This window comes from Anolis carolinensis, unplaced genomic scaffold (assembly GCF_035594765.1).
Source record: "Anolis carolinensis isolate JA03-04 unplaced genomic scaffold, rAnoCar3.1.pri scaffold_12, whole genome shotgun sequence".
Classification (NCBI taxonomy): Eukaryota; Metazoa; Chordata; class Lepidosauria; order Squamata; family Dactyloidae; genus Anolis; species Anolis carolinensis.
This window is the reverse complement of record NW_026943823.1, coordinates 1,109,029-1,253,207: the sequence shown is the minus strand read 5'-3', so window position 1 is coordinate 1,253,207 and position 144,179 is coordinate 1,109,029. Positions and strand designations below refer to the sequence as shown.

General features: G+C 42.1%; 5 protein-coding genes, 1 long non-coding RNA gene and 1 other non-coding gene across 7 annotated transcripts in view; 4 read left to right on the top strand and 3 right to left on the bottom strand.

Moving 5' to 3' along the window:
* The first annotated feature begins 8,725 nt into the window (after positions 1-8,725).
* gpr83 (G protein-coupled receptor 83) lies at positions 8,726-15,964 on the top strand. Its single transcript, XM_003227217.4, has 4 exons — positions 8,726-9,209; positions 11,459-11,584; positions 12,860-12,993; positions 13,464-15,964. Exons 1-4 carry the CDS (start codon positions 8,841-8,843, stop codon positions 14,092-14,094), a joined length of 1,260 nt encoding a protein of 419 aa, XP_003227265.2. The 5' UTR covers positions 8,726-8,840; the 3' UTR covers positions 14,095-15,964.
* Positions 15,965-38,057: 22,093 nt separating this feature from the next.
* On the bottom strand, positions 38,058-69,963 carry heph (hephaestin). The gene is made up of 21 exons (XM_062963714.1): positions 67,599-69,963; positions 65,450-65,639; positions 63,907-64,151; positions 62,539-62,751; positions 60,658-60,837; positions 56,735-56,989; positions 56,397-56,565; positions 51,305-51,444; positions 49,780-49,911; positions 48,440-48,651; positions 47,005-47,146; positions 46,530-46,742; positions 46,155-46,368; positions 44,675-44,814; positions 44,368-44,499; positions 43,462-43,568; positions 41,802-42,027; positions 40,402-40,541; positions 39,997-40,159; positions 39,612-39,644; positions 38,058-39,463 (listed from the first exon to the last, which is right to left on the bottom strand). The coding sequence occupies exons 2-21, from the start codon at positions 65,605-65,607 to the stop codon at positions 39,219-39,221; spliced, it is 3,459 nt and encodes a 1,152-aa protein (XP_062819784.1). The 5' UTR covers positions 65,608-65,639; positions 67,599-69,963; the 3' UTR covers positions 38,058-39,218.
* A 536-nt stretch (positions 69,964-70,499) lies between these two features.
* On the top strand, positions 70,500-93,875 carry LOC103280655 (heat shock factor protein 3). Its single transcript, XM_008120374.3, has 13 exons — positions 70,500-70,718; positions 71,761-71,869; positions 73,156-73,283; positions 76,549-76,673; positions 78,471-78,546; positions 78,692-78,753; positions 80,923-81,004; positions 83,112-83,269; positions 84,158-84,376; positions 85,507-85,612; positions 86,557-86,622; positions 89,374-89,440; positions 91,402-93,875. Exons 1-13 carry the CDS (start codon positions 70,617-70,619, stop codon positions 91,665-91,667), a joined length of 1,566 nt encoding a protein of 521 aa, XP_008118581.2. The 5' UTR covers positions 70,500-70,616; the 3' UTR covers positions 91,668-93,875.
* Positions 93,876-94,006: 131 nt separating this feature from the next.
* vsig4 (V-set and immunoglobulin domain containing 4) lies at positions 94,007-111,231 on the top strand. Its single transcript, XM_008120382.3, has 9 exons — positions 94,007-96,625; positions 101,971-102,333; positions 103,186-103,467; positions 104,057-104,122; positions 104,619-104,693; positions 105,431-105,487; positions 106,774-106,890; positions 108,430-108,451; positions 110,008-111,231. The coding sequence occupies exons 1-9, from the start codon at positions 96,568-96,570 to the stop codon at positions 110,246-110,248; spliced, it is 1,281 nt and encodes a 426-aa protein (XP_008118589.2). The 5' UTR covers positions 94,007-96,567; the 3' UTR covers positions 110,249-111,231.
* Positions 111,232-113,582: 2,351 nt separating this feature from the next.
* LOC134294115 (uncharacterized) lies at positions 113,583-117,907 on the bottom strand. Its single transcript, XR_010001095.1, has 2 exons — positions 117,866-117,907; positions 113,583-114,258 (listed from the first exon to the last, which is right to left on the bottom strand). It is a non-coding gene; the product is annotated as an uncharacterized LOC134294115 (long non-coding RNA).
* Positions 114,117-114,209, bottom strand: mir223 (microRNA mir-223). Its single transcript, NR_129934.1, has one exon. It is a non-coding gene; the product is annotated as a microRNA mir-223 (primary transcript).
* An 18,608-nt stretch (positions 117,908-136,515) lies between the features above and the next one.
* The window catches only part of LOC103280657 (rho GTPase-activating protein 20), a 37,769-nt gene continuing 30,105 nt past the window's right edge, over positions 136,516-144,179 (top strand). The window contains exon 1 of the mRNA XM_016997305.2: positions 136,516-136,724. Within this exon, the coding sequence (XP_016852794.2) occupies positions 136,629-136,724 (96 nt within the window). The 5' untranslated portion in view covers positions 136,516-136,628. The remainder of the gene's footprint in view (positions 136,725-144,179) is intronic.

The window sequence follows — 144,179 nt, the reverse complement described above, 5'->3', positions numbered from 1 at the left end:
GCGGTTTGGTGCCACTTTCACTGCCCTGGCCCAATGTTATGGGATCCTGGGCCTTTAGCCTTCTCTGCCTGAAGGATATATGATGATGATGATGATGATGATGATTATTATTATTATTATTATTATTATTATTATTATTATTATTTATGTTAAGCCACTTTGAGTCTCCTGCAGGAGAGATAATGCGGGGTATAAATAAATAAATCTACTACTACTACTACTACTACTACTACTACTACTAATAATAATAATAATAGTAATAATAATAATAAGCATTGAAACCCTGTGGAGCAGTTGATGGATTATTGAATTATGATGTCTGATGTTTTTATATATTTCATGTATTAATTTTGGAATGTAATTTTATGCTGTTTATTATTATGTTTTTAGGGCTTGATCCCCATGTAAGCCACCCCGTGTCCCTTCGGGGAGATGGGGCAGGATATAAGAATAAAGTTATTATTATTATTATTATTATTATTATTATTATTATTATTATTATTATTATCAACACAACGACGTTGTATGGCACAGCAAACAAGATAGATATGCTGGATTTATTATTATTATTATTATTCAAGAAAGAATGATGGGTGGATATTGTTTGGCATTTGGTATATTTTTTCAGCAAAGGCAAATATGAGCCGGAAAACATTGAGATGGGATTTCTGTTCGCTTTCTCCCATCTACCCAAAATTGACAAACAATTGCTTCTTATTTTATCAAAACGTCGGGCTCGCAGTCATTTTGCAGCGGCAATTGCCAAATGCTTCTCGTTTGATTGCGATACATTTTGTGAAGCTTTCTCATAGAGAACGTGGGAGGCACCATAATTTTTACCGGCACGATTTTCCCCATTTTGTTGCATATGATCCTCAGCGAAAAAACATAGAAAAACTTGGAAAGGTTGCATCTACACTGTGCAATTAATTCAGATTAATACCTCTTGAACTCCAAGGGCTGAAGCTATTGAATTTGTACTTTGGTGACGTTCCGGCAGAGAAGGCTTAAGAAAATTGCCATTCCTATAATAACAAGACAGCAGTTAAAGTGTCGCCAAACTGATTTAATTCTACAGTGTAGATGCAACCCTAGGACCTGGGAACATTTGGGCGATGATGTTAATGAGGATGGTGATAAATATCCATTCTGCGCAAATCACTTTGCAATGTGAAAAGAAACCACAGAAAGCCGTGGTTCGCACAAAGCGGCGAGGTGTTAATGCATTACTGATTAACACATTATTCTCGGTCCCATTATCCCTTCTTTGTGTTTCGGGAGATGCTCTCCATCCTCTTTGTTCGGCCCGAATGAGTGTCCCATTTCATCTCATGCAATTTGGACCATCAAAGGGGCACTCGAGTGGAATATTTCTTTACGAGAGGACACATTGACAGCGAAGTTTGGGATGCTTTTGTCAGGCTTTCCTCTCATGGATGTTTCATCTCCGTTTATCACCCCATTCTTTGTGGCAACATGTATTTCTAGTGTTTTGCTTGGAAATTGCCCGATAACTCCTTCTTATCTTTTTGTTTCACTTCGGACGCAATGAATCCACTCTGCGGCCTCATCTGCACTGCCATTATAATGCAGATTAAACTCATATAATCAGTCCAATGTGCAATATATGAGTCTACACTGACTACATAATGCCGTTTGTAATGAAGTGCGAATTTTTAGTTTACAGATGTTATGTTTAATTGTGTGTTTGTGTTTTAAAAGGGTCAGTATTTCAGTTATTGCATCTCTGCACTCAGAAGTTGGTTTCCATGGAGAAGTAGGTGGAGCCAACTGCCGTTTTGTTGGAGAAGTGCAGGTTTAAAAAAAAGCAGTTAGTCTGTGCTTGACGAGGCACAGGGAAGACTGATCCTTGGTTGAAGGGATCGGGGAGGCTCAATTGCTTATTTTGAGTCGGTTTAAAATACGTTTGGCGACTTATTTAAGGTAGTCTATGTCCTGATAAAGAACAGAGAATCTGTGATTGTATATCACAGGGTGACTGCGGATTAAAAACAGTAGAGAAAGAAGTGACATTTTAGGAAGTTTGAATCACCTCATTCTAATATTGTAACTGTTAATCAAAGTGCCTCTAAGGAGAAACAATATTGTAACCACTAAGCTCTGTGCCTGAATAAACTTGTTATTGTTCTTCCAAACATTTAAGCCTCTGTCGCATATATTATAAACTGAAAAGTGAAAGTGAAAAGTGAAAAGTCTGCTAGGGATCAGAGAGAATTGTAGGCTGATGTTTGGGATTCCTGTGCTCCTTCCCAGGAAACAGAAAGTGAAGGTTTCCGTTTCCTTGTGAAATGACCTTCAGCTGAAGGAGAGTTTTCCCGAGAAGCCAGATTAGATTTGAGAATGGAGGGAGTGAAGACTAGAGTAAGAGTTCTGAGAGAATCTGCAAGAAGACCTTGAAGCCCAGGTGCGTTCGGCATGATTTCATGGCTACTTGGTGGGGCTCAAAGTTAGGGGCTCAAGCTCTCAGAGGAGACAACGTTGCCATAAGGAAGGCTTTCCTATTTGCTCTATCTCTCATCTATCTATCTACCCTATATCTAATCTCTCTCTCTCTATCATATTCCTCTATCTACATATTCAGCCATCTATCTATCCATCCATCTACCTATCTACCAATGCTATCCTTTTTTATCATTTTAAAATGTATTTGTTATGCAATGCTTTTGACACAAAATAAATAATCTATCTATCTATCTATCTATCTATCTATCTATCTATCTATCTATCTATCTATCATATTTATCTGTCTGTCTGTCTATCTACCAGCCCTATTTATGTATTTATCATATCTGTCTATCTATCCATCCATCCATCTATCTATCTGCCCTTTCTCTCATCTCTATCTATCTATCTATCTATCTATCTATCTATCTATCTATCTATCTATCATATTTATCTATCTGTCTGTCTGTCTATGATTCTATGATTCTATGATTCTATGTCTGTCTGTGTATTTATCTACCAGTCCTATTTATGTATTTATCATATTCATCTATCTCTATATATCCATCCATCCATCTATCTACCGGCCCTATTTATCATATCCATCCATCCATCCATCCATCCATCCATCCATCTATCTATCTATCTATCTATTCTTTCTGTCATCTCTCTCTCTCTCTCTCTACCCATCCATCTATCTATCTGCTCTTTCTCCTATCTATCTATCTATCTATCTATCTATCTATCTATCTATCTATCTATCATCTATCTGCCTTTTCTATCATCTCTCTCTCTGTGTCTTTCTTTCTCTTTCTCTCTCTCTCTCTCTCTATCCATCCATCCATTTATCTGCCCTTTCCTTCTATCTATCTATCTATCTATCTATCTATCTATCTATCTATCTATCTATCTCTATCCATCCATCTATCTGACCTTTCTTTCATCTATCTATCTATCTATCTATCTATCTATCTATCTATCTATCTATCTATCATCTATCTATCATCTATCTATCCAACCATCTATCTGCCCTTTCTTTCATCTGTCTATCTATCTATCATCTATCTCTCATCTATCTATCTATCTCTCTATCTATCTATCTATCTATCTATCTATCTATCTATCTATCTATCTATCTCTATCTAATACAGCATTTTTCTACCTGACAGACTCTGTGCCAGACATCCTTTCAGGCCTGAAAGCAATGAACCTCTGATCCTGTTGCCTTCAAACCCAATTTGCGTCTTGATCTGGTCTTCAAGGGATCACACAAAGTAGTGCTACAGAACTTCAGAAGGACCAAATAAAATATTAAGACTGGGATTGAGAGCAACCAGGTCTTTGTTTTTGTGTCTCTCCAGGACTTTTTCACGAGGCGGAATTCTGAGGGACCTCCTGGAGTGAGAACACGTTTTGGAAAATGTTCAGAAGCCCAGGAAACTGACAAAAAGCTGGATAGAAGGGGTAGCCGAGTTCGCTTTGCTGAGCAAAAATTACAGCGTGTTCCATCAATTGACTCTTCCGAAGAACAACCTGTTCTTTGATATTTCTCTCTCTCCTTTTTAAAGAAATGATTCTAATGTCCATGGAGAGAAGTTCTTCCTCTTTGCTCTTCCATCGCTTGCCTTTTCAGGTCCGGGAATGATGGACGGCTCCTTCCAGACAAAGATGTCTCCAAGGCCTTGCTCTCATGGATTCATTTTCTCCTTCCGTCGGACATGCAGCAGAATGCGCCCAGAATACGAATGAGTCAGCGGGGTTTATGGCAACAGAAGGCAAACAGAGAAACAAGTGGGGAAAAATGAAATATGATTCAAGTCCTGTTTTGCAAAGGAAGAGATCGTAGGATGAATAATCCACCGGTAGCCTTGGCTGCATCCGCCATCGCGGCAGAGTCAGCACAGGGTCAGATTCCGACATAATAAATAAGCCTTGGCTCCAATGAACAGGATATTCAGGATTAACCCCTTGACACATTCTACAGCATAGATGGGCCTGAATTCCATTTCGGTGCAATTGCAAACCTAATGTGTATGATCAGATCTTCGCAAATTAGCTTTTTCTCAAAGGGTGAGATGTGCAATTTAAAGGAAACCACACAGATCCCAATCCAAACGGTTGCATTTTCTTGAATGTCTGCACTGTACAATTAGCGTGTGTGTGTGTGTGTGTGTGTGTGTGTGTATATATATATATATATATATATATATATATATATATATATATATCCTTAGATATTGTTATGACTCAGATCTTGTTGATCCGGTTGGGCCTTGAACAGGTGACGGTCCTTGAATGCGTGTTCTCAGAGCACAAGAGCTTCAAGGCTGTTAAGTAAGTTCGCAGCTCTGCGATTTTTGCAAAATTTGCCCTATTTTGCCTTCCGAACGAATCCCAGGCTCGGCGAAAGCAGCTCCGGCTCAAAGCCTCTCTCTGCAATTTCATGCAAATGCTATTTGTCCTCGAAGCAAGAGGAGCAAGTGTTTCTGCGGCCGGTAAACATCGTGGCACGAACCCACTTTGGTGTCCATCTGAGCTCCGACCGGCAGCATTATCTCTAATGGCCTAATGGCCAGTGGTTCTCCCCCTCCGTCCCCTCCCTAAGGTCCAATTTCCCCCATCTATCTATGTATATAATAAATGTGAACGTATGTACGTGGGTGGCGGAGTATGTTTCCGATGGGCTCCCACTTGCAGAGGCCACTGCGACTCCCACCGATGACGGATCAGGACCAAGTTTCACACACAGAAACCCCAGGACCAATAGAAAATACTGAAGAGGTTTGGGGGAAATGGACCTTGATTTAGGGGAGTTGTAGTTCACCTACATCCAGAGGTCACTGTGAATCCAAACAATGACCAAGTTGCTGGGATTTATAGTTCACCTACAATCAAAGAGCTCTTTGAACCCCACCAACAATGGACTGGGAGACAACTTGACACAGAGAATCCTCATGCTCAGATCAACATACTGGAAGGGTTTGGGGAAATTGACCTTGATTTAGGTGAGTTGTAGTTCACCTGCATCCAGAGCACTGAACCCACCCAATGATGGGCCTGGACCGAACTGGGCATGCTTACCTGATATATCAAAAATTGAATACTGGTAAGGTTTGGGGTGTACTGACCTTGACATTTGGGAGTTGTAGTTGCTGGGATTTATAGTTCACCTACAATCAAAGAATGCTCTGAACCCCGCCAATGATGGACCGGGAGCAAATTTGACACAGGGAATCCTCATGGTCAACTCAACATACTGGAGGAGTATAGGGGAAACTGGCCTTGATTTAGGGGAGTTGTAGTTCACCTGCATCCAGAGAGCACTCTGAATCCAAACAATGATGGTTCTGGACCAGACTTGGCACACAGACCCAACATGTCCAACTTTGAATACTGGCGGGGTTGCATCTACACGGTAGAATTAATGCAGTTAGGTGCCACTTTGGCTTAATTCTAAGGAACCATGGGAATGGTAGTTTGCACTCTTTTGGCAGAGGTAACTAAAGACCTTGCTAAATTTTGCATGTTCTCCTAGCATTGAGCCAATGCAGCTAAAGTGATTGATTATAATATTATAATGGATACAATATTATATTACTAATAATACAATTAAATAATATTAATTATATATATACACACACACACACACACACACACACACACAGTAGAGTCTCACTTATCCAACATAAACGGGCTGGCAGAATGTTGGATAAGCGAATATGTTGGATAATAAGGAGGCATTAAGGAAAAGCCTATTAAACATCAAATTAGGTTATGATTTTACAAATGAAACACCAAAACATCATGTTAGACTACAAATTTGGCAGAAAAAGTAGTTCAATACACAGTAATGCTATGTAGTAATTACTGTATTTATGAATTTAGCACCAAAATATCACGATATATTGAAAACATTGACTACAAAGATGCGTTGGATAATCCAGAACAAAATGCGTTGGATAAGTGAGACTCTACTGTACTACTAATAATACAATTAAATAATATTAATTATATATTATGTATTAAATGTAATATTACTAATAATATTACCGTATAATGATATAGTATAATGTAGTAATTTAGTGCTTATATTGTGCTATTCTAATAATATATTGTATGTTTATTTGATTTGTAAGTCGCTCTGAGTCCCCTCCTGGGTGAGAAGCTCAGGATATAAATGTAGTAAATAAATAATAAATAAAGTGGGGTTGAAGTGTATTAATTTGACCGTGTAGATGCAACCCTAAGAGGAGAAACAGGCAGAAGTGGATAGGTTTGAATGGTCCTCTTACCTTCCCCAGCTACAAATAATTTCCAGCACTAACAACAACAACAGTAACACATTTTATTTGTCAGTTGTCTCCCACAGTTAAATCCACAGCACATCACAACACACAGAGGGGGGCCGAAGCCGGTGTGACCTCCCGTTTGGCCCCGAGCAGAGTTGTGATTCATTTCCTTGCCATGTTCCCAAGATACATCTATTTATATCTGGCGGATGTTCAGGCGCAAGGCAACGTGGACAGATACTAGCAACAGGCTGGACTGGGACCAGGGCTCTAGACCTTGTGGCTACCTGTTCTATGCTCTATCTATTTATCCATCCTACCTACCTACCTACCTATCTATTTATCTGTCAGTTCTATCTATCATCTGTCTTCATACCAATCATATTGATCTATCTATCAGCCCTATCTATGCAGCCTGAAAGACAGTTGTATTTGTCGAGTTGGAAATTTAGGTACCGCTTTATGCGGGGAGGCTAATTTAACTAATCTACGTCACCCTAAAAATGTCCAGCAGCGTGTGGAAGAATGAGGAAGCACTCCATCAAGGACTCGGTGTCACAAGTGGATGGTGAAGCTGCAGGAATCCCCCTGTGGCTGGAATCGAGCAGACCCTTATGAAGCTGGAAAATGTCACATTGCCTCTGTGTCTGTCTAGATGTTGTATGTCTAATGGCACTGAATGTTTGCCATGGATATGTACATTGTGATCCACATTGAGTCCCCTTTGGGGTGAGAAAGAACGGCGGAATATAAATACTCCAAATAAAATAATAAAAATATCTCATCAATCTATCTATCTGTCTTCTATCAGACCTATCTTTCATCTATCTATCTATCTATCTATCTATCTATCTATCTACTTATCATCATAGTCATCTACCAGCCTTATCTCCTATCTGTCTGTCTTTCAATCAATCAATCAATCAATCAGACCTGTCTCTCATTTATCTATTGACCTATCTATCTATGTACCTATCTATCAACCATAAAATTCATCTATCTATCAATTCTATTTCCCATCTGTCTATCTATCAGACCTACCTCTCATCTATCTATCTATCTATATCAGCCCTATCTGCCATTTCTCTATCTATCTATCTATCTATCTATCTATCTATCTATCAGACCTACCTTTCATCTATCTATCCATTGACTTATCTATTTACTTATCATCATATTCATCTATCAGCCCTATCTATGCTATCTATCTATCTATCTATCTACTTATCTATCTATCTATCTATCTATCTACTTATCTATCTATCTATATCTATCTATCTATCTACTCTATCTACTTATCTATCTATCTATCTACTTATCTACTTATCTATCTATCTATCTACTCTATCTATCTATCTACTTATCTACTTATCTATCTATCTATCTACTCTATCTATCTATCTACTTATCTGTCTATCTATCTATCTACTTATCTATCTATCTATCTATCTATCTATCTACTTATCTATCTATCTACTCTATCTATCTATCTATCTACTTATCTATCTATCTATCTATCTATTTATCTATCTATCTATCTACTTATCTACTTATCTATCTATCTATCTATCTATCTATCTACTTATCTATCTATCTATCTATCTATCTACTTATCTATCTATCTATCTATCTACTTATCTATCTATCTATCTATCTATCTACTTATCTATCTATCTATCTATCTATCTATCTATCTATCTATCTATCTATCTATCTATCTATCTATCTATCTATCTATCTATCTATCTATCTATCAGCCCTATCTGCCATTTATCTATCAGACCTACCTCTTATCTATATATCTATTGACTTATCTATCTACTTATCATCATATTCATCTCTCAGCCCTATCTGCCATTTATCTATCTGTCTGTCAGTCCTCTCTCTCTGTCTCTCCCCTCCCTCCCTCCCTCCCTCCCTCTCTCTCCCCACCCCGCCCCCTCCCCTCCTGGCTCTCTTTCCCTCCCTTTTTCCCTCCTTCCCTCGTTCAGCACCAGGGACAGCCCCTCTTTCCTTCTCTCTCTCTCTCTCTCTCTCCGTGGCAGGAGCGGGGCTGTGGGCGGGGGTCTCCTCCCGTCCCTGGGAGCCATGCCGGGCCCCGCGCCGCCCCCGGCCGCCTTCTTCTCGGCGCTCTACGCCTCCCGCAACCGCTCTTCTCCTCCTCCTTCTCCTCCTTCCTCTTCTTCTTCCTCTTCTTCGTCTTCCTTCGACCTGGAGGGTCTGATGGGCGCGCTGGCCAACGGGTCCTCTTCGCGCTACGAGGCGGAGTGGCAGAGCTCGTCCGCCAGGGGCGCCCTTCTGGGGGCCTACGCGCTGGTGGGGGCGGTGGCGCTGGTGGGCAACGGGCTGGTCTGCCACGTGCTCGCCGCCCAGAGACCCTCCGCCCCCGGGCTCCTCATCGCCAACCTCGCCCTCGCAGACATCACCCTCACCCTCCTCAACGCCCCCGTCACCCTGGTGAGTCTGAGAGGGAGGGAGGGAGTGAGGGAGACTCAGAAATTCTAAACTCAGAAGTTCAGGCTGACATCGGGGAGAACTCTTGGAAAGTTCAGGCTGAACTCCAATGGAGATGTAGGACACCCCCCTGCACTTGAAATCCTGGTCTCCACCCACTCTGGCGACGCCCGACAGGGAGCTCTGCCCTGGGCTGGTCCATGAAGGCACTAAGACTTGGAAGGGATTGGCATTGGGGAGATCGCCCTCTCCAGCACATTTCTCCCTTGGAAAGCTGAGACTCAAAGCCAGAGGAGATTGACGTTGGAGAGAAAACAGTCTCCACCCAATGTAGCGACGCCCGACAGGGAGCTCTGCCCTGGGCTGGTCCTTGAGGTCACTAAGAGTTAGAAAGAACAGATTGGCATTGGGGAAAGCACTCTCGCCAGCACATTTCTCCCTTGGGAAGTTGAGGCTCAAAGCCAGAGGAGATTGACGTTGGAGAGAAAACAGTCTCCACCCAATGTAACAACGCCCGACAGGGAGCTCTGCCCTGGGCTGGTCCTTGAGGTCACTAAGACTTGGAAGAGATTGGCATTGGGGAGATCACCCTCTCCAGCACATTTCTCCCTTGGAAAGTTGAGACCCAAAGCCAGGGGAGATTTGCATGAAGAGAGAGCGCTCTCTGCTCTTGGAAAGTTTGGACTGAAAGCCAGAGGAGAGAAGGCAAGGGGAGATCTCCAACTGCATTGCAGATTTCAGCCTCCAACCAATTTAGGTCATGGAAAGTCCAGGCTGAAAGCCAGGAGGGCCTTAGGACCCCATTTCCATTGAAAATCTCCCTCTCCAGCACATTTGTCCCTTGGAAAGTTCAGACTGAAAGCCAGAGCAGATCTGTATCGGAGAGAGCATCCCCTCCAGCAGATGAAAGTTCTGGACAATTCAGACTAAAAGCCAGAGGAGATTTGTGTTGGAGAAATTATTCTTCACCAAATGTATGTATCCCTTGGAATGTTCAGGCTGGAATCCAGAGCAGATCTGTATCTGAGAGAGCACACTCTCCAGCAAATGTAAGTACTGGAAAGTCCGGACTAAAAGCCAGAGGAGATCTGCATTGGAGAAATGTACCCCTTGGAAAGTTTAGACTGAAAGCCGGAGGAGATGTAGGACCCCACTTGCCTTGGAGATTTCCATCTCCAGCAGATTTATCCCTTGGAAAGTTTAGACAGAAAGCTAGAGGAGATTTCGGTTGGAGAGAGCACACTCTCCAGCAAATGTAAGTCCTGGAAAATCCAGAGCACATCTGTATTGGAGAGAGCACACTCTCCAGCGAATGAAAGTTCTGGAAAGTTCAGACTAAAAACCAGGGGAGATTTGCGTTGGAGAGATTCTTCTTCACCAAATGTATCCCGTGGAAAGTTCAGGCAGATGGAGGTCCCCCCTGCGCTGGAGATCTTGGTCTCCAGTAAATGCATGTCTTGGAAAGTCCGGGCTGAAAGCCAGAGGAGATTTGTGTTGGAGGGATCACTCTCCAGCAAATGTATCTCTTGGAAAGTCCGGGCTGAAAGCCAGAGCAGATGCAGAACCCTGTTGCGTTGGAAATCTCACCCTCCATCCAATTTATCTCCTGGAAAATTCAGGCTGAAAGCCAGAGGAGATTTGCATTGGGGAGAACTCACTATCTTGGAAAGTCCAGGCTGAAAGCCAGAGCAGATGCAGGATCCTGCTTGCATTGGAGATCTGAGCCTCCAGCCGATTTATCTCCTGGAAAGTTCAGACTAAAAGCCGGAGCAGACTCCGCATTCTTCTGGAGTGGGAGCTATCACTCTCCAGAGTGGATCCAGCATTCTCCCAGTTACATTGGAGACATTGGTTACTACTGGTGCATGTTATTGTTTGTTGATGTATTGTATATTGTAATTGTTTTTGTATTTGATATTTCTGTGAGCCGCCCCGAGTCCCGTTCTGGGGAGATGGAGGCAGGATACAAATAAACTTATTATTATTATTATTATTGGTCTCCCCCCCCCCCCCAAATCTGGTTCCTATAAAGTTCAGATCTAAACTCCATCTCCTTTTTCTCCTTCAGGCAGAATTCGGTGCCTCTTCCTTGCTTTGCTGGGGTGTGTTGATATGCATGTGTGCCTCCCAAGTCACAGGTCAGCTTATGGGTTTCCAAGGGATGCAAAGGCGGCTTTGGAAACCCAACAAGTACAAACAGAATAAACGACTTTATTTCACAGGGCCTCACTTTCTGTTTTCCGCCCTCCCAGGTGCGGTTTGTGAGCAGCTCCTGGGTGTTTGGGAAGCTCATGTGCCACATCAGCCGCTTTGGCCAGTATTGCTCCGTCCACGTCTACGTGCTGACCCTGGCCGCCATCGCCTTGGACCGGCACCAGGTAAGGGATCCCATAACAAAGTGATGGGGAAAGAACCTTCTCTACCTGAGACATTCCTTGTTAGTAATAGCACCTGGTTTGAACGGTGGAACTCTCTGCTGCAGGACAGAGCGATGGCTGCCTTTAAAATGGAATTGGGTAAATTCATGGAGGGGTGGCTGTGGTACTTTGGAGTGGATGTGATGCTAATCTTTGAAAACAGAGGTCAGTCCTGGGCAAAGAAGAGGGCAAAAGGAAAAGAGGAATGTTGTGTTACAAGTAGATCGAGGCCTTCAATGAAGCCATGGCTTCCCTGAGTTTGCAAGACCCCACTTTGAAATATCTGAGTGTGAAAGACCTGAGTTTGCAAGACTCCAGTTTGCAAGATCTGAGATTGAAAAACCTGCGTGTGAAATATCTGAGTGTGAAAGGCCTGAGTTTGCATGACTCCAGTTTGCAAGACTTGAGTGTGAAATACCTAAGTTGGCAAGACCTGAGTTTGCAAGACTCCAGTTTGCAAGATCTGAGATTGAAAAACCTGCGTGTGAAATATCTGAGTGTGAAAGGCCTGAGTTTGCATGACTCCAGTTTGCAAGACCTGAGCTTGAAAGGCTCCAGTTTGAAAGACTTGAGTGTGAAATACCTAAGTTGGCAAGACCTGAGTTTGCAAGACTCCAGTTTGCAAGATCTGAGATCGAAAGACCTGCGTGTGAAATATCTCGGTGTGAAATATATGAGTGTAAAAAACCTGAGTTTGAAAGGCCTGAGTTTGCATGACTCCAGTTTGCAAGACTTGAGTGTGAAATACCTAAGTTGGCAAGACCTGAGTTTGCAAGACTCCAGTTTGCAAGATCTGAGATTGAAAAACCTGCGTGTGAAATATCTGAGTGTGAAAGGCCTGAGTTTGCATGACTCCAGTTTGCAAGACCTGAGCTTGAAAGGCTCCAGTTTGAAAGACTTGAGTGTGAAATACCTAAGTTGGCAAGACCTGAGTTTGCAAGACTCCAGTTTGCAAGATCTGAGATCGAAAGACTTGTGTGTGAAAGGCCTGAGTGTAAAATATCTGAGTGTGAAAGACCTGAGTTTGCATAACCCCAGTTTGCAAGACCTGAGCTTGAAAGACTCCAGTTTGCAAGATCTGAGCTTGAAAGACCTCAATTTTCAAGACTCCAGTTTGCAAGACTCCATAAAATAGTTGCAAAAAATAGTTAGCGGTGCCAGCTTCCAATACGCTGATCGCACCGTGTGCCAGGATTCCTGACTCCTCGGGCGCTCTCTCTTTCTCCTTCTCTGCAGGTGATCATGCACCCGCTGAAGCCCCGGATGTCCCTGGTGAAGGGCGGGGTCTGCATCGTCCTCATCTGGGTCCTGGCCAGCTGCTTCTCCCTGCCCCACGCCATTTACCAGAAGCTGACGCGCATCCCGTCCGGGTAAGGAAAAGACCCCCGTCCTCGTCTACAGACAACGCCCGCCCTTCGGCTTTGAAATGGAGAGTCAGAGTCAGGCATGACTGGACTTAACATCAGGGGAAACCTTTACCTTTAAATTAGTTAAATTAGCCTACTCGACAGTAAATTTCCTACTCGACAGATGCAACTATCTTTGGGTTGCTTAGGTCAACAGTGAGTTAGGCTATTTAATGGTTGGGTGCTCAATCCGACTCAGGATGGCTTCAAACACACAACCTCTCGGTCAGTAGAGATTTATTGCAGCTGGCTATTAACCAGCACACATGTTTTTATGGTAGAACCAATTTGGAAATGACAAAAATCATAGTGTTACCTGTATTGAAGCAATGGCTGAGCATAGGTACAGGAGTCATAGTCTGTTGGCCTTCGGGAAGGGCACAATGTCGCCGTGTCGGGCTCCGCTGCCTTGACCGCTTTTGCTTTTGCTGCAGGAACCGGACCAGCCGCATCGTGTGCCTGCCCAGCTTCCCGCGGCCCATGGACCTGTACTGGAAGTACCTGGACCTGGCCACCTTCGTGCTGCTCTACCTGCTGCCCTTGCTGGTCATCTCCGCCACGTACGCCACGGTGGCCAAGAAGCTGTGGCAGCGCAACGCCATCGGGGACGTGACCCTGGAGCAGTACCAGGCCCACCGGCGCAAGAAGAAGAAGACCCTGAAGATGCTGGTGGTGGTGGTGGCCGTCTTCGCCGTCTGCTGGTTCCCGCTCAACTGCTACCTGGTCCTGCTCTCCAGCAACGCCATCCGCAGCAACAACGGCCTCTACTTCGCCTGCCACTGGTTCGCCATGAGCAGCACCTGCTACAACCCCTTCATCTACTGCTGGCTCAACGACAGCTTCCGCTCCGAGCTCAAGGCCCTGCTGGGGGTCTGCGGGAGGAGGGGCCCCGGGCGGAGCCACGCCCCCCGCGCCCCCCAGGCTTCCTCCCGCCAGGCCTGGGCGGGGGAGGGGGGGTGCCCCCGCCGGACGGACCCCCCCTCCGCCCACCCGGGCCCCGCCTCCCAGGGACACTCCGCCCGGACCGACATCTCCGTCGTCCAGCCCATCATCCCGGGCAGCTGAGAGCCACACGCTTGCACACGTGCAACATCCACATCGTGCAAACTCAACCCAAAACAGAGGTTTGCCCTAAATTGGAGTTGGCTTGGAGGCCCATGGTGACACGCATACACACATCTCATACACATGCTTTACTATTGCACACATTCAACATCCAGCTCATGCAAACTAAACCCAAAACAGAGGTTCACCATAAGTTGGAGTTGGCTTGGAGGCCCATGTGACATCTCACCAGCTTTGGGCTCCTTGGTGGTCAACTCCTCTACCATTCTGATGGCTGGATGTGCCATCGTAACATTAACACTGAGGCAAATGCTTTACTATTGCACACGTTCAACATCCGGCTCATGCAAACTAAACCCACAAACAGAGGTTCGCCATAAGTTGGAGTTGGCTTGGAAGCCCATGTGACATCTCACCAGCTTTGGGCTCCTTGGTGGCCAACCCCTCTATCATTCTGATGGCTGGATGTGCCATCATATCATTAACACTGAGGCAAATGCTTTACTATTGCACACATTCAACATCCAGCTCATGCAAACTGAACCCCAAAATAGGATCGTCATAAGTTGGAGTTGGCTTGGAGGCCCATGCGATATCTCACCAGCTTTTGGCTCCTTGGTGGTCAACCCCTCTATCTTTTTAATGGCTGGATGTGTTATTGTATCATTAACACTGAGGTAAATGCTTTACTATTGCACACATTCAACATCCAGCTCATGCAAACTGAACCCACAAACAGAGGTTCATCCATATGTTGGAGTTGGGCTTGAAGGCCCATGGTGACATGAATATACACATCTCACAAGCTTTGGGCTCCTTGGTGGTTGACCCCTCTACCATTCTGATTTCTGGATGTGTCATTGCATCAAAACACACTGTACGGTTGCACCCGTTCAACGTTCAGTTTGTGCAAACTGAACCCACAAAAAGAGGGTCACCATCAATTGGAGTTGGCTTGAAGGCCCATGGCGACACGCATACAAACATCTCACCAGCTTTGGGCTCCTTGGTAGTCGATCCCTCTATCTTTTTAATGGCTGGATGTGTTATTGTATCATTAACACTGAGATAAATGCTTTACTATTGCACATGTTCAACATCTGGGTCATGCAAACTAAACCCAAAACAGAGGTTTGCCATAAGTTGGAGTTGGCTTCAAGACCCATGACTACCAAGAAGCGTTGGGCTTCTTGGTGGTCAACCCCTCTATCTTTTTAATGGCTGGATGTGTTATTGCATCATTAACACTGAGGCAAACACTACAATTACACCCATTCAACTTCTAGTCCATGCAAACTGAACCCACAAAAAGAGGGTCACCATCAGTTGGAGTTGGCTTGAAGGCCCATGGTGACATTCATACAAACATCTCACCAGCTTTGGGCTCCTTGGTAGTCTATCTTTTTAATGGCTGGATGTGTTATTATATCATTAACACTGAGGCAAATGCTTTACTATTGCACATGTTCAACATCCAGGTCATGCAAACTAAACCCAAAACAGAGGTTTGCCATAAGTTGGAATTGGCTTCAAGACCCATGACTACCAAGAAGCTTTGGGCTTCTTGCTGGTCAATCCCTCTATCTTTTTAATGGCTGGATGTGTTATTGCATCATTAACACAGAGGCAAACACTGTACAATTGAACCCATTCAATGTCTAGTTCATGCAAACTGAACCCACAAAAAGTGGGTCACCATAAGTTGGAGTTGGCTTGAAGGCCCATGGCGATATTTATACAAACATCTCACCAGCGTTGGGCTCCATGGTGGTTGACTCCTCTACATTTCCATCCCAAAGAGCCACAATGCAGCTCCCGTGGCTGCTATTCTGATGGCTGGATGTGCCATTGTATTATTAACACTGAGGCAAAAGCACCCATCCAATGTTCAGATCATGCAAACTGAACCCACAGAGAGAGGGTCACCATAAGTTGGAGTTGGGATGGATTCATACTTAAGACCTTTTGGAGGCATTTCTTTGGATCAGAAACGCTGCATCCCGGAGCCTGGGAGGCATGATGCGCATTGTCTTTGCAAAGCCGTTGCAGGTATCAACCAACATCGAGGCAGACTTGCACCCATGCTGCTTTCCCGCCAGCGACTAAATCGGATTTCTGATTCTGTATGTTTCTGGATACGGGAAGAACCTGGTAGCCTTTGGGCAAATGCGGGGCCTTCTGTTGTTGTTCTTTTGCTGAGCCTCGGGCTCTTTCTCTGCTCCTTTGGAGAACTTACACTGTGACTCACTCTTTTGGTTACGAACGGATGCCTTTCCTAAACAAAATTAAAGTGATTTCCCATGAAATGATGGTGGCTGTTGTTTTAATTTCGCCTGACTGGTTTGCAGGGGTCGGCCAAGCGGTTGCTTGGTGCCGCGACATCACTGAATTTCATTATCACTGAAACAAAACACACACCATTTCTGAGATTTAGGAGATCAGCAATATTTTGATATTCATTTTCATACTAGTTTGCACTTTTTTACTTTTGTCAACTTGATATAGACACAGCAGGGTCTACTCCCATCCCAATTTGCACTTCCAAGAATTTGCAGCACTTTATCAGTCACCTCGTGTTTACAATATTTATAGGGTGCACTTTATCCAGTCTATTTTTACAACCTCTCCGTTTTAATCCATGTTTTTATTAAGTTTTTGTCATTTACTTTATTGGTCAATTGTGCACGTCTCTTGTCTATTGTTGTGTTTTATATTGCTGTTGTTTTTTATTCGGGCTTGGCCCTGTGTAAGCCGCCCTCCTTCCTCTCTACCTCCTTCCTTCCTTCCTTCCTTCCTTCCTTCCTTCCTTCCTTCCTTCCTTCCTTCCTTCCTTCCTTCCTTCCTTCCTTCCTTCTTTTCCTTCCTTTCTTCTTTCCTCTCTATGTCCTCCCTCCCTCCTTCCTTCTTTCCTCACTTCTTTTCATTCCTTCTTTTCCATCTTTCCTTCCTTCCTCTCTCCTTCCTTCCTTCCTTCCTTCCTTCCTTCCTTCCTTCCTTCCTTCCTTCCTTCCTTCCTTCCTTCCTTCTTTCCTCCTTCCGTCTTTCCTCCCTCCCTCCTTTTTCTTCCTTCCTTCTTTCCTCCTTCCTTCTGTCTTTCCTTCCTTCCTTCCTTCCTTCCTTCCTTCCTTCCTTCCTTCCTTCCTTCCTTCCTTCCTTCCTTCCTTCCTCCTTTTCCTTTCTTTCTTCTTTCCTCTCTACGCCCTCCCTCCCTCCTTCCTTCTTTCCTCACTTCTTTTCATTCCTTCCTTTCCATCTTTCCTTCCATCTTTTCTTCCTTCCTCTCTCCTTCCTTCCTTCTTTCCTCCTTCCATCTTTCCTCCCTCCCTCCTTTTTCTTTCTTTCTTTCTTCCTTCCTTCTTCCCTCCCTCCTTCCCTCCCTCCCTCCCTCCCTCCTTCTCTCTCCTTCCTTCCTTCTTTCCTCCTTCCTTCTGTCTTTCTTTCCTTCCTTCCTTCCTCCCTCCTTTTCCTTCCTTTCTTCCTTCTTTACTCACTCCTTTTCATTCCTTCCTTTCCGTCTTTCCTTCCATCTTTCCTTCCTTCCTTCCTCCTTCCTTCCTTCCTTCCTTCCTTCCTTCCTTCCTTCCTTCTTTCCTTCCTTCCGTCTTTCCTTCCTCCCTTCTTTTTCTTCCTTCCTTCTTTCTTCCCTCCTTTCCTCCCTTCCTCCCTTCCAACTCCAGGATCCAAAGCATCTATATATATAAAAGAGTGATGGCATCACGGCGACCCACAAAACAACAAAACTACAGGCCCCCCAACCTTGAAATTTGACAACACAACCCATCATCCACGCCTCTAGGTTGATACAACAAAAAGAAAAGAAAAATAAAGTCCTAATTAGAGAGAGAGAGAGGAATAATTGCTTTTATCCAATTGCTGCCAGTTAGAAGGCTAAGCTCCTCTAACTTGATCTCCTAGCAACCCAATAAAAAATAATAAAAAACACTAAAAATTAATACAATAAAATACTATAGTAACAGAAAATAACTAAAAATAATACAAGAAAATAATAAAATATAATAAATAAAAATATAATTTACAATAAAATTAATAAAAAATTGCAAACAACGTCAAATAAAAATTACACAACAATTTTTAACCAATACCACCACCACTTTGCCACAGCAACGCGTGGCCGGGCACAGCTAGTTCTATATAAAAACATGATCAAAAATATTGCGATGAATAACAACAATCTGAACTCAGGACACATTTTGTTGTCGACCTCAGAAGACTAGTCCAGGTCCCTTTCCTCCTGATTATTATTATCTCTGTTCCGAGAGAGATAATTGAAGGTCTCCAAACATGATAATAATGTAAAAGGAAGAAGTTCATCTCTTGTCTGCGAAACCCGAGTCTAGTTAATGCAGGGCTACAGTTGGTGCTTCGGAAACGACCAGACTCTCCATTAAGGAATAATGCAAAACAGAGCGATGCCATTTGCTGTGTTTCTAACTATTAATTGCGCGCCTTGCATTCATGCTCAGACATGTGCCATGGCCGTCTGTCGAAATACGGACTAATCTCAGAAACAGATGCAAAATGACGCATCTATTTATCTCTTTATTAAAACCAAATTGACTAACCGAATTAGGTTGGAAAACAATCCAACACAATACAACTATTTGTATCTTGCTGGACTCGCTTTCTTCTAAATGTCCGCAAACCCATCTCCTTTTTGAGACATATCATCCTTAGACATCAATTAGAATTAGAGTTAGTTAGGCTCAATTAAAGGTAATAGTAAATCCATCAGTTAGACGTTGATTTAATCAGAGATTAAGTTAACTAAAGGCAGAGGTAGGATTAAATTCACCAGTTAAGAGTTGAACTTTAGAGATCGAAACAGAGTTAAATGAAAGGAGTCGCTAGAACGAGAGTTCAACCCATCGGAGATCATTCAAAGCCATAACGACGTTAATTTGTAATATCCGTACGCAAAGGGATTTTAGCATTAATTTTAAATTAATTTACAGAGGGAAGTTGGAAGCATAAACTTCCAATAAACCTAAGTCTGTGAAATCTTATGTTACAAGATGCAAGCAGATAGTGAGAGATCGAGTAGAGGTGAAATCCATTAGTAGTTAGAGTTAACGTAAAGGAAGAGGTAGAGTTAAATCCATCATTTAGAGTTAGAGCTAAACTCAAGGGAGAGTCAAAACCACCAGTTAAGAGTTAGAATTAGTTAAGATTAGAGATCAATTAGAGGTAGAGTTAAACCATTAGTTCGTTAGAGTTAACTTAAAGGTAGAGGTGGAGTTAAATCCATCCGTTCAAGTTAGAATTAGTTAAGATTAGAGATCAATTAGAAGTAGAGTTAAACCATTAGTTCGCTAGAGTTAACTTAAACATAGAGGTCGAGTTGAATCCATCAATCAGAATTAGTTAAGATTAGAGTTCAATTAGAGGTAGTGTTAAACTATTAGTTCGTTAGAGTTAACTTAAAGGTAGAGGTAGAGTTGAATCCATCATTTCAAGTTAGAATTAGTTAAGATTAGAGATCAATTAGAGATAGAGTTAAACCATTAGTTCGTTAGAGTTAACTTAAAGGTAGAGGTGGAGTTGAATCCATCAGTTAGAGTTAGAATTAGTTAAGATTAGATAGGAGGTAGAGTTAAACCATTAGTTCATTAGTTAAGATTAGAAAATAATTAGAGGTAGAGTTAAACCATTAGTTCATTAGAGTTAACTTAAAGGTAGAGGTAGAGTTAAATTCATCAGTTAGAATTAGTTAAGATTAGAGATCAACTAAAGGTAGAGTTAAACCATTAGTTCGTAAGAGTTAACTTAAAGGTAGAGGTGGAGTTAAATAAATCAGCTCAAGTTAGAATTAGTTAAGATTAAAGATCACTTACAGGTAGAGTTAAAGCTATCATTTAGTTAGAGTTAAATTTAAGATTGAGATAAACTATATCAGTTGGAGTTAGAATTAGTTAGAATTAGTAATACATTAGAGGTAGATTTAAACCATTTGTTGGGTAGAGTTAACTTAAAAGTAGAGGTAGAGTTAAATCCATCAGTTAGTTAGAGTTAGAGCTAAATTAAAGATAAAGATAGAGTTAAATCCATCAGTGAGAGACTGAGGTCCCTTCTGCTGGTGGTTGTAGCATCGGGTAATAAGATATTTAATTATATTTAATGAATGTATTTTGTCACAATGTCTATTCCGCCACAAAATATTCACCGTTTTCTCCTCCCAGAGGGACCGATGGAATCGCATCCTGATTGCAAAGTTGCTCATTTCTGTTCTTTTTCCTGCTCGAAAACAGTTCTTTTAAAGTGCATTTAATGTGCCAGGCAACATCATGTGTGTGTATGTGTGTGTTGTTTTGTAAAGCGAGGGCTTTTGTGCGCATCCTTCTCGGCAGCACACGCAGCTCTACAGACAAAGGCAGGCGTCCTTCAGCTCCGAGCGAAATGTGTGCTTTCTTTTCATGGAAATGCATCTCCCGGAGAGGTTTCTCGCAGGTGGAAAAAAAGAAACAGAGCTGGTTTTTCTACGAGCAAAGCTTGGCGATGATGATGCGCTTTCGGGCATGTCAGGGCTTGACTTTGGACGTTTCGCAAACAACTCCATGCGCCTTTTGAGACAAAGTGCATCATGCCCAAAGCTGAATGAATTATATTGACACCTGATGTGGGAGAATCCCACCAGCGCCTCTTCTAAACAAGCAAGCGAAACTATACAATTTGATTTAATGACAACGTTGCCCGTTGAAGCAGGCAAAAGTTTGCACTTTGGGTGCATTGATACTGTAGAATGAATGAATGAATGAATGAATGCACACTGTAGCTTCCATGTGTCAATGCTTTGGGATCCTGGGAGTCACAGTTTCCCAAGGACTTTGTCCTTCTCTCAACTACAACTTCACTAAACTACAACTCACCATTGCATTGGAGATCGTAGGAAGTGGTTTTAAATTAATTCTTTTCCCAAATCTTCATTGGCAACATAAGAAATGGGCTTTTCGGTTCTTCCCACACAACGGGCAACAAAACTGGGCAACGGTGATGAACATCATTCTTGGAAGTTGGCCATTTGGCCCGTCTCTATGCAGGGAATTTACAAATAAGTCACTTGCCGATTGACTCAGGAATCGTTGGAAAAACCAACTGTTGCACCTCAGCACTGGTTCATCTTGCTCTTAACACACACTCCACCACAGCAGACTTGGTTTTTTTCTCAGTTTATTGATAAAAGATAGCAAAATCTTAATAAAAAGCAGTAAATAAAGTAGTAATCCAATTGCAAAGGCGATCTGCAGAATACAGTTCAAAGTCTCTAAAGTAGAAACAAGGTAGCGTGAGCTTCAAAATACAATCCAAACACAGAATCTGGGCAGGATTCGAAACGAAGATCTATTTCCATGAGCAGAGACATGGCAAAAGTTAAGCTCCCAAAATCAACGTTGCTCTGTCTGAAATCTTCCCCAGTTTCATCCTTTTTAACCATGCTTGCAAGCTAGAAAAACATTCCTCTGAGCTTTGGTTCCCATATGTTTATTCACGATTCTCACAGAACGCCTGGGACCAACTCTCAACCTTAATTTTGTGTCTCTGTCTAAGGAAGACTCCTCTGCCTCACTGCCAGAGCCACCTGGACTTTGTTGATGTTCATCTGGATGTTGTTGATGTTCAAAATCCTGTGAAAGGTCACCCTTATCACAAACTTCAGCTTCCCTGCTAGTCTACGGCCTTTCTAACATTTCAGAGTTTTCAACGTTTCCTTGATCAGCCTGCATTTCTGACAATTCAGAGCCTTCAACATTTCCTTGATCAACCCAAATCTCTGCTGAAACCCAAATTCCCCTTCATGATCAGACTGAACCACAACACCAATACTTTAGAAACAGCACAAGAAGCTTGTGTCGTGTGATGTGCATGGTGGGTTGCTGTTTCTTAAACATGTAGAGGCACTAATTTTATTGCGTGTGATGAAGTCCTCAGCCATGAAATGTCTCTTGTCTCTCTGAGTTTGTCTTTTTTTTTCAACTGCATGAGATAATGCCTTGGAAATATCTCCAGCGACCCTCTTGCAAAGGTGTTGAGCAAAAAGGAGTGCCGGCGGTGCTTTGCGTCGTCTCCATGAATAATTCAACCCGGAGCCAAATCGTGACTTGCCTCTGTTGCCTTTCTTTTCCTCATCAGGACGCAGCAGGACGTCTCCGTTGCTAGTTGTTTGAATCAATCCCGATGCTCAAAAGCCTACAATTTAGAAGATTGGACAGATTCTGTATCAGAAGTGCTTGATGTGGCCAGAGACCAAAGTGGAAGGAAGAAATAAGGCACGGTGAGCACCCAGGTTGCACATTCATGCCTCATTTGGCAGCACTGGAAATGCTCCAGAGTTCATTATAAGTCTTACACACATCGAGAAGACAGTTGACATCTATGGCAGACATCCTCACAACCTCTGAGGATGCCTGCCATAGATGTGGGTGAAACGTCAGGAGATAATACTTCTGGAACATGGCCAGACAGCCCGGAAAACATACAACAACCCTGTGATCCTGGCCATGAAAGCCTTTGACGACAACACAATTGATATTGTTGTCTGTTGGCACCGAGTGCGGATGAGAAGGACTTCAAGTCCCATCATCCACTCTAGAGAACATTATAATAATATAATTATAATAATAATTTTATTCTTATACCCCGCCCCATCTCCCCGAAGGGACTCGGGGCGGTACCAGGAAACCTCTTGTTTCCTGGTGCAACTCCACCGTCAACTTCCTGCAAAGTTTGGTCACAAAAGATGCCTCGGAGTCTATTAATAAAATCCAACCTACAAACATTAAACTTGCAAAAGTGGAGGGTCGACTCTCCTGACCTTTTGTTTCCACGGCCATGAGGATTTTTATCTGAGTGTACCTTTGATTATTTAGTTTGATTGGGCAGCTTAGCTGGAACCAAATGTTCCAAGTCGCCCTATGTATATATACACCATTGTTGGCCTTTCAAGGCAGGCTTTGTACCGTCGCCATTAATTGCAATCAGCAAATGGGTCAGGAAACAATTTCCTAGCGAGCGTGGCAGCGGTAATCCTGGAAATGGCCACTTCTCCGGGCACAAGCACAACCGCCTGGCCGGGCGATGGGGTGGACGGAGGCTGCGCTTTTCTGGGAAATGAATTATCCCTTTGATTGTGAAAATGGCAGGACCCTCTTAATGGACATGGAGGGAACAACGTAGGTGCATGGGTTCAAAAGGCAAGGAAGGGTGGTGGGTTAAAGTGGTGCCAAACTGCACTCTTTCTACAGTGTAGATTGTAGAATTGGGGCCGGGCTGTGGTGCAGACCGGTGAGCAGCCTGCTGCAATAAATCACTCCGACCATGAGGTCATGAGTTCGAGGCCAGCCCGTGGCGGGGTGAGCACCCGTAAATAATAAATAAAAAATAGCCCCTGCTCGTTGCTGACCTAGCAACCCAAAAGATAGTTGCATCTATCAAGTAGGAAATAAGGTACCACTTATAAAGTGGGGAGACAAATTTAATTAATTTACTACATTGGAATGAGGAAGTGCCATCACAGTGGATGATGAAGCAGCTGCTCCCCCCTGTGGCCAGAATCGAAGTAAGTAAGTAAGTAAAAGTTTATTTGTATACCGCCCTCTCTCCCAAAAGGGACTCAGGGCGGTTTCCAATATAAAATCAGCATAAAATAGAACATTCCATCAGGAGAAGGTTAAATTGCCTCTCCGTCTGTCTCTGTCTCAGTTCTATGTGCATATGGGCACTGAATGTTTGCCCTATATGTCTATAATGTGATCCGCCCTGAGTCCCCTTCGGGGTGAGAAAGAAGGGCGGAATATAAATACTGTAAATAAATAAATAAATAGATGCAGTCTATGACTCCCAGTGCTATCTCCACCAAACCCACCTTATAAGCTGTGCATCAACATGGCCATTTTTGGGTTATTGGATAGTGAAAGCATCAATGGTGTTGCACCTCAGGTTAGTTTCACCTTGCTATATACACCAGGTTGAAGTCTTTTGTAGTTTATTAGGAAATAGTAAATAAGTAGTTCTTAAAAATCAAAAGGAAAGTTCCAAAAGATTGTTACAAAACAAGGCTTTAGAGAATAATCCAAGAAATCGTAAGGAATAAACAAAGTCCCATTAGAGCATGACAAAGTCCCATGAACACGAACACACAAAGGCTACAAGATAATCCAGGAAAATGAGAGCTCGCTTCTTGGCTTGAGCGAAAAGTTGCTTTGACAAAGGTTTGTCTCCCAACACACTGTTTTAATACCCTTTGCAAAGCATGAAGGCATTTCTTTGGCCTCTGACCTCCTTCTTGTTTGCTATTCTCACACTCCTTCGAACCCAGAATTCCAAACGGTCAGCTCGATCTAGAGATTCCGTTCCATCAAGTTCAACCTGCTCGTTAGCCTGTTCGTTAGCGTCAATCTGCTTGCAATTAGACTGAGAACTGTCCTCCTTTTCTGAGTCAACTTGCACCTGACTAGTTTCAGTATCATCAACACCATTCCCTGCTGTGGAAAAAACTCCCTGTTCCTCATCTTCTATAACAGGGACACTCTGAACCTGAATCCCATAATCCCCATCAGAGTCACTCTGAGGTTCCAGCTGAGTCACAACAAATGGATGCTTTTATCCTTCCTTCCTTCCTTCCTTCCTTCCTTCCTTCCTTCCTTCCTTCCTTCCTTCCTTCCTTCAACCGAAAAGCTATCATTCACCAATACCTATATTATTTTCCTTTTTCAACCTTTTTCCAGAGCACCAGGAAACCGGGAACAGACCACAAAGTCCATTCCTTGGCCCCCACTAAGACCTTATAGTTTCTAACACTTCAATAAATTATATCCATTTTTCTTGACAATCTATGTAACTTGTATCTTTGTGCAAACTGTATTCTCTATGGTATAAAGTGCGTTATAGAAGACGTCAAGACATAGCCCAGAGACAGTCAGTCAATTCTCTGTGACCCTGCCAGGATAATCACCTGGGAATAAAAAGCTCGAGCAAACCTCGCTGGCTATTTCCCAAGCCAGGTAATCATCAAGTCCGCTGTTTATGTGTCTGCAAAGAGGTGCAAAGACTGAGTGTATGATTCCACAAAGGCTGAGGGATTGCTACCCATGGAAACAGAAGCTTATATTGTGTGCATTTGTTAAACTAACCACGTCAAGCTGCATTATATGACGGTGTAGATGAGGCCGAAATCGACAGAAAGAGTGATACCTTTATCGGTAAATACATCTTGCAAGCTTTGGAAGTCAGATGACAGAAAACATGCTGCAATGCCTGCAAAAAGCGAGTTGTGATGCCGCAAGGTCTTGTAACTTATTAATAACTAGCCTTGCTCGGCCATGCGTTGCTGTGGCATAGTCTGGTGGTATGGAAAATTAAGTAATTAGCAGCAGCCAGGGTTTGTAGCTGCAAGGGTATTCAGTGGCATTGAAGCTGGCCAACAAAGGATTTCCCTAGGCAGGAAGCAGCCAGGCTTTGCGGCTGCAAGGCTATGCAGTGCTATTCTAGTTGGCCAAGTAAGGATTCCCCTGGGCAGGACGCAACCAGGCTTTGAAAATGCAAGGCTATTCAGTGCTATTCAAGCTGGCCATCAAAGGATTTCCCTAAGGCAGGAAGCATCCAGGCTTTGTGGCTGCAAGGCTATGCAGTGCTATACTCCCTGGGGAACCTGCAACCATGTTGGGATGGGAGCCACTGCTCGGGGGCTGACTGTATGGCTAACGGGACATTCTGCGCATGCGCGGTAACATCTCCTTGCTTTTTGGTGATCTAAGTCCTTTCATTTTTGGGGGTTTTTTGAGTGAAGGTCATACGTTGGATTAATAGGTGTGTTGTGGCCAAATTTGGTGCCATTTGGTCCAGTGGTTTTGTTGTTTACTCGGTCCTACAAACGAGCAGTACATTTTTATATATATAGATGGAACGTTTCGTCTGAGCATTTCCAAATCCTGGCGGTTGGAGTCCTCCAAATCCATCCGATTAGCAAGTGATTGTTCACCGCAGGCCTCGCTTGTTATCAACGGAACCAAAGAAAATGCCGACGAGGGTTTTTCAAGAGGAAGAAGGCCTCCTGCGAGGAGCGCACCTGGTTACGGATTGGAAAGACAATTGCCTTGGGAGGATTACACGTTTTTCCGTCTTTTTAATGCTCAGACAAGTTGTTCTGCCCTTTGCAGGAAAAAAAGGGTCGTCATTAATAGAAGGAGATTAATTCCTCCGAATGCTTTTGTTGCGTCTTGCAATCTGATGGTCCGTCTCAGAGGAAATTTGAATTTGAAAAGAGCTTCAGATTCTTCAAACCTGTTTGTCAGTCTCTGGGGGCAAAGAATGAAAGCTATTGTATGTGCGATATATATAATTTTTTTATCCTTTCGTTGATTCGGGAGAGAAGATAGGTGCTCAATGTTCTCAGAAATAGTTTGGGCTTGAATTGTTGGCTAGAAGTTTGGTTTGAAAGTTGAGCAAGTCGCCGAATCCTAATTCATATCCGGTTGATTCAGGATGCATCTAGACCAGGCATGGGCAAACTTGGGCCCTCCAGGCACATTTCTTATTAAAGTCCAGTCATAGACAGGGTGTATTTTTATCCACTGATGAAGAGTATTATGTAAGTATTTTATTACGTTCTTTTGGAATAATCCGGGCTTGGCCCATGTTAGCTGCCCTGAGTCCCTTCGGGGAGATGGAGGCTATTGCGCCAAATTGTTGTGTGTGTGTGTGTGTGTGTGTGTAAAAGAAATCCTTGCAAAAGTTGCTTGCATGAGATCTCTGCAAAAGAGCTCAGCTTTGCAGAGGCAAAGCCACGCCTAAAACAATGTATCTGTTTGCTGGCAGATGGCTGGATTTGTCAGTTGGGAATTTGAGCTTGGTGGGAGAGCACAGAAAAAGACAGGCTCTCTAATAGCTACGGTCAAGTAGCAGTTTAGATATGCTATGCCAGGGGTCCCCAAACTTTTTAAGCCGAGGGCCGGTCCACAATCCTTCAGACTGTTGAGGGGCCGGATTATCATTTGGAAAAAAAAAATACAAACAAATTCCGATGCACACTGCACATGTCTTATTTGTAGCGCAAAAACAACAAGAACAACAAGAAGAACAATGAAAGAACAATACAATATTTAAAAATAAAAACAATTTTAATCAACATACATTGATCAGGATTTCAATGGGAAGTGTGGTCCTGCTTCTGGCCAATGAGATAGTCAAGTTAATTAGGATTGTTGCTGTTGTTGTTGTTGTTGTTGTTGTTGTTGTTGTTGTGTGCCTTCAAGTCATTTCAGACTTTGGGCAAGCCTAAGTCTAAAATTTATTTATTTATTATTTATTTATTTACTGCATTTATTTACTACATTTGTATCACACCCTTCTGACCCCAAAGGGGACTCAGAGTGGCTTACAAATTATATGTACATACAATATATTATATTATTAGCATAGCACAATATTAGCATTATATATTACTATATTGAACTATACCACTATACTGTAATATTATTAGTAATATTATATGTAATATAGAACATATAATTAATATTATTATATGGTATTATTATTAGTGTTATATTGTATTACATTATAATATTATTATCAATATTATATGTATATACACTATATTATATTATAAAACTGAGGGTGGGGGCCAGGTAAATGACCTTGGAGGGCCGCATCCGGCCCCCAGGCCTTAGTTTGGGGACCCCTGTGCTATGCTGTATATATTTTGATTGCTGATTGATTGGTGATTGATCCTATGCAACTACAAGGACATTGTATGATTGCTGAACTGTTTATTTGACTTCAACTCAACAAGTAAAGTTTCCTTTTGTTCTTTTAATTCCTCTGCCTGGTCTGAGTCTTTTGCACATGGTGTTAACTGGACGCTGCTGATTCCGCTGTACACTCACCCGGTAACAGAGGCAGGGTACAAAAATAAAGTTGTTGTTGTTATTATTGTTTTTTCTATTCCCTTTTAAAAAATGTTTGTAACTCTGACTTGATTGGAACTTCTAACGAAGTTGCCCATGATGACCTGGCAAAGCAACTCTGGCGCAGAACCTTTTAGAGGAACGAACTTTCGATTGTTTGCAGACGAAAGTGGTTATTGATCTTGCTTTGCTCTCTCGTTCTCGTGGCTTCCATCGGTGTCTGGTCTGCATTTCTTTGTGTTGCAGAGACTTCTCTTCCTTCTGAGCCAGCCTGGCTCCAAACGCCTTTTCTTCCCTCCACATTTCCCGTAATGGGATCACATCTATTAGGCCGCTCCGTCCCGTCTTTCATCAGCCGCACATTAGCCGAGGAGTTTGGAAATGGGTTTCCAGCGCAGAAAGGATGATGTGAGAGGCGACCTCTTGCCCTTTCCATCCCAAGGGAAAAACTCAGCACCAAGTAAACATTAAAGCAAGGACAGATCTAGGTTGCTGGGTGTATCTCATGTCCGTTCCCTCCGGCATCCTGCCAAGCTGATAACTTTGTGGTTTTTCTATACATTATGAGTGTATTCTCAATTCGTTCTGACATGATAAATAAATAAATTATAATGGTGTTAAATTAATTTTTAATCCATAGTCTAACCTAATGCAGACACTGCACTGATGTGGGATTCCATACCGGCCGATGTCCGTAAATAAAGACTGGATTCGTTTAATTAGATCAGAAGCTGATTAAGTGCTGACATTGAGTTAAATAGATTTAAAAGGCTCCTTTTAAAGGAGAGGAATCATTGAGGCCCAAAATAGCGCATGTATATGTGTGTGTGTGATATGTAAAAGTTTTCCCCAACCTTAAGTCCAGTCGTGTCAAACTCTGGGGGTTGGTGCTCATCTGTATTTCTAAGCCAAAGAGCCAGCGTTGTCCATAGACACCTCTAAAGTCATGATGCCAGCATGACTGAATGGAGAGCTGTTACCTTCCCACTGGAGCAGTACCTATTGATCTACTCACACTCTTTATGTTGGTGCTTATCTCCATTTCTAAGCCCAAGAGCCGGTGTTGTCTGTAGACACCTCCAAGGTCATGTGGCCATAGGCATAACTGCATGGAGCACTGTTACCTTTCCACCAGAGCAGTACCTATTGATCTACTCACACTCTTTGTGTTGGTGCTTATCTCCATTTCTAAGCCCAAGAGCCGGCGTTGTCTGTAGACACCTCCAAGGTCATGTGGCCATAGGCATAACTGCATGGAGCACTGTTACCTTTCCACCAGAGCAGTACCTATTGATCTACTCACACTCTTTGTGTTGGTGCTCATCTCCATTTCTAAGCCCAAGAGCCGGCGTTGTCCGTAGACACCTCCAAGGTCATGTGGCCATAGGCATGACTGTATGGAGTGCAAATGTTACCTTCCCACTGGAGCAGTACCTATTGATCTACTTACATTCCCATGTCCGTAGACACTCTTTGTGTTGGTGCTTATCTCCATTCCTAAGCCCAAGAGCCGGCGTTGTCCATAGACACCTCCAAGGTCATGTGGCCATAGGCATCACTGAATGGAGCGCTGTCACCTTCCCACCGTAGCAGTACCTATTTACCTATTTATTTATTTACAACATTTATACCCCGCCCTTCTCACCCGAGGGGACTCAGGGTGGCTTACAAAAATTGGCAAAATTTAATGCCCAAAATGCAATCATAAAAACAAAACAATATAAACAAAGCAATTAAAAACATTGTTAAAACACATTATAAAAACCTTAAAATGTACATATAATGAATTCAATTTGTCTGAGATCCTCATGCTTCATCCTTAAATCAGGCCATGTCAACTTTGACATTTACTCATCTACTCATGGATCTAATTTACATATGTTTTAATTTTTATAATGTATTTTAATGATGTATTTTTATAGTTTTAATTGATTATATGTACTGTTTTTGTATTATTATTATTATTATTATTATTATTATTATTATTATTATTATTATGTTCTTGGCATTAAATGTTGCCAACTGTGTAAGCCGCCCTCAGTCCCCCCGGGTGAGAAGGGCGGGGTATAAATTCTGGAAATAAATAAATACTCACATTTGCATGTTTTCGAACTGCTACCGTGTTTCCCCGAAAATAAGACAGTGTCTTATATTAATTTTTGCTCCCAAAGATGCACTAGGTCTTATTTTCAGGGGATGCCTTATTTTTCCATGAAGAAGAATTCACATTTATTGTTGAACAAAAAAAATGAACTTTTATTATATATTGTATTAGCTGTGCCCGGCCATGCGTTGCTGTGGCGAAGTATGGTGGTACGGAAATAAAGTATTGAGGAATTGGTGGTAGTTAAGGTCAAGGGTAAAGGTTTTACCTTACATTAAGTCCATTATAAATGGGTTATATAGCCTTGAGTCTACACTGCCATATAATCCAGTTAAAATCTGATAATCTGTATTTTATAGGCAGTGTGCAAGAGGCCTAAGTGAGGCCTAACTCTGCCTGTCCCCTGGGCTGAGTGGGTTGCTAGGAGACCAAGTGGCAGAGCTTAGCCTTCTAACTGGCAGCAATTGGATAAAAACAATTATTCCTCTCCTTCTAATTAGGACTTTATTTTTCTTTTCTTTTTGTTGTATGAACGTAGAGGCATGGATGAGGGGTTGTGCTGCCCAGTTTAGTGTTTCTGGAATGTGTAGTTTTGGTGTTTTGTCCCAGGCCGAAATTTCATTACCCTTTTATATATATATAGATAGTAGTTGTCATCAGAAACCAGCATAACCAAACAAACTGTGAATCCTATCAAGAATTTCTTGTTACTACCATTATTTCCATGTACAACACTCTATGGTACGTACATTTATCGATCCTGCAAGCTTTGGTGTTCTGTTCATCGGGCCTGCTTCTAAACAAAACCTTTGCTAGGTCTTACTTTCGGGGGAGGCCTTATATTTAGCAATTCAGCCAAACTTCTACTAGGTCTTATTTTCTGGGGCTGTCTTATTTTAGGGGAAACAGGGTAGGTTGGCAGAAGCTGAGGCTAACAGTGGGAGCTCACTCTGCTCTCCGGATTTGAACCACTGACCTTTCGACCAGCAAGTTGAGCAGCTCTGCGGTTTAACTCACTGTGCCACCAGGGGCCCCGCCTAACAACTAAAGCACCCCCAAAAGATGTCCATCCAATCTTTGCTCCAAAAGCCTCTGGCTGTTCGTATTGGGATGATGAGCACATTCGCAGGTTTCCTTTTTCCTTTTGGAATAAATTCCCGAGCAGCCCGATACAAAAGCAAGGCTTGGCTGAGATGGCGGAGAAACCCAGCGAGTTCTTTTGGTGATTCATTCATTTATTCATGTATTCCGAATGACGGATACATTTATTTCCCGGCCTTTGGAAGGGCCGTGACTCAGGTCGCATTGTGCCGCGGTTTGGGGTCAGAGAAGGCAGGCTGCTCGGCATTGTTCCTGGTCTATTTTTTCTTTTTCTTTCCTATCGATGGGAGATATTATTCTCCTTGGGTGCCTTTGTCAAGCCTGGCACAACCAGAGCCCCTTTTCTCCGGCACAGAACGGACCAAACGCCCACCCGACAGGTGGAACAAGGCAATTGGGATAAGGAACATCACGAAAGGAAAAACTCATTTAAAGAATATAAAAGTTTTGTGCTGATTCCCAATAAGTTGGGGAAAACCATTTGCTTCCAATTGAGACATTTTGCTGCATAGAATCTTAGATTTCGAAGAGACCTGACGGTCCAATCCCACAGGAAAATCGCCTTCAAAGCCCTCCCAACAGATGACCATCCAGCCTCTGCTTCGAAGCCTCCACACTCTGTGGCAGAGAGTTCCACAGATGAACAGCTCTCTTTCTCTCTCACACATACACACAGACAGGAATCTATCCTGTATTTATATTTTTAATACTTTTTATTAAGATTTCTTTTATGGTACATAACGCCACAGAAATTAGGTTATTATTATAAGGACATGAATACCGCCTGTTGGAAATGTAAACAGCATGAAGGAACTTTTTTCCATATGTGGTGGTCGTGTGATAAGGCGAAAAAATATTGGAAAACTATATATGAAAGTATTCAAAAAATTTTTAAAAATTAACTACCAACTCAAACCAGAACTTTTCCTTCTAGGAATTACTGAACTGAAGCTAACAGAAAATGAGGAACTGTTGATGAACTATATGACGACGGCAGCAAGGATTACATATGCAAAGTATTGGAGACAGGAGGAAATACCGGACGTAGACCAATGGTTACTCAAATTAATGGAAATTAAAAATATGGATAGACTAACATATATAATAACTAAACACCAAGGAGTGCCTAAGAGATGTACAGACTGGAAACCATTATTAGTCTATATCCAGCAAAGAAGAATGACAACATTTATGTAGAGATAAAGACTGAGGTTTCAATTTTAAGGTATCGACTGATAATATTTGAAATTATGAAACATGTAAAGATAAGTTGATAACACGAACAGCAAAAAAAAAAGACACCAATAATTGGAAGGAAAAAAATATATATCTCGGGGTTAGAAAATTCTTGCCATAGAGAAGCAGATCCATAAATGGAAGGAAACCAATTCAGGGGGAAAGACTTCTCCCTAGAGACAATCTGGTATAGATATGGATGGAAGTCAAGTCAGACAGGTCTTCCTTTTTTCTTTTCTTTTTTTTCCTTTTTTTAATGTATTTTTTTTCTTTATTTTTACTTTTTCTTAAACCATTACCCCCTCCTCTCCTCCCCTCCTATCCAATTTCCTAATTTCCTACTTTCCTATAACCGAAATGTTCTCCCACTTTTACTGTTAACCTTTGAAATCTAAATAAAGTATTAAAAAAAAAGATTTATTTTATAATACAGTAATAATAGAATAGTAATAAAGAAGAAAAAGGAAAAGAGAAATTACTTGATACTTACTTGATATTAATTCAGGGCTCCTCCCTACCCGATGTGATCTTAAATGAATCTATTGTACTTTATCTATTTAAAATTTGTAACTCATAGTGTGCACCTTGCTTATCCGCTATTGCAACCTCATTGTTTTTAATTCGATGTTTTAATACCGTGTTGTGTTTTTTCGGCTGCTGTGTATATATTATTATTGGTTTTTATTATTGTTCTTTGATGTTTCATATTTTATTTTATCATTGTTTTGTATCTGATTTTGCTGTGAGCCTCCACAAGTCCCCTTTGGGGGAGATGGAGGCGGGATATAAATAAACTTATTATTATTATTATTATTATTATTATTATTATTATTATTATTAAAAGAGAAAAAGAAAGATTAATATATGGATATGAAAAAAGGGACATAAATAGAACAGATTTAAGACTGCAAGTTAAAGTATCTATTTTGCTATGTGTATTACCTACACTAAATTGTGTATATTCTGGAAAAAATTAATTAAAATTTTTGTTATTATTGTTATAGTTATCTCTCCTGTATTTATTACGTCCTTACCGTTTATGTGTTTTAATGCAATTTTTTTAATCCTTGTATTGTTTTAATTGACTGGTTTTAATGGTTATAATAGTCTTGTTTCATATTGCATTACTTTTTAATCTTTTTATATTGTGATTATGTTGTCGTTTATTTTGTCCTTATGTTGTTTGGGCCTCTGCGGGGTATAAATAAAGTTTTTATTATTATTTATTATTTTTATTATTTTTATTTTATTATGACACAGCAAACAAGATAGATATGCTGGATTTATTATTATTATTGTCATTATTATTATTATTATTATTATTATTATTATTATTATTATTATTCCTCATGTTCAGGAGGAATCTCCTCTCTTTCCTGAAGTTTGAAGCCCATTGTTCTATTTTTATTTGTTTATTTATTTACAGTATTTATATATTCCGCCCTTCTTTCTTTCTCACCCCGAAGGTCGGATCACAATGCACATATACATTCAGTGCCATTAGACATATATAGACAGACACAGAGGCAATTGAATGTTTCAGCTCCCCATCTTCGTGAAGTTATGCTCGATTCCGGCCACAAGGGGGCGGTGCCGCTTCATCATCCACTGTGACGCCGAGTCCTTGATGGAGTACTTCCTCATTCTCCTGCATGCTGCTGGAAATTTTACAGTGTCGTAAATTAGTTAAATTAGCCTCCCCGCATAAAGCGGCACCTAAATTTCCTACTTGACAGACGCAACTGTCTTTCGAGCTGCATAGGTCAACAGCAAGCTAGGCTATTAAATGGTTGGGAGCTTACTTGGACCCGGGATGGCTCGAATTCATGACCTCTTGGTCAGTAGAGATTTATTGCAGCTGGCTACTAACCAGCCGCACCACAGCCCGGCCCATTGCGTCCTAGCCTCCAGAGCAGCAGAAAGAAAGCTTGGTGGAGGCTCCTTCCTTGGAGGCTCTCAAACAGAGGCTGGATGGCCATCTGTCAGGGCTGCTTTGATTGTGCTTTTCCTGCATAGCAGAACGGGGTAGGACTAGGTGGCCTTTGGGGGTCCCTTCCAACTCTGTGATTCTATTATTCCTTTTGAACGACGAGAACGAGCCACAAGGGAAGAGCTGTTGCGTCTGCAGCAAAATTGATTTTCGGGGAGGGAAAAAAAGTGCAGGAGATGCTTCTAGAGGCGGCAGAAATTGACATTTGTTGTGTTTTATCTGCTAAATTCCACTTCTTGGCCCCCGAGTCCTCCTTTATTGCCCTCTTCTGCTGCGGAACCCGACCTTTCTTCAACGGAAGGCAGGCATTTATCCATGTTGTGCAAAGTTTGCAAAGCGTGCCGTTGTCAAGGCAGCTGGCCTTTCCGAGCCTCTCGCCTCCCAGCAAACGCATTGGGAGACTGTATTTATTTCTTTGAAGATAGAACAGGCTGGAGAGAGAAGGAAGAGAGTGAGAACTCACGGCACGTGTTGGAATGACATGCTCTTCATTCACTCACATAAGCTTTTTATGGATGCATCTCTGCTGGCTTTTTGCCTCTGCGATAGAGATCTCGTGTCCACAGCTGCGCAAGTAAATCTGCGCATAGTTTTAAATCAATTTTAAAAACACATTTTAAGTTATACTAATATTTTGTTTTTTTGGATTTTGGGCCGAGCTGTGGCATAGCTGGTTAGTGGCCAGCTGCAATAAATCACTACTGACCGAGAAGTCATTTGTTTGAAGCCTGGGTTGGGTTGGATTGAGCTCCCGACTATTAATAGCCTAGCTCACTGTTTACATGAGCAACCTGAAAGACAATTGCATCTGTTGAGTAGGTAATTTAGGTACCGCTTTATGCGGGGAGGCTAATTTAACTAATTCACGACACCATAAAAACCTCCAGCAGCGTACGGACAGGAATGAGGAAGCACTCCATCAAGGACTCGGTGTCACAAGTGGCCGGAATCGAGCATATCCTCATGAAGCTGGAAAAATGTTAAATTGCCTCTGTGTCGGTCTATATATGTCGTATGTCTAATAATGGCATTGAATGTTGGACATATAGATGTGCATTGCGATCCACCCCGTGTCCCCTTCGGGGTGAGAAAAAGGGGCGGAATATATATACAGTAAATAATAAATAAATAAGTAAATATATGACCAGAGCATTGGGAGTGCAGGAGCAGCACAAAACACCTGCAAAGACATGGGATTGATTTGATACTGTTTCTGTTCTGCTGCTGCAGAACCCGTTTGAACAAGTTTTTCAGTTCTGACTGAGTACGGCTGGTGAAGAGAGCAGTGTACTCAGAGAGGCCTTGCTGTTTTGAGGCCTGTTTGCTGCTGAGAAAAGAGGGTGAAGAACTAGGACCGTATTCTTCTCTGAAGCAGATTTGTGGACTGAGAAAGGACTGTTTAAGACTGTGGGAATTGACTTGATACTGTTTCTGTTCTGCTGCTGCAGAACCCGTTTGAACAAGTTTTTCAGTTCTGACTGAGTACGGCTGGTGAAGAGAGCAGTGTACTCAGAGAGGCCTTGCTGTTTTGAGGCCTGTTTGCTGCTGAGAAAAGAGGGTGAAGAACTAGGACCGTATTCTTCTCTGAAGCAGATTTGTGGACTGAGAAAGGACTGTTTAAGACTGTGGGAATTGACTTGATATTGTTTCTGTTCTGCTGCTGCAGAACCCGTTTGAACAAGTTTTTCAGTTCTGACTGAGTACGGCTGGTGAAGAGAGCAGTGTACTCAGAGAGGCCTTGCTGTTTTGAGGCCTGCTTGCTGCTGAGAAAAGAGGGTGAAGAACTAGGACCGTATTCTTCTCTGAAGCAGATTTGTGGACTGAGAAAGGACTGTTTAAGACTGTGGGAATTGACTTGATACTGTTTCTGTTCTGCTGCTGCAGAACCCGTTTGAACAAGTTTTTCAGTTCTGACTGAGTACGGCTGGTGAAGAGAGCAGTGTACTCAGAGAGGCCTTGCTGTTTTGAGGCCTGTTTGCTGCTGAGAAAAGAGGGTGAAGAACTAGGACCGTATTCTTCTCTGAAGCAGATTTGTGGACTGAGAAAGGACTGTTTAAGACTGTGGGAATTGACTTGATACTGTTTCTGTTCTGCTGCTGCAGAACCCGTTTGAACAAGTTTTTCAGTTCTGACTGAGTACGGCTGGTGAAGAGAGCAGTGTACTCAGAGAGGCCTTGCTGTTTTCAGGCCTGTTTGCTGCTGAGAAAAGAGGGTGAAGAACCAGGACCGTATTCTTCTCTGAAGCAGATTTGTGGACTGAGAAAGGACTGTTTATGACTGTGGACTTCTGTAAGTGATCAGAGGGAACATTGTAAATACTACTTTTTTAAAAATCTCTTGGAATCAGTAAAGTTCCCGTATTTTTGTTCTGCAAACCTGAGTGGCATGTTATTGTTCCGCGGGTGACTCTGGATCGGGGACACATGCAAGAGCTTTCATTTGTCATCATCAATCTGTAATAAAGCGCATGGAAATGGTTGCATTCTGCTCCTATTCCTGCAAAACGGAAGCTCTCTGTTGCTTTTTGAGACATTTAGGGCCAATAAAGCGATACCCCAAAGGGATCGTAAGGCTCTTCCCTTATTTCCGACGTTGGCGAACAAACAAATCAATTCCTTAGTTGCATCAGAATCTGGATTCGGTTCCTATCGCACCTGCCGCACTGTGAATGGTAAACGCCGAGCCCAACCGACACTCATTTGCATTGAAGCAATGCTTCCAGGCTTTCCATCCATGTGTGAATCTATCCTTTATTGAATCAGACAAAACTAATGTTTGTGAGGTTGGCGGCATCATTAAGCGCTTCCACCCCCTTCCGGCTCTTAATTATATAGCAACGCGATGAAGGCAGAGACTTCTGCATCTGCTAATGGAGCCAGGCTGTGTCCTACACTCCTTCCAAATCCGCATCCATATTCATGAGCCGATCCGGTCTCACTCCAGGCATTTTCGAGGTTTTAATCAAACGCTAAAAGGCTTCCGACATCGGTCGGAAACAGGTGGGAAAAGGCCTGGGTTGAGGCCAAGGAACTTTTACATTTGCAACGCACTTCTCAGCAGGCAGGTGCGGATTGGAGTCAAAATTTCTATGGAAATCCCGTACGGAGCAATTTATTGGAATCCTGTTTTCTTCGATAACAAGCCTAGGTTCTTTCCGAAGGCGGAAATCCTTTGCTTTTTAGGACAACGGGATGCAATTTCCCTTTGCAAAGCTGTTCCGGAATAGATGCTCGAGAAGCACTAGATCTGCAATTCAAGAAATGCATTGAATGTAACGCCATGGTGTTAAAAATACCGTTCTAATGGACATGTGGTCACAGCACATTCCACTGAAAGGCTTAACCGAGTGGAGATGTGGACCTGGAGGGACATTTGTCCATGTGACAGGCATGACAAGAATGGCACCATTTCTTGCGGCCACTTTGGGTAGATAAGGAAGTGCTAGACATGTGCAGGTTCTATTTGTCATATGTCTCTTTGTCATCCTTGCCATGTGGAGGTCATTGACTAGTTGCATCTGTGACCCACTGCTGTCTTGTCACGTATCTGTCTTGCTTTAGTCACCTTGCTATGGTTGTGAGCATATTTCTGTATATACTGATAGAAGAACTGTAAATCTGTATATATATATAAATATAATGTACGTTTGTAGGACTGAGTAAACAACAAAACCACTGAACCAAATCACACCAAATTTGGCCACAAAAGACACAGTCATCCAATCTATGTCTTTCAAACAAAACAAAACAAAACTATATAGAAAAATATAGTCCGAATTAGAGGATAAGGAAGAGCTATTTTTTCCCCCTGGCTGCTGGTCAGAAGGGTATTCCAGCTCACCAAACAAGGATTCCCATAAGAAGGAATCGGCCAGGCTTAGAGACTGCAAAACTATTCACTGCTATTCCACCTGGCCAACAAAGGATTCCCATAAGCCACAGCAACGTGTGGCCGGACACAGCTAGTACAGTATAAAAGTATACAATATAACCCGTTACTATTCAGGTCCTATTTCCATATCTCAGCCAATGTTTGTTTCCATTTATATTGTTTTCCCACTAATTTCTTGTATATGGAACCCATCAGGCCTTTCTCCTTTCCTAATTTCCACTTTTAAATTGGATCAAATTTTGTTTCTCCTTGTTTCTCAGCACAGCCTCCCGGTTCCTCCAGCGTTCCCGGGACAGAATCGGAGAAATTAGAGAACGAGGAAGAGCCGTTTTCAACCCTGGTTGCTGGTCAGAAGGGTAGGCCCTGCTCCCTTTAGGCCCCGCCCACTTCGTCTCCTAGCAACCCCTTCGGCCACAACGGCACTGGAGTACAGCCAGGGTTCAGGCTTTTGAGGCTGCAAAGCTATTTGCTGCTATTCCACCTGGCCAACAAAGAATTCCCATAAGCCACAGCAACACGTGGCCGGGCACAGCTAGTAGCTATATATAGAGCAATGACTGAAGAACAAAAAAATTCCAAAGGAGTTTGGATGAAAGCCAGAGCTCAAGTGTGCTTATTAAAGTGGTGAGTTTCAAAATAAGGTCAGAGGCTGGACTACAAAGCTCTGATAACCGTGATAAGGACTCTGCAATGTTTTGGACTGAATCCTAGCTGTTTTCTTTGAGGGACATTCAGCCCCATGCGCAGCTGGAGGGGGACGAGAGCGGACTGATTCACGTGAGAGTTTTGTGAGTTTACTTTATCCCCGCGACGACAGTTTCTTGCACAAACAGGATTGTTCTCATTGCAAAATGTGTGTTGGAGGCGACTCTTCTGGACGGAAGTCTCAGATCTCAGGGCTCTTTGTAGCCACCAGCTTGAATCCCTCGTCCAGGATGGACCTCCGGTTGCGTCTCAGCCTCCTCTGCCTTTCGCGGTGGATGATGATGCCCAGGAGGATGATGGCGATGAGGAAGAGGGCTATCCCAGCCACGGCCAAAAGGATAACGGTGGCCTCGACCTTCCCGTGTGCGAGTTTGGAGCCGAACAACACAACGTGGTCGGGGTCATCTCCGTCTTCAGGAGGCCTCGCTTGGAAGCAAAGAGCAAAGAGAGAGAAGGAAAAGTCAAAGGAAGAACCCAAAAGCTCAAGGAGAACCTCAACAGTAAGGATACGCTGGAGAAGGCATCTCACTAGGGTTCAGATAACAGGGAGACCAGGAAGAAAGGAAAGCCATACCTGCCACAGAACTGACATTCAGGCGCCTGGGGTCTGAAAAGAAAGAAACAACAGAATTAGGATTCTGAGAACAACCCTGAGTCAGACCAAAGGGTTTTCTATGTGGAGACAAGATGGTGCGGACGCATGTGATCTTTGCATCGGAGTCACGTTCAGCCCAGATCAGCGTCTCAGTTTCACTGGTACCTGATATTCAGTCAAAACCTTATTTCAGCCCAAACATCCAACCGGCTCAGTGGTAAAAGGTGCACAACTGCAAACAAGATTAATAAACGGATAAAACGGAGCCTTTTTTAAAAGTTAAGCTTGAACCAGCAGTGAGTGTGATCATGCCGGGCTAGGTGGTGAATCAGACCTGGGACCTGATATTGCCCTCCCTCCCTACCTGGCCTGGGCAAGACGGTGAAAAGGGTCTCCATGCCAGCATGGATGTGGTCGGCTACGTGGCAATGGAGGAGCCACGTCCCGGGATTGCTGGCCAGCATCTCCACCATTTCCAAGGTCCCCGGGAAGAGGTCCACCACGTCCGCCCTGTGGCTCTGGCCGCTCTGCCGAGATGGAAGGAAGGAAGGAAGGAAGGAAGGGAGAAGGAGCATGAGCTTTGAAACCGTGGTGCCCACCACTAAAACCCACACTAAGCATTTCCGTCACCGCAGTGGACCCACTTTGGGTTTCAGCCTGGACTTCCAAGGAGTGAAATGTGGAAGACAGTTCAGTACCTTGGACAGCTCCCTTTGTGTCCAGAGCAGACTCAGTCGGCTGTGTTCATTGAATAAAGAGAGCGCCTCACCCGGTAAATGAAGGTCTCCGCATGGAAGTGGACCGTGTGCACGTCAATCTCCTGGCCCATTCCCAGCAGGTACCAGTTCACCCAGTCACCGGCGTACATAGTCAGTCCAGGCAGGTTTGCATAGAGCCTCCCATTGATGGCTAAGGGAGGAAGGTAAATAAAAGGTTACACATCTCTTTGCTCCTAAGGCATCCACTTTCTAATCAAAACAAAGCCAGCCCCAAAGATACTCCTGGCATTTGCTTAAAAGATTATTACTATTACTATTATTATTAAAAGAGTTCCTCCTTCAAGTATCTATGGAATGCCTTGCCAGTTGAAATTCGAACTACCCGAGACCTACTTGCCTTTCGGAAAGCCAGTAAAACCTTTCTCTTCTGACAAGCCTTCGATGGGTGAAAACTTGGGGCTATGTCCGTTCTTATTGTTATTTAAAGCTAACTGTATTGTTTTATCTATCTTTGTGAACCGCTCCGAGCCAAATTGGGAGTAGCGGTATATAAGTCCAATAAACAAACAAACAAACAAACAAACAAATAAATAAATATGCTTTCCATCACCAACACACTTTGCATTGGGAGTGCCTGGTATTCTGAACAATCCTTGGAAGGATACCATTGTTATTTCTATTGGATACTATTGGATATTGTGTTTTATATGCCCGACCCCTTTTATCTCCAGTGGCTGATTCTGTATTATTACTCATTTGTTCTGATTTTATGTGTTTTATTGTATTTTTAAAATGTTTAAATTGTTTATTTGATTTATGTTATTACCGTTTTTGTTTTGATATTAGTTGTAATTGCTTTATTCTGTTTTGTTTTGGGCATCGCCCCATGTTAGCCGCCCTGAGTCCCTTCGGGGAGATGGTGGCGGGATAGAAAAATAAAGTATTATTATTACAGTAGAGTCTCACTTATCCAAGCTAAATGGGCCGGCAGAAGCTTTGATAAGCGAATATCTTGGATAATAAGGAGGGATTAAGGAAAAGCTTATTAAACATCAAATTAGGTTATTGTTTTACAAATTAAGCACCAAAATATCATGTTATACAAGAAATTTGACAGAAAAAGTAGTCCAATACGCAGTAATGTTATGTTGTAATTACTGTATTTACGAATTTAGCGCCAAAATATCATGATATATTGAAAACATTGACTACAAAAATGGCTTGGATAATCCAAAAGCTTGGATAAGCGAGGCTTGGATAAGTGAGACTCCACTGTATTTCTGTTACTAACTGGAAGTGTAGCCAAACTGTAATGTCAGATGTCTTCCCTTTATCCAAACATTCATTATAGCAAGTTCATTATTACACCTGCAGAAATATTACGATGTGTTAATTTTCACAATAAAATACATCTAACGGAACATAATCTGCAAGGACGCAAGCCGGCTACCGTGCATTTTGTTGCTTTCTGCAAACTCCTCTTTGTCCGCCCGGGAACGGTTCCGCTCTCCCTGGCCATGGTTCTTGACGTTCTCCTCCAGGTACCAGGACTGGTTTTCATCGAAGACCAAGAAGAGGAGGGCAAACTCCTTGCTGACGCCTCTCCGTCTCCCGCCCGAGTCCAGGGTCCCTTTGCGGCAGACCTTCAGGGGCCCAACGAGGCCGCTGAACAGGTCCTGGACGGGAAAGGATGCAGAACGGGAAGAAAACCCGTATGGTAAATCCACACTACCGTTTGCGAAACTGAAACAAGGGGCAGCCCATCTCCATGACATGTAGGGTTGGCAATGAGGAACCAGTTCTACCTCAATACCAAAGGAAAGTGTTGGTTTCAGCATCATCTACACAGGCAATTATTTGCAAAATAGACATCTTTGTGGAATAAACGATGCAGGTATTTCTGACTTTATGATGAGCCTATGCACCAAAACATGGGATTTTTGGTGGGCATCCTATTCTGTCTCCATAGTAGGAAAAGCTGTCTGATACCCAAACAGGGGATCTACTTATAATAAGGGATTCCTGCCAGCTTTCCAACTCTAAAAGAAAGGAAATCCACTCTAATAAGGGATAACTGGCAACCCTGGTCAACCTATATGGACCTCCGCCTGAGCTGAGACCTTTGGTCTCATTGGACTGGGTTGAGGCCAGTGTGTGTGTGTGTGTGTGTGTGTGTGTGTGTGTGTGTGTGTGTATATATATATATATATATATATATATATATATATATATATATAGGCTTTGTTAGAAGAAACGTTCTAGTAGTAGAAACTGGAGTAGACCCGGGAACCAGTAGTAAATGGCTTACTTCAGCTCACAGCCAGCCACTCTAAAACAACATCTGTATTTGATCGGTTTTCCTGGCTCTTATTGACCTACAACCAGCTACTTAGAATCGGCATCTAAGCAACATTTGTTCCCCCAACTTGGAAATTTATCTCTGACAAACTGAATTTATTTTCAACAAACTGAAGCGACTGCTGATTGATTGCAATTACAACCTGAGGAGTCCCAAAGAATTGCTCTAGTACTACAGAGACTTTGATTTGATTTGACTCCACGCCATATCTGAGTCAATCGTATTGTCTACTGATTTATTTAGTTTCACAGCATATTATCACATATCATTTTGGAGAGGTAGAATGTACACATACTGTGTTCTTAACAAAATTTAGTTGGAGTCTTGTAGATATTGTTCTACACTGAAAATGGCTCTTTGTAGCATTTAAATCTTTATACTCTGCAAGTTACTACTGTGTGTCATTACAGCTGATTGTATTTGATTATCATTTCTATTATTATTGTTAACATTATTGTGTATATGATGCTCTAATATACATATTGTCTTTCATGTTTTGAACCTTTATTGTGGTTACATATTTTTTAGAAGAAAGGTTCTGGCAGCTGCATGGATGGCGGATAGGCATTTCAGAGGCAAAGCACACCTTTGTTAGGGAACTAAAGTCATCTTTATCAGGAGAGCTCTGCTGAAGACAGGAGAGATAACTGGGACCTAATCAAGAATGAACATGAATTGACCTCTGCGTAGGGGTCCTCCTCAGATGATGCCATGTTTTCCCACTCTCTCGTAGTAGTGGACAACGGCTGACCTTCACAGGGTCCACTCCGGAATAGTAGATCCAAGAGACACAGGCGGAATCGTTTGGTCCTGGGCCGGATCTTGCAGGGACATCCCACTGGTAGGTTACAATCTCACCTGGGAGAACAAAGAGGGAGAATGGGACCCATGGATGTTTCTGATCTGACTTCACACAAACAAATGTACCTGAGTATAAAACCTTTCTCATGACGCTTTGCTCAAAAGAAGAGGAAAAGGAAGGAGGAGGAAAAGGAAAAGAAGAAGATGGAGAAGGACAAGAAAAAGGAGAAGAAGAATAAGGAGGAAATGGAGGAGGAAGAAGAGAAGGAGAAGAAGAAGAGGAAGGAGAAGGAGAAGGAGAAGAAGAAGAAGAAGAAGAAGAAGAAGAAGAAGAAGAAGAAGAAGGAGAAGAAGGAGAAGAAGGAGAAGAAGGAGATGGAGGAGATGGAGGAGATGGAGGAGGAGAAGCCACCCCGAGTCCCCTTTGGGGGAGATGGAGGCGGGATATAAAGTTATTATTATTATTATTATTATTATTATTATTATTAGGAAAAAGAGAAGAGGAAGAGGAAGAAGGAGGAGGAGGAAGAGAAGAAGAAGAAGGAGAAGAAGAAGGAGGAGGAGATGGAGGAGATGGAGGAGGAGAAGGAAAAAGACAAGAAGAAGAAGAGGAAGAAGGAGGAGGAACAGAAAGAGAAGAAGAAGAGGAAGGAGAAGGAGATGGCTGAGCAGAGTTACACATGGCACATGGCACATGACTGGGCATGGGTTTCTGCATCTGAGGCCTTGGTTCAGCCATGCAACATTGCCATTCAAGGGCGATGAATGCCTCACTCAACCCATCAGTTTTTGACGCCTGGGAATTCGCAACCAATGAGTCCAGAAGGTGAGAAGAGCCCACGCATTTCATGCTCACCTGGTTTTGTGGCTTCCGGGTCCGCACGACTCTTTTCCAAAACGCCATGGGCATGGATGGAGTACGGGCGGGTTGCGTTATTCCGGAACACAATGTTGAGGACGTCTCCCACTTCGGCCCAAAGGAAAGGACCTGGGAAGGAGGCAAAGAAGGGACTTCCTTCAGGAAAAGGACGGGTTTTCATCCCATGCCTGGCCAATGGGAATAGATACGGTGCTGGTCGAAAAACCACCAAATCAGAGAGTTTAAGAAGCAACGGGAGAAGAGACCCAACCTGAAGAACGTTCAGTTTGCTGCCCGTTCTCACCCAGAATCCCAAGGTGTTCCTCTCCATTGCGCCTCTCCTTCTGGGTCCGAAATGTCCCGTCGGTGTATTCTCTGTAAATGGCTTTCTTGTATTTGGAGCCCAGCAGACCGTTTCCGTGGCTCAGAAACACCTCACCGTACCTGCGGGTTTCAAAGCTCTATTCTGCATTATTGATGCCCCGTCAGCATTAATAAAACAACACAAAGTCTCAGCAGATGAAACGGGGCCCTTGCCCAGAACTTCACCCGAGGGAGCCTGATGTTCCATGGATGAGAACAAAGCCAAGATGAAAAGCCACAACAAGGATGGCTGGCGATCCCCATATTAATGGGATTTTAGTCTGAAAAGAACTCAACAAGGTGCTGAACTGCTTTCGTGATGAGCTTGATATAATTCAGACTGAATCCTAGGACTTCATCACATGGGATATGTAAAGTGTTTGGGATAGTTAGTTTTCTCTTAAGCTTCACAAAGCCCCGTTTGGAAATTAAACAGATGATTTCCTTATTCCATCACAACCTTCTCCTACTCTGCTTTCTTTAGGATTTATTTGTTTGATTTGCCATCACATAGTTTCCTCCCACTGTCCCTCCTCGTTGTCTTTCTTTTTTAAAAAAAACTTCTATCTTTGTAATCTCAGGAGTTCAATTTACAGCTCAAAAAACTCACAACATGTATAGAGAAATTATTGTTACATTGTTGAATTGACAACAGGAGAGAGAGGGGGGAATGAAGCTGTAGCTCTCTGCTAGCCTTTTGATAGGCAAAACAAAAGCCTGGCAGCACAGCAGGTGTTTCAGGGAGGCAATTGAGAAAATAGTAGGTAAGAGTTCAAAAGGACTTTTACAAAAAGGGAGATAACACAGGAAGAAGGGATTGTTGAAAGAGGGAGCTCAGAGACAAGCATAGGGGTTTTTTCCTGAATGTTTTTAATATCTTTGAATGTTCCCTATACCTTCTCAGTCCCAAATTGGGAAGAAAGGAATCAATACTGCCCAACTTGGCTCCTCTCTCTATAGTGATATTCTTATTATGTTTACAAACGGGCGAGGGGGAATTCCCATCACATGTTAAATTGGGCATCTTTACACATCTACTTGGGGAATTGAGGAATAACTCGCTTGCCAACCAACTTAGGGATTGTCAGGAAAACCCACACTTTAGAGATGGCAAGACACCTCTACACCACATTTGAAGCTTGAGTTGTGTGAAGGGCACTGTCAGTTGCAGTATTTTACGTGTGCAGAAACGCTTGTTTTATTGTGTGTGATGAAGTCCTTAGAAGTAGACCCTTAGATGGACAAGAAGACTGTAGGCAACTGTTCAGAGCTGGTGCAAGTATAAATTGATATAATTTCCAAGACTATGCTTATTCATAGTGGCTTTCCTTTCCTTCTGGAGCCCTGCAAAGTCAAAGGGGGGGGGGGAGGGTTGGACTAGATGCCCTTTGGGAATCCCTTCCAACTCTTTGTATCCTTACCTTTCTCCTGCAGATCTGTTGTGTCTCTCCAGCTCCCAGCTGCGGTCTGGAGCATAGTCCCACTCCACCTCTTCCGCCATGATGTAGAAGGTCCTCACCTTCTCATAAACCTGGTTGTCAAAAGGCGTCTCCTTCCCACACTGGCGGACGGAGTAACGGCCCTTCATCCCGGATTGATAGTGGTTGCTAGTCTGACAGTACACCTCAAAGGCTCCTAGAAGGGAGCACGGATAGACATGGACCCATAGCATTGAGACATGGCTGTCAAACGGCATTCATTCCACATGTAGAAACACCCAGAGATATCTAGAGAACATCTCATGAAGGTTTGGTTTGGGATGGAGAAATAGGAGGTCAATTAAAGCAAGCATTTACCTTCCTCATCCGGTTGCATGAGGGCCGTGGCAAAAGTGTGAGGAAAGAGGCTGGTTGTGTCTCGTCGCATCCCGTTCATCAGGATGGTGTTTCCCTGGAAGGCAATGCCATGGATGTCCGCTTCTCCTCCGAAGCCCAGAAGATGCCAGGAAACGGTCTCTCCTTTGCACACCTCGAGGAGGGGCAAATTGCTGTACACAAACCCATTTATGGCTTCCATGCGGAAAAGGGAAGAGGACATAATATCAGCTGGGAGTGTCATCAACAACAACAACATCATCATCATCCAAGGGTGTGTCTCCACTGTAGAATTAATGCAGTACAACACCACTTTAACTCCCATGGCTCAATCCTATGGCATCTTGGGAGTAGCACATTAGTGAGGAACCAGCCTTCTCAGGAAGAGAAAGGCAAATAGCTTGCAAAACTATGTGCCGTAAACCCAAATCTTCAGAAATGGGTGCACTGGGCCTACCATGCATCCTGTTGGACTCCTTGAAGACTTCATCCTCATGCATTGAGAAACGATTCAGAGTTTTCAGATTCGCATCCCGATACCAGCTGAGGTTTTCATCGAACATCCCGAATAAGAGATAAAACTCCTTATCAACACCTTTCTAGGACAACAAGAAGAGATCAGGGTTGTCAAAGGTTCAGGTTCACATGCACTAATAGTCTTCTTTCATGTTAGATCACCTCATCATGAAACATGAGGAGCATTACTAGAAAGGAAGACGGATGAACGGAGGCTGTCGAACTTTGGAAATATCAATAGATGACGTGACTAATTGGGAAAAACGAGAACGCTTGGGAAGATACAAGGGTGCTATCAACAAGTAGATCGACTCCATCAAGCACCCACAACCTTGACTTTGCAAGATCTCCCATTCAAATGTCAAGGTTGACTTGATGGCAAAGATCAACGATCATCTTGCTATACTGTCGCACCTCAGGATAGCTTCACCTTGCTATAAACACTAAACTGCACACAGGCTGAAGTCTTTTTAGTTTATTAGAAAATAGAAGATAAAAAGTTCTTTAAAAACAAAAGTAAAGTTCCAAAAGATCGTCACAAAATAAAGTTTTAGAGCATAATTCAAGCAATCACCAGCAATAAACAGAGTCCCATTAGAGCATGACAAAGTCCCAAGAACACGAACCCAAGAGCTGCAAGATAATCCAGAAAAACGAGAGCTTGCTTCTTGGTTGAACGAAAAGTTGCTTTGACAAAGGTTTGTCTCCAAACACATTGCTTTAATACCCTTTGCAAAGCATGAAAGCATTTCTCTGGCCTCTAACCTCCCTCTTGTTTGCAATTCTCACACTCCTCCGAACCCTGAATTCCAAACGGTCAGCTCGATCTAAGGAACCTGTTTCGTCAAGGTCAGCCTGCTCGTTAAGTTTGCTGAGCCTCATTATCAGACTGAGAATTGTCCTCCTTTTCTAAGTCCATTTGCACCTGGCTAGTTTCAGTATCACCAACATCATCCCTTGCTGTGAGAAAATGAACTTGCACTCTCTGTTCCTCATCTTCTACAACAGGGACATTTTGAACCTGATTGTGAACCTGAATCCCATCATCCCCATCAGAGTCAATCTGAGGTTCCAGCTGAGTCACAACATATACTCAATTCTAGCTGTTATTGTTTGCCTTCAAATCTGACTGGTGGAGACCCTTGGATTAACCAACAACAACAACAACAACATATCACCTTTCTTAATTCAAAGACCAAGAAGATAAGAGCTCAGGGTGGCAGGAGAAAAGACATATTATAATCCCACCATAGATCTCTCATGTTCCGCTTGAAGGTGTAGGATCTCAGCTTTTGGATGCCCAAAGACCCCTTTCTCCATTGGTTTCTGCAGAATCAGGATAATCCCTGAAAGAAAAATGGGTGAAGAGACCGTACCTGATGGTTCTCTTCGTCAAGAGTTCCCGGTCTGCAGACCAGCAAGGGCCCCACCAAACCGGCGTTGGTGTCTCTGGTGGGGTCCGTCGCAGAGGAGTACATCCAGGTCAGGCACGAGGGGTCCGTGTCGGTGGGCCCCACGTGTTGTGGCACCGTCCACCGGTACGTGAAGTTCCTCATGGGCCTCACCGCAGTGCCTTTATGGGACAACCCTGTGCAAGGAAAGGTGGGCATATGGCGGGTGCAGGTGGCTTTTCCGATACACGTGCCGGAGACTCAGCTTTTGCAGTTTAATAGAACCAATTAGGAAATGACATTTATAACCCAGGAACAAAAATTGTGTAATAATAATAATAATAATAATAATAATAATAATAATAATAATAATAAGTTTATTTATATCCCACCTCCATCTCCCCTGAAGGGGACTCGGGGCGGCTCACAGCAAAATCAGATACAAAACAATAATAAAATAAAATATGAAACATCAAAGAACAATAATAAAAACCAATAATAATATATACATTATATATATATATACATACACACACACATATATATATAATGTAATTCATAGGAAACCCTGTAAAAGCAGAACAAATAGTAAACTGATAAGGTTTAGGGATGATATGTGTTTTAATCTTGTCTAAAGGTGCACCTACACTGGAGAATCAATGCAGTTTGATCCCACTTTAACTCTCTTGGCTTAATGCTATGGGAACCTTGGGAGTCATCGTTTGGTGTCCAGAGAAGGGTCAATACCTTCAGGGCCGGGCCGTGGCGCAGCTGGTTAGTAGCCAGCTGCAATAAATCACTACTGACTGAGAGGTTGTAAGTTCGAGCCAGCTCAGGTCGGATTGAGCTCCCAACCATTATTAGCCTAGCTCGCTATTGACAAATGCAGCCTGAAAGACAGTTGCATCTGTCAAGTAGGAAATTTAGGTACCGCTTTATGCTGTGAGGCTAATTTAACTAATTTATGACTCCATCAAAACATCCAGCAGTGTGCGGAAGAATGAGGAAGTCCTCCATCAAGGACTCGGCGTCACAGTGGACGGTGAAGTGGCAGCTCCCCCTTGTGGCCAGAATTGAGCATACCCTCATGAAGCTGGAAAATGTTAAATTGCCTCTGTGTCTGTCTATATATGTTGTATGTCTAATAATGGCATTGAATGTTTGCCATGTATATCTGCATTGTGATCCGCCCTGAGTCCCCTTCGGGGTGAGAAAGAAGGGTCAAATTGCATTAACTCTATAGACACACTCAAACTCGTCTTGCATTGACTCTATAGATGCACTCAAACTCGTCTTCCTGAATGCCAATAGGAGTGAGTCCATACCGTCATCGTATGGGGTGCCTTCCCATTCCTTTCCGTAAAACACTCCGTGGGGCTGGACGCTGAAGGGCCAGGAGGCCTTGTTGGCAAAGGTCACCTGGAGCGTGTCTCCCACTTCAGCCTTGATCACCGGTCCTGAAGGAAGGAAGGGAAAAAGAAAAGAGAAACAGATTTACAAGAAGGTGCACACCTCTGTCGCGCGGGTAGAAGAGAGGAGAGCAAAACACACGCAACGCCCTTGCAAGGTAGGCATGTGAATTCCTCCTCTCACGTCCTCCTCCAGCTGTGCAATGAGACAGACTGTTTCCAAGGCAACAATAATAATAATAATAATAATAATAATAATAATAATAATAATAATAATAATAATATAATTATTATAATGCAGCTGGCACAACAAAGCATTGCATGGAAAGTTCCTTGACAAAATCGAAGGAAAAGCTGATAAGGAGAAGACCTTAGAAGCCATCAGAACAAATGCAATTAAATGCAATTGAAGCATTTAATGCAATTAAAGCATTTAATGCAATTAAATGCAATTAAGGCCAAGATCGAAAAATCAGCTGATGACCCCAAATGCAGACTGTGCAAGGCAACCGACGTAACCATGGATCATATCCTCAGCTGCTGTAAGAAAATCGCACAGACAGACTACAAACAGAGGCACAACTTTTGGAACTTATGCCTCAAGTACCACCTCCCAGCAGCAAAGAACTGGTGGGATCACAAACCTGCAAAGTATTGGAAAATGAGCACACAAAGATACTGGAAAAACAGGAAAAACTCAGCCGCTCTCAGGACCTCAAGATTGAACTTCAAAGACTCTGGCCGAAACCAGTGCAGGTGGTCCCGGTGGTGATGGGCACATTGGGTGCCGTGCCAAAAGATCTCAGCCGGCATTTGGAAACAATAATTGACAAAATCACGATCTGCCAACTGCAAAAGGCCACCCTACTGGAATCTGTGCGCATCATCCAAAAATACATCACACAGTCCTAGACACTTGGGAAGTGTTCGACTTGTGATTTTGTGATATTAAATCCAGCATATCTATCTTGTTTGCTGTGTCATAATAATATAATAATAATAATAATAATAATAATAATAATAATAATAATAATAATAATACATCACACAGTCCTAGACACTTGGGAAGTGTTGGACTTGTGATTTTGTGATACGAAATCCAGCATATCTATCTTGTTTGCTGTGTCATAATAAAATAGTAATAGTAATAGTAAAAGTAATAGTAATAATAATAACAACAACAACAACAACAACAACAACAACAACAAAGCACCTCTCCTTCTGGGATCACATCTCTACTTTTTGTACTTTTAGTGGATTGTGCTGTGAACACATGCTCATTAGAACTGTATTTTTCCATACACCGGAGGCACATGCAATGCATTCCTACCTGAGAATGTCTTTCAAACAAAGAACAATGGAAGCAAGAGGCATCCAAGCAACAAATAAGTTTGCAAACATACAAACTCATATGAACGGACCCTTAATTCCGCCACATTACCGAGTATCCCGAGGTGCCTCTCGTCTCCCTTTTGCGCCTTCTCCACTCGGAACGTTTCGTCCGTATATTCAATATACTTGGCTTTCCAATATGTTCCTTTGCTCCGAGAGGAAATCGGCTTGAAGTAAAGCTCAGAGAAGCTGAACAGAAGCAAAAAGATCAGACAACAGTCAAATCTTTCAGTGTTTTGGTTTTTCAAAACATTAAAATAGCTCGACGCATTGGAACTATAGAAGTCATGGTTTTGCAAGGCCTTGACCCTTCTCTGCCAAAGAGGGATGGTGCTCTGCTAAACTACAACTCCCATTGCATTGAGTCAGGGCAGTTATAAAGAGGAATCAAACTGCATTCGTGTGACAGTGCAGATGCACCCCAAGGAGAGGTTGCTGAAGCCGGAGTGCCAACCTGGAATGACAATGCCTTCATAATACCTATTAGTGTCAGGAGTGACTTGAGAAACTGCAAGTCGCTTCTGGGGTGAGAGAATTGGCCGTCTGCAAGGACGTTGCCCAGGGGACACTGTCTGGATGTTTTGATGCTTTACCATCATTGTGGGAGGCTTTCTTCATGTCCTCACACGGAGCTGGAGCTGGCTGAGGGAGCTCATCCGTGCTCTCCCCAGGCTGGATTCAAACCAGCAACCTTCCGATCAGCAGTCCTGCCAGCACAAGGGTTCAACCCACTGTGCCACAGGGGGACTCCAATGATTAATGTTATTGTGATTATTATTATTATTATTATTATTATTATTATTATTATTATTATTATTATTATTATTATGTGTATTATGTTTATTTATACCCTGCCATTGCATTGAGCCATTGCAGTTAAAAAGTGCCTCGTGGAGAGCTGGAGCTGACAGAGGGAGCTCACCCATGCTCTCCCCAGGTTGGATTCGAACCGGCAACCTTCAGGTCAGCAGTCCTGCTGGCACGAGGGTTTAACCCACTAGTGTCACCAGGGGCTCCAATTACTAATGTTATTGTCCTTATTATTATCATGTGTATTATGTTTATTTATACCCTGCCATTGCATTGAGCCATTGCAGTTAAAAAGTGCCTCGTGGGGAGCTGGAGCTGACAGAGGGAGCTCATCCGCACTCTTCCCAGGTTGGATTTGAAGCGGTAACCTTCAGGTCAGCAGTCCTGCCGGCACAAGGGTTCAACCCACTGTGCCACTGGGGGGTTCCAATGATTAATGTTGTTATTGTTGTTGTTGTTGTTATTATTATTATTATTATTATCATGTGTATTATGCTTATTTATACCCTGTTATTGCATTGAGCCATTGCAGTCAAAAAGTGCCTCATGGGACAGCTGGAGCTGATGGAAGGAGCTCACCCGCACTCGTGCCAGCTGAGTCAACATAAGGATACAAAAAACACAGCTGTTTAATAAGTGCGGGGAAATGTGGCCAAGCATTTTGGCAACAGCAGGAGGGAAAGATGCCAGACGGAGGAGGAACTGCAAGGCCGATTCCTTTGCAAGAACGGCGGTGCTTGGTTGGCTTGGTTGCAAAGCCTTTCTCACTCCGTCTTCCAAGAGATCATAAAAGATTCATGGGATGTTTGCTCTTCTTGGCGTTAAGGGAGAGCGCTCTGCCCCGGGGACTCTCCTCCACATTAAAGGAAGGAATTTCATCTGCAGAGTGTTGATCTTCCCTCCCGGCCTCCTTCCGGCTGAATCGCCCACAGTGACTTATTACAACCAATAAACCTTCGCTGCCAAGAAAACAAGGAGGGATTTGCAGGAGGCTACTATTCCTCTGGGCATGTCCACACTGGAGAATGAATGCAGTTTGATGTTGCTTTCACCGCTCAATGCTATGGAATCATTAGAGTTGCAATTAGGTTGATATTAATTATTAGGTTGAACTATCTGCCCATCCAACTATAGGATTTTCTGCCACTACTATTTTGCACTTCATGTACTATTTTGACTGAGAAACTACCTCTCCCATTTTGATATATTCTGCACTTTGGCCCAGATCCTTGTTTTAGTCTCCTGTTTTTAATACTTTATGCTGTATGTTGATTACTATGATGGTTTTATTGATATTGATGTTTTACTGTCGGAATAATTGTTTTATCGTTTTATTGTTGTATGTTTCGGGCTTGGTCCCCATGTAAGCCGCTCCGAGTCTCCACTGGGGAGATGGGGCGGGGTATAAAAATAAAGTTATTATTATTATTATTATTATTATTATTATTATTATTATTATTATTATTACTGAGGAACCAGAGCTCTTTGGCAGAGAAAGATCAAGGCCTTGCAAAACTGCAGCAATAAGTCACAGAAGTTAAAGTGGGGCCAAACTGCAGTCATTCCCCAGTGTAGATGCACCTGTTACCCATCCGGATGCCCACCCAACCTCCATTTCGAGGCTCCCAAAGGTGGCCGATTTCTGCTTCGTAGATTCATCAAGACTGCCATGGATATCTCATCTAACCCCGTTCTGCCTAGCGAGAACCCACAAGTAAAGCATTCCTGAAAGACACACATCCGCTCTGCTTCAAGGCCTCCAAATGGGGACCCATGGCCTATTTCTGACTATGTCTATTGCAGGAGATCTATAGACCCGGATGTGGCACCCCAAAGGCCATCTAGCCCAGCCTTTCAGGAGATTCATAAACCCAGAGTTGGCACCCCAAAAGCCATCTCATCCAGATTTTCAGGAGATTCATAGATCCGGATGTGGCACCCCAAAGGCCATCTAGCCCAGCCTTTCAGGAGATTCATAAACCCAGAGTTGGCACCCCAAAAGCCATCTCATCCAGATTTTCAGGAGATTCATAGATCCGGATGTGGCACCCCAAAGGCCATCTAGCCCAGCCTTTCAGGAGATTCATAAACCCAGAGTTGGCACCCCAAAAGCCATCTCATCCAGATTTTCAGGAGATTCATAGATCCGGATGTGGCACCCCAAAGGCCATCTAGCCCAGCCTTTCAGGAGATTCATAAACCCAGAGTTGGCACCCCAAAAGCCATCTCATCCAGATTTTCAGGAGATTCATAGATCCGGATGTGGCACCCCAAAGGCCATCTAGCCCAGCCTTTCAGGAGATTCATAGACCTGGATGTGGCACCCCAAAAGTCATCTAGTCCAGCCTTTATCGTACTGGAGTCCACAAGATGCCCATCCAACCTTTGTTCCAAGACCTCCAAATAAGGAAAGCATATCATTCTGGAACCTGTTGTGATGATCATGGATTGTTATTTTTAGTTAACATTTTATTTTGTGTAATAATCTGCTTTTATATTGTCATGTATTGTATGTATTATGTATTGTATGTTGTGTATTATTGTTGTAAACCGCCCTGAATCCCTTCTGGGAGATAAGGCAGCATATAAATAAATTATTATTATTATTATTATTATTATTATTATTATTATTATTATTATTATCCTCTGAGGCAGAGTCCATTCCCCTGCTGAACACCTTTTACCCTCAAGACTCTTCCTAATGTTTGGGCGGACTCTCTTTCCTTGCCATCTGAATCCACGGCTTTGTGTGTCAGTCTCTTCCTAATGACATCCCTTTGGATTAATATGTATCTGCCTCCTCGTCTCCAAGGCAAACATGCCCACCAGTTCCCCCTTGCAAGGCTTGCTTTGACTTGCTGCCATGCCTGACTCCATTCCTTTCATTAGGCGTCCTTGACTACATGCATTGTGTGTTCAGCAAAAAGAGTTGTCAGGATCAAGAAACATGGGTTTCTGCAGCATCTCCACCACCTTGTGGCCAATGCGAAATGCGCACCTTATGAGCATCGCTTAAGCCTCGGATTCCAGTATCTCAAATATTGTCCTGGATGCCGCCTTATTTGCCATGGCTCAATGTTATGGGACTATACAGGAGTTGTACTTTTGCCATGCCATTATGTCATTATGTCACCCTTGGCTACTTGCTACACTTTTATTGTGTGCTGTTGTTTTTAATTTGTTGTCATTTGAATGTATTTTATGTCGTTGTATTTTATTGTATACTAGCTTGGGGACCCGGAGGTGCCTGGGTTATTAGTACAGGATATTGAGTTGTTTTGGATATTTAAGAAAGGGCCCATTGCTGCAGAACTGTGGCCGATGGAAGCTGAGACATTATTGCCATTAACAAAATCCAAACTTAAAATTTACTATGGACAAGACACTTGTTTTACTTACCCCTGTCCTCGTTCAAACCTTACCTTAGGAAATTACTAATTTTAACCTTTTTACTTTGTATTTGTACACTTATCTAGGAGTGGGTTATTAGGCCGCAGGTCGGGATGTTTTGTATTTTTACATGGTTTTATTGTATGTATGCGTAAGTGTGTACGTATTATATGTTTTACATGTCTTGATATGGTCAAAAGTGACTAATCAATAAAGAATTGTTGTTGTTGAGTGAAGGTACTGTAAATCCCATCATCCTTGGTCCGTTGTCCCCAAACCGCACCAGGATGCAAAGTGGGTGAAAGGGAGTATGTGTGCCAAGTTTGGTCTTTATCAGTCATTGGTGTGAGTTGCAGTGGTCTCAGGAAGTGAGTGAAGGTACTGTAAATCCCATCATCCTTGGTCCGTTGTCCCTCAAACTGCAGGACTACTAAAGTGGATCTTGGGGGGCATGTGTGCCAAGTTTGGTTATGATGCGTCCCCGAGTCTCCTCAGGGAACTGGGGCAGGATACAAGAAAAAGTTGATGATGATGATGATGATGATGATAATAATAATAATAATAATAATAACAATTGAAGCCTTTAGCCTTCTCTCTCTCAAGTCCAAAGGAAGAATGCTGGGATGATGAGACAAATACATTCAAGACCAATTCTGTGCAAAATTCAACCCGTTGTTTTGCATTTTCCTAAGATGCAAACCTGTTGTTTCCTGTGTGAGGAATGTTTGTTCCCAGTGCAACACAGCCATGTGTGGTTTTTGCATTGAACAAGAACAACGGAAGAACAACAAAACCAGGTTCTGTAATGTGCTGAGCCTTGATTTTTCAAAGACAGCTTCTCACAGCAAGAGGAAACTTGCTCAGATCCTTTGCCCTTTCCCTCAAGAAATTTTTTTTGTCCTTACTTTGGAAACAATTTGTGAAGCCTGGGGTCCTTTTACCTGTTTGGCTCCTGGAGGCTTTTCCCGGTGCTTTGGTCCAGTCCTGAAGGCGCGTAGTTCCATTGCACCTCCTTGGCCGCAATGTAATATTTCCGAAGCTTCCCTTTCAAGGGAGGCTCTGCCTTTGGATAGGAGCAGTTCTTGACTTCGTAGAGAGCTTCCATCCCGGCTGTGAAAGACAACGATCAAAATAAAAGCCCGGTCTGTGAGTTTGGCAGCAAAACCAAAGAGAGAAGAGGAAACCAATTTAATATTTATCTGTTGCAGGTTGTAAATAGTGTTGTGTTTTTAATGTTTGCACCCGAAACACGATCAACGCAAGCAATGGCGGGCCTCACCTTGCAAGTGGTCGTGGACTTCGCAGCTCAGCAGCCACTTCCCTGTGTTGCGGGGGGTCATTTCCGCCGCGACAAAGGTGGCCGGGAAGAGGCTGACCACGTCCGTCCTGTGGCCGCGAAGCACCAGGGTCTGCCCGTGGAAGAAGGCCGTGTGGACGTCCCTCTCGCTGCCCATCCCAAAGAGGTGCCACGAGACGTGGTCTCCGGCACACATGGACAGCTCCGGGAGGCTCCCGAAGGCGAAACCGTTGATGGCTGCGGAGACAAGGAGCAAAGCCTTAACGGATGCAGAAACAAGGCTCAGACCCTTGCTGGATGCAAAAAACAAGGCTCAAGCCCTTACTGGATGCAAAAAACCAAGGATGAAATTCTCAATGGATGCAGAAACAAGGCTCAAACCCTTACTGGATGCAAAAAACCAAGGATGAAATTCTCAATGGATGCAGAAACAAGGCTCAAGCCCTTACTGGATGCAAAAAACCAAGGATGAAATTCTCAATGGATGCAGAAACAAGGCTCAAGCCCTTACTGGATGCAAAAAACCAAGGATGAAATTCTCAATGGATGCAGAAACAAGGCTCAAGCCCTTACTGGATGCAAAAAACCAAGGATGAAATTCTCAATGGATGCAGAAACAAGGCTCAAGCCCTTACTGGATGCAAAAAACCAAGGATGAAATTCTCAATGGATGCAGAAACAAGGCTCAAGCCCTTACTGGATGCAAAAAACCAAGGATGAAATTCTCAATGGATGCAGAAACAAGGCTCAAGCCCTTACTGGATGCAAAAAACCAAGGATGAAATTCTCAATGGATGCAGAAACAAGGCTCAAGCCCTTACTGGATGCAAAAAACCAAGGATGAAATTCTCAATGGATGCAGAAACAAGGCTCAAGCCCTTACTGGATGCAAAAAACCAAGGATGAAATTCTCAATGGATGCAGAAACAAGGCTCAAGCCCTTACTGGATGCAAAAAACCAAGGATGAAATTCTCAATGGATGCAGAAACAAGGCTTAAGCCCTTACTGGATGCAAAAAACCAAGGATGAAATTCTCAATGGATGCAGAAACAAGGCTTAAGCCCTTACTGGATGCAAAAAACCAAGGATGAAATTCTCAATGGATGCAGAAACAAGGCTCAAGCCCTTACTGGATGCAAAAAACCAAGGATGAAATTCTCAATGGATGCAGAAACAAGGCTCAAGCCCTTACTGGATGCAAAAAACCAAGGATGAAATTCTCAATGGATGCAGAAACAAGGCTCAAGCCCTTACTGGATGCAAAAAACCAAGGATGAAATTCTCAATGGATGCAGAAACAAGGCTCAAACCCTTACTGGATGCAAAAAACCAAGGATGAAATTCTCAATGGATGCAGAAACAAGGCTCAAGCCCTTACTGGATGCAAAAAACCAAGGATGAAATTCTCAATGGATGCAGAAACAAGGCTCAAGCCCTTACTGGATGCAAAAAACCAAGGATGAAATTCTCAATGGATGCAGAAACAAGGCTCAAGCCCTTACTGGATGCAAAAAACCAAGGATGAAATTCTCAATGGATGCAGAAACAAGGCTCAAGCCCTTACTGGATGCAAAAAACCAAGGATGAAATTCTCAATGGATGCAGAAACAAGGCTCAAACCCTTACTGGATGCAAAAAACCAAGGATGAAATTCTCAATGGATGCAGAAACAAGGCTCAAGCCCTTACTGGATGCAAAAAACCAAGGATGAAATTCTCAATGGATGCAGAAACAAGGCTCAAGCCCTTACTGGATGCAAAAAACCAAGGATGAAATTCTCAATGGATGCAGAAACAAGGCTTAAGCCCTTACTGGATGCAAAAAACCAAGGATGAAATTCTCAATGGATGCAGAAACAAGGCTCAAGCCCTTACTGGATGCAAAAAACCAAGGATGAAATTCTCAATGGATGCAGAAACAAGGCTCAAACCCTTACTGGATGCAAAAAACCAAGGATGAAATTCTCAATGGATGCAGAAACAAGGCTCAAGCCCTTACTGGATGCAAAAAACCAAGGATGAAATTCTCAATGGATGCAGAAACAAGGCTCAAGCCCTTACTGGATGCAAAAAACCAAGGATGAAATTCTCAATGGATGCAGAAACAAGGCTTAAGCCCTTACTGGATGCAAAAAACCAAGGATGAAATTCTCAATGGATGCAGAAACAAGGCTCAAGCCCTTACTGGATGCAAAAAACCAAGGATGAAATTCTCAATGGATGCAGAAACAAGGCTCAAGCCCTTACTGGATGCAAAAAACCAAGGATGAAATTCTCAATGGATGCAGAAACAAGGCTCAAGCCCTTACTGGATGCAAAAAACCAAGGATGAAATTCTCAATGGATGCAGAAACAAGGCTCAAACCCTTACTGGATGCAAAAAACCAAGGATGAAATTCTCAATGGATGCAGAAACAAGGCTCAAGCCCTTACTGGATGCAAAAAACCAAGGATGAAATTCTCAATGGATGCAGAAACAAGGCTCAAGCCCTTACTGGATGCAAAAAACCAAGGATGAAATTCTCAATGGATGCAGAAACAAGGCTCAAACCCTTACTGGATGCAAAAAACCAAGGATGAAATTCTCAATGGATGCAGAAACAAGGCTCAAGCCCTTACTGGATGCAAAAAACCAAGGATGAAATTCTCAATGGATGCAGAAACAAGGCTCAAACCCTTATCTTTCCTGCTTGCAGGTGACAAAAGTCCCATCCTTTGAACTCTCTCCTCTTTGTGGCCCGGCTGGTTAATAGCCAGCTGCAATAAATCCCCATTGACCAAGAGGTCACGGGATCGAAGCCTGGGTCGGATTGAGCTCCCGACCGTTAATAGCCTAGCTCGCTGTTGACCTAAGCTGCACGAAAGACAGTTGCATCTGTCGAGTAGAAAATTCTAGGTACCGCTTTATGTGGGGAGGTTAATTTAACTAATTTCCGACACCATAAAACTGCCAGCAACGCGTGGAAAGGAATTGATATAGATGATAGGAGAGATAACACCAAGAGCAATCCTTTGAGAGGCCAAAAAGTCCGGTTTATTGTACTCAGCTGAAGACTCTGGAAGTGGAATCTTTTCCAAAGGCAAACCAGAGCCCCGATCAAGGCGTTGACATTGCCTTTTATACATTTTCAGACAAAGAACATGCTTCTACATACATCTCGTCATTAGTACGTCACTTCACATGCTTACATACATGGGCATAAATATGCACGATCAGCATTTTCCTATCTAAGTACTCTAAAAGCCTGTAGCAAATTACAGATAACTATTGCTTGGCTATAGTACATTAATCAGGGGCCTACTCTTGACCTGTCAAAAGTCTGCTCTCCCTCTAATGGAATGTATTAGGAACCAATTCACACTGGAATGTATAGATAACAGGCCCCCCTTCTCCTCCCTGTCCTGCCAGGTTGTACATTTACACAGAATCTAACACAGAGAGAGTCTGATTTTTCTACATCTCACTGCTGCTAATATGCATACAATATATGTGTAAAAATTTATATTTTTTAGTTCCTCATCAGAATGAGGAAGTACTACCATTAAGGACTCGGCGTCACAGTGGATGACGAAGCAGCAGTTCCCTCTGTGGCCGGAATGGGGCATACCCTCGTGAAGCCGGAAAATGTTAAATTGCCTCTGTGTCTGTCTGTGTATATGTCATGTGTCTAATGGCATTGGATGTTTGCCATGTATATGTACATTGTAATTTGTCATGAGGCTCCTTCGGGGTGAGAAGGAAGGGCGGAATATAAATACATAAATTAATTTGTTGTTTTGACTTATCTCCCTTCCCGGCTTCACCTTCCCCACACTTGATTTAATATACCAAGTAGTTTAGCCTGTTGTTGTTGTTGTTGTTGTATCTCGGCCCAATCACCAACGGAAGGGCTGTGGACACTCACCGTGCATCCTGTTGCTCTCTTTGAAGCCCTCGTCCTCCTCGTCCACCGAGTCCGGGTCTCCGCAGAAGGAGGCAACGTTCTCGCGCAAATGCCAGCTCTCGTTCTCGTCGACCACACTGAACATCAGGAAGAAGTCGAGGTCGGCGTCGTGGCGCCTCTGGGAGCGGCTCTTCAGGGTCCCTGAAGGGCGAGAGGAGAGGAGATGGAAAGGCTCCATCACTAGTGGAGTCATGCTGGATTCCCAATTAAATCCATTGTTGTCTGGGTTCTCTGAATGTAGGTGAACTACAACTCCCAACCTCTAAGGTCAATCCCCTCCAAACCTCAGCAGGATTCAAAATTGGGCATGTCAGGTATGTTAATGTGGGATTTGTGTATTGGTAGTGTTTAAATGAAATTTGTGTCTTGCCTGTATTGCATATTGATTGTATCATCCATAGTGTAACATAGTCTGGAAAGAGTTAATTACTAAGAAGCTGTGATGTCCTTGATGTGTGGCTGGAACCAGGGAGTGTCCAGACACAAGTGTGTGTGCATTGCTGATTGCATCAGTTCTGTTATGTTCTGTTCTGAGTTGAGTTGAGTGCTGTCTGCTGAGAGTCAAGTCCTATGTCCATTGTCTGCAAGTCTATTTGTCTTTATTACTGCTTTCAGTAAAACTTGTATATAGTTTTACCATTAGCTCTGATGTCTCTTCATTCTGTGTTCCACTGATTCCATCCAACTACTGCTGCGCTGCAAATTACTCTGACAGGGTATACATGCCAAATTTGTTCAGATCCATTGTTAGTTGGGTTCAGAATGCTCTCTGGATGTGGGTGAATGATAAGTCCCCGATTCTAAGATCAATTCCCTTCAAAGTCCTCCAGTATTTTCAGTTGGCCATTAGTTGTTGTTGTTGTTGTTGTTATGTTTATTTAATATACATGCGCCAAGTTTGGTCCAGATGTGTCATCGTTGGGAGTCACAGTGCACTCTGGAAGTTGGAGCTGTCTTGGAAATGAATTGCTCACAAACATGTAAACTCTGACTATACACACACTGTAATGAAGTACGAATTTTTGGTTTACAGATGATATGTTTAATTGTGTGTTTGTGTTTTAAAAGGGTAAGTATTACAGTTATTGCATCTCAGCACTCAGATGCTGGTTGCCATGGAGAAGTAGGCGGAGCCAACTGACGTTTTGTTGAAGAAGTGCATAGTTTAAAAAAGAGGTCAGTCTGTGCTCTGATGAGGCACAGGGAAGATTGATCCTAGGTTGATGGGATCTAGGAAACTCAATTGTTCTTTTTGAGTCAGTTTAAAATAAGTTTTGTGACCTATTTAATATAGTCTGTGTCCTGGTAAGGAACAGAGAATCTGTGATCGTATATCACAGGGGTGACTGCGGTTTTAAAAGTAGCAGAGAAAGAAGTTCTAACTACTTTAAGTAAAATAAGTGACACTTTAGGGAGTTTGACTCATCTTATTCTAGCATTGTAGCTGTTAATAAAATACCTCTAAGTGAGAACAACATTGTAACCACTAAGCTCTGTGCCTGAATAAACTTGTTCTTGTTTTTCCAACATTGAAGCCTCTGTCGCATATATTATAAACCAAGTTACGTTACCATCTAAAGTGAATAAGTAGAAGAAAGGGGGAAAAGTAAAAGGTCTCCTCCCTGAGTCTTTGGTGGTTGCATCTTTACAAAGTGGTGGCAGCGTTATTAGTTCTTTACAAATTGGTGGTAGCGGTGGGATAAAAAAAATTCCCCTCTGCCTGAAAGAACCTTAGACGTTCATAGCTCATTACACACACACACACAAACACACACACACACACATATGTATATATATGTATTAGATTTTATTCAACCCCTCCTTCATCCCAAATGGACTTACCTTCCCTGCAAACGAGGAGCGGCCCGATGAGCCCGGAGGCAATGTCTCGGGGGGCATTGACGTGGGAGTGGTAGATCCAGGTCAAGCAGGAGGGGTCGCTGGCCGTGGGGCCGTGGTCCTCGGGGACGGTCCAGACGTAGGTGTATCTCCCTCCCGGCGGCACAGCGTCATCCACCTTGAGGTCCTGCGAGGACACATCGGGGTACAGGGACCCTGGGGGGATACGGATGTTGTTTTTGTTTTGGGTTTTGTTCTGGTTTTCCAGCTTGGTTGGGGTTTTATACGAGGGTTATCCAGAAAGTAGATTACGTTTTGGAATTTAAAATGAACAAAGTATAGGAGAAAACATTTACCATATGCAGTTGAAAGCCAGACCCAAATACGACATCTCAGCATAGTCGCCATTCAAATCTAGGCACTTATCATAGCAATGAATGAGCTTGGCAACTCCTTCCCCACAAAACTCTGCCACTTGCATCCTCAACCAGCCAGTCACCCCTTCCCATAGCTGTGCATCGTTGTCAAAATGCTGCATTGATGACGCAAGCGGCAGAGTTTTGTGGGGAAGGAGTTGCCAAGCTCATTCATCGCTATGATAAGTGCTTAGAATTGAATGGCGACTATGATGAGAAGTTGTATTTAGGTGTGGCTTTCATCTGCATATGGTAGATGTTTTCTCCTATACATTGCTCATTTTTAATTCCAAAATGTAATTTACTTTCTGGATAACCCTTGTATATTGACTACCTTTTCTGATTACTTGTTGGATTTTACCTTCCTTATTCCTTTGGGTGATTTTCCCCTTCTTCTTCAATAAACTGTTTTACTACTACTTTTGGATTCCTGGTTGGTGCTAAGGGCAAGGTGAACTCTAGCTGGGGTGCAACAACCCTAGGCAACATGGATAGTTTATAATATGCCTTGTTTGGGGCTGGGCTTTAGCACAACTGGTAAACCACCAGCAGTAATAAGATCTACCACCTGAAAGGTGGCCGGTTTGAAGCCCGGTCGGGGTGAGCACCTGACTGTCAAGCCCAGCTCACTGTTTACCTAAGCAGTTCGAAAACAGCTTAGAGCTGTAATTAGGGAAATTAGGTACCATTAATTACGCAGGGAAAATATTTTTCGACACCATAAAAGGAAAGAAATACCGGTGTCATCATCATCATCATCATCATCATCATCATCATCATTGACACAAAGACATAGTATGACACAGCAAATGAGATCTATACGCTGGATTTTGTATCACAATTATAAATAATAATAATCATTATTATTATTATTATTATTATTATTATTGAATCTGAGTCATGCAGCAAAGAATAATGATGATAATGATAATAATAACAATAACAATGCAGCTACCTTCGGAGTCCTTCTTGTAGAAGACTCCGTGCGGGTGGATGGAGAATGGTCGTCGGGCAAAGTTTTTCAGGTGGACGGAGACGGTGTCCCCAACTTCGGCCCGAATGACGGGGCCAAGGAAGCCCAGCCAGGGCGGTTTGGGCACCTCGGATGCGTAAGTGGCGTCCGAATATTGCCGATAGACGGATTTCCTGTAGACGCTGCCGATTCTGTCCCGGGAACGCTGGAGGAACCGGGAGGCTGCGCTGGGAAACAAGGAGAAACAAAATTTGATCCAATTTAAAAGTGGAAATTAGGAAAGGAGAAAGGCCTGATGGGTTCCATATACAAGAGATTAGTGGGAAAACAATATAAATGGAAACAAACATTCACTGAGATATGGAAATAGGACCTGAATAGTAACGGGTTATATTGTATACTTTTATACTGTACTAGCTGTGTCCGGCCACACATTGCTGTGGCTTATGGGAATCCTTTGTTGGCTAGGTGGAATAGCAGTGAATAGCCTTGCAGTCTCAAAGCCTGGCCGATTCCTTCTTTTGGGAATCCTTGTTTGGTGAGCTGGAATACCCTTCTGACCGGCAGCCAGGGGGAAAAATAGCTCTTCCTTATCCTCTAATTTGGACTATATTTTTCTAGGGTTTTTTTGTTTTTGTTTGAAAGACATAGATTGGATGACTATGTCTTTTGTGGCCAAGTTTGGTGTGATTTGGTTCAGTGATTTTGTTGTTTACTCAGTCCTACAAACGTACATTACATTTTTATACAGTAGAGTCTCGCTTATCCAACCTTTACTTATCCAACATTCTGTATTATCCAATGCAGTTGGCTGTTTAGTAGTTAATGTTTTTGCAGTCAATGTTTTCAATACATTGAGATGTTTTGGTGCTAAATTCATAAATACGGTAATTACTACATAACGTTACCATGTATTGAATTGCATTTCCTGTCAATTTGTTCTAAAACATGATGTTTTGGTGCTTAATTTGTAAAATCATACATAATTTGATGTTTTAATAGGTTTTCCCTTAATCCCTCCTTATTATTCAACATTTTCGTTTATCCAACGTCCTCCTGGCCCGTTTATGTTGGATAAGTGAGACTCTACTGTATATAGATTGGTGTCTCTGTATGCGAATGTCCCATGTTCTAAGCATTAATACGCCACTAATATTAGGCGACAGTGCTCATCATGTGGCAGTGGCCTCCCCTCCAAGCATTATCCTGGGTCAGCCCTGCTTAGCTTGCAAAGATCCGCTGCCTTCAAGGCATTTTGATCCAATATAGGCTCTTCTCAACAAACAGCCTCGTCTTAGTTTCTTTTTATCAAAGGGAGAGAGTCCTAAGTCCAAAAGAACGGAACTGCACTTTTTTATGGCACCGTTTGCAGGGAAGAGGTGAATCCATTAAAATCCCATTTAGGTCCATAGATTGAGTCTACAGCGCATTCCTTAGCCATGTCAGTGGCCTACTGTCCACATTGCAGAACAATGACTATTCCAGTTCACTCTTCTCTGTTTGCAAAGCGAGGAATGAGACTTACTCATCGCCTGCAACGCTTTGCCCGGTGGCTCCGTTCTTCCCGACCGGTGCGTAGTTCCACTCCTCTTCATGGATCCCCAAATAGTAGGCTCTGCTGGACCCGTCGCCAAAGACAATGCCAGCAAAATGGACCAAGGCCACGGCCTGCAAGATCCGCATCCCAGCCTTTCGGAAAGCCTGCTCTCCGGGAACTGCCATGTTCGGAAACAAAAGGAACCACAACATGGAACATGTGCCACTGCCTTAACTTGAGACAGATCTTGGCTCCATTTGGGTCAATATGGTCAGCTTTTGGGTGCATCTGCACTGCAGAGTTAATGCAGTTTTGGCACCACTTGGACTGCCATCACTCAGTGCAATGGGATCACAAGAATTATAGTTTTGTACGTCTCTGCCGAACCACAACTTCCAAGCATCCCTTAGCATAATAATAATAATAATAATAATAATAATAATAATAATAATAATAATAATAATAAACCGGCGGTGATGGGCACATTGGGTGCCATGCCAAAAGATCTCAGCCGGCATTTGGAAACAATAGACACTGACAAAATTATGATCTGCCAACTGGAAAAGGCCACCCGACTGGGATCTGTGCGCATAATCAGAAAATACATCACACAGTCCTAGACACTTGGGAAGTGTTCGACTTGTGATTTTGTGATACGAAATCCAGCATATCTATCTTGTTTGCTGTGTCATAATAAAATAATAATAATAATAATAATAATAATAATAATAATAATAATAACAATAACAACTTTATTTTTGTACCCTGCCTCCATCTCTCTGACAGGACGGAGGGCGGCTCACACAGTGACAAGCCCAGTCAACATAGTTAAAATATAAAATATGAATTGAGCCGTGGCAGTTCAAAGTGGTGCCAAACTGCATTAAAGCTATCGTGTGGATGCACCCTTTCCCAATCCAATGTTCCCACTGCGCGATGGAAGTTCAAGTAATGCCAATTTGTATTATTTCTACAGTACGGATGCACCCTTTCCCAATCCAATCCAATCCAATGTTCTCATTGAGTCACTCAAGTTCAAGTGGAGTCAAACTGCATTATATCTACAGTACGGATGCGCCCTTTCCCAATTCAATCCAACATTCCCACTGAGCAATGCAAGTTCAAGTGGTGCCAAACTGGATTAAATCTACAATGCGGATGCATCCTTTCCAAATCCAACACTCCCATTGAGCAATGGAAATTCAAAGTGGTGCCGAACTGGATTAAATCTACAGTGCGGATGCATCTTTTCCCAATACAATCCAACACTGCCACTGAGCAATGCAAGTTCAAGTGGTGCCGAACTGGATTAAATCTACAGTGCGGATACATCCTTTCCAAATCCAACACTCCCATTGAGCAATGGAAATTCAAAGTGGTACCAAACCGAATTAAATCTACTGTGCAGATGGACTCTCTGACTGGTGGCCATATTGCACTTCACTTCTTAAAATAGGGCTCTTAAGACAACAACAACAACAACACTAACAACATTTGACTGGTTTCCTGCATCTCCTCAAGGCTTGAAATGAGTTACAACATATTTAAAATACATAGAAAGGCCACTGAAACAGAGATGTTAATAGATAGAAACCTAAGATTAAAACACACGAAACCATTCATACCAATAAAACGTACAATTAAATTCATTGTTTACTTTCACTGCACCGAAGTTACACTTCAACATGAAGCCAAGAGTTACTTTCTTGGTTAATAAGTAGCACTTGCTTAAAGTTACATGTAAAGGTTACTTGATGTAATAATAAGTTACATTCTGTTGTATGTGTTTCATTGTTAATAGTAAGTAACCGAAAATCGCTATTTGTTACACCAAGAAAGCAATTCTTTATCCACTTGTTGCAGGTTTTTTGGAAACCACCATATAGTGCAGTTAGAACTGAATTATACAGTCAGTGACCCATCGGCTGGGATCTAGACTGCTGTATAATCCAGATTACATGCTTTGAACTGGATTGTCTGAGTCTACACTGCCACACAATCTGGATTTTATATCTCAGTTTCGATCCAGCTATTATAGAACGTAGCATGAGCCACACTGAACTGCGTTATATGTGTCTACACTGCTTTAGGCGGCAGTGTCGGAGAAAATACTAAACACACTGAACGGATTCCTTACTTTGATGAAGATGAAGAGAGAGAAGCGTTGGAAGAGCATCCGAGTGAAAGTCTGTCCGTCCGGTCTTTAAAGCCCCAAAGGAACGCAATGGAGCCAAAGCAAAAGGGCAAAGTCTAGGCCATAAAAGACGTCGATGACTGGATGCCCGAGTTGCAGAACGGCAGCCAAGTGGGAGATAAGATACATATTTCTGCAGGGAGGACGTCACCGGGATCGATGGGACACGTCCCTCTGGACCGCTTTGGTTTCGCTTTGGGGCTGTAAATGCCAAGGCGAGGCTGGGCACAGCCTTTCATAGAATCATGGATTCGTAGAGTTGCCCATCTAGTCCAACACCCCTTCTTCCAAGCAGGAAAAGCACCATCAAAGCACCCCTGACAGATGGCCACCCAGCCTCTGTTTAAAAGCCTCCAAGGAAGGAGCGTTCCACCAGACTCCGAGGCAGAGAGTTCCACTGCTGAACAGCTCTTCTTACAGTCAGGAGGTTCTTACTAATTTTAAAGTGGAATCCCCTCCCCTGGCATTTGAACCCATGTCTCCGGGAATCCCTAAAGAGGCCCCAAACAACTTTTAAAAGGCACCAAATAATAATAATAATAATAATAATAATAATAATAATAATAATAATAAAGCTGATAAGGAGAAGACCTGGCTCTGGCTCACGAATGGGACCCTGAAGAAGGAGACAGAAGGCCTGATCCTTGCAGCCCAGGAGCAAGCCATCAGATCAAAAGCAATTAATAATAATAATAATAATAGAAGACCTGGCTCTGGCCCACGAATGGGACCCTGAAGAAGGAGACAGAAGGCCTGATCCTTGCAGCCCAGGAGCAAGACATCAGGACAAAGGCAATTAATAATAATAATAATAGAAGACCTGGCTCTGGCCCACGAATGGGACCCTGAAGAAGGAGACAGAAGGCCTGATCCTTGCAGCCCAGGAGCAAGCCATCAAGACAAAGGCAATTAATAATAATAATAATAATAATAATAATAATAATAATAATAATAGAAGACCTGGCTCTGGCTCATGAATGGGACCCTGAAGAAGGAGACAGAAGGCCTGATCCTTGCAGCCCAGGAGCAAGACATCAGGACAAAGGCAATTAATAATAATAATAATAATAATAATAATAGAAGACCTGGCTCTGGCTCACGAATGGGACCCTGAAGAAGGAGACAGAAGGCCTGATCCTTGCAGCCCAGGAGCAAGCCATCAAGACAAAGGCAATTAATAATAATAATAATAATAATAATAGAAGACCTGGCTCTGGCCCACGAATGGGACCCTGAAGAAGGAGACAGAAGGCCTGATCCTTGCAGCCCAGGAGCAAGCCATCAAGACAAAGGCAATTAATAATAATAATAATAATAATAATAATAATAGAAGACCTGGCTCTGGCTCACGAATGGGACCCTGAAGAAGGAGACAGAAGGCCTGATCCTTGCAGCCCAGGAGCAAGACATCAGAACAAAGGCAATTCAGGCCAAGATCGAAAAATCAGCTGATGACCCAAAATGCAGACTGTGCAAGGAAACCGACGAAACCATGGATCATATCCTCAGCTGCTGTAAGAAAATCACACAGACAGACTACAAACAGAGGCACAACTGTGTGGCCCAAATGATTCATTGGAACTTATGCCTCAAGTCCCACCTGCCAGCAGCAAAGAACTGGTGGGATCGCAAACCTGCAAAAGTCTTGGAAAATGAGCACGCAAAGATACTGTGGGACTTCCGAATCCAGACTGACAAAGTTCTGAACACAACGCACCAGACATCACAGTTGTGGAAAAGAAAAAGGTTTGGTTCATGGATGTTGCCATCCATGTCGCATTGACGAAAAACAACAGGAAAAACTCAGCCGCTATCAGGACCTCAAGACTGAACTTCAAAGACTCTGGCAGAAACCAGTGCAGGTGGTCCCGGTGGTGATGGGCACACTGGGTGCCGTGCCAAAAGATCTCAGCCGGCATTTGGAAACAATAGACATTGACAAAATTACGATCTGCCAACTGCAAAAGGCCACCCTACTGGGATCTGCGTGCATCATCCGAAAATACATCACACAGTCCTAGACACTTGGGAAGTGTTCGACTTGTGATTTTGTGATATGAAATCCAGCATGTTTATCTTGTTTGCTGTGACATAATAAAATAATAATAATTATAATAATAATAATACTTTATTTATATTCCGCCCTAGCTCCCGAATGGGACTCAGGGCGGTTTCCAATCATAAAAACAACACATACATTACATAGCAACATAATAACACATTATTATACCATTTCAGCTTGATGCAACTTTAGCAAACTACAGATACCCAAACTGTAGATCTTTACTTTTTTTTGGGGGGGGGGGGGAGTGGTGTTTGATAACATTATTATTATTATTATTATTTTATTATGACAATAAAATAAAATAAAAATAATAATAATGTTATCAAACACCACTCCCCCCCCAAATATTATTATTATTATTATTATTATTACTATATTTAGGGCTGATTGACCTAGACATCCGGGAGTTATAGTTCACCCGTATTCAGAGAACACTGAACCCAGCATGTGAAGGATCTGGACCAAACTTGGCACACAGACCCAGCATGGCCAACTGGGAATACTGGTGGATTTTTGGGGAGGATTGGCCCAGGAGTTTTGGGAATTGTAGTTCACCCACATCCTTATGCATATAATTATAATAATAATAACATTAAATAATCATGGAAAGGGGAAAAAGTATTGCAAATAATATAACAATATAAAATAATAATAATAAAATTAAAAGCATTTCCCTCTGCGCCGCTTTTGGGGCATTTACGGCGGTGATGACGTCACGGGGCACTCCCTTAAGCGGAGCGGCCACAAACAGAAGGGGGCGTGGCCAGCCATGGAGGCCCCGCCCCTTAGAGCGAACTCTCGCGAGAGTATGCGCTCTGCCATCTCTCAGCTGCGGAGGCTGTCGCGGCCTAGTGCTTCCCTGAAGCGCCTCTCGAGTAGAGATTAGACACGCAGCCATGGCGGCGGGCCCGGGGGCTTCTCCGGTGCCGGGCTTCCTGGCCAAGCTGTGGGCCCTCGTCGAGGACAGCGGGAGCGACGACGTGATTTCGTGGAGCAAGGTGAGCCCTTGTTTGTGGTGCGCATGCGCGGCGGGGTTGCAAGCGCCAGAGCCCTCTCTTGTTTGTGTTTTATGCGCATGCGCAATCGGCAAAACTCCCCTTCTCGGCCGCAGAGGGCGCTGTTTTCTGCCTATAAGAGTACAAAGTATTGACTGATTTATGCGTGATGCGCATGCGCAAGCTGCAGAGCCCCTCTTGGCCACAGAGGGCGCTGTTTTCTGTTTATGTTATTTATTTATTGTGTCAGAAGCGAATGGAGGATACAGTTATAATGTATTTAAAATTCCAAACAAAGTTAAAACCTTGGCATTATGCTAAATGGCCTTTGAGCAGAAGCTGGCCACTTGGAGTGCCTCTGGTGTTGCTTATTTATTTCCATCATTTCTATCCCGCCCTTCTCACCCGAAGGGACTCAGGGCGGCTCACAATCTGGCAAAATTCAATGCCAATATAAAATACAAAAAGATCAAACATAAGCAATTAAAACAATTAGATAATTTAACAAAATACGATAAATAGATTTAAAACCATACATTATATGGTTGTTCCGGGCTTTAGCCTGCCACTTTTGGACTCTTGCTTGCTGAGATGTTTCAGAAAGTATCTCTGTAGATCCTAGGAAGCTGTTTCTTGATTTAAGATGTTGGCATACTGGCTGATATCTGAATAGAGGATGGGCTGGAGATGTCCATGTCTTAGTCCTTTCATTGCTGGCTGCTACTTCCAACGGAGGCTTGAGCAGTGATGGCACGATCGTCAGCATAGATGAAACTCTCTGTCCCTTCTGGCAGTGTAAATGTTAAACATTGATGGAGCAAGCACGCTCTCCTGAGGCAAACCTCTTGCAAGTCTGGACTTGTCACATATAATCCTGTTTTCTTTTGTGATCCTTCTTAGTGCATGGAAAAGGCCTCGACGCGAAGCTTAAAGTTGTGGCTTCCAGCTTTTCTCTCTCTGAATTTGAATTGAAACACAGTTTGTCGGCTGGTGGAGGCTTTGCAATGTTTACCTTCTTAATGTTTATGTTTCTCCCTTTTTCTAGAATGGGCAGAACTTTTGCATTCTAGATGAGCAGCGGTTCGCCAAAGAGCTGCTCCCCAAGTACTTCAAGCACAACAACCTGTCCAGCTTCATCCGGCAGCTCAACATCTGTAAGTTCATCATCTCAAACAGCGATGCCTAAAAGCTGTTTGGGAAGCACTTATCTAAAACAAAGCGACCCAATAACACTACATGACATGATTTTTTCCTGGGTTAGAAATATCATACTATCATGATTATTTTTACCATCAGTTTAATATAGGATTATATGGGCATTTGAACTGTTTTGGACCCATTATCACTATCATCATTATATTATTATTATCATAATCATTATCATCATTATATAATTACACTATGTCATGTGATTCTTGTTCCTGGGTTATAAATGTCATTTCTTAATTGGCTCTGTCATAAAAATATGGAAGAAGTTTATTAAACTGCAAAAACTTTGATTCTGCGGAAGGGAGGGACATCCTGCTCTAGCACATTTTACTATAGTTTTCGAATCCGGGGAGCGGAATGAGTGCCCGCTGTTAGCTCCAGCTTCTGCCAACCTAGCAGTTCGAAAACATGCCAATGTGAGTAGATCAATAGGTACTGCCCCGGTGGGAAGGTAACAGTGCTCCATGCAGTCATGCTGGCCACATGACCTGGAGGTGTCTATGGACAACGCCGGCTCTTCGGCCTAGAAATGGAAATGAGCATCAACCCCCAGAGTCAGTCACAACTGGACTTAACGTCAGGGGAAACCTTTACCTTTACTTTTTATGGATACCTCACCCATCCAGCCACAAAACAAGGTTTCTGGAGTAGAACTACCACTTTCAAAGCCAGGGTTGCACAATTAAACAGGAAATCACACTTTCAAGCTAGGAACAGAAAAAAAATTCAAATTTTGTTACATAATGTTATGAGATTATAGCAAGCAATCCTGGCTGTTAGGCAGCCTCTTGTCATAAAAATCCCTTCTTTGACTCCAAGAGCGGATGGGACACACACATGGATGGGAAGCGTGCCACTTGCTTATTCAGTGAATGATACAAGCATCATCTCGGCCTCTTGGCAGGAAGACGGCAACACACCCCTTCGGTGCTAAAAACAGCACCGAGGGCCTCGCCGTCGCTATTTACAAGCAGGGCCCCCTTTGCCAACATCTTCCCAACTCTTTCCCTCCCATGACTCACTTTTCCCAGTGATAGCTGAGCCTTCTGGAATCTTCTAGAAACCTACACCAATGTAATTCTTATTATAATGTTTATGTATATTTTGCTTTTTCTCTCCGCAAGGAGACTCAAAGCGGCAGCTCACAATAAAAGCATTTCACTTCAGTCTAAAACCTACAAACATTAAAACAGAATTGAATGTCATGGGTGTTAAAATTAAACTCTTGCAGACGGCTTCCGGAAGGTGATTGCGCTGGAGAACGGCATGATGGCCTCCGACAAGAGCTGTGCCATTGAGTTCCAGCACCCGTATTTCAAGCGAGGCAAAGCCAACCTGCTGCCGAACATCAAGCGGAAGGTACGGTCCCCCTTTGCCATGTTTTAAAGTTTTTTAGGAAGACCCTAATAGTAGTGAATATGAATGGGAAAGCATCAGATGACTGCAACTGTGATGCAGGCAGCAGCACAACTGTTGTTGTTCCATGAAATTTGTGGGGAAATGTTTGTTGGGGCTCAGCAAGAGGCTGGGGATTTCTCAGAGGACAGAGGGGATGATGGGAGTTTGTGTGTGATCAGGGCTTTGATCGGAGAGAAATGCAGGCAGTTGAAGATGAGACAGAGGACGTGTTGGATTCCAATGTTCATTCCTTGGCAACAAGAGAAACCATGAAAGGTCTATTTCTCTTGGGAATTGGCCTTCAGCTGATGGAGTTTTTCCATGACATCAGATTAGGTCTCCGGACAGAGGGAGTGAAGGATAGATTAACTAGGCGTTCAGAGAGAGACTGTGAGAAATCCTTGAAACCCAGGTGTGTGGGGTATAATTTCATGGCTTCTTGGTCGGGCTTGGGCTTAAATTAAGTGATGTTTACTAGGTGTCTCTAGGAGTAGACAACGTTGCCAAAAGGTTCAGGTTCCTGTCTCAGCTCTCCAGTTCATGATTCAAGATTCCTGTGTTTACCTGTGTTCCTGGAAGAGTTTTGCTTTCATGATTATGGATTCATGCTTGTGATCTTGCCTTCCTCCTCCGTGACTCGTAGGGTTTCTTCTTTCAGCAAAGAACAGAAGAACCCCTTCAATGTGAGAGCTGGCCTTGATTGTAGGAAACATTGCTTCCTCTCAAAATAATAGTTAGACATTATGACGATGGAACTAGGCAGGGAAATAGAATAGTTCGGTCATCTGGTTGCTTCTTGGCAACCCTGCTTTGTGGCCAGAGACCTCATTCCTGCTGTAAGGCGATGATGGAATTAACTCTGTAATTAACTCTGGCTTAAGCCTCTGGCCTGCATTCTGGCTCATGGATTTGGCTTGACTGAGTAGGATAGAGCAGTACGGGACGTGCTCCTGAGAAACGGTAGAAGCACAAAGTTGTAGCAAGGAAGCACAAAGTAGCACAAAGCGAAGAGGCAGAAGCACCCTTTTCTTCTTCCTACTGTGCTCATTCCAGCCTCCTTCCTTCTTTTTCCCTCTCTTTTCGTGAAGCCAAACAGACCAGGAATAAAAATCACACAAAGTCCACCATCCCAAAGTGCCCCAAAGCGGAGAAGAGCAAAGCAGACAGCAATCTCCCAAAGCGGACAAAGGCACAGAGGCTGCTCCTTTGAAGCCCTAAAGCCCTGTAATCTCGTGCTTGTGCTCCCTGTGTTAGGGATTCCTCATCTTCAGAAGAAGGAGAGCAGGAAAGTGTTCAGGAGTTAGAGGGGGAGATGGAATCAGAGGAGGAGGTTTTGCAAGTGCCCACATTTCAGGAAAGGCGAAAAGAAACAGAGCAGAGATGCCATTCAGCTAGAATAGCTGCTAGAAATGCTAAAGTAAATGGGAGCCACCCTAGCAGCACCTGTGTGAGGGAACTCGGGCTATAAATGAGAAGCTGGAGGAGTCAATTTTCACTTAAGCCTTCGCTCCCCTTTGTGCCTGCTTTCGAGTCTGCATTTGGGAAACTGCTCCCAAAAATAGTTGCTCAACGAGTACTGGATATAGAAGGTCAAAACGACATTGCTACCCTGAGTAAAGCTAGCTCATTGAAATGGTTAAGCCGTTTTAAACATACTTTCCAAACAGCCAGGTATCTAAAGACAGAAATGCCTAAACACCTCAGGAGGGTATTTACCAGAGCCCGTTTTGAGCAGCTGGATACGATGGTCAAACACGGAAGGTTTAATCAAGTTCCATACAACAAACGATTTTGTATTTGTGGAGCATCAAAGGTGGAGGATATCGCACATGTTCTGTTCGGCTGTGAATTGTATAAGAAAGAGAGAGACCAATGCTTCGGGCCATACATTATTCACAATAATTTCATTTTTGTTGGCTGGCCAGAATCCTAAAATAACACACAAAACAGCCCTTTTCCTATTCAAAGCAACACAGCTGAGAATTGCATATTTGGAATCCATTGGGGTAAACTGTGGAGGTGATGCAGATAGTTGACCTGGACGGGATCTTGTTAACAGCTTGTTTATTTTAACTTATTTTTTACTGCGGGTTGTATGTTGTATGTATGTCTATGTGTTAAATGTTTTGATACGGCCGATGGGCTAATCAATAAAATGTGATTTGATTTTGATTTGCTCCTAAGGATTTATTGCTGTTTCTTCATCTTATTTGGGATTTTATCAGGGACTTAAGAATTGTGTCTGTACTAAGACGTCTTTGCTTTCTTTTGCGTTATACAACTGTGTGTGCTGTTCTTTATGTTTTGCTGAAGTAAAGCAGTTTTCATTTACTTACAACAGGGGTCCCCAAACTAAGGCCCGGGGGCCGGATGCGGCCCTCTGAGGTCATTTACCTGGCCCCTGCCCTCAGTTTTATAATATAATATATTGTATATACATATAATATTGATAATAACATTATAATGTAATACAATATAACACTAATAATGATACCATATAATAATTTTAATTATATATTCTATATTACATATAATATTACTAATAATATTACAGTATAGTGGTATAGTTCAATATAGTAATATATAATGCTAATATTGTGCTATGCTAATAATATAATATATTGTATGTATATATAATTTGTAAACCACTTCTCACCCTTAGGGGTGAGAAGGGTGTGATACAAATGTAGTAAATAAATGCAGTAAATAAATAATAAATAAATACATTTTAGACTTAGGCTCGCCCAAAGTCTGAAATGACTTGAAGGCACACAACAACAACAACAACAACAACAACAACAACAATCCTAATTAACTTGACTATCTCATTGGCCAGAAGCAGGACCACAATTCCCTTTGAAATCCTGATAAATGTATGTTGGTTAAAATGGTTTTTATAGTTAAATATTGTATTGTTCTTTCATTGTTGTTGTTTTTGCACTACAAATAAGACATGTGCAGTGTGCATAGGAATTTGTTTGTATTTTTTTTTCAAATGATAATCCGGCCCCTCAACAGTCTGAAGGATTGTGGACCGGCCCTCGGCTTAAAAAGTTTGGGGACCCTTGACTTACAACGTGGTATTAAGGCTGTTCTTGAGAGACAAATCGAGTCACTCTGGCGCTCCCTTAAGTCAAGGTTGCACTGCCTTCCTATAATGGCATTCGTTCTGTTTCTCGTTAGCATCCCTTTGACGAGGGCGCTTGTGCCTCCTTGTCCCCGGCAGGTGTCGGCAGTGAGGGCCGAAGACCTGAAGGTCCCTCCGGACGAGTTGCAGAAGGCGCTCTCTGAGGTCCAGGGGATGCGGGAGCAGCAGATCCACATGGACCTTAAGCTGGCGAGTATGAAAAGGTGCTGGCGCCGCTCCGGGAGCCGCTCTCTGGGTTCAGGCTAATAGCCAAACCCACCCTTGCGGGACTCTTTTGACACTCGCAGAACTTCCTTGTCCTTTGCGGAAAAAGTCTGGGCTTGGGCCGAAGTCCAAGTTGAAGTCCAAGTGTTTTGGACTGCAACTCCCACGACTTTTCAATGCAATTTTCCCATTGAGAGAACCCCTCTCTAGACATTTGTGGGCTCTCCAACACAATGCTGTGGCCAGCCTCCAATGGAAGTTTGCCACTGCATTTGCCTGGAGGAATCTAGAGAAAAGAGATGTCCATCCAATCCACGAATAACACTATATACAGTAGAGTCTCACTTATCCAACATAAACGGGCCGGCAGAATGTTGGATAAGTGAATATGTTGGATAATAAGGAGAGATTTATTTATTTATTTATTTATTTGTGCTATTTATATACCGCCCTTCTCACCCCGAAGGGGACTCAGGGCGGTTTACAAGTATATATACATACAATATATTATATTATACAACTATATCGCAATATTATTAGTAATATTGCATGTAATATAAATATACAATTATAATAGTGAATTATAATTATTATTACATTGTATTACATAATAATATTATTATTAATATTACATGTAGATACAATGTATTATAATATTAGTATAGAGATTAAGAAAAAGCCTATTAAATATCAAAATAGGTTATAATTTTACAAATTAAGCACCAAAACATCATGTTATACAACAAAATTGACAGAAAAAGTAGTTCAATATGCAGTAATGCTATGTAGTAATTCCTGTATTTACGAATTTAGCACCAAAATATCATGATGTATTGAAAACATTGACTACAAAAATGCGTTGGATAATCCAGAACGTTGGATAAGCGAGTGTTGGATAAGTGAGACTCTACTGTATATAAAAATGTAATGTGCATTTTTCCCATGGAGTAAACAACAAAACAACTGAACCAAATCGCACCAAATTTGGCCACAAAAAAACAGTCATCCAATCTATGTCTTTCAGTCAAAAAAACCTAGAGAAATAAAGTCCAAATAACAGAGAATCCCCAATTGTTTACCACACATGTGCAGAGGCCCCCGGGAACTGAAACTACATTACCCAGAGGACCTCCTAGCTGTGCGCGGAGCCTTATGCTACTTTTAAAATACGTTGCCATGGTGGAATAGCCTTGTAGCTTCAAAGCCAGGCTGCTTCCTAACCAGGGGGATCCTTGGTTGGCCACCTTGAATACCACTGAACAGCCTTACAGCTTCAAAGCCATGCTGCTTCCTAACCAGAGGGATCCTTGGTTGGCCACCTTGAATACCACTGAACAGCCTTACAGCTTCAAAGCCATGCTGCTTCCTAACCAGGGGGATCCTTGGTTGGCCACCTTGAATACCACTGAACAGCCTTACAGCTTCAAAGCCATGCTGCTTCCTAACCAGGGGGATCCTTGGTTGGCCACCTTGAATACCACTGAACAGCCTTACAGCTTCAAAGCCATGCTGCTTCCTAATCAGAGGGATCCTAACCACCAGACTATGCCACAGCAACGCGTGGCTGGGCACAGCTAGTGTAACACTATTATTGTTGTTCCTGGGTTATCAATGCCATTCCCTAATTGGTTTTATTATAAAACACGGGAAAAGTTTATTAAACTGCACAGACTTTGTTTCTGTGGGAGGGACACCCTGCGGTAGCGCATTTTGCTCTGGTTTTCCAATGAATGGTCTCATCATTGCGTCTCAACTCATTCAGCTTTGGCTCATTGGGATCCTCTTCCTTTTTCCAGGGAAAACAAAGCTCTTTGGAAGGAAGTGGTGTCTCTGCGCCAGAAGCACAGCCAGCAGCAGCAGCTCCTGTCCAAGGTGCCCTTTCTCGTCATACTAAAGAGCACGGATGGAGTCCTTGGAGCATTCAACAAGGCTTTGAGAAACTCCATAAGTTGCTGATTTATTTCCTTTGAGAAACTCCACAAATTGCTCATTTATTTTCTCTTCTCTTCTCCTGCAGATCCTTGAATTCATCTTGGGGTTGATGAGAGGAAACTGCATTCTGGGGCTGAAAAGGAAACGGTAATTGCCGATTGCGTTCTTTTCTGGGCATCCCAAAGGCCCCCCAAATGCTCCTTTCCCATTGAATTCCCAGACCGAATCTTCCTCTTAAATCAGCCAGGTTTTCAAGTAGGCAAGCATGGACCGAGAACAGACCGAGAGGCTTCTCTTTGACCACCTTTTATTGCACTGCTTTAAAATAATTATTTCCTCATTTCCAATTTGTTTTTTTACATTTGATTTAATATAAAATCTCAAGGCTTTGCAAGTAGGAACAGCCCTCTTACATTATATTATGATCTTGGATATTATATATAATACTAGCTGTGCCCGGCCACGTGTTGCTGTGGCGAAGTCTGGTGGTATGGGAAATAAAGTCTTGAGGAATTGGTGGTAGTTAAGGTAAAGGGTAAAGGTTTTACCTTACATTACGTCCATTATAAATTGGTTATATAGCTGTGTGGAAGGGCCTTGAGTCTACACTGCTATATAATCCAGTTCAAATCAGATAATCTGTATTTTATAGGCAGTGTGGAAGAGGCCTAATTGAGGCCTAACTCTGCCTGTCTCCTGGGATGAGTGGGTTGCTAGGAGACCAAGTGGGCGGAGCTTAGCCTTCTAACTGGCAGCAATTGGATAAAAACAATTCTTCCTCTCCCTCTAATTAGGACTTTATTCTTGTTTTCTTTTTGTTGTATGAACGTAGAGGCATGGATGACGAGTTGTGCTGCCAAGTTTAGTGTTTCTGGGATGTGTAGTTTTGTTGTTTTGTCCTAGGCCAAAATTTCACTACCCTTTTATATATATATATATATAGATAATAATAATAATAATAATAATAATAATAATAATAATAATAATAATAATAAAACTTTATACCCCGCCACCATCTCCCCGGGACTCGGGGCGGCTCACAACGTTACAAAAGTAACAGCGCAAATACATTAAACAATGTACACAGTTTAAAACACAAGAAGATGATAAAACAGAAGTTAAAACAAAGGTTTATACAACAGTAATAATATCAAACAGCCACCAATGCATAATAATATAATATAAGAGGGCTGTTCCTACTTGCAAAGCCTTGAGATTTTATATAAAATCAAATGTAAAAAAGAAATTGGAAATGAGGAAATAATAATATAGTATTACAGTAGTAATAGTAATACCTAACAAAAGTTTGGAAAAAACCTGTTCCTGGTTTGAAAGTTATTTTCTGTTTAATTGTGCAGTCTTTAATTTGAAAGTAGCCGTTATCCTCCTGAAACTTTATTTTTGTGGCTGAAGGTCGTACTGTTATTTCCGCCCGTCTAGGCACTTCATTTGCAATTTTCCTTAATTTTGTTTTCTGTGTCAGGAGCGACTGTAGAAACTGCAAGTTGCTTCTGGTGTGAGAGAATTTGCCGTCTGCAAGGACGTTGCCTAGGAGACGGCTGGATTTTTGATCCAGGAATGGGGAGCTGAAGCTGACAGAGGGAGCTCACCCACTCTCCCTGGATTCTCACGGCACAAGGGTTTATAACCCATTGTGCCACTGAGGGCTCCTTACATGTGGTTTAATTGATTGACGTTAGGCTTAAATTTGATGTTAGGTTTTAATGTTATTTTCATATGTGGGGTTTCTTTGGGATTTTATGTCAGTATTTGTTTGTTTACGGAGGCATTGAATGCTCACCATTGGATGTTGGAATCCGCCCTGAGGGATTCCCCTTGGGGAGATAGATAGGGCGGAATACAAATAAAGTTATTATGATTATGATTATTGAAAACATGCCATTTTTAACCTCTCAACTGCCCATTCAGGGGCCCTTTCGACTGAGAATATTTTTGAGATGCAGGAATTCGTCCTGCAGAGCAGAACAGATGCTCGCACCCAACTTTTTCCCTTTCCTACATAAACGTGCTTTGTCCCAACCAGCCGTGCTTCCCCGAAAGGCAACGGGCACACCCTGGAAAATGCTGCCAGGCGCACGCTTTCCATGCAAGAAAGCCATAACAAGGGCGTCACAGTTTCTGTCTCATTTTTTCCCGTCAATTAAAGACAGGAGTTGCCTTACACGACCATTGTTGCTTTATTTTTTAATTCCTTGACACTTGCCTTTTACTGCATCCGTTCCCTGGCAAGGCTGAGTTTAGTTGATACCTGCTTTCAAAGGGAGGTGTTTCATATTGTTGTCTTTTTCCTCGTAGGCCTTTGACCGACGCTTCCGGTGCCTCTCCTTCCAAGTTCAGCCGCTCCTACGTCCGCATTCCCGTGGAGAACCATGAAACAGTGAGCTCTCCTTGTTCCAGGGGTTTTGTTGTTGTTGTTGTTGTTGTTGTTGTCTTTAACGGGATACAACCCAACACCAAGCCAGCTGATATTTTAACTGGGTCTATCTTGCACTTTAACAGTGTTATCGCTTTGTTTTTAAACAATTTTCTACCCTGCCTCGAGCCTCAAAGAGAGGTGGGTGGTAATATTATTATTATTATATATTTATTATCATTGTATGACACAGCAAACAAGATAGATATGCTGGATTATATTATTATTATAAAAAAATTTGTACCCTGCCTCGAGCCTCAAAGAGAGGTGGGTGGTAATATTATTATTATTATATATTTATTATCATTGTATGACACAGCAAACAAGATAGATATGCTGGATTATATTATTATTATAAAAAAATTTGTACCCTGCCTCGAGCCTCAAAGAGAGGTGAGCGGTAATATTATTATTATTATATATTTATTATTATTGTATGACACAGCAAACAAGATAGATATGCTGGATTATATTATTATTATAAAAAAATTTGTACCCTGCCTTGAGCCTCAAAGAGAGGTGAGCGGTAATATTATTATTATTATTATATATTTATTATTATTGTATGACACAGCAAACAAGATAGATATGCTGGATTATATTATTATTATAAAAAAATTTGTACCCTGCCTTGAGCCTCAAAGAGAGGTGAGCGGTAATATTATTATTATTATATATTTATTATTATTGTATGACACAGCAAACAAGATAGATATGCTGGATTATATTATTATTATAAAAAAATTTGTACCCTGCCTTGAGCCTCAAAGAGAGGTGAGCGGTAATATTATTATTATTATATATTTATTATTATTGTATGACACAGCAAACAAGATAGATATGCTGGATTATATTATTATTATAAACAGTTTTGTACCCTGCCTCAAGCCTCAAAGGGAGGTGGGTAATATTATTATTATCATTATCATTATAAACAATTTTGTACCCTGCCTCGAGCCTCAAAGAGAGGTGGGTATTATTATTATTATTATTAACAATTTTGTACTCTGCCTCGAGCCTGAAAAAGAGGTGGGTGATAGTAATAATAATAATAATAATAATAATAATAAACAATTTTGTACCCTGTCTCACACCTCAAAGAGAGGTGGCTAATATAGTAGTAGTAGTAGTAGCAATAATAATAATAATAATAATAATAATAATAATAATAATAATAATAATAATAATAATAATAGAAAACAATTTTTTACCCTGCCTCGAGCCTCAAAGAGAGGTGGGTATTATTATTATTATTATTATTATTATTATTAACAATTTTGTACTCTGCCTCGAGCCTGAAAAAGAGGTGGGTGATAGTAATAATAATAATAATAATAATAATAATAATAATAATAATAATAAACAATTTTGTACCCTGTCTCACACCTCAAAGAGAGGTGGCTAATATAGTAGTAGTAGTAGTAGTAGTAGTAGTAGTAATAATAATAATAATAATAATAATAATAATAGAAAACAATTTTTTACCCTGCCTCGAGCCTCAAAGAGAGGTGGGGAATATAATAATAAAAATAAAATTATTATTATTATAAACAGTTTTGTACCCTGCCTCAAGCGTCAAAGAGAGGTGGGTAATATAATTAATAATAGTAGTAATAATAATAATAATTACACTATATAACACTATTTTTGTTCCTGGGTTATTAATGTCATTTCCTAATTGGTTCTGTCATAAAAACATGAGAAACGTCTATTAAACTGCAGAAAAAAACCTTTGTTTTTTCAGTCTACACATTGAAAGGTTAACTGAAATTAAAAACAAAGTGTCTGGACTGAAAAGAAATATGAGTACTACCCTCAGCCACAAAAATAAAGTTTCTAGTAAAGTATAACAACTATCAAAGTAAGGACTGCGCAGTTAAGCAGGAAATAACACTTTCAAACCAGGAAGAGAATTTTCTTTTCACATTTTTTTACTTTGTGTAATCCAAATGCTTTGGACTCCCACAAGTGCTAACACCTGGAGGGAGGGCTGAAGTTGGCCCATGCCAGTGTTAAGGTGAGCATGAGAATGTTGGAAGGAGCAGAGGTTATATTGCTGTTGTGCCCGCAGGCCGCCATTTCGGACCACAATCCAAGCTGCGAGGACTCCATCGTGATCCGCGACATCACAGACGCGCAAGACGAGGAAGAAGACGAAGAAGAGGGAGAGGGAAGTGGCGCCGGCACAGAGAACCTTCTGGCCTTGGCACACACGACAAATGGGAATGGGTGAGTTTTGGAAAAGCAGGACCTTTTAGAGATCATAGCCTTTTAGAGAAGAGCCAAAAAACCCCTTGAGTAGAATCTTTCCAAGTGGTATACAACCAAATGTAATTATGAAACGCAATTGGTTTCAGTTGTTAGACTGAATGGCCTGTTATCTCCAATTTGTTAGGGAAACAGTTCTTCAGAAGTGTTTTTCAGTGCCCAAAATAGATCTACTCTTGCATAAAACAATTTGTTTTATATTATGCACTCAAGAGACAAAATAAAATCGATTTTGTTAAAAAATAATATACAGTAGAGTCTCACTTATCCAAGCTAAACGGACTGGCAGAAGCTTGGATAAGCGAATATCTTGGATATTAAAGAGGGATTAAGGAAAAGCCTATTAAACATCACATTAGGTTATGATTTTACAAATTAAGCACCAAAACATCTCGTAATACAACAAATTTGACAGAAAAAGTAGTTCAATACGCAGTAATGTTATGTTGTAATTACTGTATTTATGAATTTATCACCAAAATATCACGATATATTGAAAACATTGACTACAAAAATGGCTTGGATAATCCAGAGGCTTGGATAAACGATGCTTGGATAAGTGAGACTCTACTGTATTTGGTTTACTCATGACCTTCATGTGTTCAGCATACACAGGTACACAACTTATGAGTCAGTTGCAGATATGTTTGTATATATTTTGCTTTATGTCCTCTGAGGGGAATTGCAGTACACATCCAAGGCAAACATTCAATGCCTTTCACACAACGAACAATGACATACAATACACAGATAGGGTGAAGGCCTTCCCGTTGGGGAGGTGCTCTTATTCCGTTAGATGCGACGGTGCATGAGATTTGGGTCAATACGGGGTTTTTTCTTTGCCTGCAGAGAGGCCCCGGCGTCTCCGAGAGAAAGCATTCCTGCTCCGGCCTGGGAGGCCTCGCCGAGCTCCGGACCGGTCCAACTCCTGGACGTCCCGTTCAAGGCCGGCGCGGTGGAGCTGCATCAAGGTCAAGCTGCGTCCGGCGGGGAGGATCCTGCGTCCGTGATCGACTCCATCTTGAACGAGAACCAAGCTGTGGCCCAGAATGATGCTCTGCTCGACAGGTGCGTCCACGTCACAATGGCACGAAGGACACCTTTCCCAGAAAACACTCTCTTTCTCATCCTGTCTTCTGCTCCTGTCTTCTGGAGTGTTAGCTATCCCTCCCAGTTTTGTGTCGTCTGCAAACTTGATGATCGTGCCTTCTAACGACTTAGACGAAGGGTTAGAAGGCACGATCATCAAGTTTGCAGACGACACCAAACTGGGAGGGATAGCTAACGCTCCAGAAGACAGGAGCAGAATTCAAAACGATCTTGACAGACTAGAGAGATGGGCCGAAACTCACAAAATGAAGTTCAACAGGGACAAATGCAAGATACTTCACTTTGGCAGAAAAAATGGAAATCAAAGATACAGAATGGGGGACGATGCCTGGCTTGACAGCAGTGTGTGCGAAAAAGACCTTGGAGTCCTCGTGGGGAAGAAGGGGAACATGAGCCAACAATGTGATGCGGCAGCTAAAAAAGCCAATGGGATTCTGTCCTGCATCAAGAGGGGAATAGCGTCTAGATCCAGGGAAGTCCTGCTCCCCCTTATTCTATTCTGCCTTGGTCAGACCACACCTGGAATCTCACTGTGTCCAATTTTGGGCACCACAGTTGAAGGGAGATGTTGACAAGCTGGAAAGCGTCCAGAGGAGGGCGACTAAAATGATCAAGGGTCTGGAGAACAAGCCCTATGAGGAGCGGCTTAAAGAGCTGGGCATGTTTAGCCTGCAGAAGAGAAGGCTGAGAGGAGACATGATAGCCATGTACAAATACGTGAGGGGAAGTCCTAGGGAGGAGGGAGGGAGCTTGTTTTCTGCTGCCCTGCAGACTAGGACGTAATGGAACAATGGCTTCAAACTACAGGAAAGGAAGGAGATTCCACCTGAACATCAGGAAGAACTTCCTCACGGTGAGAAGGACTGTTCGGCAGTGGAACTCTCTCCCCGGGGCCGTGGTGGAGGCTCCTTCCTTGGAGGCTTTTAAGCAGAGGCTGGATGGCCATCTGTCGGGGGTGCTTTGAATGCGATTTCCTGCTTCTTAGCGGGGGGTTGGACTAGATGGCCCATGTGGTCTCTTCCAACTCTACTATTCTATGATTCTATGATTCATCCCCACTCTGTGCTCGGTTCTGGTTTCTCTTGCAGGGAGGAGATCCAGGACTTCCTGAACTGCATCGACGCCAGCCTCGAGGAACTGCAGGCCATGCTCTCGGGAAAGAAGCTCAGCTATGCGCCCGATGCCGTGGCCGACGTGAGTCTTTCATCTATTGCAAACTATCCACCTCCCAAGCCTGGCCAACAGTGCTTGTGGCAGACTTAATAATAATAATAATTATTATTATTATTGACCCCAAAGGCCATCCAGTTCAACCACTTTCTGCCCGGCAGGAAAACCACAATCAAAGCACCCCTGACAGATGGTCATCCAGTCTTAATAATAATAACAATAATAATAATAATAATAATAATAATAATAATAATAATAATAAATGATAATAATAATACGAAATCCAGCATATCTATCTTGTTTGCTGTGTCATAATAAAATAATAATAGTAATAATAATGATGTACTTGGAAAGAACCCCCAAAGGCCATCCAGTTCAGGCAGGAAAATCACAATCAAAGCACCCCTGACAGATGGCCATCCAGTCTTAATAATAATAATAATAATAATAATAATAATAATAATAATAATAATAATATAGTTGGAACCCCCAAAGACCATCCAGTCCAGGCAGGAAAACCACAATCAAAGCACCCCTGACAGATGGCCATCTAGTCTCAATAATAATAATAGCAATAATAATGATAATAATAATAATATTGTCACAGTCCTAGACACTTGGGAAGTGTTCGACTTGTGATTTTGTGATACGAAATCCAGCATATCTATCTTGTTTGCTGTGTCATCATAATAATAATAATAATAATAATAATATTGTAATAATAATATAGTTAGAACACCCAAAGGCCATCCAGTCCAGGCAGGAAAACCACATTCAAAGCATTCCTGACAGATGACCATCCAGTCTTAATAATAATAATAATAATAATTGGAAGGGACCCCCAAAGGACAGCCAGTCCAACCCTCTTCTGCCTTCATGCAGGAAAAGCATAATCAAAGCCTCCCCGCTGCAGATGGCCATCCAGTTTGCTGATTAAGGTGTCTTACTTTCTTGATTTCTGCTTTCAGGCCATCAGTCCGGAGCTTCCTGTGTGGGACATGAACTTGACAGAAGTTCCAGCTGGTTTGGAAGATGTAAGTAAGTGGAGGCAGGTTGTTCAAGCCCTGGCAGGAAGATAGGAACATGCTGGGTAGTCCTGCGGGAAGGGGGCTTTATTAGTATTGCTGTTACTATTAGTGTTGTTGCAATTATTGTTATATTTTATAGCCCGCTTTTTCTCTGCCAAAGGAGACTCAAAGAGACTTTGCTGCTCTCTGGGCTTTCTTCCAAAGCCTGAAGAAGCAGCCTTGTCAGAGAAACGGGGCTGGAATGGATGCAGTGCATCTTTGTGTGACAGGGGCCCCCATCTACACTGAACATTTAATGCAGTTTGAAGCTGCGATATCCAGACAACTAAAGTCTTGCAAGACACAAGAGAAAGCCCTTTGTGCACTTTAGTGATCTGTGTGTCATCGCCGTTTGGGCCAGGATTGCCTATGGCAGTGATGGCCAACCTATGACACGCGTGTCAGCACTGACACACCTAGCCATTTTTGCTGACACGTTGCCGCATGCAGATTGATTGGATGACTAATGCCTTTTGTGGCCAAATTTGGTCCAGTGGTTTTGTTGTTTACTCCATGAGAATTATGCACATTACATTTTTATATATATATATATATATATATATATATATATATATATATATATATTCATTCTATTATTATTCTATTATTATTGTAGTATATTATTATATTATTACTATTATATTATTATTATTCATTATTCATGACTACATTGAAACTACAATAGAGAGAAATCGGCGTGGAAACTGCAAGAGGTACCATAGGTTGTTGTACATGGAAATAATGGTAGTAAATAGTTTTTGATTTATTAAATACATTTATGTATTACATATTGGCCTATGGCATCATCTTCGCTGCAAACCCAGCTTTCTTCAGAGCCAGTTTGAAACTGCATGAAGTGGTTGGTGTAGATGGAGCCGGAGAGGAGGGGAGAAAGAGAGCAAGGCTGGGGATTGGTGAGAGAAGGACACAGGAGTGAGTGCCTTAGCGTTGTGGTCAGCGCCTTCTGCCAAGGCTAGATTCTCCTTCCCGGAAGGAAACTTACTCATTTTCTGTTTTGAACAAGCTCCTTTTCCAGGATGGTTTGGGGCCTGCTCTTTGGAGTAAATCCCAGGCAGCTTCCGCCAGCGGCGTTGGTTCTGTGAGTGTTGCTCAGACGAGCTCCGTCGTAGAGGGGTAGAAGGGAGGGAGATATGGCCTGTGTGTGTGTGTGTTTGTGTGTATTTGTGTGTGCGGGCGCAGGACGCCTTTCTCCGAGCGCTTGAGCAAAAGGATTCCACGCCTTTCTGGCTCTTCTCTTTATGACGGGAGTGAGGATTGACGCTCGAAGCAGAACAGAAGGGTGCTGTAGGGCAAAACATGGTCCCTTTGTTCTGGAGACAAACATTAGCAATACAGTGGAGTCTCACTTATCCAACATAAAAGGGCTGGATAAGCAAAAATGTTGGATAATAAGGAGGGATTAAGGAAAAGCCTATTAAACGTCAAATTACGTTACAATTTTACAAATTAAGCACCAAAACATCATGTTTTACATCAAATTGACAGAAAAAGCAGTTCAGTACATGGTAACATTATGTAGTAATTGCTGTATTTATGAATTTAGCACCAAAACAATGCAATGTATTGAAAACATTAACTACAAAAACACTGGCTAAGAAATTGACTACAATTTTAAAAAAAATGAAGTGCTGTTTGACTTCCCATCTGTGTTTGTTTTCCTTTAACTTTTGTCATTTTCTCTAGCCTCCTTTCTGTTAGCTCACTTCTATATATAAGACAGATCTATCGTAAGATCCATTTTTCTTTTTCTCAGGAATGTTATAACATTTGTCCAATCAGTCTTATTTTTCCCTTCTCTTATTTTTTGTGTCAAAATATCCATTTGTATAATGTCCAATATTTTGGTTAGCCAATCTTTCGAATTCGGAGGTTCTTTTCTTTTCCAAACTCTTGCTAAGGTCAGTCTAGCCGCAGTGCTAATGTAAAATAATACTCTATCATCATTTTTCTTTAATATTGAGTTTGAGAATCCTAGTAGGTACGTTTCTGGTTTTAATTTGAATTTGGTTCCTATCATCTTTTGTGTCATCTGGTGAATTGTCTTCCAAAATTCTTTGATTTTACTACATGTCCACCATTGGTGAAAGAAGGTTCCTATTTTTTTCCCACATTTCCAGCATAATCTAGAGTTCTTTTTGTTGAATTTTGCTAATTTAATTTTTGTAAAAAAGAATTTTTTAATTTTTTTTTACTTCTCTTTGTTTCACTCCGTCTTTCTTCTCACCATTCTATACTACTTGGTTTTTGTTCTCCCACTGTGTCTATACTTAGAAGAAATAAATAAAAATTATTATGGAAAAAAAGAAACTGACTACAAATAAAGATAGAATGGCAAAAAATGAACTTACAGCAACAACATTGTCGGGAATTAAATGTGTAAAAAGTTCAGTCCTTTCTGCCTAGAGAAACAGCTGTGGATCCGAGCGGGAGGCAGAACTGTGTTGGATAATCCAGAACGTTGGATAAGTGAGACTCTACTGTATTTGCTTGAAACTCTATAAGCTGGTATAGTTTTGCCTTCATTAGGCAAAGGTCAGCGGTTTGATACATCCAAAATCTCCCTGCAAAATGTGTGTGCATTTAACTGGTGTATGATCCTTAAAAAAAAAAAGTATTTATAAACTATTTGCCAAAATTTTAGCATAGGAAATAAAAAGCGACATGAACTGACTTTTCCCCCAAATGTGTTTTTTTCAGGCGGAGGACTTGCCCGGGAGCCTCGGCATGGCGGGAATGGACGAGCTGGAGCCGCCGGGGAAGAACGGTGAGCCCCGGGGAGGATGGGGAAATAATGGCTTTGGAAACCTGACTCTGCCTCAGGTATCCTCGTGGGAAAGTGCTACATGGATGTGGCTTTGATGCGCCGCGCATGTCACCGAGGGGCCTTTTGTCTCGGCACACGGACCCCACACGACCAGCTTTGCGCACTGGTGCGGGAATTAGCTCTAGCCCTAACCGATTGGGAGCTCCACGTGCGCTTCTGTGGGTCGCAGGCGCTCTTTTCATCACTAACAAGCTTCAACGCTACTATTGATTTGCTATGGAATGGTTTGCCGTTCCGCATCCAGGTGTTTTTAGAAGGGAGGAGTAGCCAATATGTGTCTGTCCCCCCCCCCCCCCATTATTGCGTCTTCTTCGTCTTCTCCTCAAACAACAGGAAAGGAGATTCCACCTGAACATTAGGAAGAACTTCTGCGGTGGAACTCTCTGCCCTGAACTGTGGCTGAGTCTCCTTCTTTGGAGGTTCCAAAACAAAGGCTGGATGACCATCTGTCGGGGGTGCTTTGAATGTGATTTTCCTGCTTCTTGGCAGAATGGGGTCGGACTGGAGGGCCCACCGCATCTCTTCCATCTCGAGGATTCTAGGATCCTTCTCCTAATTTCCTTCCTTCTCCTCTCCTCTTTTTTATTCCCCTCCATTTCTTCTTCTCTTCTTTTTCTTCCTCTCCTCCATCTTCTCCTTCTCTTCTTCCTTCTCCATTTCTTCTCCTCTTCTTCTTTTTTTCCTCTCCTCCATCTCCTTCTCTTTTTTTCTTCCCTCTCCTCCTTTCTTCTCCTCCTCCTCTTCTTTTTCTTCCTCTCCATCTTCTCCTTCTCTCCCTTCTTCCCCCTTCTTTTTTCTTCCTCCTCCTCCATCTTCTCCTTCCCTTCTTCCTCCTACATTTCTTCTCTTCCTCCTCTTCTTTTTTCTTCCTCCTCCTCCATCATCTTCTTCTCTTCTTCCCTCTCCTCCATTTCTTCTCCTCCTCCTCTTCTTTTTCTTCCTCTCCATCTTCTCCTTCTCTCCCTTCTTCCCCCTTCTTTTTTCTTCCTCCTCCTCCATCTTCTCCTTCCCTTCTTCCTCCTACATTTCTTCTCTTCCTCCTCTTCTTTTTTCTTCCTCCTCCTCCATCATCTTCTTCTCTTCTTCCCTCTCCTCCATTTCTTCTCCTCCTCCTCTTCTTTTTCTTCCTCTCCATCTTCTCCTTCTCTCCCTTCTTCCCCCTTCTTTTTTCTTCCTCCTCCTCCATCTTCTCCTTCCCTTCTTCCTCCTACATTTCTTCTCTTCCTCCTCTTCTTTTTTCTTCCTCCTCCTCCATCATCTTCTTCTCTTCTTCCCTCTCCTCCATTTCTTCTCCTCCTCCTCTTCTTTTTCTTCCTCTCCATCTTCTCCTTCTCTCCCTTCTTCCCCCTTCTTTTTTCTTCCTCCTCCTCCATCTTCTCCTTCCCTTCTTCCTCCTACATTTCTTCTCTTCCTCCTCTTCTTTTTTCTTCCTCCTCCTCCATCATCTTCTTCTCTTCTTCCCTCTCCTCCATTTCTTCTCCTCCTCCTCTTCTTTTTCTTCCTCTCCATCTTCTCCTTCTCTCCCTTCTTCCCCCTTCTTTTTTCTTCCTCCTCCTCCATCTTCTCCTTCCCTTCTTCCTCCTACATTTCTTCTCTTCCTCCTCTTCTTTTTTCTTCCTCCTCCTCCATCATCTTCTTCTCTTCTTCCTTCTCCTCCATTTCTTCCCTTCCTCCTCTTCTTTTTCCTCCATCTTCTCCCCTTTCTTCTCCTTCTCTTCCTCCTTCTATGTGTCCTTGCGATGCTGCAGGATCTGGAATTTATGTGTCACTCCCCAGGATGATATCAGTACATACAAGAAAAAAAAATATGCCTCAAAACACACCAGTAAGAAATGCATGCTCCAGATCCTAAAGGCCGTGAACGGTGCCCTGACCCCCTTGTTGTTCTTCCTTCTTCCCAGACATGCAGCTGATTCAGTACATGGGGAACCCCCTGCTTTCGCTGTTGGAAGACCACCCTCCGAGCGAGGCCCCGGGGGGCCCCACGGACCCTCTGGGCGGCCAGGCCGAGGCGGAGACCCCCACCCACGGGGCCGGCCTCGCGGCGGAGCCTCCCCTGGTTCCCGAAGACGGCAGCGGGGGGGAGTACCGGCTCTTCCCTCTCCTTTTTCCTAGCCCCCCGGCACCGGGCTTCATCGACGAGACCCCCGAACCTGACGCCACATGAAGCCCGGACGGAGACATTTGGGACATCGATCCACTCAAACTTGCAAGGCCAATGTGAGAGTTTCTGTGGCCAAAGGACTCGGAATTTGTGGTTCTCCGGCTTCACCAAAACAGTGCAGTTCAAGACAGACTCTTGCAAGACTCTCTCTGCGCTTGCACTGATTTTTATTTTTAAATAACGGGCAGAACAGCAAACTTCCATTTATTCTACATAAATATTCTCTCGAGAGGGAAGCTGCTTGTATATCCTCGTTTTTGAGAACGGCGCAGTTCAAGACAGACTCTTGCAAGACTCTCTCTGCGCTTGCACTGACTTTTATTTTTACAAAGCAGGCGGAACAGCAAACTTCCATTTACTCTACACAAATATTCTCTCGAGAGGAAAGCTGCTTGTATATCCGTGTTTGTGAGTTTTTATATCCGCATTTTTGAGTTTGTATATCCACATTTGTTCCAGCTCTCTGTTCTTGAGGAACCCAATACTCTAAATACCGTGTGTTTATTTTTCTCCTCCTCTGAATGTGCCCATTTTGTTAGGATTGTATGTTTTTCACCCTTTTTTGGCTCAAAACGCTTGTCACTCCTTCCCCGTTCTTGTCTCTTGAGCACATTGCATTTTGTTGCCTCCTCTTAGAGTATTATCTACCGGTGTGAACAACTTCTGTTTCCTATGGAAAACAAAATACACATATCTATCTGTATATATTTTAAACACAATATAAATATAATGCCCATCTGTGGAAAGTGAGGCCGATTCTTTAGATAGGTTTGCAGAAGCTGGTTTTTCATGCACATTGCATGCCGAGTCTTCCTCTGGAGAATAAGTCGATGGAGAAACAAAGAAAGACTTCCTAAACTTGCCTCTGTTTTTGTGCTTTTTGTTCCCCATATCTGCTGCAATTTCTGAGGTTTTCTCTTGCGGGACACATTTCGGAAAGGGTTTTCGTAGATCCCGGCTTGCTTGCTTTCTTTCCCAAATCAGGACATTATAACTCTTGTGTTGTCGAAAGCCTTCATGGCCAGAATCACTGGATTGTTGTGAGTTTTCTCACAACAATCCCTTATTGATCTGGAATATTATGGGAGTCGCAGTCCTCATTTCCAGGCACTTCGGATCTGCATCCATGTAGGATATATTTTTTTAATTATTATTATTATTATTATTATCATTATCATTATCAATATTGTTATGCGATTTGTAGAGATAGCAATTTCCCAATTTGTTTCTTATTATCATTATTATTATCTATTAAAACGGACTTCCGAAGCAGAATATTTCCTGCAAGCTGTTCTTACAGGGAGGAAGGGAGTGAGTTCAGTCCCATGAAGTTGAACCAGGTCTGAAATCTAAGAACATAAATTATTATCAATCTGGAAGGGCTTGATAGCAGGTGGCTTTGTTCCTATTAAACCGCCATTCCTGCCCTGGTTTTTGCATCTCTTGCCCACCTTTCCACTCAGTTTGGTTTCCAGCAATGGGTGCAATTGCATTTCACAATAGTTCCCGGTCACCATTTGTCTGAAGCTGCAGCTCTTCAGGCAAATGCAGAAGCTCATCGGGCAGAGTTTCCTCGTCTTTGCAAAGTGTCTCAACGTCATCTAACTTCCTGTCGCCAGACGAGAGAGAGTTGCACAAGGCATTAAATTCCAGATTTGCAGAACTGGCAGGTCTTCTTGTGCGTTTCTTTCTTTCTTTCCTTCTTTCTTTCCTTCTTTCTTTCTTTCTTTCTTTCTTTCTTTCTTTCTTTCTTTCTTTCTTTCTTTCTTTCTTTCTTTCTCAGGGTCCGGCCAGTGGCCCAGGTCAAATAACCCACCCTTGGGCCAGGATCTTGCACCATTAATGATAAATCCTGAGACATTTCCATACATATTGTCTCAGTTTGATTTTGAATGCTCCTAAAATACACACCATGTCATCTGCATATGCCTTAACATGACATGATGCGAATGAAGAAGCCATGAAGGACATTTGGCTTGTAAACCGTGTCAAGTAACAATAAACAAATCTTAAATGCTATTGTGCATTTGATGCTTGTAGTACCACCTTCACTCACTAGGTGGTAGCATTTCCCAGTCACTACATAGCTTTGCATTCAATATAGTTATAATACATTTGTATGGTTGTATGGTTTCCTTGCTGTGTTGGAAACCGCCCTGAGTCCCTTGACTAGATAAGCGGTATATAAATAAAGTATTATTATTATTATTATTATTATTATTATTATTATTATTATTATTATTTATGACACAGCAAACAAGATAGATATGCTGGATTTCGTATCACTAAATCACAAGTCGAACACTTCCCAAGTGTCTAGGACTGTGTGATGTATTTTCGGATGATGCGTGCAGATCCCAGTAGGGTGGCCTTTTGCAGATCGTGATTTTGTCAATGCCTATTGTTTTCAAATGCCGGCTGAGATCTTTTGGCACGGCACCCAGTGTGCCCATCACCACCGGGAACCACCTGCACTGGTTTTTGCCAGAGTCTTTGCAGTTCAATCTTGAGGTCCTGATAGCGGCTGAGTTTTTCCTGTTGTTTTTCGTCAATGCGACTGTCACCTGGGATGGCAACATCAATGATCCAAACCTTTTTCTTTTCCACAACTGTGATGTCTGGTGTGTTGTGTTCCAGAACTTTGTCAGTCTGGATTCGGAAGTCCCACAGTATCTTTGCGTGCTCATTTTCCAAGACTTTTGCAGGTTTGTGATCCCACCAGTTCTTTGCTGCTGGCAGGTGGTACTTGAGGCATAAGTTCCAATGAATCATTTGGGCCACATGGTTGTGCCTCTGTTTGTAGTCTGTCTGTGCGATTTTCTTACAGCAGCTGAGGATATGATCAATGGTTTCATCAGTTTCCTTGCACAGTCTGCAATAAATATTATTATTACTATTATTTATAAGTGCATACCTGTGCCCATAAAGAAGCTGAGAGTTAACTCTTGCTCTGAATCTCTGGGCAGTTGCAGGAATGAATTGCCCTCCTTTCCCATAGAATAACCCAGTGTTTGCTTCAATATTCGTCCGAGTGTTTTCAATGTGAGTGTCCCATGTGCCCCTTGTTTGAAAGATAATGCGTTGCCCAGATATTTATAAAACGTAACTTCCCCAATGAACCGCGATCCTTGGAAGATCACATCGAGGGACTTCCAGATTATTTCCAAGGAGAGTAAATATAGAAAGTGCACACATAGGCGGGATCGGTATTAGCTTTGGAAAAAGGTCTCAACTTCTCCTTTTCCTCTGTGGCAACTGCGGAGGAAGCAAAGCCGCAAACCTTCCTTGCCTTTCCATGCATCACGTCAGCAAACGAACCCTGGCATGTTTAGGCACATGACTCATGTTTTTTCCCTCCGTGTCAGCACCTTCCTTTTGAGGAACGTCAGCATGGCCGGTTCCTTGCCTTGGCAAGACCACCTCCAAGCCTAGAACGGGGCGCAAAGTGGCCAAGGGACTGGGAACAGGGTGGCCGGAGTGGGAGATGGACAGGCCCCAGAAAGACAGGGTCTCCCTTCCCCAGAGGGAAATAGGCTCTCTAGGAATTCACTCAGCCCTTTAGGTCGTTCTATCTGCTATGCTTTTCCTTGAAGTTGCACTGGAGGACCTGCCAAATTCCTAGAGAGGATTCCCTGCGATGTCTAAAAGTTTCTGTAGTGTTGCTTTGGAGCAAATTTCCAGAAAGGTGTTTCCAGACCTCTTATGGTACACTTACGGCGCAGTGGATTAAACCGCTGAACTGCTGAATTTGCTGACCAAAAGGTCAGCGGTTCAAATCCTGGGAGCGGAGTAAGCTCCCAGGGTTAGCCCCAGCTTCTGCTAACTGAGCTGTTGAGTAGATCAATAGGTACTTTTCCGGCGGGAAGGTAAGGGTGCTCCATGCAGTCTTGCCAGTGACCACATTACCTTGGAGGTGTCTACGGACATGGGAATGTGAGTAGATCAATAGGTACTGCTCTGGTGGGAAGGTAACAGCACTCCATGCACATGATCTTGGAGGTGTCTACAGATATGGGAATGTGAGTAGATCAATAGGTACTTCTCTGATGGAAAGGTAATGGCACTCCATGCAGTCATGCCAGTGGCCACATGACCTTGGAGGTGTCTATGGACATGGGAATGTGAGTAGATCAATAGGTACTGCTCCGGCGGGAAGGTAAAGGCACTCCATGCACGTGACCTTGGAGGTGTCTACAGATATGGGAATGTGAGTAGATCAATAGGTACTGCTCCGGCAGGAAGGTAACGGTGCTCCATGTAATCCTGCCATCAGCCACATGACCTTGGAGGTGTCTACGGACATGGGAATGTGAGTAGATCAATAGGTACTGCTCCGGCGGGAAGGTAATGGCGCTCCATGCAGTCATGCCAGTGGCCACATGATCTGGAGGAAGGACCGAAGTTTGACCATGCGTGGTTTAGATGTTCTTGCCATTGCTGTCCTTCTAGAGATGCCTTCCATGCAAACAATTCCTTGCTATCAGAAAGCATTGAGCGCAAGGCTTGCAGCGTCAGTTTGCTTTTGCTGGAAGAACATCCTTGAGATCAAGGATCAGTGAAACAAGAATTTCTTGCACCCAAAGTTAGCCTATATGGAGCCATTTATCTCCCCCTTGAAATAAAAAATAGTGATGTTTTGCAAAATAATATCCGCACACACTGCCCAGGTCTTTGGATCAGTGCAAGGTTTCGTCTGGCTCTTTAGTCCGTTTCCTCTTCTATGTTTCTGAACCATTCAACCCATTGCAAGATGCTTTTTCTCTCTCTAAACAACAACAACAAAAAAAAGGAAGGATAATAAAAAGAGCGAAGAGAAGGAAGTTGTGCTACTTCCCTCCTGGTTTTAGAGAGCGAAGAATCTCATCCGTAAAGAGGAGGAAGAAATTGGGATTTGGTTTCGGCAATGGAGAAGTGGTCTTGGTTCGGGTTTCTGATGCTCGCGGCCACCGTTTCCGGCAAAGGTGAGGTTGAAAATCCCCCAATTTGGTATACATTTGGATGGGAGATTGGCTGAATTCTTGAAAGTGAAATCTATATCACTTGGACATTTTGTGGGTTCTGCTAACTAGGAATATTAGAACAGGAGGGTTAGTTGGCTGTAGGCCAGTTTATTGTAGTTCTTTCGACAACGTCCAAGTTGTTCATATATAACAGATTTCCATGACAATGGAGCAAATGCTTTGATTACATGAGATAGTAATAATCTGATGTTTTGAAAAGTTTGGTGGACCAGTTAGAAGCAAATAAGTGGTGACCTTCATTATATATATATATATATATATATATATATATATATATATATATATATATATACACACATACATATATACACACACACACACACACACACACACACATATACACACACACACACACATATACATACATACATACATACATACTAGCTGTGCAATGTGGTGGTGGTATTGGTTAAAAATTGTTGTGTAATTTTTATTTGATGTTATTTGCAATTTTTTATTAATTTTATTGTAAGTTATCTTTTTACTTATTATATTTTATTATTTTCTTGTATTATTTTTAGTTATTTTCTGTTATTATAGTATTTTATTGTATTAATTTTTAATGTTTTTTATTATTTTTTATTGGGTTGCTAGGAGACCAAGTTGGAGCAGCTTAGCCTTCTAACTGGCAGCAATTGGATAAAAGCAATTATTCCTCTCTCTCTAATGAGGACTTTATTTTTCTTTTCTTTTTGTTGTATCAACCTAGAGGTGTGGATGATGGGTTGTGTTGTCAAATTTCGAGGTTGGAGGCCCTGTAGTTTTGTTGTTTTGTGGGTCGCCGTGATGCCATCACTCTTTTATATATATAAAGATATACTCTGCACAGTCTCATCTTCTCCTGATTATGGACTATGTTAATCTATGGCCCCCCGATTGGAAGCTGTTGTGATTATCATTGATTGTCATTTTTAGAGTAAATTTTTATTTTGTGTAATAATGTGTTCTTATATTGCTATGTACTGTATGTTGTGTATTATTGTTGTAAACCGTCCTGAGTCCCTTTTGGGAGATAGGGTGGTATATAAATAAATTATTAATATTATTATTTAAAAAAGACTTGTTCTCTCATCTGAATCCCACAAGGATTCCTGCAGGACGGAAGTTCATGCAAATGCAATGGATATTAAGGCACATGTCTTAAATACTTTCCATTAATGAGATACTCATAACCAGAGAGCTGACATTATGAGAAGTTTGGCACAAATTTCATAATGTCTTTAATTGGGAGCCAACATGAGAGTTGGAAGCTGCGCGGACAGGCAGAGGCTTCAACACGCAGCTTGACTTTTCAGTTTTGGCGTGCACTGCCAAAACCCAGGACATTGGGGTTTTCGTTCTTAGTGCTTTTCCTTTCCTATCTTTTCCTTTCCTTGAATTTGGGTTTTCTTTCTGCTTTGCGTTTCTCCTTTCCTTATATTGCGTTGCGTTGCTTTAATAATAATAATAATAATAACTTATGCCTCAAGTACCACCTTCCAGCAGCAAAGAACTGGTGGGATCACAAACCTGCAAAAGTATTGGAAAATGAGCACGCAAAGATACTGTGGGACTTCCGAATCCAGACTGACAAAGTTCTGGAACACAACACACCAGACATCACAGTTGTGGAAAAGAACAAGGGTTGGATCATTGATGTTGCCATCCCAGGTGACAATCGCATTGACGAAAAATAATAGGAAAAACTCAGCCGCTCTCAGGACCTCAAGATTGAACTGCAAAGACTCTGGCAGAAACCAGTGCAGGTGGTCCCGGTGGTGATGGGCACACTGGGTGCCGTACCGAAAGATCTCAGCTGGCATTTGAAAACCATAGACATTGACAAAATTACAATCTGCCAACTGCAAAAGGCCACCCTGCTGGGATCTGCACGCATCATCCGAAAATACATCACACAGTCCTAGACACTTGGGAAGTGTTCGACTTGTGATTTTGTGAAACGAAACCCAGCATATCTATCTTGTTTGCTGTGTCATACAACGTCGTTGTGTCAATAATAATAACTTTATTTTTATACCCCGCCCCATCTCCCCGAAGGGACTCAGGGCGGCTTACATGGGGCCTAGCCCGATAAAACAAACAAATAACAGTAACAAATGCTTTCCTTGCATTTAGGTTTTCTTTCTGCTTTGTGTTTCTCCTTTTTTTTTGCCTTTCCTTGCCTTGTGTTGAGTTGCTTTGCTTTGATTTCCTTGCATTCAGGATTTCTTTTTGCTTTGTGCTCTTTTCCTTTCCTTGCATTTAGGTTTCTGCTTTGTGCTTCTCCTTTCCTGGCCTTGCGTTATGTTGCATTGCATTGCTTTGCTTTCCTTGCATTATAATAATATAATAATAATAAAACTTTATTTATACCCCGCCACCATCTCCCCAATGGGGACTCGGGGCGGCTTACATGGGGCCATGCCTGGGAAAAATACAATATAACACAATATAAAAACAACATATCATAATACAATTACAATAATACAATAAAGGATCATATACAGTACAAATTCATGTTTTCTTTCTGGTTTGTGCCTTTCCTCTCCTTTGCTCTCTTCTCCTTTCCTCTCCTTTCTTCTCCTTTCCTTTCCTCTTCTTTCTTCTCTTCTCTTCTCTTCTCTTCTCTTCTCTTCTCTTCTCCTTTCCTCTCTTCTCCTTTCCTCTCCTTTCCTTTCCTCTCCTCTCCTTTCTTCTCCTTTCCTTTCCTCTTCTCTCTTCTCTTCTCTTCTCTTCTCCTTTCCTCTCTTCTCCTTTCCTCTCCTCTCCTTTCTTCTCCTTTCCTTTCCTTTCCTCTTCTTTCCTCTCTTCTCTTCTCTTCTCTTCTCTTCTCTTCTCTTCTCCTTTCCTCTCTTCTCCTTTCCTCTCCTTTCCTTTCCTCTCCTCTCCTTTCTTCTCCTTTCCTTTCCTCTTCTCTCTTCTCTTCTCTTCTCTTCTCTTCTCTTCTCCTTTCCTCTCTTCTCCTTTGCTTTCCTCTCTTTTCCTCTCCTTCCCTTCCCTTTCCTTGCATTTAGGTTTCCTTTCTGCTTTGCCTTGCCTTGCCTTACTTGGATTTAGGTTTTCTTTCTGCTTTGTGCTTCTCCTCTCCGCATTTGGATACCATTGTGTGTCTGGGGATGAAGGGTATTTTACACCATAACTCGAAGACCACTCCAGTCCATTCTGGAATTTACTTGGACCTTGGAAGGAGCTCCTTCAGACTGAAAGCCAGGATGGACAGAGGAAGACCGCACCTTGGTTCACGTTAAGAAATACGGGGAAGGATGTGGCCGGTCGGTCACTGAACCCCCTTCCCTTCCCTTGCAATGGGGCCAAGTGGTGTGATGCCATGGTTGGCGCCTGCTTGCTTGTTTCTGTGTGTGCTGCTGCATGTGAGGATGCCTCATTGCGCACTTCTGTTTCCACACTCTTTGGGGAAAAGCAGAGCCTTGCAATGCTGCCGCTTGCTTCATCAGCACAGAGGAGACCATCAGAAGTCATCTCCCAAAGGCTTTCCTGATGGCGTTGAGCTCCTTCAAGTCATTTCTGACCCATGCTGACTCCGTCACAGGGGGTTCTGGGCAAGGCACGCTCAAAAAATGCCTTTCCTTTGAGACCGAAAGGGTGGGATCTTCCATAGATGATTGGCTATTTCCTGCCCTGGTCTCCAGCGTTGTCATAGTCCAACACTCAGACCAATAGACAATACTGGCCCAGATCTTATCAGTGTACATCTCTCCACATGATGCCATGCAAAGACCCGGAAGGGCACCGTTGCACAACTGAGCCAAGACGGCAGCCAAAAACACACCCAAATGTGCAACGTCTTCATGTATAATATCTTGAAATGATGTGACAACTAAAGGGGCCGGAAAGGAGAACATTTGCCCTGCTTCTGGGGAAAGGGAGGGGAGAGATATATTATTAAAAAACAAACACAGTTTTGCAATTTGGGCAGTTCTGACCTGAGGGCAGGTCTGTGGTTTTGTTTTTCTCTGAAATCGGAACCTGTGGGTCGTGGCCTCTCTTACGGACAAAGCACCTGCAGCTGACTTGCATCTGCATGGGGGAAGGAATGCAGTTTGGCACCACGTTCACTCAACCACTCAATGCTATGGGGTAAGAATCAAAAGCCAAGCAATATTACTGATACACACACACCATAGTTGGTGCCTTCCTTTTCCGACACAAAAAAAGACTCCTAGAGTTACAAAACTGCCTGTTGGTGGAGCTTGGCTTTAGATGCGGATTTTGGCAAACACTTTCTGACAGTCAGGTCTTGATCTACCAGGATCTGAGTGAATAATAATAATAATAATAATAATAATAATAATAATAATAAGTTTATTTATAGCTCGCCTCCATCTCCCCCGAAGGGGACTCGGGGCGGCTTACAGCAAAATCAAGTGAAGGATGACCTCTTTATTATTATTATTATTATTATTATTATTATTATTATTATTATTATTATTTGCATTGAGGTGGGTTGGGTTCTGACTTCTTTCTCTCGTCTACCCAAAAGATGCCGTATTCTGTATTGATTACCCATATTTACTCGAGTCTCATTCACCATTGAATCTAATATTTCTTTTGTATTGTTGTATATTGGCATTGAATTCTGCCAGGTTTTTTTTTCAGTGAACAAAATCCTTTATTTTAGACTCTATTAATGGAATACTATAATAACAACAATGCCATTGGAAAGATGCATGAGCAAAAGAAAAACACAGTATTTCTACAATTTAGTTTTTAAAAAGAGACTAAAAACTGGAAGCTGTAATTCAATACACATTTATTTTAAAATAAGTCCTACTCTACTTTAAGGATTTTCCTCTCAGTAGCCATATAGCGGTGTGTAATTGCTTTTCTTCAGACACATGTACAAAATCCAGTTTTTGCAATAAAATACCATAAATTATATGAATAATCAATTTATACTATCAATTTATATATAATCCTTAGACTCATTTCTCATGCCTCAAGTTTTCTTTTCTTTTTTTTAATTATATATATATTTATTGAAGTTTTACCTTATAAGATAGAGTAAATTTACATCAAAAGAGTGAGAACATTTGATTGTATAGAAAGTGGGAAAACTGAGATTTAAAAAGGATTTTGTAAAGTTTTGTAAGCCGCCCTGAGTCCCTTTGGGTGAGAAGGGTGGGATAGAAATGATGGAAATAATAATAATAGTTCAGTCATCAGAGTCAAGGTTCAATCCAAGAGAATCAGGCGATAGTGGATTCACAACGTTGCTCCCAGCAAACCGCTATCTCCATCCTCCAGCTCTTTATGCCACTTTCACACGTGTTCTCCCTTGTCCTTAGGCATACTAGATCTCTCTGGCAGAGAAGAGGTCAATGGGACCTGGAAGGCCTTTGTTGTTTTGCCGTGTGCCTATGAGCCGTCGCCCGGCTTCCGGGAGCTGAGCGTGGCTTGGAAGGCCTCCCAGCAAGAGCACGGCCTCCGGACCCTCTTCCACCGGGACCAGAGCTCCGGGGACCAGACCCTCTTGACCGCCTTCAAAGGCCGGCTCAGCGTCCCGAGGAAGCCGGCCGGAGAGGTCTCCCTCCGAATCGAGGCGCTGGACATGACCGACAGCGGGGTCTACACCTGTTCGGTGGCCTGGGAAGCGAAGAACAAGAGCCGGATCTCCAAAGAGAGGGTCACCAGGCTCAGGGTCATCAAAGGTAACCGGCCAATGGGGCTCCTGAGTTGGCTGGAGAGAAAAGTGGGGAATAATAATAATAATAATAATAATAATAATAATAATAATAAGGTTTCCATAGTGCAGGGGTCCTCAAACCTTTTAAGTAGAGGGCCGATGATGGGGGGCTGCTGGGGGGCCGGATGATGATGAAATAGTCCAAAATTAGGATTGTTGTTGTTGTGTGCCTTCAAGTCATTTCAGACTTAGGTCAACCCTAAGTCTAAAGTTTAGGACAGAGGCCAGGTCAATGACTTTGGAGGGCCTTAGTTTGGGGACACCTGATCTAGAAGATCTCATAAGACCATAGGTAAGGAAAGAGACCCTCAAAGGCAATCTAGATGATCTCATCAGGCCATCAGAAGACCATAGATAAGGAAAGGGACCTCAAAGACTGTCTAGATGGTTTCATAAGACCATAGATAAGGAAAGGGCCCCCCAAAAGGCCATCTAGACAATCTCATAAAACCATAGGTAAGGAAAGTGACCTCCAAAAGCCATCTAGATGGTCTCATAAGGCCATAAGTAAGCAAAGAGACCTCCAAAGACCATCTATATGGTCTCATAGGACCATAGGTAAGGAAAGTGACCTCCAAAAACCATCTAGATGGTCTCATAAGGCTGTAGCTAAGCAAAAAGACCTTCAAAGACTATCTAGATGATCTCATAAGGCCATAAGTAAGCAAAGAGACCTCCAAAGACCAGGTAGACTTAGGTCAACCCTAAGTCTAAAGTTTAGGACAGGGGCCAGGTCAATGACCTTGGAGGGCCTTAGTTTGGGGACCCCTGGCATAGTGTGTTTTTGAATAATAACTGTCCCTTCTCTTGCTTCCAGTCCCAGTGACCAAACCGGTCATCCAGTCCAGTTCTGGGGCCGGGGCCGCGTCCGCAGGGGCCCAGACCAGCCTGACGTGCTTGACCGAGGGCTCTCCGCCCATCAGGTATCGGTGGTACAAGGAACAAGCCGATGGCACCAGTCGTTTTGTGGACAGTGAAGCCGTGCTCACCTTCAACCCGCTGCAAGCCTCGGACGCAGGGAGATATTCCTGCACGGTGGGAAACCGAGTCACTGCCCGAGTGCAGCGGAGCGAGACGTTTGAGCTCATTGTGAGAGGCGGTAAGGAGGACGCAGGGCAGCACAGGACCCTGGAGCTGGAAGGGACCCCCAGGGGTCATCCAGTCCAACCCCCTTCTGCCGTGAAGGAAAGGCACAATCCGATTCCTCCTGACAGATGGCCAAAATCTGTTGTAAACCTCTCGATGAGGATATTGGGAGAGATAATAGAATCATGGAATCCTAGAGTTGGAAGGGACACCCAAGGGTCATCCAGTCCAACCCCGTGAAGGAAAGGCACAATCCGATCCCTCCCGACAGATGGCCAGACTTTGTTCTAGAACCTTGAGATAATGATATTGGGAGAGATAATAGAATCATGGAATCCTAGAATTGGAAGGGACCCCCAGAGGTCAACCTCATTCCGCCAGGCAGGAAGACACAATCCGAGCCCTCCTAAGAGATGGCCATCCAGCCTCTGCTTTAAGACCTCCAGAGATGAGGACTCTATTGAACTCCCAGGTAGCCTTTATATCACTAGAGTTGGAAGGGACCCCCAAAGGTCATCCAGTCCATCCCCTTTCTGCCATGAAAGAAGACACAACCAAAGAGTCCAAGAAGACTGTGTCACGCTCTGTCTCTTCTCTCGCAGGTTCTACTTATTTTAATACTACGTATCCCAGCATTTTGTCTGAGGAGCCCACAACGTCCAGGCCAGGTGAGGACCCCAAAGAGGACTGACCATAGATTAAACCACAGTGGCACCAAATGGGTTATTATTTTAATGAAAAAGAGAAAGTCTCACAAATGGGGCAAACACATAAACAGGGGACTTGGGAATAAGTTGATGCTGGACAAATGTCGCTTCTGGATGCCTGAGAGTGACGATTACAAGTAGACTTAGGTAATACTTTCCCATCCCGTACTCTCTGTATTGACTTGATAGTAATAGCAATAGTCAATTAAAAGTCAGTCGAGACAAATCAGGACATACCTAACTCAATGGGACATTGAGTTAAGCAGCTTTGGGAAGGCAGTACGCATTGCGTATTGGATTATTTCGGCCAGTTTCTTGAGAGTCCCGGTTATCCGAGAGTCACCTGGATGGATAAGAGGTTCAGAGCATTGTGCGCATGGTTCTGGCCCCATTCCTGTCAATGGGATGAAGGAACAACCGATCGTTTTGCAAAAGTCTCTTTCCTGGAATGTTGCAGAAACAACGAAGGAGACTCTCGAAGCGAGGACCACCGCGGGCTCGGTCGTCTGGAGAAGGGTGACTACGTCAACAGGTGAGAGAAAGAGCAGTGTTCTCAAGTCGGGTGAGCTCCCGTTTGTCAGCTCTAGCTTGCAGGGACATGAGAGAATGGTGCTGCCTGCAGGCAGAGCCGGCCCTAGGTAATGTTCAAGTGTAGGCGAACAGAATTTTGGTGCCCCCCAAACCAATCACTGAAAAATAAAAGAGTTGGATAAGTGAAAATGTTGGATAATAAGAAGGGATTAAGGAAAGGCCTATTAAACATCAAATTACATTAAGATTTTACAAATTAAGCACCAAAACATCATGTTTTACAACAAATCAACAGAAAAAGCAGTTCAATACGTGGTAATGTTATGTAGGGATGTAGGGCAGTGTGGTATTAAAAAAACTCTAAAATCAGGACAATAAATAAAAAACAACACTCTGAAAACAGGAGAAATCCAGACATTCGTTCTCACCAGGAAGGCATTCGGGGCTTTGGGGAGCAGAAAAGTGCCTCGATGGTGCCCCCAACAAGATGGTGCCACAGGCAACTGCCTAGTTGGCCTGGTGGTTGAACCGCCTCTGCCTGCAGGGCATCTGCCAACACGAAGCCTGAAAGATGGCTCTGGTTTCATCCAAGCTCAACATGAATAGCTCATGAGCTGTGATAAAGGAAGGAAGGAAGGAAGGAAGGAGTGGCAGGGAGTTCTGGACTCTGAAGCCTCCTCCTCATTGATTCCTAGGATCTTCTTTCTGCCAATGTTAATTTTGAATGTCTCTTTGCAGCTGCAAGGACATCTTCCTCGACCTTTGGTCCACACTGGAAAGCCTCTGAAAGGCAAGGTGAGTGTCATGGAAAGCGGGCACGGAAAGGAGAAGTACAACGATTGGGAAATAATAATAATAATAACAACTTTATTTTTATACCCCGCCCCATCTCCCCGAAGGGACTCGGGGCGGCTTACATGGGGCCTGGCCCGATAAAACAATCAAATATCAATAACAAAGCAATAACACAATTATTCCAACATCAACTTCAGTAAAAACAATCATTAAAATCAACATGAAGCATACAGTGTTAAAAACAGGAGACTAATTCATAGATCCTCATGGAAACCGGCGGTGGTGTAATGGGTTAAATCCATTGTGCTGGCTGAGCTGCTAAACTGAAGACCGCAAGAGGGGTGAGCTCCCGTCTGTCAGCCCCAGCTTCCCATGCGGTGATATGACATGAGAGAAGCCTCTCAGCAGGATGGTAACACATCCAGGCAATATCCCCTGGGCAATGTCTCTGTAGACGGCCAATTCTCTCTCACTGGAAGAATTGTTCTCAAGTCGGGTGAGCTCCCGTTTGTCAGCTCTAGCTTGCAGGGACATGAGAGGAGTCCCCCAGCAGGATGGTAGCATATCCTGGGCAATGTCTCTGTAGACAGCCAATTCTCTCACACCGGAAGAATTGTTCTCAAGTCGGGTGAGCTCCCGTTTGTCAGCTCTAGCTTGCAGGGACATGAGAGAAGTCCCCCAGCAGGATGGTAGCATATCCTGGGCAATGTCTCTGTAGACAGCCAATTCTCTCACACCGGAAGCGACTTGCAGTATATTCTCAATTTGCTTCTGGCGGGCTGTGGCGCAGCTGGCTAGTAACCAGCTGCAGTAAATCACTACTGACCGAGAGGTCATGAGTTCGAAGCCCGGGTCGGGTTAAGCCCCCGACCATTAAATAGCCCGGCTTGCTGTTGACCTATGCAGCCCCGAAAGACAGTTGCATCTATCAAGTAGGGAAATTTAGGTACGCTTTACGCGGGAGGCTAATTTAACTAATTTACAACATCATAAAACTGCGAGCAAAACACGAGGAAAGGAATGAGGAAGTACAGCCACTAGTGGATGGTGAAGCAACAGCTCCCCCTGTGACCAGAATCGCGAAGCTGGAAAAAAATGTTAAATGCCTCTGTGTCTGTCTATATATGTTGTTTGTCTGTTGGCATTGAATGTTTGCCATATATGTGTTCATTGTAATCCGCCCTGAGTCCCCTTCGGGGTGGGAAAGCAGGGCGGAATATAAATACTGTAAATAAATAAATTAAAAACAAAATGGAAACCCCGAATCTTTGCCATCTTTCTCCCAGGCCATCGCAAGGCCGCCTTGCCCTTCTACGTCATCATCCTGATCGCGGTGCTGGTCTCCGCCGCGGTCCTGTCCGTCATCGCCATCGCCTTTTGCAGAAGAAGGAGAACCAAACCCGGTGAGTTGGAGACGCCACGGTCGCAATCGAGACTCAGAGGCTTTGATTGTCTCTTTTTAAAATGACTTTTTAATCCACAACTTACAAACAAACAAGGAAATTAACAAATACTTTTTCTACCATCAGAGAAAAATGTGACTACATTCAAAGCGTCAGAAAACATGAACTCCACACAATCTATATTATCTAGTCTAAGGGCTTCCGATTTCGACACCCGTAAAATAAAATAAAAAGCATTGATGCATCTTTTCCCCACGTAATAATAATACTCTTCTTGTCCAAATAATAATAAAAATAATAATAATAATAATAATAATAATAATAATAATAATAATAATAATAATAATAATAAAAGAAAAAAGAAAAAGAAAAGAAAAAGGTTTGGATCATTGATGTTGCCATCCCAGGTGACAGTCGCATTGACGAAAAATAACAGGAAAAACTCAGCCGCTATCATTTTGACAAAATTATCAATTTGACAAAATTACGATCTGCCGACTGCAAAAGGCCACCCGACTGGGATCTGTGCACATCATCCGAAAATGCATCACACAGTCCTAGACACTTGGGAAGTGTTCGACTTGTGATTTTGTGATAGGAAATCCAGCATGTCTATCTTGTTTGCTGTTGTTGTGTCAATAATAATAATAATAATAAGAAGAAGAATGTGTCTGATGTGTGTTCCAATGCAACGGCCAGCAGAGTGTCTGCTGTGGACTCATCTTGTTGTGTTTCTAATAATAATAATAATAATAATAATAATAATAATAATAATAATAATAATAATAATACATCACACAGTCCTAGACACTTGGGAAGTGTTTGGCTTGTGATTTTGTGATATGAAATCCAGCATGTCTATCTTGTTTGCTGTGTCATAATAAAATAATAATAATAATAATAATGGAACTTTTCATGCAGTGTTTTGTTGTGCCAGCTGTTAGCTCTAGTTTGTAGTGCGGTTTTCTTGTACTGATTCTTTGTCTGCTGTACAAGAAAACCGCACTACAAACTAGAGCTGACAGCTGGCACAACAAAACACTGCATGGAAAGTTCCATCATCATCATCATCATCATCATCATCATCATCAGAAACACAACAAGATGAGTCCACAGCAGACACTCTGCTGCACACATCATCCGGAAATACATCACACAGTCCTAGACACTTGGGAAGTGTTTGACTTGTGATTTTGTGATACGTAATCCAGCATATCTATCTTGTTTGCTGTGTCATACAATGTTGTTGTGTCAATAATAATAATAATAATAATAATATAGCTATAGTAAAGGTAAAGGTTTTCCCCTGACGTTAAGACCAGTCATGTCCGACTCTGGGGGTTGGTGCTCATCTCAATTTCTAAGCCGAAGAGCCAGCGTTGTCCAGAGACACCTCCAAGGTCATGTGGCCACTGGCATGACTGCATGGAGCGCCGTTACCTTCCCGCCAGAGCGGTACCTATTGATCTACTCACATGTCTTTTAATACAGTAGTTTTGTTTAAATCCTTCTTATCATATGTCACCGTTTCTTTTTCAGATCGCAGCTACCAAGTTGCATAGTAAGTGCTCTTTCATTATTTTGAGAGCTATATGGAAATGTTTCAACCTGACGTATTCTGGAGAGATGGACGTAGATGGAGAAGACATACAACACATACAGACACACAATAGAGGCAATTTAACATTTTCCAACGTCTGGATTCATGGGGTTATGCTCGATTCTGGCCACAGGGGGAGCTGTCGCTTCATCTGTGTCTGTCTATATACCATAGACATATATACCATCTATCTATCTATATAAATGAGTGATGGAATCCTGGCGACCGACAAAACAACAAAACTAAACACCGCACAACCTCAAAAACTGACAGCACAACCCCTCATCCATGCCTCTAGGTTGATACAACAAAAAGAAAAGAAAAATAAAGTCCTAATTAGAGGGAGAGGAATAATTGTTTTTATCCAATTGCTGCCAGTTAGGAGGCTAAGCTCTACCCACTTGGTCTCCTAGCAACCCACTCAGCCCAGGGGACAGGCAAAGTTAGGCCTCACTTAGGCCTCTTCCACACTGCCTATAAAATACAGACACCACCAGACAATGCCACAGCAACGCGTGGCCGGGCACAGCTAATATATATATATATATATATATATATATATATATATATATATACATACACACACACACACACACACACACACACACACACACACACACACTCGAGTATAAGCCGACCCCAATATAAGCCGAGGCACCTAATTTTACCACAAAAAACTGGGAAAACATTGACTCCAGTATAAGCTGAGGGTGGTAAATTTCAGAAATAAAAATAGATACCAATAAAATTACATTAATTGAGACATCAGTAGGTTAAATGTTTTTGAATCTTTACATCAAGCTCAAATTTAAGATAAGACTGTCCAACTCTCATCAAATCATTATTCTCATCTTCAGTGTAAATGTGTTTATGTAGCCTTTTAATAATAATAAAGTAAAATAATACATGTAATAATAATAATAATAAATACAGGAAGATAATACATGTACAGTAGAGTCTCACTTATCCAACGTAAACGGGCCGGCAGAACGTTGGATAAGCGAATATCTTGGATAATAAGGAGGGATGAAGGAAAAGCCTATTACACATCAAATTAGGTTATGATTTTACAAATTAAGCACCAAAACATCATGTTATACAACAAATTTGACAGAAAAGGTAGTTCAATACACAGTAATGCTATGTAGTAATTACTGTATTTACGAATTTAGCACCAAAATATCACGATGTATTGAAAACATTGACTACAAAAATGCGTTGGATAATCCAGAATGTTGGATAAGCGAGTGTTGGATAAGTGAGACTCTACTGTAATAATAAATAGAGTGAAATAATAAATGACCACATGATGCGAATTTAATGCACAGCCTAATCTGGCGAAGTTCATTTAGCCAAACCAAGGTGAGCATTAGATTTGAGTAAATGAGGGTATGTCTTCCTTTGGGATGACACGGGTCAGGCGTGACCCAAAGGCACCAAGGACATTGCTGGTGGCGTGTGCCTCTCTCTCGCCTTTGGGTCGGCACTGCTTGACTCTTTGCCGTCTTCCGTTTCAGCAACAATAACGATGCGGCCTTTGTGCCCGGAGGAGGAGGAGGAGGAGGCGGCGGCAGCGAAGGGCCGTGCGTTGCCCCGCAGCCGTGCGAAGGGCCGTACGAGGAGCCCACCCGCTGCCTGGAGAACAACTACACGGAGGAGCCCACCAAGGCCGGCCCGTACGTGGCCATGCGCACAACGCTTGAGAACGAGTACGAGCTCCTGGTGAGCAAGGAGTCTGAGTACGAAGTGACCGTATGAACTTTCAGGGAGCCTTTGCTTCCAACTTTTCCACAACCTGAACAGACTCCAATCAACCTTCCTTGTTGCGAGCTGCACTGCGCTGCATGGCTCCAAGACCGAGGTTGCACGTACAAATCCCACATCAACATTTCAATGCTTGCCCGTTCTTGCTAAAGTTTGCACCACTTGCATTAGGTTTGGATATACAGTAGAGTCTCACTTATCCAACATAAACGGGCTGGCAGAATGTTGGATAAGCGAATATGTTGGATAATAAGGAGGCATTAAGGAAAAGCCTATTAAACATCAAATTACATTATGATTTTACAAATGAAGCACCAAAACATCATGTCATACAACAAATTTGACGGAAAAAGTAGTTCAACATGCAGTAATGCTATGTAGTAATTACTGTATTTACGAATTTAGCACCAAAATATCACGATGTATTGAAAACATTGTCTAGAAAAATGTGTTGGATAATCCAGAACGTTGGATAAGCGAGTGTTGGATAAGTGAGACTCTACTGTAGTAGCAATAGTCCCATTTCACCCCTTACCATCCCATGTTTCCGCCTGCTTTTAAAATGCACCAGTTTCTTTCTCCTCCCCGCCTTTGTTCTCACTTCAATTGCTGCAAACTCCGTTCAAAGTGCAAAAGACCATGGCTGCATCTACACTGCCATATAAAATCCTTGATATCTACTTTGAACTGGATTATATGATGAGTAGACTAATATCTACTCATCATATACAGGGCCCGGGCTGTGGCGCAGGCAGGAGAGCAAGCCAGTTGCAATTAACTGCAATGAATCACTCTGACCAGGAGGTCATGAGTTCGAAGCCGCTCGGAGCCTATGTTTGTTTGTCTTTGTTCTATGTTAAAAGGCATTGAATGTTTGCCTATATGTGTAATGTGTAATGTGATCCGCCCTGGGTCCCCTTCGGGGTGAGAAAGAGGGGCGGGATATAAATGCTGTAAATAAATAAATAAATAAATAATAAATAAATAAATCATTCGCTGCTTTGAGTCCCCTTCACGGGAGGTATAATAATAATAATAATAATAATAATAATAATAATAATAATAATAATAATAATAATATAAATGATATTATTATAAATAATAATGTGAAAGATCTCAGCCGGCATTTGGTAACAATAGACATTGACAAAATCACAATTCGCCAATTGCAAAAGGCCACCCGACTGGGATCTGCACGCATCATCCGAAAATACATCACACAGTCCTAGACACTTGGGAAGTGTCCAACTTGTGATTTTGTGATACGAAATCCAGCATATCTATCTTGTTTGCTGTGTCATAATAAAATAAAATAAAATAATAATAATAATAATAATAATAATAATAATAATAATCACACAGTCCTAGACACTTGGGAAGTGTTCGACTTGTGATTTTGTGATACGAAATCCAGCATATCTATCTTGTTTGCTGTGTCATACTAATAATAATAATAATAATAATAATAATAATGTAACCCAATTCAAAGCAGATGTGGATTCTCTGTTTTGATTATTTATTATATGACAGTGTAGAAGGGACCTCCAGGGGCCATCTAGTCCAACCATCTTCTAGGCAGGGGAAACACAATCAAATCCCTCTTGACCGATGGCCGACCAGCCTCTGTTAAAAAGTTTCCAAAGACTTGACCAGACTTCTTTCCATTCTCCACTGCCATATAAAATCCAGATTTGCTTTGAACCGGATTATATGGCAGTGTAGACTCATATAACCGAATTCAAAGCCGATATTGTGGATAATCAACCTTGATTTTCTTTTAAGATTATATGAGTTTTCCATATAATCCAGTTCAAAGCAGATATTGTGGATTATCTGCCTTGATATGCGGGGTTATATGGCTGTTTGGATGCAGCCTGAGGCACCTTCTATACTGCCATATAAAATCCAGATCATCTGCTTTGATCTGGATTATATGGCAGTTATAAGGACCCGACTATCAACTATTTTGTGGGGTTTGTGCCCAAATTGCAAGCACCGAAGTGTGTTGGGGACAAAGGCGGAGGAGGAAAGAGACACCGGGACACTTTTAAAGCAAGGTGGCAAAGTGGGAATGCAAAGGTTTAACTGGGATCGATGCTTCCAAATTGGGACTGGGAACAAAAAGAGAGCTTGTTTACAGCCCCGAAAACATACAACAACCCTGTTTCCATCTCTCTTTGAAAGAGGAACAGATGTGGTGGGAACGCCGATAAGACTGAGCACCAAAGCAGACGCAAAGGGAAGTTGGATGCGTTTCAGAGCTCACGTCTCCAAAATCCGTTCCATGGAGTTGCTCTCAATGTTAGCGTTTTCTGTAAGGATACGACAAAACCCATTGGCCTGTCGGGAAGTTGCGATGTTGTGATCAAAATGCACAAACTTGGGATGGTTTTGCATTCCTATTCCTGACCCTGAGATCATAGCCATTTCCTTTAAAGCTTCACTCAATATCTTTTTGTTGCATCGAAACCAGGATATAGTTATGGCTGAAAAACAACGCCAAGCGTTTGGCAGTTTTGTCAAGGCAGCAATAAAGATCTAATTAGGAATTGTGTATTTATATTTCCGTGAATGCTTTTCTCTGTTGGTGTGTTCATTGTGAAAGCCCAAACCCAATGGCCAGTTTCCCTATAGAATAACACATATGTAACACAATATTGTTCCTTGGTTATCGATGTCATTTGGTGGTGCCAAAACGTTGCTTTTGCAAGAGGGACACCATCCTATTATTATTATTATTATTATTATTATTATTATTATTATTATTATTATTATCCTACCACAGCACATTTTGCTCACGTTTTGCAAGAAATATCTCATGATAGGGTCTCAACCAATTCTCAACTTCGTAGCAGCCACAAAAGCAAAGATTATTATTATTATTATTATTATTATTATTATTATTATTATCCTGCCATAGCACATTTTGCTTGAGTTTTGCAAGAAATATCTCACAATAGGGTCTCAACCAATTCTCAACTTTGTAGCAGCCACAAAAGCAAAGTTTATTATTATTATTATTATTATTATTATTATTATTATTATTACATTATTATTATTATTATTATTATTATTATTATTATTATTATCCTGCCATAGCACATTTTGCTCAAGTTTTGCAAGAAATATCTCACAATAGGGTCTCAACCAATTCTCAACTTCGTGGCAGCCACAAAAACAAAGTTTATTATTATTATTATTATCATCATCATCATCCTGCTATAGCACGTTTCTCCCGAGTTTTGCTATAAATATCTCATTAAAAGAGTCTCCACCAATTCTCAACTTCGTGGCAGCCACAAAAACAAAGTTTCTGGAGCAGAACAACTACTTTGAAAGTAACCACTTTTCAATTAAACAGGAAACAACACTTCCAAACCAGAGACAGAACATGTTTTCAGATTTGGTGACATGTGATCTACTCATATTTGCATGTTTTCAAACTGCTAGGTTGGCAGGAGCTGGGGCTAACAGCGGGCGCTCATTCTGCTCCCGGGATTTGAACCTGGGACCTTTTGGTCCGCAAGTTCATCAGCTCAGCGCTTTAACACACTGTGCCACCAGGGGGCCCCTGTGGTATAATAATACAGAACAATATAATCTTTAAAATCAGGACAGTAAATAAAGAGCAACACTCTGAAAACAAGGAAACTGGGAATTCCAGATAGGAAACAATCAGGGCCAGCTAACACCTCCCTGAGGAATCCCACTTAGGACGATGCCACAGCAACACGTGGCCGGGCACAGCTAGAAAATAATAAATAAATAACTCTGGAGTCCATAGAGTCGCCTGCGTTTCTGTCGGAAGGTGTCCGGTTGTCCGTTTGGTTTTGGCCAAGAGTCCGGGTCCTTGTGGCGGGTCAGAGGCCGCCCTTTGTATATTTGACAAACTGACACTCTGGTGCAGACGGAGTGTGCGATCAGATCGTCAAATACACGGAGGGAAGCCCTGCGTGCGTCCGTTCGTAGTCAGCCGCGACGGCAATTTCTTCCTCGTCGGAGATCTAGGAAAAGAAGGAGAGACTCAGACAGAATCCAATCATTATTTTGTCCTGCTTCGGGAGAAAACAATGAAGTTAATTTCAGTGCAAACCACCCTTACTATGACCCGAATCTAATGCTCACCTCTTTTCTTTTTTTTTTTTGGCTAAATGACTTTGCTGAAATGAGGTTGCCCACTTGCCTAGTTTCCATCAGACCTCACAACCTCTGAGGATGCCTGCCATAGATGTGGGCGAAACGTCAGGAGAGAATCCTTCTGGAACATGGCCACGTGGCCCAAAAAAATTAATGCAGCTCAAAGTTCAGGAATATATACTGTACACTCCATTTGCCTAGTTTCCAATAGACCTCACAACCTCTGAGGATGCCTGCCATAGATGTGGGTGAAACATCAGGAGAGAATGCTTCTGGAATATGGCCACATGGCCCAAAAAAATTAATGCAGCCCAAAGTTCAGGAATATGTACTGTACACTCAATTTGCCTAGTTTTCAATAGACCTCACAACCTCTGAGGATGCCTGCCATAGATGTGGGTGAAACATCAGGAGAGAATGCTTCTGGAATATGGCCACGTGGCCCAAAAAAATTAATGCAGCCCAAAGTTCAGGAATACACTCCATTTGCCTAGTTTTCAATAGACCTCACAACCTCTGAGGATGCCTGCCATAAATGTGGGTGAAACTTCAGGAGAGAATGCTTCTAGAACATGGCCAGACGGCCCAGAAAACTCACTGAAACCCAAAGTTCAGAAATATATACTGTACACTCCGTTTGCCTAGTTTCCAATAGACCTCACAACCTCTGAATATGCCTGCCCTAGATGTGGGTGAAACGTCAGGAGAGAATGCTTCTAGAACATGGCCAGACGGCACAGAAAACTCACTGCAACCCTAAGTTCAGAAATATTTTTATTTATTTATTTATTATTTAAACTTATATGCTGCCACTCCCCTAGGGCTCGTGGCGGCTTACAAGAACAGGCTAAAATCTAACAATTTAAAAACATCTTTAAAATATCTTTAAAAAAACATCTATATATATATATATATATATATATATATATATATATATATACACACACACTGTACACTCCGTTTGCTTAGTTTCCAATAGAGCTCACAATCTCTGACGATGCCTGCCATAGATGTGGGTGAAACGTCAGGAGAGAATGCTTCTGGAACATGGCCAGACGGCCAGGAAAACCCGCAGCAACCCGGTGATTCCAGCCATGAAAACCTTCAGCAACACATTAAATTAAAACTGTTGCAGAGAATGAAAAAAGTGCCTGTTTTGACACTTTTTCTGCACAAAAAATACTTGTTTCCTCCATAGGAAGTAATGTTTTTTGTGCAGAAAATATTTCAACACGGAAAAGCATGTGTTTCTCTGCATGCAATATTTATTGCATGCAGAGAAACATATGCTTTGCTGATTTAAAATATTTTCTGCACAAAAACACTGCTTACTACGGAGGAAATAAGTATTTTTGGGGCAGAAAAAGTGTCAAAACAGGCACTTTTTTCATACTCTGCAATACAGTAGAATCTCGCTTATCCAACGTAAATGGGCCGGCCGAACGTTGGATAAGCAAATATGTTGGATAATAAGGAGAGATTAAGGAAAAGCCTATTAAACATTAAATTAGGTTATGATTTTACAAATTAAGCACCAAAACATTATGTTATACAACAAATTTGACAGTTCAATACGCAGTAATGTTACGTTGTAATTACTGTATTTATGAATTTAGCACCAAAATATCACGATATATTGAAAACATTGCCTACAAATATGCGTTGGATAATCCAGAACGTTGGATAAGTGAGACTCTACTGTAGTTTTAATTTAATGTGTTGCTGATGGCTTTTTGGGGAGAAATGCTCTATGTGTTCTGATCATTTTCTAACCAAGAAATTATAAATTGGACATAACTCTTTCTGTCCGTATTCAGCTTAGAAGTGGCTTTAATAATGACTTATTAATTAAAATTAAAACCCTTATTTCCTGTCTTATTTGTCATTGCATGCAAACAATAAAATAGTCTAAAGCTTTCAAATTTTTTGCAAATTCAAACTAAGGAGAGGAATCGAATCAGGCGGTATTTTCCGAAGCTCTCTTGGCGTTCGTTTAATGCATCCGCATTGTACAATTAATCCAGTTTGATAACACTTTCATGGCCATGGCGTAACGTAGTTTGGCAGAAAAGGCTCAAGACCTTGCAATGCTACAACTCCCATGACTTAAAGGTGACTTTACAACGTATAGATAAGTGAAAATAAATCACCGAAATGAACCACAGCTATACTAGTTCCATTATTTTCGTGTTAATAATAAGGGACAGAAAGCAAGAAAGCATGGAAAATTAATAATAATAATAATAACTATATTTTTGTACCTTGCCTCCGGGCTATACTAGTTCCATTATATTCATGTTAATATTAAGGGACAGAAAGCATGAAAGCATGGAAAATTAATAATAATAATAATAATAATAATAATAATAATAACTTTATTTTTGTACCTTGCCTCCGAGCTATACTAGTTCCATTATTTTCGTGTTAATATTAAGGGACAGAAAGCAAGAAAGCATGGAAAATTATTATTATTATTATTATTATTATTATTAATAATAATAATAATAATAATAACTTTATTTTTGTACCTTGCCTCCAGGCTATACTAGTTCCATTATTTTCGTGTTAATAATAAGGGACAGAAATCATGAAAGCATAGAAAATTATTATTATTAATAATAATAATAATAATAACTTTATTTTTGTACCTTGCCTCCAGGCTATACTAGTTCCATTATTTTCGTGTTAATAATAAGGGACAGAAATCATGAAAGCATGGAAAATTAATAATAATAATAATAATAATAATAATAATAATAATAATAATAACTTTATTTTTGTACCTTGCCTCCGGGGCTATACTAGTTCCATTATTTTCATGTTAATATTAAGGGACAGAAAGCATGAAAGCATGGAAAATTAATAATAATAATAATAATAATAATAATAATAATAACTTTATTTTTGTACCTTGCCTCCAGGCTATATTAGTTTCATTATTTTCATGTTAATAATAAGGGACAGAAAGCAAGAAAATTAATAATTATATTAATAATAATAATAATAATAATAACTTTATTTTTGTACCTTGCCTCCGGGGCTATACTAGTTCCATTATTTTTGTGTTAATATTAAGGGACAGAAAGCAAGAAAGCATGGATAATAATAATAATAATAATAATAATAATAATAATAATAACTTTACTTTTGTACATTGTCTCTGGGGCTATACTAGTTCCATTATTTTTGTGTTAATAATAAGGGACAGAAAGCAAGAAAGCATGGAAAATTAATAATAATAATAATAATAATAATAATAATAATAATAACTTTATTTTTGTATCCCCAAAGGAACTTGGGGCGGCTAACATGGGGCCAAGCTCGGATAATTATAATAGAACGAAATAAAATACATACTTAATACACGTCATCAGAAGACAAAAATACACCAAAATAAAAACATAATTATATACGATAACATAGTAAAAATAAAATAGTGACAATAGTTCAGTTAGATAATAATAATATACTTACTTTTCCAAACAGTTTTTGGAGATATTCTTAAAAGTGGTCCATACTAGAGTGAGTCAGGCATGGGCAAACTTTGGCCCTCCAGGTGTTTTGGACTTCAACTCCCATAATTCCTAACAGCCTACCGGCTGTTAGGAATTATGGAAGTTGAAGTCCAAAACACCTGGAGGGCCAAAGTTTGCCCAGGCCTGCAGTTTAAGCAATGGATTGAATGGCAAAGTTTCCAGGGGTCGAAATAGCCAGATTGTGGGGTGAACAGGACCCAAATAGCAACTGAGGCCTCGCCTTTTGTCGGTCCCGGGTTCGAGAGGCGCACTGCCGTTCCCCAAAGAAGGGGCCCCTGGTTTTGAAGGGGCCTCTGCCCTCGTCAAGAGGAAGCGAAAAATGGGGAAGATAGCGCTGAGGTTTGGGGACAGGAAATATCTGGACGCGGAGTGACAACATCGTGTCAGGGTTGGGAAACGCTGCGGCCGGAGACGGAGCTTCTCCTCTCGAGATGCCGCCTAAATATGGGCTTGTTTTTCGGCCCTGCAAAAACCCAATACTAGGCTGCCTTTAACAACTGCAGAGGTTCTCAACCTTCCTAATTCGGCGACCCCTTAATCCAGTTCCCCAACCATAAAATTATTTTATGGTCTTTCAGTCTAACAGTTGAGTTCCCTGTGTGCCATTACATCAGCGGTTCTCAACCTTCCTAATGTTCTCAACCTTCCTTATGTTGTGGTGACCCCCAATCATAAAGTTATTTTATGGTTTTTCAGTCTAACTGTTGAGTTCCCTGTGTGCCATTACATCAGCAGTTCTCAACCTTCCTAATGTTGTGGTGACCCCCAACCATAAAATTATTTTATGGTTTTTCAGTCTAACAGCTGAGTTCCCTGTGTGCCATTACATTAGTGGTTCTCAACCTTCCTAATGCGCCGACCCCTTAATCCAGTTCTTTATGTTGTGGAGACCCCCAACCATAAAATTATTTTATGGTTTTTTAGTCTAACAGCTGAGTTCCCTGTGTGCCATTACATTAGTGGTTCTCAACCTTCCTAATGCGCCGACCCCTTAATCCAGTTCTTTATGTTGTGGAGACCCCCAATCATAAAATTATTTTATGGTTTTTCAGTCTAACAGCTGAGTTCCCTGTGTGCCATTACACCAGCAGTTCTCATCCTTCCTAATGCGGCGACACCTTAATCCAGTTCCTTATGTTGTGGTGACCCCCAACCATAAAATTATTTTATGGTTTTTCAGTCTAACAGCTGAGTTCCCTGTGTGCCATTACACCAGCGGTTCTCAACCGTCCTAATGCCGCGACCCCTTAATCCAGTTCCTTATGTTGTGGAGACCCCCAACCATAAAATTATTTTATGGTTTTTTAGTCTAACAGCTGAGTTCCCTGTGTGCCATTACATTAGTGGTTCTCAACCTTCCTAATGCGGCGACCCCTTAATCCAGTTCTTTATGTTGTGGTGACCCCCAACCATAAAATTATTCGTCTCCTAGCAACCCCCTTGGCGACAGTGGCGCCAGGGTATAGCCAGGGTTCAGGCTTTTGAGGCTGCAAGGCTATACATTGCTATTCCCCTGGCCAATAAAGCATTTCCATAAGCCACAGCAACTTGTGGCCGGGCACAGCTAGTTGTCTATATAAAGCGAATATGATATATGCAGAGGTAAAGCTATATATGCAAAAGTCTACTATTTTCTGGCTTATGGTCCCTTCCATTTTGCCAACATCGTAGCCTTCTGAGGCTGAGAGCGTGTGACCCGCCGAAGGCCAACCATTGGGTTTCCACAGCGGAGAGGGAATCCGAACCCAGGTTCTAATCCAACCTTCAAACATATTGGCTGCTCACCAGCTCTGGTTCTAATGCATTGCTATAAATGCCATTTGCAGCAAAGATTGACCCGTTTGCTCTCTGCTTCCTCTTTCATCTGAAGCACGTTGTAAAAGAGGAATCGAGGGAGGAATGTGCAGGATTAAAAATAGTGCGGACGGGAGGAAAGAAAGAGATGGTTTTCCAGTGAAGCCTGACTCACTTTGGAGAACAACCAGACTTTGCCGACCTCCTCCTCATCATCATCCTCATCATCACAAGGCAAAGTTGATGTGCCGAAGGTCTATGTTTTGGTCACAATTTGAAATGGTTCTACTTGGAGGTCCATCTATACCAGGCATGGGTAAACTTGGGCCCTCCAGGTGTTTTGGACTCCAAGTCCCACAATCCCTAACAGCCGAGGATAATAAATGGTCCCAGAAATGGTCTCTGGGGTCTCTCCCCATGACCCTTGGGATGGAGGAATGGGTGTGCAATTTGTTTCACAAAGATCAAGTAGACAGAAAATATTGTAAAAATATTGGCCTTGCGTCGCACATTTTAGTGCAAATATTAAGACACAAATAGGGTTCAATTCAGCAAGTACTGCTGGGTTATCACATCCTGACAATTGCAGAATGTCATGCCACAGTCCACGTCAAAAAGGGTCATGGCACGCAGCTGTTAATAAAATGCTGTAGTGTATTAAAAAACCACATGTTAAATTCATAAAATATATAGTGGTTTATTTGGATGATTTCACTGTGGAATTTAGCTCGACCAGGACGCACATCCAGAGAGTCTTTGTATTTGAAAGTCTTCTTTCGAGGCTTGGCGGGTATTTGGGAAGTGTGTGTGAGAACAATGGATCGTGTGGCACACATCCATGGAGAAGGAGGCTTTGGTGTGAGTCAGTTGTGTCCTTGTATCACTCACTTGCGCAAAAGTGTGCCTCTGTGGTCTGGAGGCAGGTTAGTCCACTTCTGGAGAAAAGGCTCGGCAGCAACAACACACAGTGTCCTTCTCTTGCAATTTCCTTCTCATTCTGCAATGAGCTAATATGTGTGTGTGTAGAAAAGACTTCAATTCTGAATCTCAAGTCATCTCAGATGTGTTCTTAACAAGGTTAAGTTGTTGTTCACCCCAATGAGTTTGTTGGTTTCCAGACTCCAGTGGAGTTTCCTTCTCTGGAGATTTCTCTGCAGAGGCTGCATGGCCATCTGTCAGGAGGGCTTTGATTACATGTTCTTTCCTATGCGCTCCTATGGATCTTTTCCAGTTCTATACGGAAGCCATGAATTTAATTGGAGAAATGGATGGATTTGCACGTTGCCACTCACAAAGTGGGCACATCAACCCGCAGCAAGGAAGGCTGGCTCAGAGATGGCTCAAGACCGTATCATCAGTCCATAAATAAGTAATAATAATCCAATAATAAGGCCTAGGTTGTGGTCTAGATACAGTTCTAACCACTGTTTTGCACATTGTTCTTCCTTTTTGTGGAAAAAATGGAGACTTTTGAGCTTGGGGCCCTGTTGTTGTTGCTGTTGTTGTTGTTGTTGTTGTTGTTGTTATTATTATTATTATTATTATTTTATTATGACACAGCAAACAAAATGGACATGCTGGATTTCATATCACAAAATCACAAGTCGAACACTTCCCAAGTGTCTAGGACTGTGTGATATATTTTCGGATGATGCGTGCAGATCCCAGTAGGGTGGCCTTTTGCAGTTGGCAGATCGTGATTTTGTCAATGTCTATTGTTTCCAAATGTCAGCTGAGATCTTTTGGCACGGCACCCAGTGTGCCAATTATTATTATTATTTTATTATGACACAGCAAACAAGATAGATATGCTGGATTTCGTTTCACAAAATCACAAGTCGAACACTTCCCAAGCGTTTAGGACTGTGTGATGTATTTTCGGATGATGTGCGCAGATCCCAGCAGGGTGGCCTTTTGCAGCTGGCAGGTCGTAATTTTGTCAATGTCTATTGTTTCCAAATGCCGGCTGAGATCTTTTGGCATGGAAAAATAATAATAATAATAATAATAATAATAATAATAATAATAATAATAATAATTATTATTATTATTATTATTATTATTATTGTTTTGAAGCTGGCCTTAATTAAATAAAAGCTATGAATGCTCTGAGTCCAATGTCTATCCTCTAAGTTTGAAAATCACTGGACAGTTGTTGTTGTTGTTTTGTAGCTTGTTTTAAATGAAAGCCATGGATGTTCCGAGTTCATTGTCTACCCTCTAAGTTCAAAAGTCGCTGTACAGTTGTTGTTGTTTTGTGGCTGGTCTTCATGAAAGCTATGGATGAAAGCTCTGAGTACAATGCCCATCGTTTAAGTTTACAATGTGGCTTGTTTTTATTGTTTTTTGTTGTCGTTTATTGGCTGGGCTGGAAGGAGATGAACAGTGGAGCATAAAGGAACTCTCCAAAGTGCTGAAATGGCACCGAAGTTTGGACTGCAACTTTGGGCAGGGTTTGAATCCCCATATAGTCAAGAGAACCCCATGATAGGGTCGTTTTGGGCACACAACAACAACAACAGCTTCATGATTCAATGCCTTGGAGGCCTCTTTAAAAGCCTGGAAGAGATGGCTCCTCAAAGTGGAAATCGGCAGTGCAGTCGGATAGGGAGAGGCGTCCATGTATCCTATCTGCCTTGGGCCATTCCCTGACATTTCTTTGTCAAAGCCACAGATGGGCTTATCTCCCGAAGGCCCTCCTTCCGCTTGCAGAGTCATTGCTGGGGGAAGTGACCAACCGCTGGGCCCCGTTTGTTGCTCAAGACTTTTGGGCCGTTGGGTTTTGCGCCAGGCTCCATCCGCTGTGGCAACGGAGGAGGAGGCTCCTTCCCCAAGGGCCCGGCCTTGCCTTTTTGGGTTGCAAAGGTTGGGTCAGAAAAGGCAGGCTGCAAAACCCTTCTTCCCTGGAATAACGTAGAGCCTGGGGATGCTGGAATTGTAGTCCAGGAAAGGCCTGGCCGAAGCCTTTTGGGGTTGTGCCACCTCCGCCGATCCGAAGGTGCCTTGAAACCCGAATGGCGTTGCAATTGTTTCCCGACAATCACAACTAGAATGACAATGATAACACTATGCAACGAAAGGTTCTGTCCCTGGTTTGCAAGTGTTATTCCCATTATATTATTCCTAATATAATACTATAATACTATAATAATATAATATACCGTATATACTCGAGTATAAGCCAACCCAAATATTTATTTATTTATTTATTTACAGTATTTATATTCCGCCCTTCTTTCTCACCCCGAAGGGGACTCAGGGCGGATTACAATGAACACATATATGGCAAACATTCAATGCCAACAGACAAACAATATACATTAGACAGACTCAGAGGCATTTTTAACATTTTTCCAGCTTCACGATTCCGGCCACAGGGGGAGCTGTTGCTTCACCGTCCAGTAGTGGCTGTACTTCCTCATTCCTTTCCTCGTGTTTTGCTGGCAGTTTTATGGTGTTGTAAATTAGCCTCCCGCATAAAGCGTCCCTAAATTTCCCTAATTGACAGGTGCAACTGTCTTTCGGGGCTGCATAGGTCAACAGCAAGGCGGGGCTATTAATGGTCGGAGGTTTAACCCAACCCGGGCTTCGAACTCATGACCTCTCGGTCAGTAGTGATTTATAGCAGCTGGTTAATAGCCAGCTGCGCCACAGCCCGGCCCCAATATAAGCCGAGGCACCTAATTTTACTACAAAAAAAACAAAAACAAAAAAACCTGGGAAATCATTGACTCCAGTATAAGCCGAGGGTGGGAAATTTCAGAAATATCCGAAGGTGCCTTGAAACCCGAATGGCATTGCAATTGTTTCCCGACAATTAAAATTAGAATGACAATGATAACACTATGCAACGAAAGGTTCTGTTCCTGGTTTGCAAGTGTTATTCCCATTACAGTAGAGTCTCACTTATCCAACACTCGCTTATCCAACGTTCTGGATTATACAACGCAATTTTGTAGTCAATGTTTTCAATACATCGTGATATTTTGGTGCTGAATTCGTAAATACAGTAATTACTACATAGCATTACTGCCTATTGAACTACTTTTTCTGCCAAATTTGTTGTATAACATGATGTTTTGGTGCTTCATTTGTAAAATCATAACCTAATTTGATGTTTAATAGGCTTTTCCTTAATGCCTCCTTATTATCCAACATATTCGCTTATACAACATTCTGCCAGCCCGTTTATGTTGGATAAGTGAGACTCTACTGTATATTATTCCTAATATAATACTATAATAATAGAATAATATAATATACCGTATATACTCGAGTATAAGCCGACCCGAATATAAGCCGAGGCACCTAATTTTACTACAAAAAAATAACTGGGAAATCATTGACTCCAGTATAAGCCGAGAGTGGAAAATTTCAGAAATATCCGAAGGTGCCCTGAAACCCGAATGGCATTGCAATTGTTTCCCGACAATCACAACTAGAATGACAATGATAACACTATGCAACGAAAGGTGCTGTTCCTGGTTTGGAAGTGTTATTCCATTATATTATTCCTAATATAATACTATAATTATATAATATAATATACTGTATATACTCGAGTATAAGCCGACCCGATTATAAGCCGAGGCACCTAATTTTACTACAAAAAAACCGGGGAAATCATTGACTCCAGTATAAGCCGAGGGTGGAAAATTTCAGAAATATCCGAAGGTGCCCTGAAACCCGAACAACGTTGCAATTGTTTCCCGACAATCACAACTAGAATAATAATAATAATAATATAATAATAATAATTTTATTCTTGTACCCCGCCTCTATCTCCCCGCAGGGACTCAGGGCAGCTTACAAATGCAAAAGAGTGTACATACAAAAACACCAAATACCGAAAACGCATAAATGAAAAATAAAACATACGATTAAAATCAAACACAAATGACAAGAATGACAATGATAACACTATGCAACAAAAGGTTCTGTTCCTGGTTTGGAAGTGTTATTCCCATTATATTATTCCTAATATAATACTATCAATATATATAAATGAGTGATGGCATCACGGAGACCCACAAAACAACAAAACTACAGGCCCCCCAACCTCGAAATTTGACAACACAACCCATCATCCATGCCTCTAGGTTGATACAACAAAAAGAAAAGAAAAATAAAGTCCTACTTAGAAGGAGAGCAATCATTGTTTTTATCCAATTGCTGCCACTTAGAAGGCTAAGCTCCGCCCACTTGGTCTCCTAGCAACCCACTCAGCCCAGTGTTAATAAAAGAATAAAAAATAAAATAAATACAAATAATACAATAAAAATAATTTAAAACACTAAAAAATTAATACAATAAAATACTATAACAAAATAACTAAAAATAATAAAACAAAATAATAAAATATAATAAATAAAAAAGATACGTTATAATAAAATTAATTAAAAAAATACAAATAACGTCAAATAAAAATTCCACAACAACTTTTAACCAATACCACCACCACTTTGCCACAGCAACGCGTGGCTGGGCACAGCTAGTAATACTATAATAATATAATATACTCGAGTATAAGCCGACCCGAATATAAGCCGAGGCACCTAATTTTACTACAAAAAAAAAACTGGGAAATCATTGACTCCAGTATAAGCCGAGGGTGGTAAATTTCAGAAATAAAAATAGATACCAATAAAATTACATTAGTAGATTAAATGTAGTAAGTGGTAATATATCCGTTTACGCCGTTTACAAACTGGTTCCCGGGTTTTATCCCAGTTTTGGTAACCCTTCTTCTGGTAAGCGGCAAATGTTTTATTATTTCTTTATTGATGGCTCTGCTTCAGGTATTATGTTTGCAGGATCAATATGCTGCTGTGGATTTTGTGGTGTTTGCATAATAAGTAATAATAATAATAATTTTATTTCTTGCCTGTCTCTCCTGGTGGCTCGAGGCGGGACACAGCACAGATATAACACACAAACATTGCAAAAATTCTGTAAATGTTAAAATGTATTATGTATCAAAGACAAATATTAAAACGTATTTCTACAAAAATACATATTAAAGGTATTGATGCATTATGGATTCCGTTTTTTGATCCGTTGCTTGAGATATCCGGTTAACTGGGATCCTATTGGTTTGCTTCTGTCTGTTCATCAGCAAAGCAAGACATTGAGCGGAAGAGACTGAACAGCAGATGGGGCTGTGAACTCAGAAATAGACAAAAGCAGCAAAATTTATGTATTTTGCCGTCCATTTTATTTCCCAAACTTGCCCAAACTGGTGCCCACAAGGTCCCTCCTTTTCCATAACTACCGGTTGCATCATCTCAGCCGCCTGGGAACATTCCTCGCAATGGCACCGTTTCCCAGGGAAAAAGCGTCTTTGCTCCAAAAATAAAATGCAAGAGACGTATTTTTAAGAAGTGTTTGCAAAGAACATGCAAAACAACACAAAACAAAACAAGCAACCCTTCTATCCATCCTCAATTTACGTTTGCAAAGGATCTGGTTTTGACGTTTTGTCACCGTTTTCAATGTTGGAAGATACAAATGTGTCCAAAATATCGAATCATAAAACCGCAGAGTTGGACGAGACCACGTGGGACCAACCCCATTCTGCCCTGCACCATCAAAGCAGCCCTGGCAGATGGCCACCCAGCCTCGGTTTCAAAGCGTTCGAGGAAGGAGCTTCCACCGGAGTCTGAGGCAGAGAGTTCCACTGCTGAACAGCTCTTCTTGCAGTCAGGAAGTCTTTCCTAATGTTCAATGGAATCTCCTTTCCTGTCAATTGAAGAATTGAATCCTCTCTCTTGTAGGATGATGGGATTTGTTCCCTTCCTGACCTGTGTTAACAATAACAACACTATATATAGTGTCTTGAGGAAGGCATTATATGTATAGCCCACGTGAAAGAGACCCAGGAGTCTTAGTAGGCCACAAACAAAAAGCCTGGGATCAGATCCTGGGATACAAGGTCTGTGTGGAAGCTCGAGCTCGAGCTAACTGTCATGCTGCAGCAAAAAAGGCCAATGCAATTCCAGCCTCCACCCGGTGGAATGTAGCGTCTTAAGGAAGTCATTATATGTATAGTCTATGATGTGAAAGGGACCCAGGAGCCTTATTGGCCACAAGCTGAGCTCGATCTAACTGTCATGCTGCAGCGAAAAAGGCCAATACGATTCCAGACTCCACCCGTAAGAATGTAGCGTCTTAAGGAAGTCATTATAAGTATAGTCTATGATGTGAAAGGGACCCAGGAGCCTTAGTAGGCCACAAGCTGAGCTCGAGCTAACTGTCATGCTGCAGCGAAAAAGGCCGATGCTGTTCCAGCCTCCACCCGTAGGAATGTAGCGTCTTAAGGAAGTCATTATATGTATAGTCTATGATGAGAAAGGGACCCAGGAGCCTTAGTAGGCCACAAGCTTGAGCTAACTGTCATGCTGCAGCGAAAAAGGCCGATGCCGTTCCAGCCTCCACCCGTAGGAATGTAATGATCCTTAAGGAAGTCATTATATGTATTGTATATGATGTGAAAGGGACCCAGGACCCTTAGTAGGCCACAAGCTGAGCTCGAGCTAACTGTCATGCTGCAGCGAAAACGGCCAATACGATTCCAGCCACCACCCGGTGGAATGTAGTGTCTTAAGGAAGTCATTATATGTATAGTCTATGATGTGAAAGGGACCCAGGAACCTTAGTAGGCCACAAGCTGAGCTCGAGCTGTCATGCTGCAGCGAAAAAGGCCAGTGCAATTCCAGGCTGCATTCATAGGAGTCGACAAAGTCCCCCATGACCTTCTGGCAAACAAACTATGTATTAAGAATGTATTTTATTCTGTTTTATTGTAATTATTCGGGCTTGGCCCCATGTTACCCACCCCGAGTCCCTTCGGGGAGATGGAGGCGGGATACAAAAATAAATAATAATAATAATAATAATAATAATAATAATAATAATAATAATAATAATAGTCCTAATCTCCAAGGCAGCAGAAAGGAAGCCTCTCCTTCTTCCTTTCACATATTTATCCATGTCTCTCATGTCTCCAATAAAGAATTTTGGAGGCTCTTCCTCCTCCCGTTGCTGTTGCTGCCAAATGCTGCAAATATCCAGTTTCGATCTTATGTTGTACTGTTTATTTTATGTAATGTATTATTTAATTGTATTATGTTATGGTTATATTGTATTGTCTTGGGCATGGCCCCATGTAAGCCGCCCCGAGTCCCCATTGGGGAGATGGTGGCGGGGTATAAATAAAGTTTTATTATTATTATTTTATTATATTATTATTATTATTATTTATTTCTACAACGTCTCTTAGGTTTTGGGGATTTTGCACAGGCCGCACCCACGGCTCTGTCCCATTCGGCTCATAAGGCCGAAGGAGCACATCCTGTCGACACCCACGAGGAGATGGATTTCACATCTGCGTCGCATTAACGGGCTTTCTGTCTTCTGAAATATGCTGCATTTCCTTGGCCGACGCGCCAAATATCTCAGTATTTGTGTTAAAGAGTTTTCCTTCCAGTCCCTGCATCATTCTTATTCCATACCTTTCATTGCACATTGTTTCAACCTCAAATACATCTCCGATCTGGAATAAAATGTTCGGGTTTGCAAGCAGTCTCTAATATAATACAGATGGTTCAGGGGTTTGCAAGATCTTCAATGTATTTGGTGGCCTGAATGAGAAGAAACCGATCGGTTGGTAGCACATGCTTTTCCTCTCCTATGTATCTTGCATTTAGCGGGGTTTGTTTTGGGATTGGTCAATGCTTTGCAGCTGAGCCATAAAGAAAAAGACAGAGTAACAACAACAACAACAACAATGTTGGATGCATTTGGAAGTCTTTTTGCTGAGGAAGTCTCACTGTGGGAGGGCAAATCAACAACAACAACAACAACAACAGCAACAACAATAATGTGGGATGCATTTGGAAGTCTTTTTGCTGAGGAAGTCCCACTGTGGGAAGGCAAATCAACAACAACAACAACAACAACAACAACAACAACAATGTTGGATGCGTTTGGAAGTCTTTTTGCTGAGGAGGTCCCACTGTGGGAGGGCAAATCAACAACAACAACAACAACAACAACAATAATGTGGGATGCATTTGGAAGTCTTTTTGCTGAGGAATTCCCACTGTGGGAAGGCAAATCAACAACAACAACAACAACAACAACAACAACAACAACAACAATGTTGGATGCATTTGGAAGTCTTTTTGCTGAGGAAGTCCCACTGTGGGAGGGCAAAACAACAACAACAACAGCAATAATAATAATAATAATAATAATAATAATAATAATAATAATAATATAGCAGCAATATATCATGATATTTTGGTGCTAAATTCATAAATACAGTAATTACAACATAACATTACTGCATATTGAACTGCTTTTTCTGTCAAATTTGTTGTATAACATGATGTTTTGGTGCTTAATTTGTAAAATCATAACCTAATTTGATGTTTAATAGGCTTTTCCGTAATCCCTCCTTATTATCCAAGATAAAGGTTCTGCCAGCCCGTTTACGTTGGATAAGTGATACTCTATAATAATAATAATAATCATCATCATCATCATCATCATCGTCGTCGTCATCATCATCATCATCATCATCATCATCATCTCCATCATCACATAGTCCTAAATACTTGGGAAGTGTTCGACTTGTGATTTTATGATACAAAATGCAGCATATAGATTGCTGTGTCATACTATGTCTTTGTGTCAATAATAAATAAATAAATAAATAAATAAATAAATAAATAAATAAATAATGTGGGATGCATTTGGAAGTCTTTTTCTCAAGAAGTCCCACTGTAGGAGGGCATATCAACAACACAACAATAACAGCAATAATAATAATAATAATAATAATAATAATAATAATAATAATAATAATGTGGGATGCATTTGGAAGTCTTTTTGCTCAGGAAGTCCCACTATGGGAGGGCAAATGGGTTATTGCACATTCCTCTTGACTGCGCATGCCGCTTAAATCAGTTTGAGCCATATTGACGTAAAAGTCAGGATCCTGATCACAGAATTCCAGAATTCCTTCCATTTTGGAATTGAGCAGGACTGGCATCCCATGAAAAAAAAAAAGACTCTCGTTTCATGCAAAGGACTGCTTTGTGTGTAAGAAATGAATGGAGACTCTCCATGAAACATTTTGCACTTCCATGCATGAACATTACTGTGTTAGTTGTCGGTTTGAGATTACGATGAATCTTCAGCACAGTGTATAACTCATATGATTGTTCTCCATCACACAACCGACGTATTTGGCAGAATGGCACAGGCATTGTGCACATTGAGGTGCATTGCGCAACACTGCCATTCCGGAGAGCGGTTGCTCCGTGCCGACGCAACATTCCTCCGCATTCAGATATTCCGTGCAACGCTTAGCGACGCCTGGACCGGAGCCTGTTCTCTCTTCCGCTGCTGGTGAACATCCAGCTCCTTGGAGAACATCTTGTGAGCATCTGCCGCTTCCCTTCCAAAAGGAAAGCGCTGGTTCCAGTTAGAGAAAGAGGGACTACGATGGCATGGATGCTGATGGTTACTGGTCAATATTGCATGGATGCTGTAGAACAAATACCACTTGACCCCACTTGGATTGCTGTGGATCGAGGTTATGGGAGGAATTCAGCAAAGCCATCAGCCAGCTAAAAAATAACAAAGCCAGTGGATCTAATGGGATCTCTGATATGGGTGCTTTTCCTTCTTTGCCCAGCAAATCTCCAGCTTCGCCCTTCGGATATCACGTGACTGCAATTTGCAAGGATCCATCGCTTGGTTGTAAAGACTCGCCTTCCATTCTGCTCTCCATCCGTCTTTTCTTTGATTCAATGTTTCTGATCCCATTTCTTATAGGAAACCAGGAGGAATAATATTCTGTTCCTTTTACCTTGATCTGGAAACAGTTAACCTCTTTGGGTTAACTTCAAATGCGGTTGGCTGTTCTAGTCCTTGGAGAAGCATAACAATAACAACAACAACAACAACAACAATAATTTATTAATTTACCCTAAGGTGGCTTACATATGGCAATAATAATATATTCTGCTTGAGGCGAGGCAGAATAAATATTGGTTCCATCTCTACCCGACATCCTTATAGAAATTTAAAAAATGCCTCTCCCCTATATCATGGACGTTTGCATTCAAGGCTCCCAGCAGTTGAATTTCCAAACCATGAAAAGCCTCCCAAGCCCGACCTGAGTTTTTTTCCATCCACGAATGCATCCGAGTGCCTCCAGTATAGAATAAAGCCTCCCTTGATTCCTCGGACGCACCAGCAAAGCGGCCAGGATTGGGGTTAACTTGGGTGTCTCCCTGGCTGGCTCGGGCATTCCTGGGCCTCTCGGTCATGATTGGCAGCACTTCGCCCCAAATAACGCTTTCCATCTGCGGGAAATATTCCGGCCCTAAAGGCCTTGGAATTACCTGCTGAGGCCATTGCGCTCCCTTTTGCCCCAGTTTCCTCGGAAGGGAAACATCCCAAATGGATCTCCGGCCACGACCCGCCTTCCTGGGGAAAACTACGCATTGTATACGGAATACAAATCAAGTCTTATTATTATTATTATACATCACCAACGCAAGCCTCGGAGAGGAGCTGCAGCAGAGGTGGCTCCTTGGGGTGTGCGATCCATTAAAATAAGGGTTCAAAACTCATCACAAAACTGGGAAGTGCTGGTGCGTTGTCTCTAAAGTGTTCCTAAAGGCTACTTACTGAAAAACTCAGTATAACGAGAGTAATGGAATTTCGTTACTATTTTGTTATAGTAATTGCACATAATTAAATCACTATAGCAGAGCCACCGGTGGTGCAGCGGATTAAACCACTGAGCTGATGAACTTGCTGGCCGAACCTGGGGAGTGGGGTGAGCTCCTGATGTTAGCCCCAGCTTCGGCTCAACCTAGCAGTTTAAAAACCTGCAAATGTAAGTAGATCAATAGGTAATGCTTCTGCGGGAAGGTGATAGCGCTCCGTGCAATCATGCCTATGGCTACATGATCTTGGAGATGCCTATGGACAACTCCAGCTCTTTGGCTTAGAATCCAATGTCCGGCCTCCCTTGACTTTTGGGGCGGAAGGGGCTTCTTTGCCCTGGCCGGCCTCAAGCTCTGGCCGCTCTCCATGCTCCACTCCAAGCCCATCTTCCTCTTGGACGCAGGAGAAAATCTGCAAAATAGTAAAAATAATACTAATAAGGGATCCTGTCTGGAAAAGCAGGGCGGCACCACCGGAGATGCCATTTGGCTGACAGACGCCTTGGCCTCGGCCCTTGTTTGTATTTATGTTGCGTGTGGATGTGACGTGGCAGAGGAAGGAGGAGGCATCCGCTTGGCTTTCTTTGAGGACGAGGCAAAGTTCTGCAGCCGTGGTAATATATTCCTCCAAGCCTGAATGGGCGCATCTCCACACTGGGATTGAATGCACTTTGATACCACTTTAGCTGCCATGGCTCCGTGTTACTGTTGTCGTGAAACCTATATATACATACGTACATACATACATACACTAGCCGTGCCCGGCCACGTGTTGCTGTGGCATAAGTGGGGTTTTCTTTGTGGCATTCGAGGTGGCCTACAGAGGATTCCCCTAGGTATGAAGCAGCCAGGCTTTGAAGCTGCAAGACTATTCAATGGTATTCAAGTTGGCCAACAATAGAGTCCCTAGGTATGAAACAGCCAGGCTTTGAAGCTGCAAGGCTATTCAATGGTATTCAAGTTGGCCAACAATAGAGTCCCTAGGTATGAAGCAGCCAGGCTTTGAAGCTGCAAGGCTATTCAATGGTATTCAAGTTGGCCAACAATAGAGTCCCTAGGTATGAAGCAGCCAGGCTTTGAAGCTGCAAGGCTATTCAATGGTATTCAAGTTGGCCAACAATAGAGTCCCTAGGTATGAAGCAGCCAGGCATTGAAGCTGCAAGGGTATTCAGTAGTATTCAAGTTGGCCAACAATAGAGTCCCCTAGGTATGAAACAGCCAGGCTTTGAAGCTGCAAGAATATTCAGTGGTATTCCAAGTTGTCCAACAATGGAGTCCCCTAGGTATGAAGCAGCCAGGCTTTGAAGCTGCAGGGTCACTCCTTGGAAAGTGATGAGTATTGTGGCCAAATTTGGTGTGATTTGGCCCCGTGGTTTTGTTGTTAACTCAGTCCTACCCTTCTGACCGGCAGACAGGGTCAAAAATGGCTCTTCCTCGGCCTTCTAATTTGGACTTTACTTTTTCTAGGTTTTTTTTTGTTTGAAAGACATAGATTGGATGATTACGTCTTTTGTGGCCAAATTTGGTGTGATTTGGTTCAGTGGTTTTGTTGTTTACTCAGTCCTACAAATGTACATTATATATATATATATATCACTTTATGAAGTTTCACCATATCAAAGCAACAGCATCCCACTTGCCTGCAATGGACTTGGTTAGGAAACTACACATTCCAAAGGGAATCAGTTAATCTTTCACTGAGAACAATATATATATATACGTGTGTGTTTTCTTTAAAATCATGTGCTTGCTGTCTTTGATACCATGCCATGATCTCTCTGCATCTGTAATCCATCGCCCATCTTCGTTGTGTGAGTGTCTTGCTATGTTTGCTGTCCGCTATGCGCTTCAACATCTACATATTGATGTGGCCGGGCTGTGGCACAGCTGGTTAGTAGCGAGCTGCAATAAATCACTACTGACCGAGACGTCATGAGATCGAAGCTCGGGTTGGATTGAGTTCCCGTCCATTTAATAGCCTAGCTCACGATTGACCTAAGCAGCTCGGAAGACAGTTGCATCTGTCGAGTAGGATATTTAGGTACCACTTTATGTAGGGAGACTAATTTAACTAATTTTTAAAGTTTTAACTTTAACTTTTTTAAAAAATTTTTAATTACTTTAATTTTTAAAGTTTTAATTAAAACTTTAATTTTTAAAGTTTTTTTTAAAGTTTTAACCCCATAAAACTTCCACCAGTGTGTGGAAGAATGAGGAAGTACTCTTATCAAGGACTCGGTATCACAAGTGGCAGCTCACAAAGATAATACCAGCACAAACCACTTTAAAAAATAAATGCTAAAGAAATAGTTAACGCCTATTTAAAATACACAAAATGCCAGACATCCTAGATACAAGGTGATCCTAAGTTTTGAGGCAAAATAACTTTTCAAGGGAAGCATCAAGGGTAACCGGAAAGGGTGTTTCCATTTATAACCAGATTCCACATTCGAGGTTCTCGCTTCCAAAACAACGAGGGGGTCCCTTCCTTTTTCAAAGTAAAATTATCCATGGAAAGGAACAAGCCGAAAATAGTTATGGCCATTTCGGAACTAAATAGACTCTCCCCGGGGAACCCACCGGACTTGATAAGCTCCCGTAGAAATAAAAGAGTATTTTCCTCCATTTAAAAGAGCTGCACAATATTTGCCGGGAGTTGGATAGTATGGAGAGAGAAAAGTTTCCTGGCGCGTCCCTTTTGTGGCCGGCATTGAGATCTGTTTCCTGAGCGAATGACGACGCACCAAAATATTTACCAACAAAGTTCAGCTATCCTTAAAATAATAAAAAATAATTGGGAGATGAACTAAAAATATGCCTTTTCCATCCATTGTGATGGGAGCGGATGCCACGGCCGACAACGGAGACCTTGGATGAACTGGAGAAACTCCTGTTATATTGTATTATACTTCTTCCGTGTTAGGTAAAGTCTAGTCATGTCCGATTCTGGGACTCTGGTGCTCATCTCCATTTCTAAGCCGAAGTGTGAGTAGATCAATAGGTACTGCTCCGGCGGGAAGGTAACGGCGCTCCATGCAATCATGCCAGTGGGCACATGACCTTGGAGGTGTCTACGGAAATGGGAATGTGAGTAGATCAATAGGTACTGCTCCGGCGGGAAGGTAACGGCGCTCCATGCAGTCATGACCTTGGAGGTGTCTACGGGCAACGCCGGTTCTTCGTCTTAGAAATGGAGATGAGCACCAACCCCCAGAGTCGGAATTGAGTACACTTAGTGCCAAGGGAAAAACCTTTAGCTTTACTTTAGCTGCTTTTGAGTTATAATATCAGTAATAGTAAAAGGTAAAGGTTTCGTGACCGACTCTGGGGGTTGGTGCTCATCTCCATTTCTAAGCCAAAGAGCCGGCGTTGTCCATAGACACCTCCAAGGTCATGTGGCCACTGGCATGACTGCATGGAGCGCCGTTACCTTCCCGCTGGAGTGGTACCTATTGATCTACTCACATTGGCATGTTTTCGAACTGCTAGGTTGGCAGGAGCTGGGGCTAACAGCGGGTGCTCATTCCGCTCCCAGGATTTGAACCTGGGACCTTTCGGTCTGCAAGTTCAGCAGCTCAACGCTTTAACACACTGCGCCACCGGGGCTCCTAATATCAGTAATAATACATTCTAATACTAATAAAGGTACAGGTTTTCCCCTGACGTTAAGTCCAGTCGTGACTGACTCTGGGGGTTGGTGCTCACCTCCATTTCTAAGCTGAAGAGCCGGCGTTGTCCGTAGACACCTCCTAGGTCATGTGGCCGACATGACTGCATGGAGCGCCATTACCTTCCTGCCCTCAAATACTAATACTAATAGGTAAATACAGTAGAGTCTCACTTATCCAAGCTAAATGGGCCAGCAGAAGCTCGGATAAGCGAATATCTTGGATAATAAGGAGGGATTAAGGAAAAGCCTATTAAACATCAAATTGGGTTATGATTTTACAAATTAAGCACCAAAACATCATGTTACACAACAAATTGGATGAAAAAGTACAGTAGAGTCTCACTTATCCAACACTCACTTATCCAACGTTCTGGATTATCAAACGCATTTTTGTAGTCGAGGTTTTCAATACATTGTGATATTTTGGTGCTAAATTTGTAAATACAGTAATTACAACATAACATTACTGTGTATTGAACTACTTTTTCTGTCAAATTTGTTGTATAACATGATGTTTTGGTGCTTAATTTGTAAAATCATAACCTAATTGGATGTTTAATAGGCTTTTCCTTCATCCCTCCTTATTATCCAACATATTCGCTTATCCAACGTTCTGCTGGCCCGTTTATGTTGGATAAGTGAGACTCTACTGTAGTTCAATACGCAATAATGTTATGTTGTAATTACTGTATTTACGAATTTAGTAGCAAAATATCACAATGTATTGAAAACATTGACTACAAAAATGGCTTGGATAATCCAGAAGCTTGGATAAGGTAGGCTTGGATAAGTGAGACTCTACTGTACTACTACTACTAATAATACTAATAATACAGTAGAGTCTCACTTATCCAACATAAACGGGCTGGCAGAACATTGGATAAGCGAATATGTTGGATAGTAAGGAGGGATTAAGGAAAAGCCTATTCAACATCAAATTGGGTTATGATTTTACAAATTAAGCACCAAAACATCATGTTAGACAACAAATTGGACAGAAAAGTATTTCAATATACAGTAATGCTGTGTAGAAATTACTGTATTTACGAATTTAGAACCAAAACATCACAATGTATTGAAAAGATTGACTTCAAAAATGGCTTGGATAATCCAGAAGCTTGGATAAGCGAGTCTTGGATAAGTGAGACTCTACTGTACTACTACTAATAATAATACTAATACTAAGAATGGGTACATAGCTGCTTGGAGTCTCCTTGTGTGTGGAGAGAAAAAGCGGGGTATAAATAAACCCAACAAGAACAACAACAACAACTATAGGGCTGCCCATAGAGGATGCCTGGGCTTGTCTTTGGAGCAGACCCGCCTCTTGGCTGCAATTGGGAGGAAGAGGAGGAGGAGGAGGAGGAGGAGGAAGGCGGGCGGGTCTGGAGCCGGAGCCACGTCCCGAGCGGAGCCTTGCCTTCCCTTCCCTTCCTTCCTTCCCAGGGAAGGAAGAAGGGAAGGAGAAGGAGGAGAAGGGGCTGGAGGGCAGCATGACCCCGCAGCAGAGAGCCCACTGGGGTCCCGCGGGGGCCGGAGAAGAGCGCGCCCCCTCCCCCGCCGCCCTCCAGAAGCAGCACCACCACCAGGTCAGTGGGACACAGCGCCTCTTGGCATGGGGATGATGGGAGCTGGAGTCGGCCAACAGGACCCTCCACAAGTCCGGTGTGGGGCTCAGCCTGGGCTGGGGGAGAGCTCGGGGGTCTCCTAACACAGTCCTACTGCTTCTGTCCTAGTTTGGAATCTTCTTTACTGGCAGGTCGGTCGGTGAAGAGAGAGATAAATAGACAGACAGACAGACAGACAGATGATAGATAGAAAGATGATAGAAAGATAGATAGAAAGATAGATGATAGATAGATGATAGAAAGACAGATGATAGAAAGATAGATGATAGATAGATGAATGATAGATAGATATAGAAAGATAGATGATAGAAAGATAGGTGATAGACAGACAGACAGACAGACAGACAGACAGATAGATGATAGAAAGATGATAGAAAGATGATAGAAAGATAGATGATAGATAGATAGATGATAGATAGATGAATGATAGAAAGATAGATGATAGATAGATGAATGATAGATAGATAGATGATAGAAAGATAGATGATAGATAGATAGATAGACAGACAGACAGACAGATAGATGATAGATAGATGATAGAAAGACAGATGATAGAAAGATAGATGATAGATAGATGAATGATAGATAGATAGATATAGAAAGATAGATGATAGATAGATAGATGATAGATAGATAGATAGACAGACAGACAGACAGATAGATGATAGAAAGATGATAGAAAGATAGATGATAGATAGATAGATGATAGAAAGACAGATGATAGAAAGATAGATGATAGATAGATGAATGATAGATAGATAGATGATAGATAGATAGATGATAGATAAACAGACAGACAGACAGACAGATAGATGATAGAAAGATGATAGAAAGATGATAGATAGATGATAGAAAGATAGACAGACAGACAGATAGATAGATAGATAGATAGATAGAGTAGAGTCTCGCTTATCCAACACTCACTTATCCAACGTTCTGGATTATCCAACGCATTTTTGTAGTCAATGTTTTCAATACATCATGATATTTTGGTGCTAAATTCGTAAATACAGTAATTACTACATAGCATTACTGTGTATTGAACTACTTTTTCCTGTCAAATTTGTCGTCTATGAAGTCGACTGAATTGTACTTGGTGGTTGATTGATTTACTGCTGTATTAACTCTTGTTTTATTGTCTTACTGTGTTTTATTATTTTTTGTATATTGTTCAATGTATTTATGCTGTTGTTTTTGTAAATTGTGCTAGTTGGGCTTTGCCCCATGTGAGTTGCCCCAAGTTCCCGTGGGGAGATGGTGGCGGGGTATAGATAAAGTTTATTATTATTATTATTATTATTAGAATGTATTTTAATATGACACAGCAAACAAGATAGACATGCTGGATTTCATATCACAAAACCACAAGTCGAACACTTCCCAAGTGTCTAGGACTGTGTGATGTATTTTTGGATGATGCGTGCAGATCCCAGTCGGGTGGCCTTTTGCAGCTGGCAGATCGTGATTTTGTCAATGTCTATTGTTTCCAAATGCCGGCTGAGATCTTTTGGCACGGCACCCAGTGTGCCCATCACCACCGGGACCACCTGCACTGGTTTCTGCCAGAGTCTTTGAAGTTCAATCTTGAGGTCCTGATAGCGGCTGAGTTTTTCCTATTGTTTTTCGTCAATGCGATTGTCACCTGGGATGGCGACATCAATGATCCAAACCTTTTTCTTTTCCACAACTGTGATGTCTGGTGTGTTGTGTTCCAGAACTTTGTCAGTCTGGATTCGGAAGTCCCACAGTATCTTTGCGTGCTCATTTTCCAAGACTTTTGCAGGTTTGTGATCCCACCAGTTCTTTGCTGCTGGGAGGTGGTACTTGAGGCATAAGTTCCAATGAATCATTTGGGCCACAGAGTTGTGCCTCTGTTTGTAGTCTGTCTGTGCGATTTTCTTACAGCAGCTGAGGAGATGATCCATGGTTTCGTTGGTTTCCTTGCACAGTCTGCATTTTGGGTCATCAGCTGATTATTATTATTATTATTATTATTATTATTATTATTATTGGGCTAGATGACCTTTAGGGACCCCTTCCCATTATGTGGGTTATCTTCTCCTCCTCGGAGGGACTCATTGGCCCAAAGGCAGGCTGGCTTTCCTGTTTCGCTTGGCATCTCCAGGTCCGAAAGGCATCGGGGCCCCTTGACCCACAAAGGGGAGCCTTATCTTGACCGGTTTCCCAGCTGTTTCTGGTCACAACGCCCAGTCTGTGTATAAATAAACCCTGCGAGGCTTCCCTCCCGGAGGCCTCACGCCGAAGAGCTCTGGTTTGTCGGCACGGCAGTTCCAGGAAAGGGGCCTGATGCGAAGTATGTGGGTCCGGCCGGAGGCAGACAATGCCCTTCAAGGAAACCGGGAGAGGGTTCGCTTCCTATTGCAGATCTCCCTTTGCTTCCTCATCTCTCACCAGTTTTCTGCAAGAAATCTGCAAACCTATTTTGCGAAAGGAGGTGCTGTACCGGTCCCGCTTTCGGGGTCCTAGAATAGCATTGAACCACAGATTTGGAAGGAACCATCAAGGCCATCTAGTCCAACCTTCTGCCGCCTCTCTTTGAATCTTGGTCCCATTTTCCCCAGAAGTTTGCACCTGAAGATGTAACCTCAACCAGGAGTGAATTGACATGTACGTTGAGCACAAAACTCACCTGAAATATCTCATCCTTCAGGTGCAAGTTATGCTTTGCAAACCTTGCTAAACAATGTCAGTAAATGGACCAATGCCATGTCAAGCAATGCCTCTGCAGTGAAATTGGTGATTTTTGTAGGACATAAAAAACTGTGTTGTTGTATGTTTTCCGGGCTGTCTGGCTATGTTCCAGAGGCATTCTCTCCTGATGTTTTGCCCACTCTTTTGAAGAAGAGTATCACAAACCTTGAGAACATTATCAAGATTATATTTGTTAAAACTGGACATTGAAATATGTACTTATCTGTACAGTTGGAATATATAAACTGATATTACAGTCATAATATATGTGATTATATCACTTGAGGAAATATAGAACTATAACTTACTTTAAAGTATAATATATACCATACTTTTCCTTTTTTCCTTTTTGCTGTATATAATAGACATCTGTGCATATAGCTGCTTGCCCACATCTATGGCAGGCATCCTCAGAGGTTGTGAGGAATAATAATAATAATAATAATAATAATAATAATAATAATAATAATAATAATACATCACACAGTCCTAGACACTTGGGAAGTGTTCGACTTGTGATTTTGTGATATGAAATCCAGCATATCTCTCTTGTTTGCTGTGTCATAATAAAATAATAATAATAATAATAATAATAATAATAATAATAATAATAATAGGGTTGTTGTGTGTTTTCTGGGCTACCTGGCCATGTTCCAGAAGCATTCTCTCCTGACGTTTCGCCCACATCTATGGCTGGCATCCTCAGAGGTTGTGAGGAATAATAATAATAATAATAATAATAATAATAATAATAATAATAATAATAATAATACATCACACAGTCCTAGACACTTGGGAAGTGTTCGACTTGTGATTTTGTGATATGAAATCCAGCATATCTATCTTGTTTGCTGTGTCATAATAAAATAATAATAATAATAATAATAATAATAATAATAATAATAATAGGGTTGTTGTGTGTTTTCTGGGCTACCTGGCCATGTTCCAGAGGCATTCTCTCCTGACGTTTCGCCCACATCTATGGCAGGCATCCTCAGAGGTTGTGAGGTATGGAGAAACTAAGCAAGGAAGGTTTATATAATACAGTAGAGTCTCGCTTATTCAACGTAAATGGGTTGGATAATAAGGAGATATTAAGGAGAAGCTAATTCAACATTAAATTAAGTTATGATTTTACAAATTAAGCACCAAAACATCATGTTATACAACAACTTTGACAGAAAAAGTAGTTCAATAGGCAGTAATGCTATGTAGTAATTACTGTATTTACGAATTTAGCACCAAAATATCATGATGTATTGAAAACATTGACTACAAAAATGCGTTGGATAATCCAGAACATTGGATAAGCGAGTGCTGGATAAGTGAGACTCTACTGTATCTGTGGAAAATCCAGAGTGAAAGAAGAACTCTTTGTCAGTTGGAGGCCAGCGTGAATGTTGCAGTTAATCACCTAAATTAGCATTGAATAGCTTCATTAATTACAACATTCACACTGGCCTCCAACTGACAAGAGTTTCTCTCACCCTGGACTTTCCACAGATATATATATAAACCTTCCTTGCTTAGTTTCTCCATACCTCACAACCTCTGAGGATGCCTGCCATAGATGTGGGTGAAACGTCAGGAGAGAGTGCTTCTGGAACATGGCCAGACAGCCCGAAAGACATACAACAACCCTGTGATCCCGGCCATGAAAGCCTTCGACAACACATAACAAACTGTCATGCTAGATCTCCAAATTTGACCCCATTACACACCCATTTGTATTTTAGAATGTTTTTATGAATGTTGATATAAGTTAATAATTTTTAATCTGATTTATAGTGTATTGTATAATTCTTATATGTGTGTTTATTGTAAGCCGCCCTGAGTCCCCTCTCGGGTGAGAAGAACAGGATATAAATGTTGTAATAAATAAATAAAATTTTGTAGGAGCCCTGTTTTGTTTTATTGGGTTTTTGCATACAAACCCAGTTTCTCTGTGCATTTGACCCACAACCTTTGAAAACACAGGATCCTGATACCCTGGAGAACTACAGGAATCCTGGTTTATTGGGGTTGATTTCCAAAATGGCATATTACAAGGTTCACTCTGCAGTGTTTTGGATTTCCTTCAGATTTCTGGAATAGGTCCATTTGTACATAACGCAGTATATGCAATATGTACTATATTTGAATATATGTAATCCAGCCAACTGAGTTTTAGCCAGAAGACAAGCAGAGGGTGAGAAGGGAAGGAAGACACTAGCTATGCAAATGCATACAAAGAGTCATTGCAACGTATAAATGAACCTGTCGAAACTGCAACAAGTCACTCACCTAGAGATGTGCACAATTTTCTCTTCTTCGAGCTTTGCAAAATGAAAGTATTTGCACCCATGAAAATGGGAGACAATGTTCGAAAGGGACCGAGGAAGGCTGTCCAAATGGTCCTTCGAGGAAAGAGGATGCAGTGAAGCCACAGCGGGTTTTATTGTGGGCTCGAAAAGGAGCTGTTTGAGGTCCTGAATCCGCTTCTCGTTGTGTGGATTCAGCACCTTGGAGAGCTCCCCGAAGGCCTGCAATGCATTCGAGGCATCTCTAACATGGAAGGAACCGGACTCACATGTTTGGATAGAAAACGTGACTACTTATGAGTTTCTTTCATGGAACAGCTGGGTGGACATTTCTTCCAAATTCAGTTGAACGGAAAATATATGGAGGTCTTTTCTTGCAGAGGACCACATGAAAGGGCCCACAAAGGACATCTACTCCATCCTTGCCATTCCAGACCAAGCGTATTCCGCGAGGGAAGACTTCTCGTAAAGCCAAGAAACCCTCCGGAAGTGGATCACCCTTCATTGGAATATAAGAGCCAGTATGAGACGAGCTCCTTGCGGATAAATCTTGCCAGGAAAACTAGGTCAAAGTTGTGCAGACTTTGAGACCAGAGTCTGAATCTCCATTTAGCCCTGGAAACCCATTGTGTGGTTACGGTGAAGGAAATTGTATTATTATAGGTACTTAGATTCCCGACATTGTTCAGTTTGGTGACCCTTGATGGACCATCTTCCAAACACCATTACCTTTGTTGTATTATAGGTGATATTCAACTTTTCTTTAGAAAAATATATATCAAGCTTAGAGAGCAGCCTTCTCAGACCAATTTCGGTGAGTGAGATTAAAACCGTGTCATCAGCATATAATAAAACAAAAATTTTCTTGGGTCCTATTGTGGGTGGAAAACATTCTGGTCCCAAGAGTGCAGGTATTATGTCATTCAAATATAGATTAAAGAGTGCATGCCATTGAAATATAAAGAGTGTTGGTGCCAATAGGTACCCTTGAGCTAGTTCATTTAGTATTTTAAGGGTACCTCTTGCCATTGATTTAGCTAGCATTTTAATCTATATATATATAAAAGAGTGATGGCATCACGGCGACCCACAAAACAACAAAACTACAGGCCCCCCAACCTCGAAATTTGACAACACAACCCATCATCCACGCCTCTAGGTTGATACAACAAAAAGAAAAGAAAAATAAAGTCCTAATTAGAGAGAGAAGAATAATTGCTTTTATCCAATTGCTGCCAGTTAGAAGACTAAGCTCCTCCAACTTGGTCTCCTAGCAACCCAATAAAAAATAATAAAAAACACTAAAAAGTAATACAATAAAATACTATAATAACAGAAAATAACTCAAAATAATACAAGAAAATAATAAAATATAATAAATAAAAATATAACTTACAATAAAATTAATAAAAAATTGCAAATAACGTCAAATAAAAATTACACAACAATTTTTAACCAATGCCACCACCACTTTGCCACAGCAACGCGTGGCCGGGCACAGCTAGTGATTTATATAGAATTTAATGGTGTATTTCGCCTTGTATTTAATAATCTGGTTTTTATGTATTGATTTGCTTGTCCTGTATGTGAAAAACATATAGTCTAAGCATTGAATAAACTAAGCTAAACATTGTATTATTCACATCAAACGTTCTTGCAGTTCTCCTTCTATTAAGCCTCTTGCTGGAAATAAACAGACTGAAAGTATTTTTGGGAAGAAAATATCTCAAAGCCTCCTGCTCTGAAGGTTAGTGTTAGGCTTTCTGTGTCCTTCCAGAGACAAAATCCCAAGGGAATCGAAGGGGATGCATTGTTTCCCTTGGGACTGGATTTATTTTTGTGCTTCTCCGGCAAAACCAGGCCATTTTTGGAGCTGCCGGGAGCAGAGAGGGATCCAACCAAGAAGGCTTCGTGTTTGGAGAGGAGAAAAGCCTTTGGTCTCTTCCAAGTATTTATTTTCAGAGGAATTACAAGGAGTTTTAGTTCAAGGTTTTAGTTTAGACAAGTTGTTTCACTTGACAGTCTGATTATGACCCTCAACTGCAGGAGACCCATTGAATCAATGAGACTGACATAGACTCATCTGCCCAACTTTAAATTCAGCTCTACGGTTGAATGCGGTTGGTGGTGCTAAGCAAAGTAAAAACATTGAATCCATGGGACTTAAGCGTTGACTCATCAACAGCTGAATTCAGGTCCCATGGGTAACCATCAACCAAAGTAGACCCTCTGAATCAATTGGATTTAAATAGACACTGAGTCATCGGTTAAATCCAGCAGTGCGATTAGTAGGATCAAGTAGAGTAAACCCATTGAATCCATGGGACTTACTGAAGCGTTGATTCATTAACAGTTGAATTCAGGTCCCATTGGTAAGCTATTAGTAGGGTTACGTAGAATAAAC

Coding starts and splice junctions, on each gene's coding strand:
- vsig4 (XM_008120382.3), top strand. CDS start 96,568: ATGGAGAAGTGGTCTTGGTTCGGGTTTCTGATGCTCGCGGCCACCGTT. Junction 96,626..101,970: donor GGCCACCGTTTCCGGCAAAG/GTGAGGTTGAAA, acceptor CCTTGTCCTTAG/GCATACTAGATCTCTCTGGC. Junction 104,694..105,430: donor AAGGGTGACTACGTCAACAG/GTGAGAGAAAGA, acceptor GTCTCTTTGCAG/CTGCAAGGACATCTTCCTCG.
- heph (XM_062963714.1), bottom strand. CDS start 65,607: ATGCGGATCTTGCAGGCCGTGGCCTTGGTCCATTTTGCTGGCATTGTC. Junction 44,815..46,154: donor AACAGATCTGCAGGAGAAAG/GTAAGGATACAA, acceptor TGAAACCCGCAG/GTACGGTGAGGTGTTTCTGA. Junction 39,645..39,996: donor CACCGTCTTGCCCAGGCCAG/GTAGGGAGGGAG, acceptor CTTTCTTTTCAG/ACCCCAGGCGCCTGAATGTC.
- LOC103280655 (XM_008120374.3), top strand. CDS start 70,617: ATGGCGGCGGGCCCGGGGGCTTCTCCGGTGCCGGGCTTCCTGGCCAAG. Junction 70,719..71,760: donor ACGTGATTTCGTGGAGCAAG/GTGAGCCCTTGT, acceptor CCCTTTTTCTAG/AATGGGCAGAACTTTTGCAT. Junction 86,623..89,373: donor TTCCAGCTGGTTTGGAAGAT/GTAAGTAAGTGG, acceptor TGTTTTTTTCAG/GCGGAGGACTTGCCCGGGAG.
- gpr83 (XM_003227217.4), top strand. CDS start 8,841: ATGCCGGGCCCCGCGCCGCCCCCGGCCGCCTTCTTCTCGGCGCTCTAC. Junction 9,210..11,458: donor TCAACGCCCCCGTCACCCTG/GTGAGTCTGAGA, acceptor CCGCCCTCCCAG/GTGCGGTTTGTGAGCAGCTC. Junction 12,994..13,463: donor CTGACGCGCATCCCGTCCGG/GTAAGGAAAAGA, acceptor CTTTTGCTGCAG/GAACCGGACCAGCCGCATCG.